Consider the following 142,404-nt stretch of genomic DNA (forward strand, 5'->3'; position numbering starts at 1 on the left):
ATTTATTCCTTTAATATTTGTCCTCACATCAAAGAGAGTGTACAATTGACGTTTATATTGCCTATGGTCTATTTACTCTTCACAAAACTGAACAATATCTTTTTAGATTACCGTTTAGCTTCAATTTTCACGAGAAAGTGCCGGATTACAAATCCAACAAACCGAATTTGACAAGGGAGTCATCCATTTTTTTACTTTTGTTTTCATAATCTCAATTTTCGAGGATGTCGCCATAAGTATACCAGTGTGAATTATGAAATAAATATACTTTGTTAAAAAAGGCGACAATGAGGGACGAGGCTATACACACCCCCTGTCACAAACCCAGTACCCAATGGAATCCTTGAATCTCAACGACACTGGAAAAATGACTTTGTTTCATATCCGGAAAAATTTGGCACACCAAAGCCATTCCCACTAGACTTTTTAACCTGAAACGATAGAATTTCTCTCGGGATTTTGATATAAATTTTCATCCAAACGGGTGGAAAGAAGCTCCGCCGGGTCTGTGAGACAGGGGTGTCTATACATCACAACAGACACATTAGGCCAATACTGTAAATACAGGCAATAACGACTAATTGCGAGCACTAAACTCGTGTATCCTTGATATTCATGGCGTAGTGTTTTATACGAAAGCATGAGTATGCGGACTTTAAGGATTCTTGGTATATATCTGGATCAAATTAAAACGTCCCATTTCAAAAGTTCTGAATGAGCGGACGATACCAGCGCTTTACCAGATTTGACAAATTTTGCGTGTTGGACAGCTTCGTAATGGCCTACGAAATCTTGGAACGTTCCACTTTCACAATCGATGAGTTTTACCAAACGATCTGGAAGGCAAATTTGTAAGAGTAATGAGGTTTGAAAAGATTTCTTGCTGAGTCAGCTAAATTTAATGATAAAAGTGACAAATCAACCTCGTCCCCGTGTATCCCAAGCTTTATTTACATTACTGATTGGCGCTAGGGAATATTATCTGACGCATAGGAAAGCATAAAGAAGCCGATATTACACAGGGAACGAGGTTGGTGAAAACTAAGAATTTAATATTATTCATTCTTGACGTTTCGGTGTCTTCTTTACACCGTGTATAGACATGTGGTCCACGTCTGGTTCACCAGTCAATTTTTTGAATTTTCATGACTGTACTTGTGATCATAGTATTAAAAAAGACAAAGAAACGTCAAAAAAGGAATGAAATCAAACTGGGCTATCCCAGAACTAGCCTGTACCCCCTATGTCGAGGAGGTGTGGCGCCTATGGGGGTCTGATTTTTCGAGTGTAAAAATCCTGGGTCAGTAAAATAAGGTAGAAAAATCCAGGGTGCTTAGTATTACGAGTATGGTCTAGAAAATCAGAAAATAAAATCCAAGGGGCTCCAGAAAAATTGAAAATAAAAATCCAGGGGATCACCTTCCCCAAAAAGGCCTCCTCAACAAAGGAGGTACAACTTTTTTCTGGAATACACTTTTTCGACCGTAGCTACGCTTTATCCCACTAAAACTGTCCCAGTCCTTTTTTCGCACCTATAGACAATAGAAAAATGTGTCAAAAAAGGATTTACGGTCGAAAAGGTGTATAGGCCATTCTTAGTTTTCACTTTCATCATTAAATGCCAAAGAGAAGAAGAAAAAAGTCTTTCATGGACCATTATTCATACCATTATTCATACCACCATTATTCGAGAGCGTCATTTCCTCATTTTTCCCGTTCCCCCATCTAATATCAAGCACTGACCCTCATAAACCCTGGACTAAGCTATATCCATCATCTTTTCTCAGAGTTTTTTACAAAGTGGTACCCGAAAACAAGCCATTGCACCATTAGAACACCAAAAATCAATTAAAGAGTATGGTTGACCTCGATTAAGAAACTGCCTCCAGGGTCTATATAAAGCTCAGCGATATCAAATCACGAGACTTGCGTTTCTTATTGCCTTTATTTTCTAACGATGCCACACAGGAGAAAATCTGTTGTTGAGAAATCTTAGTCATTTGAAAAAATACCTTTTGTCCCGGCAGCAAGGAGATTTCCACACGGTGAAATATCCAAGGCTAAAATCCAATTTGATATGGACACCGTCTTCACAACCTAAAAGAATACAATTAAATTAAAGATATTGTTTTTTATGATATAGAAAGAGGGCCCGGCCCGGCCCGGCCCGGCTCGCCTCTATGCTGACACAGCATAATTAACAAAAAAAATTCCCCAAACTTTGTGCTCGGTCAGTGCCGAAAGATGAAAAGCGTTTTCTTTCTTTTGTTTAAAAATGCTGTGTAAGCAAATGCGAGTGGACACATTAAACGATGTCCTTTAACACCATCGTTACGTTGCCCACGCCCCCTTTTTAACCGTGTTTGTAGTGTAGCGTATGACATCACAATATTATAAACGACAGAGCTTCGCTTTGAAAAAAATTTGCAGTATAGACAAGGTTACTCTGCCTTGTGTTTTCACTTAAGTGCCTTGCATAGGGGAGGGATGGCTTTATACTTTTTCATTGTTGTTGTGTTAATGTATGTTCATAAATCTACATCCTGTAAAACCCCTTTGTCACTGACCCGCTGGGAACCCAGACCCGCTGGAAAATTTGGCTAAAATTTCGTCCCCGGCCGGAAAAAATACCTCAGCCCCACTTAAAAAATGACTCTTATTCTTCCCATTTAAAATTCAATAGAAAATATTGAACTCCCAAACCATCCCCACTGAATCTTTTGACCTAAGAACAATAGAATTTCTATCAAAATATTACGACTTCCACAGAAATGTTGGAAGAAGTTTCACCATGGAGGTATAAAGAAACAGGAGATGTATGCTATTGTAACCAAGCTCGCCCTGCGATTAAAAAAGTTACGATGTGTGCATGCTCATTAACTCATATATCGTGCATTCTTAATGAGCTCTTTTATCCATAGGTGAAATCTTATTGGCTCATTGAAGCTTTAAAAATTAATAGATTCGAGATTCATTGTTTCTGACATCAGTGTAAGAAAATATTTGGACTAAAAAAAGGCCTGTATACTTCGCAATCCTTCATCGAATGACAAGATTTTTCGATCATTGTTTTCTTTAAGGTGAACTCTATTGCTTATATACTTTCCTCCAAAATTCTCCAGCGACTTTATGTCTACAAATTGAGTCTGAAATCACGTGTGCTTATAAAGAACTTTTCATTTTCTGGCTTGAGAAAATATCTTTTCAAAACAAAGTTTAACGGATAACGAAATTGAACATAAACTTGTTTCACGGACGAAGTTTTATTTAATATCTTAATTAGAGTCTTATTTTATCGGGCGAGGTTAGAATTTCTTTTGATACAGTTTATAAAAGAAATCAAAAGAAATTAACGACCAATTACCGACACATTCAACTCCTGTTTTTCTTTATACCTCTATGGTTTCACCGGGGCTGTGAGACAGGCTGTTGTGGACAATGATGACTCACCTTTCGTTTGATCATGCTATAAAAAGAGATTTCTTTTTGAACAGTGTATCCGGTGTAAACCAACAAATCAGAATTACTTGGGCTGAACACTGCTAGACATGGTATTGCCTCCTAAAAATAATAGAAAAAAATTAAATTGGTCAAAATAGACTGCTTTTAATATTTAAAAATATTAGAATTACCAAAAAAAAGCCAAACCTGAAATCAATTCGCTTTCAGTGTACACTCTTTGTTTCTACCAAGCGGAAAACAAAACCAATTCAAACAGCGTAATTTGAAATTTATACCAGCTCTAAATGCTCAATTCTATCAATTAAAAAAATACATATTTTCAGTTGTCACGCAAGAGAATTATTTTTCATTGCCTCCTCTGTTCCTTAACTTACATTGTCGGCACCTTGATCAGATGAATAACTCGGTCGTACAAATGTGATCCAATCATTGAGTTCACAAATATCTTTCGACCAATCAGATCGCCAAACGCTGATCCTGCAATCCGAACTGGACGCCAACCACAGAGAAGATGATAACGAATTTTGAGTCTGGAATGAAAAGTACCGTAAGTTGGTTTAATGTCCACATCCCTCATCTAATTCTGACACCCTTCTTTAAACCTGGGAATAATAGAAAGGTCGGAATCGCTGATAGCAAACGGTCAGAGAGGAAAGCATCTTTTTTCCTTTTAATCCTCTCTGAGACGGGTGTCACCCGACATAAAAATTATAATGACAATCGATAAAAATTGTTTGTGATGAATGCCTAGATAGTATTTTTCTTGCGCTGATTAGTTTATTTACCTTGACAGTTCATGATATTTATGAAGTAATGTTTATTAACCCTTTCCGTGCCGATGTCGTATATATACGACATGCAAATTTTCACTCTACTTGCCAATGTCGGATATATCCGACATCAAATTTTTTTACCTAATTGCCGAGGCCTTTAAAAAAGAGGCAGCGCTATTGCCGAGAAATCAGCTTTTAGGAAAATGGTTTTCTTATTTGCCAATGTCGTATATATCCGACATAAAAAAATCCATAGTAGTAGTGAAAGTATATATTAAGTGCTCAAAAGATTTATTTCAGGTTTATTTTAGTCTATCATAAAATATATATAAAACAAATGTCAAATACAAATGTCAAACATTGGCAAATAGGAATAAAATATCCTTGTCGTATATATACGACATGCGGCAACACGAGTTAAAATTTGCATGTCGTATATATACGACATCGGCAAATCAGGTTACTAAAAAAAATTACCCCTCGGCAAATGGATTGGGGTACAAAAATAAGGTAACGGCACGCAAAGGGTTAAGGAAACACCCTGGTTTTTCCCAGTATAGTGGCAATTTAAGTAAGGAAGAAAAATGTTTAAAATTTGCCACTATTGGCAAAAACCCGGTTGTCTCCGCAGAAAACATTAAGTCATGAATATCATGAACGACAGGTGCTTTATTTTACATATGATACATTTTTTTGCCAAAATTCGGAATTTCAAATTTTTCGCGAGGACTAACTTTCGCGGAAATGGGAAAACTAATCCACTTAATGCAAAATAAATTTAGCTGAACACAAAGTTGATATAACCTGTTGTTGAGTAATCCTGCAAAGAGCTCCTCCTCTGTGGTCATTGAACACTCGAACAGTCATGCCAGTCGTTAAGCTTGAAATCACCAGTAATCCATCGTCACTACCACTGATGCCAACTCTCCCTACAAAGAGAACAATTAAAATTGTGTAAAACTACCGGGTGCGCTAAAAAATATATACAGCTTTGTCAAAAAATTGTTACTTTACAGACAAGAATTTTCTGTTGTTTCCTCTTTAAGTAGTTATCTAGCTTACCTTCACTTTAATCAGATTAACTGTTGTGAGATTTACTTTATAGATAGTGAAATTAGTTTTTTTCATTGATTTTCGTATTGTGCCTAAGACTTGGTTTTTGCGATCTTAATCATCCCCACTATCCTTAAAACCTTATACGACGATTTTTACGACTTTCATCTTTTCTTCTCCCCTTAATTTAATAAGACAGAAGTCTCTATAACTCGAACCCACATGGGGAACACAAATTTGTTCGAATTAAAGGAAATTTCGAGTTGTGGAGTAAGGTTTTTAAGGGACGAGCAAACTTGTTCGAGTTTAGTAGACATTCGAATCATAAAGGTTTGAGTTAAAGTGTAAAGAGACTCTACCACACTTGCATATAAGACCAGCGACAAGATTTTATTCGTTCATCATTATATGGAACTTTTTACTGTCAGACTTGCAATTCATTATCACTCAACGTTGGTCCATCTATCAAAAATACCTCCTTATGCATTTCGAGGTGCTAGAAAAACCCACCCTTAGACACATGCCATGGGTCGTACCATATGAGTGTCCCCAGGTTAATACCGGCTAAGAATTAGCTAGGGAAATTGTACTTACCATCAAATGAGGCAGCAATGGATGTAACTCTACAAGAATGTGGTTTCGTTTTCAATAGCATCTTCATTTGACCGAAATCAAACATCCGTACAGTGCCATCTTGGTATCCAGCCAAACATTGGGAAGGCTGTTCTTCATATCTTTTGAGTGGATGAACCACTTGGTTGTATTCTAACAACTCCTTGGTATTTTTATTGTCAACATGTTCTGCACAGAATGTTACGCAAGTACATTCCTGTAGAGAATTTTTTTTCGTTAAAAAAAGGGTTACAATGTATAGCAATGTGCCCTCCCTGTTATTACCATAATGGCTTTATGGCAACTCCTGAACTTGGGCACAGGATGTACGGTAATAAAATAAAAGGGTTAAAAATCTTTTTATAAGTAACTCCAATTTTTGGTCCAAACCTGGGGTTGCTTAGCATTAACAACCCATGATATGAAACCATATTTATGCTTATGAGTCAAGGGCTATCGTTTGTCATGGTTAGACTATCTAAAAAGGTTTCACTTTACGAGTGAAAAAAAGAGCAAATTTGAGCTCTCAAGCCTTAGCAACCTGGTTGCTTATCAAAAAGATGTTCCGTAATGATTTTAAGCTCACTCACTACAATCAGATGGTTTAAAGGCTTTTTTCATGTAGATTGTTTCCATGGTCCTGAGCAAAGCCTTCAAATTATTTTTCATAGTTCTTTTCTGTAGTTGAGAAAGGACAATGTGGACTTTCAAAAATGAATTCTCACACAGTTATTACCTTAGAATTCTATTGTTTTCTTAAAATGACTTGACTTTGGCAAAAAGTTAGGCAAAAAGATTTGGAGGTTTTGTCAATGGAAAAAATTCACAAGCAAATGACGTCAAACCATTAGATAATCCCTTTAATCTCATACTAACGTTATGTCCATGTAGAATGGGCTTTTCCAGAAAAAAATCGTGCACCCCCTGTTGAGTAGGTCCATTTCCATTTCAAGGGGGTAAGGTTTGAAATGCAGTGGAATTCCATAAGGGTAGACGAAAATCCGTCAAAAATAAGCGGAATACCAAGGGGATGATGATTGAAAATTTGTAAAAATTCGGAATTCCAGAGGGATATGATCCTAAAATTGCCTTGAATTCCAAGGGGAACAAAAGGATGGACCTCCTCAACAGGGGGTGCACGGTTTTTTTCTGGAAAAGCCCAATATGGAAAGTGCACATTGATGGTGTCGGTGTTCACTTAAGAACTGTATAAGTTGCAAATAAGTAAATAGGTTGAATTGCATTATCCTAGTTGCATTTTGTTTTTATGTCAACGATAAATAACAAATATGAACCAACGATGTAAAAATAATAGATAACCAACTACCTCTAGAAGGCACTTCTCCCAAGAGAACAACCATTGTTTTCCTATTGAAATGAGCACTCTATTAAAAAGCTCTGTGTGCAGTGCATGTTATGCTTTTAGCTAGATTTTGACACACTTTTTGACATCCACTGAATTGATAGAAAATTTGAATTGTTATTTACTGCAAATTTTGGAATTTTTTTCAAAAGATAAAGGTACCAATCTTTAGACAAATTGACTACTGATCGGCCTGATACCACTTAATCTTCATCTGGATAAATAAACGCTCATAAAATGCTGTTATCTGAAAAATATATGTCTGATTTGAAATGCGATATCTCACGAATGAAAAGTGCATGATGGTTGCCTGATACAAAATAAACAGATTAATGTTTATAGAACAATAATATATAATTAAAAAATTCCTTCTGTGAGGCTGCCTATAGGAAAATACACTTTTTCTAACCCAAATTTTGGAAAAATATACATCACGTGATCGATTCTGTCCAATAGAAGGTTGCAAATGAAGCAAGTTTTTATTTAATTGCACTTTTTACGATGCAAAATGTAATCAATAGTTTTACAACCGTAACACGGATGTTTTTTGAGAATCAAGGCAAGTTGGTTATCTATTATTTTTACATCGTTGTATGAACCAACTAAATTTTAGTCCCAAGTTTTTACTACCCTACCTGGCCAATGACGAGGAATTGAGCTGCTTGGTCTCTGGAATCCATTGCCCATAATTTGAGACTTCCATCTGCACAAGCTGTGGCAACAAACTCGTCATTACCAACACAAGATACTAAACTGTTTATCTGAAGAGAGTAAGCAAAATGAAAGTTACTTTCAATGAGCAATACAAAACCACACACATTTCTTTTATGAGCAAAGGTTTTTGCGAGTCTAAAATATGCCTACTTGTGCAAAGAAAATTAAATGAAAATGAAAGTTGTTTCTAAACTATATAATTTTGAGCCAAATCTAAAAATATTAAATACAATACTAAGTGCAATGTAGACCTACACCTCTTCAAATTTTATGACATTCCATTTTTGCCTGATACTCCTGTCTCACAGAGGTTGAACTTCTCTTCCCACTGTGGGGTGGAGACTTCAATTATCGAAATCCCAATGGGGTTAGAAATTCTATCGTTCAAAGGTCAAGAAAGTCCAGTGGAGATGGAGTGCAATTTTCTCCATTGAATTTTGAGTGTGGAAGAAAACAAAGTCAATTTTCCGTTGGTGTTGAATTGTAGGGTATTTAGGGACGAAATTTTTCTAATACTTCAGTGGGCAGGGGGTCCTATCAGTCTGTGACACAGGGGGGGGGGCTGTCTGGGGTGAAATTGATCACATTCTAGAAAAACTTCAATACGTCACCTTAGTTTGATGACCACTAATTATTCGGACACACTCAGCCTCAGTTTCGGACCAATTGATATACCAAATTGACCCGTTTGTGGTACTAGCCAAGCCCTGAGGGAAAAAAAGAATTAAAGAAAAACTGAAAATTTAGTGCGACGTAAACACTAAAATTTTATGCGAAATGTAAATTTTATATAAAGAAACTTTAGCGGACATCGACATAATAATCTTTGACCTTTGACAATCGTCATTTATTTACCAGCTACTTTTTGCCTTAAGCGTAATAGTTTTACCTGTACCGTCCAACTTTGGCAAAAAATATTTGGCAAAAACATTTTTTGTAAGGCTTTAGCAGCGAACCCCAACCTCGTCCCTGTCTGTCCCTGTCTATCCCAGTCTTTATTTACGTCATTGATGTACGCCAGGAAATACCTTATTATCTAGCGATATCTTCTTATATGTAAATGACATCAAATACATTAAACTTCTGAAAGAATTTTGTTTTATCCTTAAAAGATCTGTCTTTTATATTCTCTGGACCAAGCCATAACCGCCATCTTTGAACGGAGTTTCTTTTGAAAAATAGTACCTTAATGGCAGCACTATTTTTTCCGTTCAAAAGTTATTTCACCCACGTTGAGTAGTGCAACCATTAGGGGACCACTTTAAAAAAAAAGCCCGATCAAAGATTTTGCTTGGCTGGGATCGGTCCAAGTTATACTATAGGTGCTGCATACCATTTCTAGATTTTCATCGAACACCAGACTTGTAATTGGAGCATCCAATGTTTGTTCTCTTTCCATTACAACACCTTTCTGTGACCTGAAAATGTGAAAATGAGAGAACAGTCAACTCTCTCTAATTCGAACCTTCATTATTCGAATATTTCTGTAATTCGAACTAAAATATTGGTCCCCACAGCTGGAAAGTGGTTTGAATTTCTCTCTCTTCGTAATTTGAATCTTTCTCTAATTCGAAGAAAAACTTTTTGGTCCCTTGTTGAATATCGAATTAGAGGTGGTGAATTGTAGATTGAAAAATGACTTCAGTATTAAATTGTATCCTTAAGTCATTTAAGAGCACATGATCAGGGCTACTTGCTTAGTTTTTGATTTCATCTCAAGTTATAAATTTTTAAAGACAATATGATATGGCTATTACAAACATTTCTATGTCGTATATGATACTGAGTATACGTCCAGATACGTCTCCTTCATTCAGACCCACAGGGACCCATTCCCACTGGTAAAATTGAGCAAAATATTGTCACCAGTGCAAAATTAGAACTCAAATCTCCAGTCATAAAAACCATGAGAATATCAACCCATTAAGTTTTGGCCTGTTATTTTTATCCCCACTGGCTAGAAAAATCCTACCGGGTCTATGAAAAGAGGGAATAAGTATCTACACGAATGAACCACCATTTAAACGTAGAGACAATCTTGCGTTCAACAACAAAAAGACAAAGATCATGCTCTTATCGACTTCCAGAATGGGTAAGCTGCACGATCTCGCTAACCCAACCCATCCGACCTTCCATATTCATCACGCAAAGCAATACACCTATTTCCTATTAGCAGATTCATGCAAAAGTCACGAAAAAACGTCGAGTAAACAAACTTTTGATTGGCGGAGGCATGCAAAGATTACCTCATACTCTGGACATTTTGAAAAATATGCTTGTATATGCAATATTTCAGCCAATCAGAGACATTCTCGACGTTTTTCGTGAATTTTTTACATGAATCCGCTAATAGGAAACACGTGTATTGATCGAAAGAGTTACCGTATATAAACTGCTTGGTGTTCAGTTCGACGAAAATTTGAACTGGGAGGCTCATGTCAACAAACTTTGTCAATCGGTATATGCAAAGCTATATGTTCTTCGATACCTTCGTCGCACTGCATCGTATCGCTTACGTAAGCAACTCGCAGAAGCACTATTGTTACCGAGGATCAACTATTGTTGCTCGTTATTCTGGAACCTTCCGCAATATCAATTCAAAAAACTTGATAAGCTTCTATGTCGAATCGCATCCTTTGTAACGCTAAAATATTCAACAACTGAGGATGTAATAAACCTTGGCTGGTTACCAATGCAACAACGGGTTGAATTCGAACTCAAACTTGCCCACAAGTCGATTCATCTGGAGGACTTCCCATCATACCTAAAGGGCTTCCATCTGAGAGCTGCTGGTAGACCAACACGTAATGTTGAAGAGATTGATTCTAATTATGTATGTAATGTATCTGAAAAACTGTTTATTGGTAAGGCAAGTCGCCTTTTGAATGATCTCCCAAAGGTTATTCGGGAAGAGGTTGATTCTATTAAATTTCGCAATTCTTTAAACAAATATTTATTAGATGTTAGTCTTGCAATATATATTATGCAACATTAGTTTATGACACTCGACAAATTCGACATTTTAACAATCACTACTACTACTAGTAAGACTTCTATACCAACAATAAGTTAATATCTCCACAATTCTCCAATCCAAGCTGCAATTTACTTCTAGTTTTGTCTATTTTCTTTTAAGTTTCTAGTCTCCCAAGTTGTCGATAAGATAATAAATAGTTATTTTCTATATTTCAAATTTAAATTATATATTTTTAGTACTTCATGTTTAGCCATTTTCAAGCAATCGATTTTTTTTACCTTCCTAGCCGATCACGATCTCCTTTTTTTTTTTTCACAGGATTATTTTCAAGCATCAATCCCACATTCAACAACACTACTTTTGCTCTTCTTTGTTCCGACAAATAATTATTGTTTAAAATAAATTTTTTTATTGATTTTTAATTTATTTCATATTTCTCAATCCAATTCTGATGAATACTGTCTGATACTATACTTAGTCTCCACCATTTAGAATTTCTCCGAGTTCAAAGCCTTGCCTGCAGAGTTATATCTTTCAGAAGTGAATAGGCCTCACTGAAGAGATATATAGCTCTGTATTTCAACTTGCCCAGATAGGGCAGTTGTACAATTTTATCCAAGCTTCAATTTATGATTTTGTTCTCAATTGAGTGAATCAACTTTTGGTCGTACGTATATTTTTGCAAATTGAAAATTATATATAATTTTTTACATAATAATTTATTTATTTATTTAGTTTACTTATTATAAATAGGACGAATAGCCATTGAGATATATGGAAGTGCCTGAAATACAATTAATAAAAAAAAATAAAAAAAGATAATTACGAAAATGGTCTATATTCAAAGAGGTATTAGTGTGGCTTACTTAGTTGAATCAGCCTGGGTAAGTATTGATTCGATATTGGGAAGTTTCCACAGTCTAATATTCTTTGAAGCAGATCCTGTTAAGACATGGCCACAGCTGCCGGACAAAGAACCTGAAAATAAACGAACATTCACCAATACAACACTTTCGAAAAATTTCGTGTTAATGAAAAACTCCTTAATTAGAACAAGCCATTGTTTCTTTGAAAAAGAAGATAAATTCGTGTTAATTTCAGATCGTGCAAATTTCAAGGCCGTTAAATACTTGCCTAGTAATATTCGTGTAATAAGGTATATCACTCTCTCTTAACCCGGCTGGTAATCGAAGTAACGATCGACTTCAAATGAGCTTAATAAAGCTCAATTTGTACTAGTAATCTCATGGTTGCGAGGGAAATTCGGGATAAATTTCCCAAGGTCAATTTTGAAATTTTTTGAAATTTCCCGAGTGCAACGAGGGAAATTTAAAACATTTCGAAATTTGACCGAGGGTAATTTATCCAGAATTTCACGAAAACAAGCATGGGATTCCTGGTTAATCTCATGGTTTGGATTGAAATTCTAACAATTCTGAAAGACGTCAATTCAACACTGGAAATCAATCTGAAACTTTAAAAAGAGGTCTCAAAAAAAGTCATAGAAACGGAAATCAAGTTTTAATAGGATAGTATTCCATTTACTTAACCCTTTGAAGTTAGTAAGAACTTCGAAAAAAGTGATGAGTTTCCAAACGATGGAAATTTCACTTATGCGGGAAATTACAAAATCTAGGAGGGAAATTACAAAAGCTAGGAGAGAAATTACAAGTTCGTGGAAAATTACAAATTAACGTAAGCAAAAACGTCAATAGAATTTCAATCAACCATGAGATTAGTAGATGTAATTGTAGAACGATAAAATCGGTATACATTCAAAATTAACGTACATACTTGTAAAGAAAAACTTGAGTATTGGGTTTTTGCGTTTCTAGTTTTCCAAAGAATCACAGGTTGTTTGAGATAGAACAATGAGATAATTGTATTAGGATGAGGACCAGAGTGATATAATATGAAGTGAAGATTTTCAAAAGGAGGAATAGAGAAGGAAACGATTCTGTTTCACGGCTAATTATAAATGCCGCATATTTCGGAATATGAAGAGCGTATGTGTATTACAGACACATTATATAGGCCATTTCACATTCGAAAAGGATCATGGTTAATCAACACTGATTGCGCCTGCCTCCATAACGGCTTTCGGTTGGCTAGACACAATAATTTTCAAATTTTTTCAAAACCTTGGACCAATGGTAAGTAGTTATTAGCGCGCAGTGGTCCCGATTACCCATTACACTTTGCGACTGTGAAATAGCCTATACTAACAGAAATCAGTAAGTTGGCCTTCAAAATCAGGTCTTTAAATCAACTGGACGGGAAGGGTGAAAGTCGACAGCCTAAACGAGCTATGGCCGAATGGTGAAGCTGTCAGCGCCTGAAACCAGGGGCTCGCGGTTCGGATCTCCACTCCTTGCCATGTTCACCTTCCCACGTTCAGTTTATAGAGAGCCCGGGTAGTCATGGACGTTCGAACCGCCATCCCCGTGTATTTGGAGCCTAAGAGTAACTCGTGATCAGGCTTACATATTTCAGTGTTGTCAGCTTGCCAATGCATGAAGCATCTTCTATCGGCTATGCTCCACACACAAATGACTCCGTTGGAAGTCCCCGTCAACAATTGGTCTTTGCCACTACAAGCTAGAGAGGTGACGTCATGATTTTCGTCACCAGGTCTGAAAACTTCTTTAGGAAATTCAGCAGGCGATACCTATTAAAATTATGATCAATTTACAAATATTACAAAATTATGAAATAATTTACAATTAAAGACAAATGATAGCAGTTTTAAAAAAGCCATTTCATGTTAATCATTTTCCCTAATTTCATTGGCCTCAATATCGAAGACCAATAACTCAAATGCATTGATCGAATGAAAACAACTTGAAACTTAAACAAATTAATTAAAATACTATAGGCCCAACTTAAGTTAGAGTGGGTAATGGAAGGGGAATCTACGATCTACGATCCTATAATCCTACGATTAACAAAAAAAAGACCTCCCGTTCTTCTAATACCTCCAACTTCATTTCTTGATAATTCTCATCGTTTAAATACCAGAACAGCAACGTCGCATTCCGTCCAACAGTTACAATCTCATTTGCATTATACGGGTGCCATATTGCTGCATGGATTGGATAATCAGTAGTTGCCTGACAAACCACTGTGTAGTCTTGGCAGGCCCATATGGCGATGGAACATTCTCTATAGTCAGATACTGATAACAGGAATCGATCGTCTCTGGAGAATTGTAGTCCGATTATACTGCAGTTGTGGTGCTCCAATGTCTAGTGGGTAAAAAAAGAGATGAAAATTCTGAATTCGTGAGGACTGATGTTTTTTATAAGCATTGCACTTATAAGCATTATATGGCAAAAATTTAAGCAATACCTTGAGCCTTCAAAAAGTGTATTTTACTGATTTTGGCTGTTTTTGGCTGGGATTTTACGAATTTTCGGAATTTCCATGAAAATTAGCAAAATAAGCACTTTCAGCCTTGTCAAGCGCTCGACCTAAGCATCTGCGAGTCTGTTTTCGAATTTTTGTATGCTCATAAAACGTGTCCAAAAACATGAAAAATGTATATCCTCCCAGATTTTCGTGCTTTCTCAAAAAGTTTCAATTTACAGCGGTTTTTTAGGGGGTACAGACTATTTCTTGAATAGCTCGAAATGAACAAAGGTTTGAGAATTGGAGATATCACGTTATCCCCACTTCGATGGCCAAAATATCAAAAACAAGTTGAGAACATTGTAAGGCTTTGCAGCTAATCTAAAAGTTAAACTAAAACTTCTTTAGAGAATCACACAAAAATTCTAACAAATTGGTGAAACTAAGACCATTTTTAGGTTTGAAACTCAAAAAGGTAGGAACATCTGGAGGCTCTATAAAGATTTTGGATATTCTTATAGAACAAGGTATAGATTTTACATTGTTTTTATTATTTACGTTTTTTGTGAAATTTCTAGCTTCCATTATAAAAAGGATATCATTTTTTGTTGAGCTATATGCTGATGAAGTCACGAAAGATGGCGAAAATTTCAACTTAAAGCAGTCATTTCATTTTTATGTTCTCTATATTTGCTGTTTAAACATTTTACGTTTTTTTTTAAAACAAGTGTAGAACCCATCGACGCCAATACCTTTTCAATTCGTTTATTAGCTAAATCCCAAATAACGATTGGTCCAAATTTAGTCATAGGATTATAAGCACATCCAACAGCAACGAATTTGCCATCATATTGCAAAGCGATTGTACTGATTTCTTCGACTGCGTTGTAAAAGACTTCTTGACGACCGTTGGCGAGGTCTTCCGACACCAAATGACATCCTTCAGTGTATATGAATAAGCCTGTAACAGGAGTAAATAATCGTGATCCTATTTTTTCTAACTGTTTGTAATAGCCCAACTAAAAGCAAAGATAGCTGGTTTACTGTTTACTTTATTTATGTGAGTTGATTATGAAAAACAACAGCGATTCATAATAAAAAAAACAGCTCACCCCTACAGTGAAACCTTTTGATTACTGTATATGAAACCTTGTTCTATCAATTATCATCAAAACTACACTTTAAGGAGATGCAAAGCGAAAGCCTGTCGAAATTAAAACCTGAGGGCAGTGTAGGGTAGAACCACTTAAGAGAAATTATTTTATAATAAGGCTAGTGAATAAATATTGGAAGTTTATCGTAAGGCAAAATATAAATCAGAATAAGTAATAGTTATCACACGGTACAGAGTACAATATGGGATATATTTTTCGAGTTCAAATTTTTCGTCATCTTTTCCGAGCCTTTAGGTGAAGAAAATATAGAAAACTCTGAACGAGAGGCATATGCCGACATGGGCACTTTCCATTTCTTTGCCGATGTCGACATTTCTTTGCATATGGCGACATCTGGCAAATAGGTCGAACCTTAAAAAATACGCACGGCAGTTAAAGGGGTACCGTGTGATAATAAGCAGATATTTGACAAGTAAAATTGGATTTCGTAAATTATTCAGTCGAGCTTGATGATATTCGACGAAGCGAAGCTGTTTTTTGGAAAACATTATCAATAAAAGTTTGACTTGTTATAAAAATAATTTGTTCGTGTCGAAATTTCTTCGCTTTGCGAAAACGGTCCGCAACTCCTTTTATGTTGTTTTAAGGATGTCAATTTCATTGTTTTTTAATCTTTAATTACAAACGAACTTCCTCTCTCTTTTGTTAAAAAACACTTTTTATCAGTTTTATGTGACATTTAAATAATTATTTGATCAAAAAACTATTTTCTTTATGCTCGCTGTTACAGAAGAGATATTTTGCTATCGGATATCTAAAAATATTCGACAGTGCGTTTTGCCTAGAGGTGGACGATAGCTATTGCTTATTCTGATTTATATTTTGCGAAGATGGAAACGAAAAATTGCGAAATTTCAGCCCATGCAATTCAAGAAGAAAGTGTCGTAAATTTTCAGAACGAAATGGACAATTTCTTTTTTGGAACACACTTGTGTGAAATTCTTCCCTATGGTATGATATCTACGGCGAGGTACCCAAAATTCCATGAGGGTTTACAAAATTTTGAGGTCTTTGAAGACGATGTTTTTGTAGTTACACATCCTAAAGCCGGTAAGTAATTGTTATTTTCAAACACCCACAATTAAACTACGACAAACTTTTTTATGAGAATGGTGTTTTTCATTTCATCATGGACATTCTTAACTTTTTGGAGAGAATCATCCTTAAATATTCTTACGGTGTTCTTAGGTTTGAATCTAAATTCAACCAAAATTTAACATGTCATATATACTTAAGCAAAAGTGATATAAGGCGTGCTGGGGGATAACTGGCAATTCACAGTTAAAATTGCTCTAAAATAACATTATTAGGTTCAGTTGCCACCTGACCAATACTAATATCTTTATCCAAGCTTAAAATGAGTAAAGGTAAGGCAAAATGGGCTTCTTCAGTTTTCTTTTTTTTTGAAAATTTGAAATGAAGAGACCGACAAGACTCACAGCAAAGAAAATAATCACAATTTGAACCGTTCTTCGACATCTTTTTCTTTTAAAGGTACAAGATGGATGCAAGAACTCGTATGGCGTCTTCGAAATGATATCAATCTAACATCGAACACAAAAGATGCCTTGGTGGAAAGAGTACCATTTTTAGAGTAAGAATCTGTTGTTGTATGGGCGATCTTTTCAGAGGAGTTTGAGGGGGTCCAAAAATGACCTTATTTGGAAATTTCTATGCTTAATCATCATTTTTAAATTAATTTTTCAAAAAGTGAAATTTTGGATCCCCAACTCCTGGCAGTAGGATTAATTTTTGCAGCGACTGTATCGAAAGTGGCCAGCCCAAGAAACTTTCCATTAGTTCCCATAATAATAGAAGATAATTTGTGCTAGGTTCTGTGTCCATTGCATCTCTAGATAAAAACTATGGTAAGAATGTTGGAAAAAACCCTTCCCTTTGATAATAACAGCCCCCGAAAAACTTGATATATAAAAGGGTTATATAACCAAATAATCAGTTATTTCTTTAAGTTCCGGTAATCTACATTCTAAAATCCAAACTCTGACTTTCACTTAAGCCTGGTATCAACTACTGAAGAAGGTTCAACTTGGTTGGAAACGGTCGCTAAAACTCCACAACCAAGGACATTCAAATCACATTGCCAAAACAAATTCATCAAAAGAAAGTCAAGGTAAGTATGGGCTCGAATACATCACTACGAGAGATAATTTTATATAATCGAAGTGAAGTTTAGCTCCCTGTTCTAACTACCGCCCATCCGCCCATTCCCAACCATTCCCGCCCATTCTTCATCCACTAAAAAATTCATGCTCCCTCATTCTTACGGATTTGCAGAGGTCTGCGACTTAAGCTAAGGATGGGCGGGAAAGAGCGGGTGGGCGGTAGTTAGAACAGGGAGCTAAATTTCACTTTAAGCTTATAAAATTATCACTCCTAGTGATGTATCCGTAAACTTTCGGTAATCTTACCGGATTACTTCGAATGACAACCAGACCATTTCTTTCTTGAACTTGACGCTAGGCTGTTCTCATTTTTCTGGCAGTTTGGGCCTTAAACTACTGTTCTAATCCTCTACCAGGGCAAAAAAATGTAGGAATATTTGGAGCTTTTATCATATTTTCCCTATTTTGACCCTAAAGGTTTTGTTCGTAAATTATTCTTATTTTCGGTTATTTTGAGCTTCGTCATTGTTCTTATAAAAAAAGAAGAGTGTTTACAAGGCCTGGGCGAACCGCTCCATCATTCCATCCAACATGTCATTTTTCAAAAGAAAAATGTCAGACCGCTTTGTGTCAATGTAAAATAAAGAAAAACGGAAAAAGAAGAAAAAGAATGTTCGCCATCAAACATTTGATCCAACATTTGCGACAAAATCGAAGACTCTTTCGAAAGTTTTTAGTTTTTCACCAAACATTTCATTCAACATTTTTTCCAATGTTAGATAAAATGTTGGACCAGTTTGCGCTGACTTTAACTCTTGATTTACAGATCGTTTACGTCATACGAAACCCACGTGACGTTTGCCAATCATTAGTAAACCACTACAGAACATATTTCAATTACAAAGGTGATCTACAAACGGTTGCTGACATGATGACGAATGATAAAGGAATCAATTTCGGACCATTCTATAAGAGTGTGTTGAGTTATTGGCAGCACCGTAATGATGACAATCTTCTAATAGTCTTTTACGAAGATATGCAGAAAGATTTAGCTGGTGTCATTCGCAAAGTGGCAAAATTTCTGGATTTGGCGATACAAGAAGATCAGATTAGTCCTTTGGTGGAACATTTATCGTTTAACAATATGAAGAAAAATGCACATATCATGGCTTCAAGAAAAGTGGTACAAATTCATTCATTCTAAAAATTTAAGACAAGCTCAGCAGTTCAAAAGACCTTTTCCATTTTAATTTCAATTCAAAATCTTGCATGGTCTACTCCGCCCGAGACGGAAACAAGTAGCTAAGGCTCAGAACTTTAGAAATTAACATAAAATAAATACAACTTTTTAATTAACAGACTCTATTGTTACAGCTGAGGCACAGTTTTGTTGATTTTGGCTCCTTTCAGGATATTTCTTTGTTTTGAGGTATTTTGTGTGAGTTCTGTGTTTTACATTTTTTGTCATTTCTCTTGTCTGTCTGGGGCCTTATGTTATAGCTTATAGTATAAATTCAGCCTTATTTATTTGATGTGTCATGCCTCTAGTGTATAGACATGCACACTTCTTTATATTTTCTTTTGTCTATTGTTTACATATAATTGGTTTATAATTGGTTTATAATTAGGAATAGGAATGAGAGATGTATAAAAGAGCTTTGATGTTACATGATCAGTTGTGTTACAAATGTTGTCAAGTAAAGACATCAAGTGGTGAATAAAGTGAAATTCACTAGTTCAAAGTTGGACAAAAATTATGTTTTGATTTTATGGTAACACACCTTGATACATGCTGGCTTCCTAGCATATTTACACATCTTGCTTAGTAAGTATTTATTTATTTATACTTAATATATTTTTGACTTCATTTGTGCTTGTGCATAGCTATTAAATTATTTTGCATACATATTCATTTAGCCTTAGGCCTAGCCTTCTGTATTCTTGACTTAGTTTACACACACTCACATAGTCTTTGTATTTTTCTATTGTTTCAAGTATATTTTTCTAAATTCAGTTTTGTACTTTTATTTTAGCCTTTCTTGAAAGATATCAGTTTATCGGACGAGAACGAGTAATTTACTGTGGTTCATAAGTTTGCTGCCGCAACAGTAAGCAAGATCGTATGTTGGAAGGCCCGTCGCATGTTTTCAAGCAAAGGAAGGCTAATCAAGATGACTGAGAAAGGTCAAGCACTTCATTTACAGAAGCTTCTATCACAACGCAAAGATGATAGAGGTCACCTATACACTCAATTGAACGTTATCGATACCATTATCAACAGTGAAGAATATAATATCGATAGAGCATCAGGAGAACACGATTTGTTTTTGGACTTGTATCGTAGATTTCAAGTTTCGCATGGAAAGTGTGAAGTTCTTCTTTCTGAAGAGGACAAACCATCATTCATTAAAGATGCATTCAAAGTAGAGGAAGAAGTAACAGCCATTAGTGAGCTATTCAAGCAGTGGACGCACTCAAGAAGAGCTGAATCCACCAAATCCAAATCAAGATCTTCCAAAAGTAAATCCAGATCATCCAAGTCAAGTAAATCTTCCCTATCAGCCAAAGCTGCCGATGAACGCGCCAGGTTAGCAGCACTCACGGTCGACAATGAATATCAACAAAATCTTGACAAGAAGAAACTTGAAATATGACAACTACAGCGAGAGGCAAAGATCGCAAAGTCTCGAGCTCGACTCCAAGCCTATGAATCTGGGCTAGAATCTGATGACCAAGGTGGTATGGACGAAGCTCTCAAAAATCTACCAAAGCAGAACCAATTCTCGTTCATTAGAACGTACGTCAATCAAATACCACAAGACAGCCCAATCCCAGAAGAAGATGATCCTCCGATCCTGCCAAGTACTACCGACCCTCAAACCATCAATAATTCACCATTGCCCTTCATACCAACGACAGGTATAATGTCTTCAATCTATCACAACCAAGACTTTGCTTACCCAAACGGTCCGACTTATCCGATACCGTCAAACTCTGAAGTGTTGTCGTCCACTCAACCACCAGCACCTCAAATGGTTTACAGTTCCACAGTACCTAAAGCTACATTACAATCATCTCATCCAAACACATACGGTTGGGATCCAGCAACATTAGTGACATCAACTGTCCATAACATCAGCCAAGTGCATCCCTCGCCATCCGAACAAAAGACCTTGTTCACCATACCGAATCGCACTGAAGTGAAGTCATCAACCTCATCACAAGATCTTGCATCAATCGTCAATGAGATGCGGGCTCCTAATGTCGTCATTGAAAGATTCAGTGGAAACGCCATGGATTTTCCATTTTTCATCACATCATTTGAAGAGGCTGTCGAAAAGAAAGTACCTGATGGGAAGACCAGACTACAACACTTGATGAGTCATGTTGATGGAGCCGCCAAGGAGCTTGTCGAATCCTGCATATACCTCCCATCAAGTGAGTGCTACCAACGTGCTAAGGACTTACTGACTGAAAGATATGGTAATCCTTACATTGTCAATGCTGAATACAGAAGACAACTGACATCTTGGAAGAAGTTGAAACCCAATGATGTTGCATCCTTCATCAGTTTTGAAAACTTCCTCATCAAGTACCATCATCCATGCGTGCAATTGGACGAGAATCAGATGGAAGTATCGAACTGCTCCAATTATTGCAATCCAAGCTTCCATCATACCTTCAAGACAGATGGGGTCGTAAAGCATATCAAATTCGCAAAGAAAAGAAGAGGGAAGCAACCATCACAGACTTCATCAAACGATTCCATGAAGAAACCGAAATCATCAGCGACCCCTTTTTTCCAGAGATGCAATCTCTGAGGCATACAAGGACAACAACCGAGATCCACCAAAGCGTAATCCGAGGGCAAGATCATTTGGTACCGGAACCAAAGAAGTTGTTTGCGTCTGCTGTGGAAAGAAAAATCACGTCCTCGAGAAGTGCTTCAAATTCAACAAGCTTAATCCTTCAGAGAAAAAGAACCTTGTATTCAAGAGTCGTTTGTGCTTCCGTTGTCTCGAACCAGTTACCGATTCTCACTTGGGCAAGACCTGCAAGAAGCCAAAGAGATGCACTGTATGCAACCAACCACATCCAACATGCCTTCATCAAGACAAGCCATCTTCAAATGACGATCAACAAACCCCTGAAGTCAGACCACGACCAGAAGTCAGACCACAACCAGACGTTAGACCCTCACCTCCTGTGACATCTGCATTTGTCAACCAATCAAACGATGTTGGTCTCTGTATTGTTATGGTGAAAGTCAATCACCCCGATGTACCAATAAATCAGTTACAACGCTTGCTCTTCTGGACAATGGGTCACAAGGAACATTTGTCAGTGATGAACTCATCAAAGAGCTTGGCATCAAAGGATCAAACACGTGCTTGGAAATCCAAACAGTCAATGGCAAATCCTATCAAGCTTGCAAATCAATCACTGGTCTGAAAGTCTCACCAATTGAAAGCAACAATGTCATCATCCACTTGCCAAAGTCATACAGTCGTTCTGCCATACCAGTTGAGCCTGATGATGTGCCAACAGCTTCAAAGTTGGCATCCTGGAAGTACCTACATCCAATCCTTCAGCATCTACCACCTGATAGAAGAAATTCGAACGTTGGTATTCTCATTGGATCAAATTGTCCTCGTGCATTGGAACCCTTGTGCGTCATTCGAAGTCAAGATGGTGGTCCTTATGCAACCAAAACAAAACTGGGTTGGTGCGTCACTGGCCCAATGGGAAGTCAAACCTATCAACGCCAGATCAGTTGCAATCGGGTAAACGTGAAGTCCGAAGATTCAAGTCATTACTTCAACTTCAAGGAGACCATCAAAGATGTATCCATCAGAGAAGGTATGCTCGCTATGTACAATCTTGATTTTCATGAAGTAGCCAACCGAATGGGTTTATCCATCGACGATGAAAGATTTCTAAAGATCGTGAGCTCAGGCAAACATATCAACAACAGATTCCACTTGCCTCTTCCATTACGTAATCCAGACAAGATCGTCCCAAACAACCGCTCACAGGTCCTACAACGAGCCTATTGGTTCAAGAAAAAGATGATCAACAATCCCAAGCTGTTAGACGATTACACCAACTTCATGAAATCACTCATTGACAGAGGACATGTCAAAATTTCAGATAAGGCTCCAACACCAAACCGAACCTGGTACATTCCTCACTTTGCTGTGTACCACCCTAAAAAGCCGGACAAAGTCAGAATCGTCTTTGACTGCAGTGCAGAATGTCACAATTACTGTCTCAACAAAGAGTTACTTCAAGGACCAGACATGACGAACCAGCTGATTGGTGTTTTGACAAGATTTCGCCAAGGACCAATTGCAGTGATGGCAGACATAGAGACAATGTTTCACCAAGTGCGTGTTGAAGAGGAATATCACGACTATCTTCGTTTTGTTGGCTGGCCAGATTGTGACTTATCAAACGAACTTGTCGATTATCAAATGTGTGTCCATCTTCAAGGAGCAACATCTTCACCCAGCTGTGCCAATTATGCACTACGAGAAACTGCCAAGTTGTACAAAGATCAATTTGGCGAAGACGCTTCTAACACCCTGATTCGTAATTTCTATGTTGACGACATGTTAAAGTCGTTTCCAAGCACCCAAGAAGCTATCGTCACAATTCCAAACATTGTCAACATGTCAAATGCTGGTGGATTTAGATTAACGAAATTCCATTCAAATGATCGAAATGTCCTAGCAACCATCCCAGAGGAAGAGAAGTCAAAACGCCTGAAGAATTTGGATATGTCATCAAATCCCATCCCAGAGGAACGTGCACTTGGAATGAACTGGGATCCAGAATCTGACAAATTTTTCTTCAAAATCGAACTGAAGGAAAGACCAGCAACCAGAAGAGGAGTCCTGTCAACCATTAGCTCCATTTATGACCCACTTGGTATCGTTTCACCCTATCTACTTGAAGGAAAGAAGCTTCTCCAGCAGATCTGCGTGGAGAAGGGTTGGGATGATCCACTGTCGCCAATGCAAAGTCAACAGTGGGAACAGTGGAAGAAGGAAATCAAACTGCTGGAAAAAGTTATCATCGACCGATGCTTCCATCCAAGTGGATTTGGCCAGATTATCGATTCATCACTACACCATTTCTCAGATGCGTCTTGTGATGCATATGGCCAAGCATCATACATCAGACTTATCAACACTACTGGAAACATATCCATCAAGTTGGTAATGTCCAAATCAAGAGTTGCCCCTCCAAAACGACCAACCATTCCACGATTAGAATTAACAGCTGCAGTATTATCAGTAAAGATTTCAAACTCACTCCATAACGAGCTGGATATCCTCATCACAAACGAATACTTTTGGACAGATTCACAAGTTGTGCTGGCATACATCAGCAATGAGGTTAAACGTTTTCATTTATTTGTTTCCAATCGTATCAAGTTCATCCGAGAAAATAGTGCACTTGATCAATGGCTTTACGTACCATCCAAGGAAAATCCTTCAGACGACACCACAAGAGGATTGAAGTTCAACAACACAGCAAAAGACAAACGTTGGATCCATGGACCAGAGTTCCTCTACAAGCCAATTGAAGAATGGCCAGTACAACCAACCAAATTGAAAATTGAAAACGATGACAAAGAAGTCAAAAGAATTAAATGCAATGCTGTGATGACCATAGCAGAGCACATCCTATCAACCTTGGAACAACATACATCAAAGTGGCACAAGATGAAACGAATCGTTGCAACCATGCTCAACTGGCGTTACAAGTTGAAGTTACCCAAATTAATCATCATGGTAGAAGACCTTGAACGAGCAGAACGTGTCATAATTCGACTTGCTCAGTGCAGAGCATACCAAGAAGAAATTGCAACATTGGAATCCAATCAAATGAATTCCCTGAAGAAGAGCAGCCAATTGATTAATTTGTCACCATTTCTTGACAGCAACAATCTTCTTCGAGTTGGTGGACGTATCCGCAATGCTGATATACCATTTGAAAGTAAGCATCCAATTATTCTCCCAAGGAAATGTATAACCACCAACCTCATCATCGAGCATCTACATCAGAACTTACATCATGCTGGACGCACCTCAACTCTTCATGAAGCACGAAGGTGTGGTTTTTGGATTATCAATGGGAACTCCCTCGTTCGATACATCCTTATGAAATGTGTTCAATGTCGTATCCTTCGAGGAAAAAGCTCAACACCAAAGATGGCTGATCTTCCAAAGGATCGATTGGAACCTTCACCTCCATTCACGTATTGTGGTCTTGATATGTTTGGACCATTTATAATTCGTGAACGTCGTTCAGACCTCAAGCGTTATGGCATCATTTTCACATGTCTCAACAGCAGAGCTGTTCACTTCGAAAGCGTATGTTCAATGGATACTGATTCTTTCCTCCTCTGCTTGAGACGTTTCATTTGTCGTCGTGGTTCAGTTCGTACCATCCGCTGTGATAATGGCACAAACTTTGTTGGTGCTAACAACGAATTGCAGAAAGCCCTCCAAGAAATGGATACAGATAAAATCAAAGACAACCTCCTTCGTTATGGGACAGATTTCGTCATCAATTGGATCCATAACCCGCCATATGGAAGTAACTTTGGCGGTGTGTGGGAACGTCTCATTCGGTCAGCACGAGCAATTTTGAATGGTTTAATGTTAACCCATGGTCATTCGTTGAATGATGAGTCATTTCGTACATTCTTAGTTGAAGTTGAGGGAATCATCAATTCTCGACCCCTCACAACTGATGGACTTGCTGACCCAGAATGTCCCAACATATTGTCCCCTATCAACCTGTTAACCATGAAATCCAATGTTATTTCACCGCCACCTGGAGTATTCCAACGTGCAGACATCTACTGTCGCCGACGCTGGCGGCGAGTCCAGCATCTTTCTAACGAATTCTGGTCGAAATGGAGAAAGGAGTTCCTTAGTCATCTTCAAAGTCGTTCCAAGTGGACCAACTCGAAACGAAACATGAAAGAAGGTGATGTTGTCCTTCTTAAAGATGATTCCTATCGAAACGAATGGAAACGAGCTGTCGTTACGAGAGCACATGAAAGTGATGATGGTGTTGTTCGATCTGTTACTATTAGACTTAATAAAACTGAATATGTTCGCCCAGTGAACAAACTTGTGGTATTGGTTGAATGTGATTAATGGTTTGATTGATTGTTGTATTCCCAGCCGAGGGAGCCATGATATTTTTAGTATATTTTAAAAAACAAATAAAATATTTGAGTCTTTCAGTGTAGACTTTTGTGGGATTTTTTGTTTGTTTTTTTTTGACATTTTTTGTTTGTTTTTATTTTTCAAGATGTTTTCAGCACATCTTGAGGGGAGCCAGATGTTACAGCTGAGGCACAGTTTTGTTGATTTTGGCTCCTTTCAGGATATTTCTTTGTTTTGAGGTATTTTGTGTGAGTTCTGTGTTTTACACTTTTTGTCAGTTCTCTTGTCTGTCTGGGGCCTTAAGTTATAGCTTATAGTATAAATTCAGCCTTATTATTTGATGTGTCATGCCTCTAGTGTATAGACATGCACACTTCTTTATATTTTCTTTTGTCTATTGTTTACATATAATTGGTTTATAATTGGTTTATAATTAGGAATAGGAATGAGAGATGTATAAAAGAGCTTTGATGATCAGTTGTGTTACAAATGTTGTCAAGTAAAGACATCAAGTGGTGAATAAAGTGAAATTCACTAGTTCAAAGTTGGACAAAAATTATGTTTTGATTTTATGGTAACACACCTTGATACATGCTGGCTTCCTAGCATATTTACACATCTTGCTTAGTAAGTATTTATTTATTTATACTTAATATATTTTTGACTTCATTTGTGCTTGTGCATAGCTATTAAATTATTTTGCATACATATTCATTTAGCCTTAGCCCTAGCCTTCTATATTCTTGACTTAGTTTACACACACTCACATAGTCTTTGTATTTTTCTATTTTGTTTCAAGTATATTTTTCTAAATTCAGTTTTTGTACTTTTATTTTAGCCTTTCTTGAAAGATATCAGTTTATCAGACGAGAACGAGTAATTTACTGTGGTTCATAAGTTTGCTGCCGCAACATAAGTACAAAGCAAAAGTTTATTATCTTTATCTAGTTTTTCTTCCTTTTACTGCTCTCTCTATTATGACTTTGATTTAATTATAAGAACACATGTGCAAATATCTTAAACAGTTATTCTTATACCCTGTCTCCTTTATAAAGATCCAAATGGCTAAAACGTTATTTATAAACGTTATTTGCGGTCATTTAATTGTATCCTTTTGTATTTATCTGCATCATATCAAGTACTACTTCTTGAGATTGGTTTGTGGGGCTTTATCATCTCAACTGATTCCTATAAATAAAATAAATATGAATGAGCAAGCAAAGTATTTTTCTCCTACGAAAAAGTGTGTCTCGACAAAATGTGTGTAGTCTGTAAACTTTATAGAAAAAGCGCGGGAAAATGAAGTGAAGAGAAAAAGAGAGAGAAAATATTTCCATAAAAAAGTGTGAGTTGTAAAAATAATTACCTCTATTATTCTGAATCCGTTGCTTGTGTTTTAAAACGTTAACAATTTTGTAATAAAAAATTATGTTTTGTTTAAGAAGCAATTAATGTTTTGCTTCAATTGGTTCAGTGTATCAAATCTCTCAGTTTAGTTGACACTTTGGTATCTTCATTGCGTCACAGCGCAAGGTTTGTTTTTATTTTAGTTTGTATCTTTGAAAGACCCCATCGGATTTAGGCAGGGCTGTCGGATTTAGGACCACTCACGGTATTAAACGGAGTTATCTACTATCATGTTATCATGCGACAATTTTTTTGAGTCAGTACTTAGTGTTTCCACCACACTAATTTATGAAGTCAAATTGGTATTGTGTAATACCATTTCATCTCTAAAACGTCACATTTCAGATAACCTAAAACAACTTAAGAGACAATCCATTTTATGGCCCAAATTTTTTCGGGTCAGTTGGCTATTTTGAACTTGAAAAGGTCCCGAACATGAACTTATCTATGGCGTGTTTGGGCTAGATATTCAGAGCAGTAGCGTGGTGGGAAAATTTCTCTGGGGTGGCCAAGGCAAATATGGCGCCCTTTTTAAAGATTTTTTGATTTTGGCGCCCCTCTCTATAGGTCATTATGAACACAAAAAAGGGAGTGTGCGAGCGAAGCGAGCCAGAAAATTTTGAGTTTTTGAGGTGATGAGGAGCGCCATTTTTGTTTTTTCATTTGTCAATCTTTCGATATGGGCGCCTGAAAAATCCCTCTTGGCGTCCCTTATTTTCGGGCGCCCCTTCTCAAAAGGGCTCCGCTGGGGGCCCTGGCCCCCTGCCACCACGCTACTGATTCAGAGGCCAAAATCCTAAATTTTGGGCCAAAAGAATGTTTTTGCTTTTTTGACCCGCACATGACATAACTGTATATAAAGAGTCGATGCAGGACAAGATAATTGATTTTTCTTACTTCTGCCCTTTAATAGCATGAAACTGCAAAAGAAGTGTAAGCAATAAGGTGGATAATTACCTGGTTGAAAGTGTAAAATTTTCTCTTCTACTCTTCTACTTCTGACTGTCAGTACAACACGTGCGCGAAGTTCTTCTGTTGTTTACCACCGCCATTTTGACTTGATTATCCAAGCCTCTCTTTTCAGGTTTCGAGGCAAATTGAAATTAAATCGAGCCAAAAACACCGCGGGAAATACTCTAGAATCACCCAGGGTCATGGGATTGTTAGAGAATGTTGTGGAGCAAGACAGGGCAAGATGGCTGATTTGGCGGGAAAGCTTGTTCCGCCCGGGGTGGGAGTGATTGATTGATTTTATCTGCTTCTGCTAAGTTTAGATTGACGCTTTCACGAGCTTCTGATAATGCTGAAAGAATTTAACATAATTAACGAAAACGTTCAACTCATTTGCATAATTTGTGTGTAGGAAATGGTCTCTCTTTAGAAAGAGTAAAACACCACGATCTCACCAAGATATTTTTCTAAACAGAAACTAAAAGAAAAGAGTGAATGAAGTTCTCAATAACAAGTGTGGTCGATAACAAAAATAACAAAAACAACGTTGATGTACAGAAAATATTAGTGAGAGGTAAAACTTTGTTTGTTTTTCTCTTTTGTTACTTTTGTTTTGTAAAAAATAATGTTTTGCTTCTTGCTGTGTTGTGTTGTTTTGTTTATTTAGTCGGTTAAGTTTGTATTGTTTAATAAACATTGCTTGAATTTATATGACTTTATAGACATACTTCTTCTACAACACAAAAAACACAAAGGGCAACCCTTGTTTTAAAGTCCATTCAAGAACTATAAAAATCAAACAATGTGTCAAAATGTGTAATTAATGTTGAATGTGTTTTTTTCTCTTCTGAAAATCAAATACTTTTTTTGTTTCTGAAACTGGTTCTATAAAGTTTTGTATGACCCTGTCAATGCACCAGACTTTACGAACACTGAACACGTAAAGTCCGGTAATGCAATGTCGGATGAGGATGTACTTTTTAACACCGGACCAGTCTGGAAATTGCGGCTTGTGCGCCAGATATCTCCGGCGTAGATTTGACGTTTAAGATCTGCAAGACGGGACGGGGGGCTGTAAAATCCTACCCTTCATATATTTGTTTCAATCAGTGATCCTAAGGCAACCTCGTCCCCGTGTATCCCAGGCATTATTTACGTTACTTATGGACGCCAGAGAATACCCTGGTGTTGGCTGATGCGAGTTCCCCCTCTCAGAGGGGGAACTTCTCAAAACAATACGTCATAAAAAAAATTGACGTTACAAAGTTGCACTGCAATAGACCTTTTTTCAAAGAGGACATCCTGTTGAATAATTATGTAGTCCGGCCATAAAAACAATGATAGCGCCATGCATAATTACTGTATCATGCATATTGTAATAATTATGTATGGCGCTATCATTGTTTTTCTGCTGGACTACATAATTATTCAACAGGGTGGCCTCTTTGAAAAAAGGTCTATGCAATGGTTTCAAACCCAGGAACAAATGAAATCTGACGTTTTGTTTTTGAATTACGTAATCATACGCGTTCGAAAACCAGCCAATGCCAGGGTATTATCTAGCGCTATCAGTAAGCATCAAAAGCTGATAATACGCAGGGAACGAGGTTGATCCTAAGGTTTTTTCTCATCTTCAATTTACTGAAGAAAGTGGGAATTTGATGCCAGAGTTAGATTGTCAATAAAGTACTGTAAAAAATCATTGAATGAAAGAAGAACTTTAAATCTTACCGTCAACTGCTCCAACTTGGGACAAGTGTACGCAACATGGGACTTGTTGATATCTGGCCTGTATTTTCACTTACTGTTAAATCTCTTTGACAACAAATTTGCTTTGATAACTCCACCAAGTTTATCAATCATACTTTTGGTCATAACATGTCACAATAACTTTCACTGATAGCGCGCCCTTTTTAACTTTTGTTTTCATTCCAAATGACCGGACGTCGAATGGAGAATTAGAGAACGCCAGTCGCCTAACCACCTATCGCCAATGGGATTAACAAATAGCGATTGTGTAACTTGCCGCGCGAGTGACGTCAAACGCTCCATCATTTTGCCACTAATTTGGTCTTCTTCGTGCGTTCCAGAAACTTGCGCGTGTTCCACTAAGGATTTTTTTCATATTTCGATTTAAAAGCCTACTCCCATTGCGAAAGAGAAATCGTGTTTTTTTTAATACGTGGTTTATTAAACTCAAATCAAATGACTTTGGAGGTTCCGTGAAATGGTGGTGGAATGGCCCTCCCACGTTGTGTAAGATAGTTCCAAGTTGGAGCAGTTGACGGTAAATATTATCATTTTTAAGAATTGGTGCAAAAAAGTGAAACATGGAAAAGTTTTATTTTTTATTGGTTCAATCGAAATAGGGGATTTGGAAAACTTTCTGTTTTTTTTTTTTTGCACAAACCACTGTAACTATAGGTGAACACCCTGTTGCTAAGATGTTGGCTGGAAATTGAAAGTAAAACCACTGAAAATGAAAGTAAAATTGGCCCGCACTCCAAATCTTGTACTCTTGATATAGGAGTTCAAGCATAGACTGTCTGGTGTCCAGAAGCTCGAAAAGTTAATAACGGACTAACACTGGACAAAAGGCAGTCACGGAAATCCTTGCATTTGCACAGGGTTCCACATGTGGCAAATGCAACGGGTCGAAAACGAAAGTGATGAAAAACCCGTGCAAATACACTCGATCACTGCGACCCGTTGCATTTACACAGAGTGGAAAAATGTTACACTTGATTATAAAAAAATGCACAGATCAAAATTTTAACCGTAGACAAAAATTTTCTAAAAAGGCAAAAGAATCTTCTACTAAAGAGAAAATGAAAATGCCATTCGTCTTCATTTTATGCCATTTTCATTTTAAAGTTGAGATTTGTAAATTTCGCGCATTTTGCCTTACACGTTCTAGCTCATTTGCACAGGGTGGGAAAAAATCGTTGACACAGAAAGGTTTCCGGTGTGGCTGAGGGATACTTTTTGGCACCGGACTGTCTGGTGCGTCAGCAGGGTCATAATTTTGTCTGACTACCGTAACTTTGTGTAATACTGACATATATACCTTATTTAATTCAGTCATAGCAACTATCTGGTTTGCAAAGTAGTTTAGTGATTTTTTAAACTGTATTCAGAAGGTTTTAATTATAAACAATTAAAACACCAGATAGTTGCCATGACCGAATTAGACTATAGGTATGTCAACATTACACAAAGTTATGGTAGTCATGTTTTTTCTAGTAAAGAGAATTGGTCTAATGACAACCCACGGTAGGTATGACCCGAACATACCCCAAACATTTTTTAATCATGTACGGGCCAAAAAAGCAAAACATTCTTTCGACCTCAACTTTGATGATTGGGCACAGTTGGGAAAAGTTCCGGCCCACAGGTTTGGGTCATGTTCTGGATTTAAATTGCCTATAGCCTGGGAAAGTTCAAGCCATACCATGGGTCATGGGTTAACATCCCTCTTCTTATTCAACACTTCTTTAGAAATATATACTGCAAATTGGTCCAATATCAACATCCCCCAAATAGACAAAAGATTTTCTTCCTCTCTGATCGCTAGCAAAGAAAGATAATTTCAATCAGCGATTCCGACTGTCCTATTATTCCAAACTCTAACTAGAAGGATGTCAAAATTAGACAAATGATGGCAACATTAGACCAACTTACAGTAGTTTCATGAAAATCTAATAGAAAAGGGGTCAGCATTTTTAGGGCAGGGGTACAAAGTTTGCCAGATTGTGAGGATGCTGTCAAAGTTTTGAAAATTAGCTCTTCATACAAATCTACTTGAAACACATATTTAGACTTTGTACCCAATGATGCATGCAAGCATTTAGGGAGTGGTCAGAAAGTATCTACTAAGGGAGTGGAGGATATTTTGAAAAATCCCAAAAAACTTTTGCACCCCCTCCCCTAGCCTGGAAAGAAATTTCGAACCCCCCCCCCTCATAAGGCCCAATATTTTTTCGCACCCCCCCCCCCCCCCCCCTTACTAGAAAAATTTTTATGCAAAAAAAGAATTCATACAGATGCGGTACAAAGAGTATTATTTGTTTGTATGACAGTTTTTTATGTCAAAATTAGGTAAGGGAGATAGTTTAGCCCTGTAAAGTTGAGTATAGTCCTTTAGGAGATCTACCATTTTGATTGACGTTTACACCACGGGATTTTTTTCCATCGATTTCCATGGTTACGACGGAATTTCAAAACAAAACAAAAGAAAAAAACCCGTGTTGTAAACGTCAATCAAAATGGTAGTGTGATCTCCTAAAGGAATAGTCCAGGGTTAAAATAACAATCAACGAGTTATTTTCTCTGAGTTTCCCTAAGTTTTGGGAGAAAATTACGGCTTATTTTCCCTGATACACAATCTCCCTACATTACAGAGGCATCTCAATTGCCCAAAATATCCTGAGGGGCCACCTTGGTTGGCCCTGAAGGAAGAAAATTTTGAAGATCAGGTACTCGAGACCCTAAAATACAAGCTATTCTGTTGTTAAAAGGAGTCCAAAAAAAAATTCTCTGAGTTTGAAATTTCCCTATAAACCTATATTTTTCAGGTTTTCCAGGGTCTGTCAAAGCTCTGTGTATATAATTTATAAGATATTGGTAGAGGCTAAGGAGGCACAACCATGGTTTGCGGCGACGGGAGAAAATTTCGATGTTTTTCACCACCATTTTAGCTAAAAGACACTTCGTTTTGACAATTGCTTTCTGAAAAAACGTAGTTTAAGTATTAGTCAGGTAGAATTAGGTCATAAACCACCAAAACTGGGACAAAAATGGTGCAGAGATGAACTTTTGCACATAGGTCCAGGAATATTAACGAGATATAATGATTTTAAAATCGAAAAAAAGTGCTGATTCAGCAAAAATAGGCGTTTTAACGATTTTTATAATTGTTATATCTCGCCAACGGCTGATATAAACATATTGAACAATATATTTTTCTGAAAGCCCGTGATCAGGGCTACATGATGAGCATGTCGTTGTTCTAATTTATTGCTCTTACTAAAAATGTTGACGTCATCAAAATCGTCATTTTTTGGACTTTAGAGGTCATATCATGGGACCACGTGGTCCAAATTTCAAAAGTGACCCCATTTTTTTCATCTACTCATCAAGAGGGTGTTCCCTGTCTAGTTATTTTTGACATTTGAAAATCATTCAAAATCAGTTATCAAGGTCCCCCCTTAATTAATTGTAGAAAAAAGTACCATGCTCGCCATTATGGATTTGAGGGCGTTCCCATCTTCTCGGGGGTAGGGCTTTTTTTTTGTGAATCCTAACATGTTCCTGGACCCCTGTGCAATATTTAATCTCTACACCATTTTTGTCTGGGGTAGTTATGTAATTCTACCTGACTATATGTTCACTGTATTTCGCAAGGAAAGTATTTCCTTTTTATATTTCGCTGCCTCTCTGAGTCAAGTCCAGAGTACGCTTGAGCTGAGGTGAAATTTTTTTTTAAGTGAATATCTTGCATATAATATAGAAATGGATTCAGAATGGCCCAATCAGCTGCGATGTTAGTTATTTTCCCTCAAAAATACAAGACAAGCAATTTTCCTTTAAAAATACAGAAATCAAACGTTAGTTATTTTCCTTCAAAAATACAAGACTGAGATGAAGAATGAAGGAAGGGAAACTGGTGAATTTCTCCATGATTATACCCTAACCCCCCCCCCCCCCCTTGCTGGGAATTCTACAAAGTTTCAGGCTATAATTTTTTGGGTGCTGGCAGGCATTATGGATGGAAAGATCCATGTCAAATTTCAAGCTCATACCTTTCCTGGTTAGCTCACAAGTCGTCTATTACAAGAATACTAACCGGTAAGTGTAAACCGCAGGTTACAGGTTGCAGGTCACAGGTTACAGGTTACAGGTCACAGGTTACAGGTCACAGGTCAGTGTTGGTCAACTTCAATTACTGTAAAACACAAAGAAAATGTTTGAAAAACAGTTGTTAATGTCAAAAATATAATTCCAAAGGTATTTTATTGATCTAGAACTATTTTAAAGCTAAAAATCTACCCACGTGCTAACCATGTGATTTCACGTTTTATACCGTGTATAACACGGACCTGTAATACTTGTATTATATATTACATCTATATCACACATATAAAAAAATTATCTTTTCAATGTTATACGCATGTTACGTATGTTATATACAAAGAATAAAGAAATATTCGAATATTGATCTCACCTTTGCTTTAAACAGCCCCCTAACAGGAAAATAGCTATTTCACAATCACTATGTCATATCTCATTTTATCTCCTGCATCACCTTGGGTATGATAACAAGAATTGATGAAAATAGCGTCAATGAGATTATATTTTATAAATGTTTCAATATTTTATCCCCTGCTTTGTATTTTTGATAAAATGACGTCACCTTCTTCATCCCTCTAAAACAGCTCTCTTGGAGTATTTATTTTTTTCAAAACCTGTCAATCTATATCCACTTGCAGCGTCAGCATCCTATTATGCATGAAGAATATTTTATTGTTACTTGGCGTACAAAACCTCATACTTTGAGATAACATCATTATTTACATAATTTAAGTGTCATTTGTTGTCAATATTTGGGGTTGATGATTTGTCGTTTAAGTCTTCTAAATAACATTATTAACATATTTTGATATTACATTTCCATTACATATAATATTTTCAGGAACTTATGTTATGAGTTGTATGTTATGAATTGTATGTTAAGAGTGCGTTGCAGTTTTCCGGTCTGTGTTTTGTTAACCTGTAACCTGTGACCTGTAACCTGTAACCTGTGACCTGTAACCTGCAACCTGTAACCTGCGGTTTACACTTACCGAATACTAACCTATAACGTGGTCTAAAGAAACGACTATTCTTTTTTAGAATCAACCTTACAATCTAGTTTTTATATTTATAAAAACTAGATTGCTGACATGTGAAAAGGAATGTCGGCGTGAATGATCCTTTTGTTTCGATAATAACATCAAAGCGGGAACTAATTTTCTTCTCGTTTCTTTCTTTCCTTTTTCTTTCTCATAAGTTCAAGCTCAGACTCTCCCAAGCGTGGTTAGCTCAAATGGTTAGAGCGTTTGTCTCATATGCATGGGTTTCCGAGTTCGATCCCTCTGGGTGTCAAATTTTCCAATTCTTGATTTTGTTTTCGTGCTCATCACTTTAATTTTGAATCACATTTCATGAGAGTGAAGAGATATCGACGCGTTATGTAATGTTAATTGCTATTAGTAATTACGCGTTCAATTCGAATCTATGATCTGTTCCCTCTGATACCCTTATAACAACCGTATTTTATAAGCATTGAATACTGAAATTCAAATGACGACCACGCAAGAAAGATAAGCAAACGATTGGATCAAGTGTCAAACATTTTGACCCGGAAATCAATTATCATACTCGCTCACTCGCTGGCTGAAAGTGAAAGTGAAAGTAGTGAAACTGAAACTGTTAGTCACCAAACGCAGGCGCAAACGCCTATACCCGTTCTTCTATATCTCAGCCTTGAATAATCGCTTGTGGTAAAACAAAGATTGAAGAAAAAAAAAACTTAAAAAAGTTCTTATTAAGTGATGCTATCATAGCTTATCTAAACCTTACACAGAGAGCGGAGGTAATATATGCTAGTTACTTGTTTGATTGACCTTCATTTTAATAGAAAGAGAGTTAAAATAAGAAATTTGAAGAATTGAAAAAATTGACACCCGGAGGGATCGAACTCGGAAACCCATGATTATGAGACAAATGCTATAACCACTTGAGCTAACCACGCTTGGGAGAGTCTGAGGGAAAGCTTGAAGTTATGAGAAAGAAAAAGGACAGAAAGAAACGAGAAGAAAATTAGTTGATGTTATTATCCAAACAAAAGGATCATTCACGCCGACATTCCTTTTCACACGTCAGCAATCTAGTTTTTATAAATATAAAAACTAGATTGTAAGGTTGATTCTAAAAAAGAATAGTCGTTTCTTTAGACCACTACGTTAAAAGTACTTTTTCAAACCACTCTGATGAGCTGTGAAAGCCACTAATCTACTTCCCTCATTTAGCTCAATGCTACAAACCAAAAGGGCAAGGCGATGATGCCCAAATTATGACATGTACATATAGGCTATAAAATCAATTATGAGTTGTCGGCCGTCAGGCCTAAAAAATTTTTAAATCTTGAAATGTAAAACTATGAAATTAGACTTCCTACATTTTCTCTTGAGTTGCCCAAAAGATTTGGAACCCCCCCCCTAAACCCTCGAAAAAAATTTGGAACCCCCCCTTAGAATCCTCCACCCCCCCCCCCCCCCTAGTAGATACTTTCTGACCACTCCCTTAAGCTAAATTACTGCAAAAGCACGGAAAAAATCAGGAGCTTGCACGCCACTTGAAAGATCTTTCAAATTTAGTATGTGAATAGAGCAGCAAACATACAACTTTTCTATTTCATTGTTAATTGCAAAAGTTCAAGAAATGTAAATAAAGGGATGATGATAATTGAATCTATCCACTTATGAACCGCAGCACTATCGTAAAGCTATAATCTCTTCATGTACACTTTGCTTAAAAAAGAAAATTATTGATAGATTAAAGTTTTTTCTCTCGTAAGGGAATTCGCAGGTGTTCTGTGGAGGTGGCTTTTTTTAAACTCGGCCCAATCTTGCGCATGTTGTGTTTGAAGTGGTAACACAGATGCTGCATATTTTTTTTTCCATTTTAAGTGGGTTCTTCATTCGGAAATGAAGAATGGTCTCTGTTGCACGGGTGTGGCCTCTTTTCTATTGTTTCATGCTCAGTACCATCATAATGTAAATATCATCTGAGGCAGATTCTCCTGAAAAGAATTTATCTGCTCAAAAAAAATTAGTCTTTAGCAAAGGAATCACTATTTCCATGCTTATAATATGTCAATATTCTTAAACATACAAGTTATTCCATTCTTGGCTAGATGATGCTTTTAATTAATTTTTTTTTTTGAATAAATTATTAGAGAACAACATTGATTCTATTTCCCAAAAAAACTAAATGAAATTTATCAAAGAAACATTCCCTTGTATTTCCCAATAAAAATTATCAAACCTCTTGTATTTTCTCAGGAAAAAACATTTTATGTGTTTCCATAGGAAAATTATCAAAAAGATTCTCTTGTATTACCTAAGCAAAATTACATCGAGCAATTACTTGCAATTCTTCTTAAGTACATACTTTTTTTTATTTCCCAAGGAAAATTATTTACAAATGATCTCATATACTTCCAAAGCAAAAATATTTCAAACAAGTTACCTTAAAGGAAGAAATTTTGGCGGGAATTTAATTTGGGCGGATAGCTGGATAAATTAAATTTGACGGGAATTTAATTTGGCGGTTGCAGGATATTTTTGGCCAAAAACGTTATTAAATAAGCAAAAAAAACCTGTTTTAAGGCTTGAAATAGCATGAATTTGGGGAATGCGTGAGATAAATTAAATTTGGCGGGAATTTAATTTGGCGGATGGAGGAAAAAATAAATTTTGGCGGGAACTTAATTTGGCGGATTTTGGCTAAATCCGCCAAATCCGTCAAATTTTCTTTTCGCCAAAATTTCTTCCTTTAAGGTAGATTGTATTTCCCAAGTAAAATTACAAAAAAGAACCTCTTGTATTTCATTAGGAAAATAATATTATATCTCAAGGAATATCAAGGAACAAACTCTTGTATTTTCTAAGGAAAACTACCCAGAAACGCTTCATGTATTTCTTTAGGAAAATCATCAAAAAGATTCTCTTGTATAACCCGAGCAAAATTTCACAAAACAATGTTTTGTAACTTTTCAGTTCATACTTTTTTTATTTCCCAAGGAAAAATTATTTAACAAAATAATGATCTCATCAACTTCCCAAGCAAAAATATTTCGAACAAGATTGTATTTCCCAAGTAAAATTACAAAAAAACCTCTTGTATCTCATGAGGAAAATAGTCAAAGAAAATATTCCCTTGTATTTTCCAATAATAATTATTTTCTATCACTTGTATTTCCTAACAAAAATTATCCAAAAGGAATCTCATATATTAAGGAATATCAAAGAACAAACTCTTGTATTTTCTATGGAAAATTACCCAGAAATGCTCTATGTATTTCCATAAGAATATTATCAAAAAGATTCTCTTGTAATACCCGAGCAAAATTCCATAAAGCAATATCTTTTAATTCTTAAGTTCATACTTTTTGTATTTCCCAAGGAAAAGCTATTTACAAATGATCTCATCGACTTCTCAAGCAAAAATACTTCAGACAACTTCTTGTATTTCCCAAGTAAAATTACAAAAAAGAACCTATTGTATTTCATGAGGAAAATAATCAAAGAAATATTTCTTTGTATATTCCAATAAAAATTATTTTTTATCAATTGTAATTGTTAAGGAAAATTACACAAAAGGAATCTCATGTTTTTCCCAAGGGAAATTATCAAAAAATCTTGCACTTTCAAAAGAAAATTATCAAAATCGATTTTTTTGTATTTTGTAAGGAAAATTACCTAGATTTACCCAAAAAATTTATTGTCTTTTTAACAAACCTGTTTTTCATTCAGATTGTCCTGTTTAGTTATTTTTTTTGCATGTCCGTGAAACTTTGAGGACATTATCAAGAATTTTTTTCCCTTAAATGTTTCCATAAGTATAAGGTTTAAGAGTTCTAGTTTTTAGATTTTTCACAACTAGGGGTAGGCTCAAATAGCTAAAAGTTGCCTTTTTGACTCAAAAGGAATGTAGTGTGCAGCCTGGCAATAATTTGGAATTTCAAAACACAAAAAGTAGCAAGTGATCTTAACAATTGCTGGAATGGTGTTGATTTTGCTACAGCCATGCAATTGATTTTAAAAAGAGCCTGTTATAATATGGATGTCCTACTAAAATTAATTGCTTTGTTCGTTTCTAATCGACTTTTCTCTGGCTTCTTTTTTATAATTTACACAAAGCTGCATGAGTGTTTTTTTCTTTGTCAAACTTTGAAATTATCAGGTAGGTCAATCAAATTATCATTCTAGTTAATTTTATCTTTTCAAGGTAAACAAAATATTAAAGATGAAGTTATAAATGGAGAAAAGAACATCATCCATTGAGTTTGTTTGTTAAAGGAGAAGAAGTGTCATCTGCCCTTCTGCCGCCCAAATGTTACGAATATGCGTAGTGGGATCTGGGGGCGTGGGAAAGAGTTGCGTCACTATACGCTTCCTGAAGAACGAATTTACTGAGGTATGTATTGAAAGTTTGTGGATACATTGTAAAGAGATACTTTTCATAAATATCAAATCTGGGTTTGTGTTAAGATGTAAAATTTATACCGGGTGCGATATTTGACGTTTTTGAAAGTAACTTTTTAATTCATTTTAATATAAGTTTTGTTCCAATGAACCAAATTTATTAAAGACCCATCAAAGTTTTAGTTTATCCTTTCTCTTTCCGAGAGAAAATGATTCAATTTTTAAAACTCTAGAAGTCAAGACAATTTACTTCAGAAAGGTAAACTTTTTGTTTTTTGTGGCGCACCCGGTATCCCATTTTTTGAACAATCATAACCCTATAAAACGATTTTAGAAAATTACATGCTTTAGATTTCAAAGATATGAAGCTCATTTTCATCTCCTCATATAATATATCATAATCATAAGCCAAAATTTACTAATTCTTACAAAATCTTTGTATATTCTTTTCTTTTTCTTTAGTATTATGATCCGACCATGGAGGAAACTTATGAAACAGAGGTATGTTTTTGATGAGACACCTGACTTTCTGTCTTGCCTACTCTTATTTTGTATTTTTTATAAGCAACTCAAATTTTCGGTTCAAGCCTGGGGTTGCTTAGCATTCTAGTCCAACTTTAAAAAAATTGCTTTGACCACCATTGATGTTATACCATATTTTTGCATTTTAGGGCTATTGTTTGCCATGTTAGATTCTGTAAAGAGCTTTCACTTTACGAGAGAGTGGGGGAAAAATCGGCCAATTGGATGCCTCGAACCTTAGCAACCTTTGGTTTTAAAGAAATTTGTACTCTAGTATCTTTCTAACATTTCAGATCACTTACGAGGGAAAACTCCACCAGGTGGAGATTATCGATACAGCAGGTCAGGAGGAGTTCACTTCATTTTTGGACTCTTCGCTCTCTACCGGCGATGCGTTTATGATTTTGTACGCCATCAATTCATTGTCCAGTTGGAACGACTTGAAGACTCTGAGGAGTAAGATTTTCCACGGTTCGGAGGGCAAGAATGCGGGACACAGGATACCTATGATCATTGTCGGTAATAAAAAGGTAACGAACATTTTGAAAAAAAATGCTATATCATGTGGAAACCACGCCTTAATTTTTGCATAAATATTGGCATAATTTTTCGCTCCTTTGTTCTTATAAAACTAATCTACTCTTGCAGAATGTATGTATTCTGATCAAGATTAAAGTTCAATAAGAAAAGACTTGAACCATTATTTTATTAGTCAATTCTCAAATTTGAGACCCATATTGGGCTCTTCCAAAAAAAAATTGTACATGGGGGTGGAGGATATTTTGTCCGGGAGGTAGCAAAAAATCATCAAAATTTGCCTTGTCCGGGGGTAAATTTGCTCTGTCCAGGGGTAATTTGGGGTGTCCGGGGGGTCAGCAGATGCTTGTCCGGGGGGTAAAACTTATTGTCCGGGGGGCCAAAAGTCACCCTGTTCGGGGGGTAAATCACTAAAAATTGTTATATCCTCCACCCCCCATGTACAATTTTTTTCTGGAAGAGCCCATTTCAGCTATTTGTGGCGTGTTTTCTAGGAAACATCCCCGTTTTTGCCAGTAGTGACCAATTTAAATAAAAAACTGTTTGAAATTAAATGAATAAAAACCGGGTTGTTTCCGGAGAAAATATTTTTTCATGAATAGCACGAATTGCTCCCAATTTGTTCTTAATCATTAGTCAGAAATGAGCCACATGAAGCTGCTCTTATAAAAATGATGTATATTTCACTTATCTTTCAGGATTTGGACAACGATCGAGACACGAGTGAGGAAAGTGCTCAAGAGTACGCCGACTCGTTGCGTGTCCCATACATTGAAACATCCGCTAAGGTCTGTTGTTAAAGTGTATCTAGATACAATTGGCAGTGGAAACAAGAATGCCTGTAACTTTTGTTAGTCAAATATAGTTATGCTACGACGTTTGTTTTTACATCAGTGGTAGTTCAACCTTAGGTTAAGAAGTTTGTTAAATTTCAAGGCAAACGGAAAAGTCCTTCGGAAGATATGGTACCCTTTTCTGTGAAACTCCAAATCTCCAGATTTTTAATAAATTGTTGATTTTTTAAAACATGCAAAAAGGATTTCCACAATTATATTTGACTAACAGAAGTTACAGGCATTCTTGTTTCCACTGCCAATTGTATGTTGATACACTTTAGTTTGACTTATTCGTGAGATGATCCCCAATACCGACCTTTCAGATCTTAAAGGGGTAATCAGATGGTTTGAGATTTTTGGCCTGCGGAAACTTTCCTAATAGCGCTGACTCATTCCTATAAGCATTTTTGCCTGTTTTTGCCTTACTTTTTTCCAAATTCGAGACATCGCAATTTAAAAGTTCTGAACTAAATAAGTTCGCACATGGCTCTTACGTCAAAATTGCTGTTGCTTCTTTACTAAAAAGTCAAAAACTTGTTATATCTATTTAGGCAAAAATATTTTGAGGTTTTGCTCGGGACAATAGAAGGTTTCCACAAACCAAATATCTTAAACTACCTGTTTTAAAAGTGGTTAAAAGTTAACTTAACTCTATAAAGACTTCAAAGAGTAACTCTAAAGTTAAGCATGTCTCGGTAAAAATAACGAAAACATTTGAACCGTCGCAATATTTATTCTTTCAGATACACCCTTTTTTAATTCCGAATCTTATACTCAGAATCAGCTTATTTAAAATATTTTCCTTGTTTCCTTGTTTGCTTTCAACTCCATTCTGGATGTATCTTGTTGGAAAGATAATTTTGAGCGAAGAAATATTATATTTTTCTCTCTTAGACGGGATACAACGTCAAAGAAGCTTTCCATCTTATCATGTCGGAGATTGAACGAATACGTCCCGACCTGTTAGTGAAACGGACCAAGAACAGACCGTCGACGAGTAGCGATCCGAAGAAAAAAGACTGTAGGATTGTTTAACCATCTATTCATGATATGTAGGAGATAATAGACCCTTTATGGAATCTTTAAATACATGTTTGATTATGGTGGTGATAATGGTTTATTTGACGAATTATTATGGAGGTAATAAAGGATGATATCAGCTGAATTCCATAGTAAAGAGTTCGGCTTTTTAAAAGTTCTGAGACAAAGACAAAGTTCTGTTGGTTGGACCAACTTATTTATGGGGTGTTGTCAATGTCCGCAATACCCTCAAGTGTAAATAAAGCTTCTCTATCCAATACATAATTAGAAAAAATAGTGGTTGCTTATATTTTATCAATGAAAAAAATTGAACCCATCCCGTTCCTCGTTTGCGCGTGAAAAATGAGAAATATTCTGCATTTTGACGGTATTGTGGATGAGGGAATTGATCTCTTGTGAGATACAAGATACGGTGGAGTCTCCATAACTCGAACCTCTATAGCTCGAATGTCTCCTTGACTTGAACGAGTTTTCTGTTCCGTTTAGTTAACAATGCTTCATAAACCTTACTCCATAACTCGATATTACCTTATAGTTAAATCGAACATACATATTTTTTTGATAAGCTACTTTAGGCGTACAAACTTTCACGAGCAGAAACTTTCGCGATTTTCGCGAATTTGTGCGAATTTTAGCCCTTTTCGCGAAAGTAAATGTCTTTGAAAATTCTTGAGAGGGCAATTCGCGAAAGTTTATGCTCGCGAAAAAAAATCTGCAAAGAAAATTTACTCAAGTTTTCCTCTTTGATGATAACAATGATAAAATTTAGTGTAAAAGATATGCCAAAGTCATCAATTGTGGTTTGAGTACATTTAAACAATCAAAACACTGGTTTTATGCACCGAAAACTTGAATTTTCTACTTGAAATATACCTAATTCGCGAAAGTTTATGCTCACGAAATAATTTTTTTTGTCAAATTCGCGAAAGTAAATGTCGTAGATTTCGCGATTTTTCGACCTCGCGAAAGTTTCTGCTTGCGAAAGTTTGTACGCCTAAAGTAGTGTCTGCCCCTTGGCCAGGCTCGTGCATGCTTATGAATTATGTTTATAATTCACCCCGAACCAAGTTTTGTAAAATCTCAGAAATTTTGTAAACATTTGATTCAAACAGCGTTCAGATTTTGGAAGTAGTGGAATGTGACTATCACTGGAATGTCTTTTTGTTTAAGACCACTTTTAAACCTTTTTGATCAGAAAAAAATGACTTGAAAAATATACTTGATGACTTGAAAAATATTTCAGGCCGGCATATATGCTCATGTTATGTTAAGAGAATCTGCAAATCTGAGCCTTTGTATGCTTATAAAAAGAAACAACATGTCTGCGTTCACCGTACGTGTTCGAGTTATAGAGATTCCACTGTAAAAATATTTTTTACAATCTTCTCAGCAATTTAAATTTTTCAGATTTTCAGTATTTTTCATTTCTGATAAACTTTTCTTGAATGTCGTTTGCAAGAAGACATGGTACAGTTGATACGTCCCTGATTACCTTAAGGGAAGAAATTTTCGCGAGAAGAAATTTTCGCGGAATTTAATTTCGCGAATGAGTCGATTTCAAAGGTTTCACGGAATTTAATTTCGGGGTTGAGGGAATTATTTGTCTACGAAAAGCCCTATTTTGACCTAAAAAGACCAATTTTAGGGGTGATTTTTTTTAATTGTGAGAATATTCGTGTTTCGCGGAATTTGATTTCGCGGTTTAGCCATTTTGGTGTGTTTCGCGGAATTTAATTTCGCGAATTACGCCCAAATTCGCGAAATTAAATTCCGCGAAAATTTCTTCTCGCGAAAATTTCTTCCCTTAAGGTAGAATTTTGAAATTTTTCCCGTTATTATTCCAGGCCTTGAGAAATAATTTTGAAATACTCAGGGGCATTATACCCATAAGTCTGTGGCCTTCATTCATTTTTCGTATATTTAGGTAGCGTAAATATTTTGTCTTTTTGTAGAAAAATTTATATAAAAAGATTTCATTTTCATTTTGTATTCTTCGGTTTTCTTTTTCATTTTCATATTTTCCATTCTATTGGAAATAATATTTTCGACGAAGAATTTTTTTCAAAAAAATGAACGATGTTTGTATTCTCACTCATTCTGCCTTGCCGTGTGTATCATACCTTTCTTGAAATTTTTTCACCTTCGTTTTCAAAAATTATATAAAAACAATGAAATATATTCTAAAAGCCAATAAAAATTTATGAAACTATAATAAAAACATGAAAATCTCCCAGCAAATTTGAAAGAAAATTGTGTCATCTGATGATGGTTTTCTTTCTGTTTTTCTCTAAAAAAGGATTGTGTGGATTTGTTACCACCTCAATCAAAGCCAAAAACTGGAGTCCGCCACTGACGCCATCCATTATGATTATATCAAAAAGCTAAAAGCCAAAAGTGGCTCTAAAGTCTATTTCAAATTAGCTGACAGTGTTTTTTCAAACCTCATTAACTTTTGATATAATTTGAATTAAGAGCGATTTTGTCCTCGTTAAAAAGATAATCCGGAGTGGAATATTACAACACTACCTAATATGTCCCATAACAAAAGATTCTCGTACTTTGTCATTATCAAAAGGTTGGATACCACGTCGGGCTTTGCGACGGAAATATCGTAGCTTTATTTTGGTTGCCTCCTTTAGCAATTCAACTTAATGATGTTGTTCCCCTGCTTTGTTGAGAACGTAAAAATGTCTCGAAATGTAAATTTCGGTTAGATTAGGCGAGACCAATTTAATTTGTTGTTCTACGGGCCCGACCGACCCTATTTTTGCTAAAATCAAAAAAATAATAATATTGAATTTCCACTACAATATATTTTACCCAAGAATTAAATTTGAATAAAACTGAAAATTAATTCAAGAAATTGAAAAATTTAGAAAATCAAGCATTCCATACACTAAGATTTTATTATGATCTTCATCGAAGATAAAAAATAAAGAATGAATTTTTGAATCCTGTAAAACATTTTCGGTACTTTACCAACCTTGATAAATGAAAAATTTATTTTTATTTTACCGACCGACCGACCCATATTTTGTTAACGATTTATTGGTCTCACCTTAGTGCTTCTTTCTTTGAATGAGAATTGCCTTAAAAATCAAATGGGCGAAGACTCGATAGGTAGTAATAGACCTTTTCAGCGTCACGAACATCACTTGCCTCGTATTCATACAATAACCATGGTGATTATGTCTCTTGAGACCCATTAAATGATTCTTTCATGAATAGGATGAGGTAGTTTTAATAAAAACCGCCGTGAGTTAACACCATTGCAAAAATTTCAAAAGCAGGTGATGTTCGTAACGTAATTTATTAAAAAGGTCTATACAGCACCTGACCCCGAGAATGTAGGTGAAATTTGAATTAGACCTGAAAGATGTAGATTTGAATTTGTAAAAACAATGAATGTTTTCAATGAAATTTTGAACCTCCAAAATCCTTTCCCAGGGGTTAGTTTCATTACTTTTGATAGATAGGCTAATTTTTTTGGTCCTTGAAGTTGACTCCCATTTTCGTTATAACCCCCAGAATGTAGGTTTGGTTTTGTGGCTTTAAATCTAGTAATAGTAAAATGTTGACATTTTTTCAAATGGATTAATTATAACAGCAAATATTAGAAATATTTTGTGCCAAAACAATATTCTAAAGAGCATTTTGTTATTCTGAAAAATGGATTTTTTCGCTTTTTAACCCCCAGAATGTAGGTAAAAAGATTTGGTTGTTGAGAGCAGAATTTCAGTATTCATCCGAAATTATTAATTTCTAAGAGAAATTTATACTTTAGAAATATACTCTGACAAAAATTTAACAAAGATATTAATTTCATCGTGCTACAAATGAGGAAAAGTAAAAGGAAGGACAAAAAGAAGAGACAAGAAAGTTGTTTTTATTTTGTAGGTTGAAAATTTTTTGTTAAAATATGTGAATAATGTAACTATACCCCTGCCTCATAGCCCCGTTGGAACTTTTCCCACAACGGGGACAAAGATTTCTACTAAAGTCCCGATGTGGATAGAAATTCTATTGTTCCAAACTTAGGCTAGTTTTCTAATTGGGGTGGGGTCCCAGCGGGTCTGGGATACGTCGAAAAAGCTCAAAATGTCAACATCAATCATCTCTCAGGTAGTACTTTCATGTTATGAAAGTACAACAAATAAGTTTTACATAATTTGACAAACTTTTTTGTGTCGGATTATGAAGGCCCAAAAGTGAAGGTCAACTAACCCCAAAAAGGAGGTCAAGCATTTTCGTCAAAATATCTGACTTAGAACAATAAATCTTGAAATGGACTATTTTTCCCATTTCCTTTGTTCATTAGGAGTAAAAAATACCCTATCATCATAACTTAATTCCAATAGATTTCGATTTAGAGAAGATTTACTTAAAAAATGCCTCAATTCAGGTTGTATCCGATCAACTTTGATTCAGATTTCCGCTGGAAAAAACTAATTCAAGTTTAAATTTGATGTCTATAAATGATAAGTAATATGTAACAGCAGGCTCTGATACAACTTTTTATTAAGTTGATCTATCGTTAGGGCTACAACGCTAAAAAATGAGAAACCTACATTCTCGGGGTTTACTGCATTCTCGGGGTCAGGTGCTGTACACATATTTCCTATTAGCAGATTCATGTAAAAAAGTCACGAAAAACGTCGAGAAAGTCTCTGATTGGCTGAAATATTGCATATACAAGCATATTTTTTAAAACATCCAGAGTATGAGGTAATCTTTGCATGCCTCCGCCAATCAAAAGTTTTTTTACTCGACGTTTTTTCGTGACTTTTGCATGAATCTGCTAATAGGAAAAAGGTGTATTGCAAAAGCTTCTCTGCGAACACGAAATACCTTATGGGAAGAAATTTTGGCGGGAATTTAATTTGGCCGATGGCCGAAGAAGGGTTTTCAGAGGAAATAATTTGGTGGATGCCTTGAAAAAGCAAATTTGGCGGATAGAGAATATTTTAGCCAACAAACTCTATTACATAAGAAAAAAATCTGTTTAATAGCACACATTGGGGGATTGTATACAATAATTCAAATTTGGCAGGAACTTAATGATGCCAATCTACTCCTAATCTTTGTATTAAGTTCGTTAAAATTCTTGATTAACCCTCTCTACAGAAAAAGAATCAAAGAGTAAATCAATTATTTGGATGGTTTACAATATAATTTCTTGAAAATAGTATCTCTTAAAAATTTATAAAATCTGAAAATCTTGATAATACCATTGCGTACAAAATTGATCACATTAGAAGAAAAATAGTTCGGATAGGAAAATAAATATATAACTAAAAGAGAAATAAACAGTACTAGAGATCTAACAGTAAATTAAATACCGTAAATCACCGATTAAGCGCCCGGGCGCTTATTTAATTTTTCAGGCTCTGAGGGGGGCGCTTATTCAAGCGGGGCACTTATTCTAGCGGAGCGCTTATTTTTTTATTTCAGAAATTCGTATATCAACAAATTCGGAATCTGCTTAAACTTAACTTCAAAAAAGGATGAATAAAAGAAAAATCCAATTGAAAACTTCTATCATTTTATTCTTAATCTTTTTTTTCTTTTTAAGACAATATCTTATTCAATCAATAACAATATCTTTGTCGTCGTCTTCATTTTCTTCAATAACAAGTTAATTTTTTTCGACTGTTAATCATCTGAAGAGAAATTCTTATCCCGGAAATTAGCCTAGGCCACCAATTCGAATAAGCGCCCCTTCCTGGAGGGGGCGCTTATTCAAAGGGGGGCGCTTATTCGAGCGGGGCGCTTATAAAACTATTTTAACTAAATGGGGGGCGCTTATTCGAGCGGGGCGCTAATTCAAGCGGGGCGCTTAATCGGTGATTTACGGGGGACACATGATATCCGCCCACTTTTTAGTGAGTCTGATGATTGCAATTAAAATCTGAGAAAAGTTAAAATTCAAGATAAAGCAGACTTTGAAAAACTTAAAATGTAAGATTTTGTAAATCAAAGTATGAAATAACAGAGAACTTTTATTTCAGACAATTGATTGTAACCATGTCATAGCTAGCGTCACTTTCATCCAAAGATTCTCTTCAAAGCAAAGTTTTAATGAATGAAATCCTAGTCAATCTAATATTGGTTACTTCAACCCGACCGACTCCGTTACGCAATCCCTGTCATAATAATCGGAATAAGCCAAAGAAATCTGTTAACCTGCGAAATCCCAATCAACATGGGCCCATGACAGCTAAAGAAGTTTCGGTCCTGTTGAAAGAGTAGACGGTTTTTTTTATAAGAATGGTGTAAATCCATTTCATCATGGACATTCTTAACTTTTTTGGGAAAATCATCCTAAAATATTCTTACAGCATTCTTTAGTTAGGATCCTAATTCAGACTAGATTTAACATTTAGTACATACATCTCGAGCATAAAATGGCATTTTTGTGAAAAGAGTGAGCCTTACTTGGGGGTAATTGACAATTTTTAATTGAAAATGCTCTAAAAATGGCATTCTTAGCTTGAGTAGCCAATTTCCATTTATAAAGTGTATTCTTATTCAACAAGTGATACTTTTATGGACCTAGTTATGCATTTAACACATATATAATTGATATCTACGTGAGCTTGACCATTAAACAATCATTCAGAACACAAATAGTGACGATCTATTAAAATTAGTCGTTTGTTTCTTATAAAAAAAAACGTTTAAAAACCAAAATTTCATGCTCTTGAAATATTCTTTCATATTCAAGACTTCGTGAGTAAAAAAACATCTATCTCATCAAAAATTGAGTAATTTGGCTAAGAACATTGATGTATGCTTATCAATAGTGATTCTTATAGCTAAACATGCGTTTTTTGAGCCAAAAATTTTTTTTTGAAAAAATCTACTTGAGCCATCTTTTACCTATGATGGTACCCTACTTTCATGCAAAAAATCAGAAAAAGTTAATGATTCAATTTTTCACAAAGTCCAAAAAACCCGTTCTTTAACCGTTTTTTGGCCCAAATTTGGCCAAAAAAATTGTTTTTCGAAAATCGGGCTCCGTCACATTCGAGGGTTTATAGTTACACATCTTTGTGCAAAAAATCTGAAAAAACTAATGAGCCAATCACGAGGAAAGCTAATAACGAACGGACGAAAGGACAAAGGTTAATTTATAAAGGGCCTCCACCCCACCGGGGTAGGTCCAAAAAAAGCGTGTAGAGAAAAAAAAAGATGACATAAGCGAGGAGGATGAATTTGATTATGAGTCATGGATATTCAACGAATGATTATGATGAACATTTTATGAACTTTCTTTACTAAACGTTACAATCTTGAAACTAACTTATTTCGAGCGATTGAGAAAACTATCGTCATTGAATCTAAAACAGAAATACAATGCGTTTTCGATAGTTCAAACTTCTATTATTCGAATCTTTCAGATACACCGGACAGGTGAGACAAGACATTAATTCATTTACACATAAGAAGGCCAAAACAGTATTTGAATAATTCCAGCATTTCACGAGCTTAAAGTCCTTAACGTCAGAAATAATTAGTAAAAAAACTAATCAGCAAATTGTAAGAAATAAATCAAAATACCACACATGATTACTTCTTTAGGGTTCCCGACAGATTCTTTCCAAAATGAATCTTGCTTTATTCTTGCTACGACAACCCAATCAATATAATAAAATTAATTGGTGTCTTTCCAGGGGGCTCTAAAGGACAAGAGGAAGTCAATTTAAAATTTTTGAAACGGTTGTTGACTATAAATTACTAAGATCTTAAATCATCTTAATTTTATTTTTTTAAATTAAATTTCAAAAATCGTTTCAATTTCTGTATAATATAATAAGTGACCACTTGCTTCGGTATTGAAGCTTTTAACCACAAAAAAACAACAACGTTTTTCGAAGTATTGGTACATTGTTGCACGTTCCGAATTACAGCCTTTGTACTTCCATTCCAAAGCACAAGATAACTTCTAAAAAAAATAAGGAAAAAAAAAATCAAACAACTCTCTTTAACATTACACTGACACAATTGAAGATTGAAGGAATTCTTAATCAAAATTTGACACAGAACCTCAAAGATTGCGCTGTTGGAGAAGCTCTGGTTTCGAAACTTCTATAATCAATGGCGAAAGTAAAGTCTTTCGTGCCGGACGGTCATATCATCAACCATCAAGAACGTAACTAGACGATGCTATCGTCCGTGTAATACATTATCATGATATTACGAACATGGTTGTATATTAAAAACGTAATATGTTGCGCGGCGGAAAATAGAGTCTGTGTTTACAGACATTACTGAGGTTAAGCATACCAGGATAATCACGACGACGGACGAAAAATGTAATAGGCTAGTCAAAATACGAAATTTGATTGGTCGAAACTCACTAGCCTATTACATTTTCGTTCGTCGTCGTGATTTTACCAATTTACTTAACCTCACTATTAAGTCTCTCCGACTATTTTTCGCCCGCACGGTCAAATTTCCACCCGATTGCTAATTTGCGTGTTTGAGGTTATTCTTTATCATTAGAATTCGCCTTAGACTATACCACGAACATGCTGTCAATATCACCCCGTCTAGGTGGCTTGTGATTGAAGAGCCGAAACTAATTACAACTGCTACAACGAACCTCCAAAATCAAATGGGGCTAAACGACGACAATAAAAAGCACCAGAAGCCAGCTTCGCATATAACTAGAGCAACGCGACCAAGATAAACTCCAGCGATTTTGTTGTCTACATTATTGTGTTTGTTGTTTATCTAACTCTTTGTTGCACAGTTACACTAATTCTTTTGCTCTACTATTTGAAAGATTATCACGAATATTACTTAACTACTTTAAAGGTTCTGTTTTAAATAAGAGTGATATCGTTTGCTTACTCATCAATTTTAATTTACAAGCTTTTTCGCATTGGATTGACACGGATGTGGAGCAAGATTGGTCAGAAAGAGGAAAAAAAATTTTCTTTTGCTTATATCAGCATAATATAACAATAGGCAGCCACTATCCCGGTATGAAATATGTGTCTGATATGAAACGGGAACACTTACGTAAAAACAAAACCTTTAAAAAACATTCTCCTCATCTCGCTTTAGGTCCGAAGGAACCTACGAAAAACGCAACCTATATAAATGATATCCCAAAGTGCAATGCCCACCATAAACAATCACTTAACACATCATCGAGTTCTGGATAGCTAGTAGCGAGTTTATGTATTTGCACTTTTGAGGACAGTAGAGTGACTGGAGCGATTTGGAATAACCCGCAGTTCTGACCCGCTAAATCGAGGACGGCAAAAGTGCTGATTTACCGTCGTCCTCATTTGGTCAGGATCTAGTAAAAATTAGAACTTTACCGTCCCCGTCGTTGAAAAACACACATACAAAAACTCGGTAGTATTTAGAGGCCGGATTGTTCTTATTTAGAGATCGACCTCGATATCTAACTTTTGAGTTGGTCAAAGACAAATGACGTCACGAACTTCGAAATTCGAAAGATTCCTTTGCATTGTGAAAAGCTATGAACGTTCAAAAAGTAATCTATAGCGAGAAGAAAGGCTTTAAAAATGGGCTTTTAATTGTAATGGCGCACGGCTGGAGGAGTGAAGATGAAGGAGATGCGCCACCAATGTTCACCATAGCCATCGTTTGTATAATGGTTTTAATTGCCATCTTCTTCTTCGTTTTATTTTGTTACGTTTACAAGAAACATTCGGTTGCACGACAACAGATAACTAACCAAATTCAACAAGGCGTTCAACCTCACTTTCAACAAGGCAATACAATGATGAATCCAGCTTTTCACCAATATAACACCGATGGTAAGTTGTTTACTATTATACTCTCTTTGATGGATCCTTCATTTCAGGCAAAATAATCCCAAGGTTCACAAAAACCTGTACACTTTCTAGAGCATACCAACTTAACTAAAAAAATGAAAATTAAAAAAAGGGACAATTTATGCTGGCAAAACAGACCAAATTATTGGAGAAAATTTCTTTCAGGGTCATAAAAAACTCGAAAAGGAATAATTTTTGCCTCGGACATCGCCACGTTCAACTCTAGTACCCTTAGGAAAATCTCCCAACATGACATTTTAATTCTTCTCAAGTAAGTATTTTATGACCGTACTCTCTTTGTTGTATCCTTTTAATTCCCGTCAAAGAATCTAGTCAGTCTAGTTCAGTTTAAAAAGATTTAAATGTTTTCTTTTCAAAACACGACAAAAGGTCGGAGAAATTCATCATAACGCAAAACTAATACCCCTGGGAAAATCTCCCTACATGACATTTTCATTCTTCTCATGACAGGCTTTGCACCACCTCTCACAACACTGCCAAACAACAACGTAATGTTTGCTCCGCCACCTGGACCACCACCTGGACCACCACCCAGCTACAACCAAAATTTCATGCCACAATCTGCAGGACAACCGACAGGGCTCTTCCAAATGAACACGAAATGGATCTAGCCATAATTTTGATAGTTAATACCATCTTAATAACCAGAAATTATTGCACACGAAAAATTACAACCTTAATCATACAAAAAGTCTTTTTTGTCCTTCTTTAGATACCCTATCCGAATATAAAGTGCGCGTGCGTACAAGCATGATTCCGTTAATTCCCAATTCATTTCATTTGATACTTGCTTAATAAAATTAAGTCACTGTCAGGCTGGAGGTTCAATGTCCCTAGTATACATTTATCGGTCCACGTTTGTTAATCCTTCGTACCGTCAATAAATTGACTTTAAGTTTTTCGGATGTTGAAAATAGTTAGACATGGGCTCTTCCAGAAAATGTCCGTACATGGGGGTCGGAGGATATATTGTCCGGAGGGTAGCGAAAAATCAAAATTTGCCTTGTCCGGGGGGTAAATTTGCTCTGTCCGGGGGTAATTTGGGGGTAATTAGAGCTTTAGCGGGAATTCGTTCCGTCAGTTTGGAAAGTGCCGTGCACCGGGAAAAAAACTTTTTCATGTAAATTCATCACCAGCCATCGTCGTTAAGGGTTGAGATATATATGGCCAGATTCGTCCAAATTTATCTGATTTTGAGGTATTAAAAAGTACAATAAGAAGTATTTCCAAGCTCCCTTTCAAATTGGGATGAGCTGGAGTTTTTACAAGATACTTCACTAATTGGTCATTTGAAGTGATAGAGATGACGCGTTCTTTAGAAAAAGTAACAAATTTGTTTTATTACTGGTTAACGACCAACCAAATCAAATAAGAGCTTGTAAAAACTCCAGCTTTTCCCTTCAAATTAGATCATCTTACAAAGCTTTGAACATTTTTCCAACACTTATTATTTTCCAAATACCAACACTTAAGCCTTATCTATACCTTGGCGGGCTATTCTAGTACTTATTGCCATTACGGGTTCGAAAATAACTAACCTTGATACAATAACGACCGGAGAGTAAGGACTGTATTGAAATATTGATGAGGTTGAGTAAAAGCCCAGCCTTATGAGGAATAAATTCGTACCCAGCAGTGTTGTTATTACAGAAATAAAAGAAGATAAAAAGATGTGGTGAAAAGAGACGACCACAGACCTCTAATTAACAGGTTATGTAAGGTTTTCTATAAACGAAGTTATGGCATCAGCTCTACCATTACGCCATATCGGTGATCGACAAACTTTGGAAGAATATTGGCACTTTTAGTCTTTTAGAGTACTTTAAAAGGAATTTTAGTTACGTCACTTCTAACCAATAGAATGGCTTCATTCCGTTTCGGAGCGAAACGGAACCGTCACGTGCGAACATGGTACTTTAAAGTACTTTTATGAGTACTTTAAAAGGAGTTTTAGTTAAAGTGGAATTTTTGGGGGCTTTGTCTTCTTTTTTTATGAATTTTTAAAATTTCATTTTCAATACTACATGGGAAACTTTGACAAATAACACCATACACATAAAAATACGCATCTTTTTACTTAGGGTGGAACAAACAAACAGACGTCCGCGTGCGTGAAGGGATGGTTTCGAGTTTTTGAGTTTTCGAGTTTTTATAAAATAAATACCCAATCCACAGATCACATTTTACAAACTACTCGTCTCAGACGATTTTTCCGTCTCAGTATAAATGGAACTAATGCTCTATAAAAAGCAAAGATGATTGAAAAACATTGACATCATTATGTGCACGCTTGTTTTTTAAAAGGACAAAATAATATTTTCAATCTTGAAATGGAAAGGAGACAAGAACAACAAGAGAAGCAATGCTCAAGAACAAATACACACTAACCAATCAAAAGACCCAAATGGTTAGGTAGAGTTTACCGAAGGAACGACGTCATAGTTTGCGCGAACAGCAATTGAACGACTTCATTTATTTTGACTTTAATCTTCTCTTAAAAGCTCTAACCCAGCTCCCTCGAGCCTTTAAACTCTAGTTTAGACAGGGGGGGGGGGTCAGTACTAAAATGTAAGACATACATGAGTACTAAAAGGATTTTCGCTAATTTTTGACATACCCCCACCTATTTTTCGAAAATGTTATTTTAGTACACATGTACTAAAATTATTTTTGAGCAATTTAACATAGATACCACCCATTTTTTGCCCTTTTACGGCTTTAAATTTACCAAATTGGGGCCATTGTTACAAACCTAGTCGAATTTAGTGCATCAATCTGCAAAATAATATAATTTTATTACTAAACTGTGCCGAACTGTACATAAAAATATTTTTAAAAAATATTTTAAAAATTTGAAAAATTCTGAAAGATTTCTGAATATTTTTTCGAAAATTCCTGAAAAAAAAAATCAAATTTTTTCCAAAATTGTTAAAAAAATGCTCCATTTTGGCTGATTTTAGAACAAAATACTAAGATTTTTCAAAAATTTCTTTAAGGGACCACCCTTTTTGGTATTTTAGTACACATGGCTGCACATGGTATTAAAATTATTTTTGAGCTTTTTTGCAGTACCACCACGTCACTAAATGTTATAATGTCTGAGATTTTAGTACCGACCCCCCCCCTGGTTTAGACGGTCCACTTTTCTTCCAGCCTATTCTAATTGTGAATTAAAGTAGGCAGAAGGTGGGCTGTCGGAAGCCAATGCGTTGTCCGCCTCTTTTGACATCACTGGAATGTCTTCTTTCAATCTTTTTCAAGCAAAGATTTCAGCTGTTAACTTAATACCTACTTCTTTGCCGAGTAGGACCAATTAGATAAATTAGAATAGGCAGGGCAGAAAGTCGGCCGTCTAAACTAGCGTTAAGGGTTGATAAGTGTATTAGTATAGAAAAAGAAAAATATGGAAAGTTTCGAAAAGCGTTACGTAAGACCACTAAGTAGGGACCGCGAAAGACGGGGGTAAAATGGTTGGAATCGACCAAAATGTTGTTTTTAGGTTTTAGACCACCTATAACCATGGGATAAGTTTTAGAAGCATTCTTATCATTAAATAAATGTCCTGTAAAAGTTTGGTGGCCATAACTTTATTTTTTATGAAAATATGAGCAATTTTGTAAAATTTTGAATGGCAGACGACCTACCAACAGAAAATTTGATTTAGACAGGTGAGCGCGTCCTCAAACCCCCATGATGTTATACATTTTTGGAACTGGAAGAGATCAGCGCTGTTTGTTTTTTTTGTCTCATTGACCCAATCAAATCCTACAAAAAATTGTTCAGTTTTTTCTGGGAAAAAGCCACTTTTGAGGGCTTTAGCTGTCCTCCCCGGCATTAAGACAAAGATAATATGAAATTTCAACCTTTTTTACATATTGTTTGTTAATAAAAATTAACATTTTCCACCGCGCTCTGCTGTCTTTTTTGGCTCAAAGTTTATTGGTATTCGAGAAATTCTACAGAATTGTCGAGCGCGTGTTTGTTTACAATTCGAAAGTTCAAAGTCCACGGAGAGTGACAATCTGCCAACTCTCCGGCATACAGGATATTTTCGATTCATTCGTACGGCAAACGAAAAATTTGAAGAAAAAAAATTGATAAAAAATTAAAACTTTGTCTTGAGAACCTTTGTGCCAAGTTTCAATGCTATAGCATTAATAGAAGTAAAGTTATTGCAAAAAATGTATTTTTTGACATAACCCCCGGATTTTCACTTTTAAACCTATTTAACCATGATTTTTACAAAAATCCTCGAAAATCGTTCCAATAAAAGGGTCATTTTCAGGAGATAAAAAATTTCATATCTCGAGAACGGCTTGGCCGATTTTGATGAATGACCCCTCATTTTTTTTCTTTTTTGATGCTCTTTCCAATGAGCATGGTTACAATGCGCTAAAAACAATTTGAAAAAATCATTGCGGTCCCTACACTAAGTGGTATGTCATGTTGAAAGGTGGGTGAACTATATCGTTTTAATTAATTGTCGTGTGCCATCAATCCGTCATATTGCGGTTAAAGTTAATGAAGGAAGTATGTATTGTAGAAACCAGGCCAGAAATATATCTCAGGTGCTAGTGGATATCATGTTCATCTAACGTCCAAAAACAAGGTTATGTGTCAACTGAAAGCTAGCTTTGTAAATATTACGAAAATAACGTAGGTATATTTTAGTCCTTTAATCAGCGTTGTAAGCTTGACCCTTTCGATTTTTGTAAGATACATCTATGTTCAGAGTTTGAAGTGAATTTTGAATTTTAATTAAGAACATATTATCTAATATCAAACCAGCGTATAATTCAAAACTTTCACTTAAGACCTAAAATTGACTTGAAATGAAGATAGAGCCATTTCGAAGAACTGAGGTCTTGCTCTAAATCTTTAAATCTTTGCGGTGAACCCTGCGCTACAGTACCATTATTGCTTGTGATATCTCGACTGGTCCACAACATTCATCTTACGTTCAACTAACGTCCAAAACATCTTGAAGCGTTAAATAAGAATCTGTGCGTTAAGGCCGGTCTCCACTTTCGCGCGCTGCGATCGCACCTTTGGCTTCAATTCTTTTTGCTTGGAAAAGAGATTACGTCATAAAAATGAAGCTCGTCCTCGAAAGAAAAGTTGAACACATTTCAACCTTTTTCAACCGTTACGTCATATCCCGCCAATGAAGTTGCTTCATTTTTCTTTTAATCAACGTGGAAGCCTTGCTCGAAAAAGTGCGATCGAAGCGTACGTAAGTGGAGACCGGCCTTTATTCTGCACCAACTGAGATACTAGCAGGTTTATGTATCTACCCTTTCGAGGACGGTAGATTAATTGAAACGATTTGGAATAACCCGCTGCAGTTAGAGCCTGCAAACGGTAAAAGTGCTGATTTACCGTCAGTCAGGATCTAGACAAATCAGAAACTAACCGTCCCCGTCATAGGAAAAATGCCATATATAAACTCGCTCGAGGTCGAGGGAGAAAGGGTGTTGAAAAAGTTACTATCCGAATCGATATAGAAGTCAACAAGAATGTAAGCTCTAATCAAACCAATTAGAGCTAATTTGAGACAATATCATTAATTATTTTTAGAGAATTTCTTCAAGTTTTACAAACACAGGGCAAGTATGATTTCGAAAAACGGAATGGTTTCCATATGCGGAACAGAGGTATATGAAATGAATGCAAGGTTTAATTATAGTCAAGTGATGTCATACCTTTTTCTTATGTTGTATATATACAAGTTCCTTTTGGGAAATTTCGTTTTTATTATTTCTTTACATTTGGAGCTTTCGTGAGAGTATATGAACAGAAGATAAAATGTTACAGAACTGCTTAAGTTTTTATTTTTCAGTTGTTGCTCGCAAAGAGTAATAATAAACGCGCACTCAGGTTGTTGACTGTTGTTGGTTGAACTGTACAGGGTGTCCGGAAAAAAGTATTGTGTGCGAACATGATTCTGAGTAGAAGGTTGTTGTGTGTGTTTAACAAAATGTAAGAAAATATTTTATTATTATTATTATTATTATAATGTAACAAAGTTCTAGGCGCACGAGGGCCTCTGGAACTGATCGTGATTATACAACGTATTTTACAATTGTCTTGTGTTGAATCTTTTCGGGTGTTTATTCCATGCAGTGTTGAGTCTTTCTTTGAAGACTTTGACTGTCTTTGCTTCAGCGACATCTTTTGGCAATTTATTCCAGGTTGGTATAGTTCGATAAAAGAAGGAATTCGTTTGTACACCACGGAGTCCATCGCTTCCAAAGTTTGGAATCATCTCAAAGTTGTGCCTTCTGTTTGGTCGCGTTCGACGGGCTATCTTGTTTGGGATGGTATCTTTTTCGTAATAGTTGATGTGCTTTGTTGGACCATGTCACAAGTGTCTTCTAAACTCGAGCGTAGGAAGATCTAATTCACGCAATCGTTCTTCATAAGATATATTACGACATTTTTGAACAAGTCTTGTTGCCCGTCTTTGTACTCCTTCAATCAGATTTACATGTTTACGTAGAAACGGAGACCATACTGACTGAGCGTACTCCAGATGCGGGCGAACAAACGTACAATACAATGTTTTAAATGTACTTGTACTCATGTTTACAAATCCTCGATTGATTATGCCAAGTATCGCGTTTGCTTTTTTGACTTGCTTTGCAATGTGTTCTTCAAATGTAAGTTCTGAGTCAATGAAGATTCCAAGATCTTTTTCTTCGAAGACGTGTTCCAATTGGCGTCCATCTAGGGAATACGGATGAGCATGTTTGATGTTACCAAACTTTCCTAGCGTCAGAACGTGACACTTTTCAGGATGGAATTGTAATAGCCAGTCTTTCGACCATTCTACAAGTGTGTCTATATCATTCTGAAGGGAAACAGAGTCTTCGATGCAATTGACTTCTTTGAAGATTTTGGTATCATCAGCAAACAGTAGGATCAATGAGATGACCTTTTCAGGAAGATCATTGATGTATAGCACGAACAGTATTGGTCCCAGTACACTACCCTGTGGAATACCACTCACTACAGGGTCTGTAGTCGAGAAGGACTGGTTCACTTTTACTGATTGTGTTCAACCTGTTAGAAATGACGTTATCCATTTTAAGATTGAACCGTTGATGCCATATGCTGATAGTTTCTGGCATAGTCGACGGTGGGGTACAGTGTCGAAAGCCTTAGCAAAATCGAAGTAGATACTATCAACAACGTTTCCTTTCGAGATGCTCTCATAACATTTATCCAGATAGTACAAAAGCTGTGTCACGGTTGAACGGTTGTTAATGAAGCCATATTGTTTATTCGATAAAAGATTATGATCGGAAAGGTGCTTCATGATGTGTTTCCTCAGTATTGAATCCATTAATTTGCACACTACCGATGTCAAACTAACAGGTCGATAATTGACTGCCAAATTCTGAGGTCCCTTGTTTTTGTAGATAGATGTGACATGTGCCACCTTCCAATCTCGTGGTAATGAGCCTTCAACTAAAGATTTGTTCATGATTACAGCTAAGGGTAGAGACAGATAGTCAGATAATTCCGCTAGTATCCTAGGGTGTATTTCATCTGGACCGAATGACTTATTATGGTTGAGCTCTTTCAATTGATTCTGTACCATCTCCTCAGAGATATGAATATCTCCGATGGATGAATCAGTTCTCTTTTCAAATGAAGGAAGCTCACCTACTGGTTCTTTTGTGAATACACTGCAGAACTGTCGTTGAAGTATATTGGCTTTTTCGTGATCTTCATGCTTTAACAATGTTTTGACATTTGGTGATTCAAGCAGTGATGAAACTGTACTAGAAGATTTCATCTTGTTACGCACATGTGACCAGAAGATCTTCGGTTTGGTCTTTGCGTTATCACAAATTCTTTGTTCGTAGTTCCTGTGAGCTTGTCTCATCAATTTGTTCACTCTGTTTCTTACAGGGGTGTATTTTGCTCGATTGTATTCTTTTTCTTCGGGCGATGATTTCATCCATTTCCGATGGAGACGTCTCTTCTCTGCTATTTCTTTCCGAAGTTGAACTCCAATAGGTATTTTACCTTTCTTCTTCCAGTTTTGACCACCGATGATCTTTATGGGTACAAAACGGTTTCGTATATCCAAAATCTTCTTTCGGAAAAGCTGCCAAAGCTCCTCGGTTGACTTAGAATTAGCCATCTCGGGAAATTGCTTGTACCAATCATCAGAGTTGAGATCTTGTTTTATTGCTTCAAAGTCTGCGTCCTCGTACTTGTATCTTTCTGATTTAGGTTTCAATACAGCATCACATTTGATACTGAAGGTCAAGCAACTATGATCGCTTAAACACAAAGGACTGAGATACTCTAGACATAGAGCTTGGTTAGCTTCACCTGTTAGAATGAGATCGACTAGAGATGGGTCGTCAGTCCCACGGCATCTGGTTGGTTCGTCTACACTTTGGTGGAGAAAGGAGTCGCGAAGGGCTTCAAGAAATTTTTCTTCTTTACTTTCCTCGAGATGTGGCGTCGTCCAATTTTTCCAATTGATTGTCGGGAAGTTAAAGTCCCCGACAAAGCATTTATGAGAGTATTTGTTGTTTGATGCGATATCTTTGATAAGATGATTCAACTTGTTGTTATTTTCAGCTGACGTGTCATTGTTCGTAGGGGAGCGATAGATACAGGAGAAGACCAGGAGATCATTTCCGGATAGACGAATTTCGATTGTGGATGCTTCATTGAAATTGACTTGGTTCATTGATTGGTTGACATCGGTGACCAAATGTTTGATCGATGAATATATATCAACACAATAATTGTTTTTACAACAGAAGTGGTACGACTCGATACTTTTTTTCCGGACACCCTGTAGAGTAGACCAGAAGAACGAAGAAATAGTAATCTCCATCCTGGATGTTAACTTAACGACTTTGAAAATAGATATTGAGGTTTTGAAAATTTTGAGAGATGTCGAACTTCCGCCCTTTCACTTGGTGGCGAGAAGAAAGGGTGCCTATTGGCTTGGCTCCAAGTTGGCAGTTGGAGCTTGCAGTTTAACCCGAATGGACCTTAGGGTTTGTCCAAAACTACTGTTTAATTTTGGAATGTAAAAAACGTCTATCTGATTTAACGTTAGACAAAAGAAATTGAAGTAGTCTTTTTATTCTAGCTAGGTTGAGTCAAAAATTGTCTCCCGAGAACAAACAAAGTTCGTTCTGACTGCACAAAGCGATATAAAAATCCTTTTATTTCTTTTTCATAGTAAAAACATCAAAAAACAAGATGAAGGCCATTAACCTCTTTCTCATGTCTTCCATTATTATGGAGGTAACATGTCGAAAGAAGTTGGTCGGATATTGGGGAGATAATTCATCGGGCAGTGAGAAAGAGTTGAAATATTATTGCGATTTGGATATTTATGACACCATCATCCTCATGCAACTCTCACAAAATGACCACGCGGTAAACAAAGGTATGGGTTATTTTATGGAAGAACATGAGGAGAACCCTGTCTCACAACCCCGGTGGAGACCCCCTGTTTTTCCACAGCGGGATAAAACTTTCTATCTAAATCCCAATGGGATGGGAAATTCTGTTGTTTTAAGCTTGAAAAACTCATTGGGATGGTTTTTGGAATGCAATTTTTTGCATTGATTTTTTAATTTCGGGGGTAAAATCAAAATTATTTTCCCAGTCGGGCTGAAATTGTAGGGAATTTCTCATCCCACCAGGGACAAAATTCTGGCCTAAACTTCCAGTGGGGTAAGAGTTCCAGCGGGTCTATGACACGGGGGTTACGAGGCTCAATTTTGGCGAAACCTTGGAACAGATTAAAGACAATTCCAGCCTCAGAGTTCAGAAATGGTTTAAAAAAGTGCTGACTTTAGGCTTCTCCTAAGTCAATAGGGGAACACAGAGTAAGCTTCGACGGCAGAGAGACAGCCGAACCTCAGTAATAGTTTACTAATTATTTCAAAATAAAGTAGAATTCTAAAGAGGAAATTCATATACGTTTTTCTCTCAGACGGTCTACCATCTTTGAACTTTGCCAACCATTGCAACAACAACCCTTTACTGACAGAGGATTACAACTACAATTTGTACAAAAGATGTCCATTGATAGAAGATCATATACGACACTGCCAACGCAAAGGTTTGTATTACAAATAAATATTCTATTCATGATATGCACCACTGCAATGTCTTCTGACATTACGTCACGGAACCAATGGCTGATTGGTTGGAAGTGACGTAAAATCAGTCAATACGTCACTTTCAACCAATCAGCTATTGGGTGGAACGGAAGACATTGCAATGGTGTATATCATGAATATACAGTTGACGCCCTCAAATAATTTGATTTTCAAGGGGAATTGGATTTTCATCGTATGGTAGAGTGTCGTTTATATGATTTTCTTGTTGACGGCGACTTTCAATATTATCGAATAATGGAGCGTATCGAATAGTAGAACGTCGAACTAGAGAGCATCAATATTGTACAAAAGTGACATTTCAGAAACAGCGGCTGGTCCGAGCTCAAAGTTTCGATATCGAAATACAGTAAAACCTCTAATTAACGGACACTCTAAAAGGCGGACACCTCTGATTAGCGGACAATTTCATCTTTCCCGGTCGTTTCTTAGTCAAATCCTCATAAAAAAGTTTCTAAAAGGCGGACACTCAATTAGCGGACCATCTGATTAGCGGACAGATTTTTTCACACGAAATGGCCAAAACCCCTATTTTAGCTCCTCAATTAGCGGACATTGAATATCAAACGGGTCACAGACGTTAAAAAAAAAAAGTTTTTAGATATTTTTATTTCAAGCACTTATTAGTCTTATTATTCAAATTATTCATTTATTGTTTCTACAAATTTCTAGTTTTCCCTTGACCCATTCAACGAATTTAAGTGGGCCTAAGAAATCATAAATCACTGGTACTTCAAGTCCGTACCCACCCCCTCGATTTAACCTCTTGCCAGTCACTCGAGCTCTTCTATGGCCTAGTGTCTGCAGATAAGTACTTTAGACCCCAATTTTGTATTTTCGACACCCTGGGATGGCCTAATTTCAAAATTGGAGCTCCAAGATCAAAAGTTTCTAAAAGGCGGACACTTCTAATTAGCGGACACTAACCCCTTTCCCCAATGGTGTCCGCTAATTAGATGTTCCACTGTACTTCTAGAAAGTGCTTAAAGCAAAGTTGCAAAGTTTTTTGTCTTAAACGGAAATGTATTTCAAACAAACAATATAGGCAAGGTTTCTTCAAAGTTTGGAGACGGAAAAGCCTTATCTCGGACACACCTGGTATTTACGTTCAGTGACACTTAAGAACATTGGAGTGTATTTTGTAATCATTTTCACTTAGATTATCATTTTTCACTTAGATTACCATTGTTTGATGTCCATTAGGTATTGACGCTAGCTAGAAAAGCTCAGTGACATTGACTTTCTACTATTTCTGAAGGAATAAAGATGTTATTGAACGTTGGAGGACCAGGATCCCAATACATCGGTTGGAACAGTAAAAAACATGCTTACGATGACGCGTTCTTGTGGTGGAACCTCTTCTTTGGAGGTGATGAGAGTCCCAAGATACGAACGTTCGGGAGGTAAGGTTGTGAATTACCCTTATCGGATTCTTATTACGCCAAAGTTTTTTTCTATTTTTAGCACGGCTCTAATTTAATAGACCTTGTCGGAGTTTAGGATTTTTCTGAAAAAGCGATCATGCATTGTGGGATTGTTTCGAGTATATTACAATAGAATTCCCTCGAGGAATTCTTAAGAGATTTCTATTGTAATACACTCGAAACAATCCCACAATGCATCGCTTTTTTAGAAAAATCAAAAACTTCGATAAGGTCTATTCCAATCCCTTACAACAGCCCTTATTACAACAGCGACAAAGAAATAACGCCAATAAACGTCGGTGTAAAAAGGGTCGATAAGGCTGGAAAATGCTTAAGTTTCCGGCTTGTCCGACCCTATACCTATGAGTGATGAGAGTCCAAAGATACGAACTCCCGGGAGGTAAAAAAACAAAAAAATTACAAGTTCAAAATCACTCGCTCGTCAAACCTTACCTCCCGAAAGTTCTAAACTATTCGATAACTCGATTGCCTCAAACTACTTTCGATAACTCAAACGGATTGTTTCAAAACCCTGAGAGAAATCAACGCTAACTTGTCTTTCTATTACATAAACTTTCCAAATTCGAGCACGATCACTCTTTCTTGCTGTTAAAGTTAAGGGAACTCAAACCGCGTATATTTAAGTTGCAAGTTGGCTTGAGCAACAATAGCGAGTTTATGTATGTGTGTTTTTCAGCGACGGAGACGGTAAGGTTTTTACCGTCCTCGATTTTGCGGGGCGGAATTGCGGGTTTTTCCAAACCGCTTCAGTCACTCTACCGTCCTCAAAAGTGCAAATACATAAACTCGCTAATGATTATAAGGAGGAGGATAATCACGACGACGGACGAAAAATGTAATAGGCTTGTGAAAATAGAAAATTTGATTGGTTGAAACTCTCTAGCCTGTTAATTTTTTGTTCGTCGTCGTGATTTTACCGATTTACATAACTTCACTATTACGCAAAGATTTAGAAACCTCTTTCTCATTTCGCAGCGTCAGATTGGATGGTTTAAACTTACACTTGGTGGCCAGCAGAAAAGATTACGTCATCGACTTCATCGAAAACATGCGCTTCTTAATGACCAAAAGAAACGCCACAAAACAATACGTCCTAACCGTGTCGCCCGATTGTTACACCCTCGACATCAGGGCGGCTTTTATTTACGACGCCATCACCATCGCAACTAATAGCTTTGACGCGTTTTTTGTTGATTTCGCACACCAGAATTGCTATCTGTCTTCAAAGGACTTTGTGAGCTATTTCAACAAATGGACCTCCCTGCTAAGAGGTAAACAACCAGATTTGTACTTGACGCTCTCAGGTAGCGACCAAGGATCACAAAGGAATTTCATTCAACCTCAAGACGTGCAAGAAGCCTTAAGAAAGGTTAGAGAGTTTATAATTTCATTGATATGACATTTTTTGTATGCTGACGTTGAGGAAGTTTAGTCAGGCTTATTAGCCTTAAAGCGCAATCTCTGTGATTTATGGAAGGATTGGATCAATTCCTACAACTATGTTGAACTACATTGAAAATTGATTATCTTAGAATCTCTAAGAGGCTTTACATCTAGAACACCATTGCTCAGATCATGGCTTATAAGTAGGTTCTAGGTGGCCCCTAAGAATTTAGGTGACCCCTAGGAGCTATGCACATCTCCAATTATTCAAGTATTCAAACGGTATCTAACTATGTGTGTTTTTCCAATAGAATGATGTCATCTCACAGATCAAGGGAATCACCTTAAATGACGTCGGTGATGATTCCCTGAACCTTGTTCGTGCAAACAAAAGATACAGCTACTACATTCGAATGTTGTTGGATGACCCTAAATTTGACGTTCTTTCCATTACTACGACCACCACAACGACAACGACCACCCGGGCGCCCAAAAAATCTAATGGCGGAGGTAGAAGTAGTGGCGGGGGTGGTCTTCGCGTCATCAACAGAAATTCGAATTTCTATTATCCAGGGAAAGGTAGGGGCGTGAATTCTTGGACTGATCATTTCCTTCAAAGACCTTGTTGTAAATCTTCACACTGGCTTACTTCTTATCAAACAACAATAAACATGCTATATACATCCTAACATAAAATACGTGCATGATATTAAACGCAGCTGGTATTAAACGTGCCTTATATGAAATAAGTTTGATATAAAACATGCCTTATATGAAATGAGTTTGATATAAAACGTGCCTTATATGAAACGAGTTTGATATAAAACGTGCCTGATATAAAATGAGTTTGATATGAAACGTGCCTGATATAAAATGAGTTTGATATAAAATGAGTTTGATATAAAACGTGCCTTATATGAAATGAGTTTGATATAAAACGTGCCTGATATGCAATGATTTAAGTATAAAAAAAAATGTCTTACCTTTCTTCTTTAATGTTGTCTTCTTTTCCACAGGAACGAGGAACGGTGCAAGCCACTTGGTGATGTTCATGTCATTGATGGCGATTGTGGCCAGTCTTCTACTTCTCTGAGTGGATCTGTTTTGATAGAAAGAAAAAAATGATCAGTTTACAGGGATTTTTCTAAGCACTCTCTCTGAGCTGGGTCCGTTTTAGATTGAGAAATTTAGATTGAGTTTCTAATGCCTGAGCGCTTAGAAGCTCCCTAGTACTTTCAGAACTGAACTGAATCTTGGATTGAGTATTTTGGCCGGTATACGAACATAAGAAAGTGCTTAGAAAAATTCCTGGTTTATGATTAGAAAGATGGAAAGAGATGGTGGCATTCTGATCGGTGAATACGAAACCTTCAACATGGTACTTTTTTTCGGATGTCATAGTTTTTAAAAATATGATAGGAATCATCTCAAATTATCAGCCAGTGAATTTACAAATGGGGATAATTATTAATAAAATTTGGATGAATTTGTGACTCTGTGCTCGTTGAAAAGATAATTATGAGCGCAGTATCTTACAATGTGATAAACTTTTAAAAAAAAGTGAAGAAGTAAATATCAAGTCCTGGTTGAATAGTGCTATAATTCTTATACACGTTTTTTTTTTTAATAAGGAACACGTTTATAAGGAACTTGAGGCAGAAGTTACATAATTAGCAAACTTAGCCACCAAGTAATAAGGCTTTAAGGCTGAAACTCTCTGGAAAATAAGGAACTTCAGGCTCGGAGCCAAGTTAAGGTGCCTTATAAAAAAAACGTGTATCAGCAAATCTTCAATCTTATAAAAAGATCATCATTGGGAAAAAAGTTTCAGGAAATATTCATTCTGTTAAAAGATACGGTTCACTTTTCAAGTCTTCCTAAGACAATATCCAGTTTTCGACGAGCATAAATCACAATCTAATAGATCTTATCGGAGTTTTTTATTTTTTTAAAAAGCGATGCATAGAATTCCCTCGAGGAATTCCTAAGAAATTTCTATTGTAATACTCCCGAAACCATCCCAAAGCACAATGCATCGCTTTTTTAGAAAAATAAAAAAACTCCGATAAGGTCTATTCAAACTCTGTCAAAAGTTTTTATGTGCTGTAATTTTATTGACAGCCAATTTGAAAATGGACTTTAATAAACGACTGTTGGTCAAATTTTGCTGATCAATTAAAGAAAATATATGATTTATATTAATTACCGTTTTGTAGATTTTTATAAAATTTTATTGGAAAAAATGACTACCAAAAATGATATTTTGATTTGATTACTTGTGACCATGGGTTAAAGTTCATTCGCTTTGAGTGTGCAAATGAAGCGAGCAAGAGAAACTTTACAAATGTAGGTCGTTTATTTTCGAATTTCCTTGTCATAGACCCGCAAATTCCGTCCCCGGTGGGAAAAGACTCTGGAATTTCAGCCCCACTGGGAAATTGACTTTAACTTGATCCCCATTCGATATACAATGTTTAAAAATTGTACTTAAAAACCATCCCCACTGGGATTTTTAACCTTGAAACAATATAATTTCCATCCCCATTGCGATTTTAAAAGGAATTTCTATCCCCAATGAGGAAAAAAGTTTCTCCGGGCCTGTGAGACAGGGGTGTCTTGCGTTATAGACAATAATTTTACTTTTCATGTTCACGCTGGATTTACTAGATTGATGATCTTGATTCACACAGACAAAAACTTGTTTTCACGAGCACGCTGATATCTTCACGTATTCACGCGCTGAAAAAAATCAAATTCACTTATTTACAGCAAAGAAGGCTCACTTACGTGTCACGCCAGGCGTTGGGAGCCAGGAACCGGATATCTCAATTCACGTACTCACGCGCTGAAAAAATGCTCATTCATGTGTCCCACCAAACGCTGGGGAGTCCCTCTGTACCAAAAACTAAATTTCCAGCCCCAGAAACCTTACATAATCTAGTCACGCTTCTAAGCAGGGTCACACGTGACTTAGAATAACTTGGGCGTCTTTGCGTAACATATCTATCATTAAGTACTCTACTGTGAACATCACTATCTCAAAAAGAAATGGAGCTAGATATTCCTTACACATCTGCGACTGAGTTTTGTCATTGCTATAAAGCCTAGAAGTAACCGTTTTTTAATAAGAACACAAAGCTCGATCTCGGAAAAAAACTAAGAACAGATTAAGAACAACCCCAGCCTCAAGTTTTAAATTTTGCTAATAAAAAATAGATCTTTGGTCCGTTTTAAGCCAGTGTGTAAATAAAGTAAGCATGTATAAGAGAATTGAGAAAACTCTGAAATATGAAAAATTCTAAAAATTTTATAAAAAAGTGCCTAAGTAACAAAAGACGTTCCACCATAGAGGTTTCTAGTTTGACCCAGACGTTAACACTTCTATATGTTTCGGGTTGTAAGTGATACATACACCCTTTATAACCTCTCGTTATGGGTTTTCTTCCAAACCCACAAATTTCATATCAATGTTTTCCTTCAACATTTGAGCTCTCCGAAGCCTGGAATATTTATAAGCTATATAATGTTATAATGTATTGTAAGCATAAATTGTTCTATTTCGTACAGAAATCTTCACGATATAATTTAAAAGCGAACTCGAACTTGGTTTTATAAATGGCCGAGGAAAAGATTTTGAGGCCTAGCCCTTAAAAAGTTTTGAGGGTGATAAACTCAAACTTTCCAGGGAAAACTGGATATATTAACAAAAATGTTGGTCATTATCTAAATGTTCTTAAAAATAAATAGTACCATTCAATAGAAACTTGCGTGGTCTTGAACTAGCCACGTCACGCCACCTCACTCCTCCTGCCCAATAGAAAACAACCTTATAAAAACCCAATAACTGTTTTTGTCACCACCGAAGTATAAAAAAGAGGGCGTGTGCTTTGGATTTTTCATCGTTAGTTTGTCTTTTGGCATAGGACGAGAAAAGACTTATCTGGGAAGGTGAGTCATTAGTGAATCTTTGTATCTGGATAGACAGTTAACTTATACGAATACATAGGATACTGATATTTAGAACGTTTCGGAGCAACGCAATTTAGCAGGTCCGTTCCAATGAAAATAGTGGAGCAAATGCATTATAATAATTTTTTTGCTTTTTTGACGTTTCGAATTTTCGGAACTGTTTCGTTTCGGAACATGGTGGAACCGTAACGTCTGGATAAGGTTGATGTGAGAATTAGAATCGTTGATTTATCCTTTTTATTTTCCATTAGGTGTCAGACATGATGAAGATTTTACTTCTACTGTTCGTTACTCCTTATCTTGCGTTTGGTAAGTATACATTTCTTTTTATAAGAACATCCAAAATTTTTGAAGCCTTCAGATGTTGTTAACTTTTTGAGTTTCAAGCCTAAAGATGTTCTTAACATGTTCTTAATTTCACCATTTTGTGAGTGTTTTTGCCAATTTTCCTAAGAAACGGGTGTTTTTTAGTCCACAAAGTCTTAAAATGTTCTTAACTTGTTCTTAACATTTTGGCCATCGAAGCGTCATGTTCTTATATAGTTTGTTCTTATAAAAAAACGTGTAAGAGTTGCTCAAAATATTCCTATTCAAAGGACATCATCGAACGTATTTCCTCCATCTGCTTACACAGCATTTTCAAACCAAAGAATGAACAACTCAAGCGCCACTCGCGAGCAAAAGCTTTTGTTTATCCTGCTTTGTCAGCATGGAGGCCCGGCTAATAAAATGTTATATCTATTCTTTTTTTATATAGATTTATCTCTCGTTCTTACCTTGTTATTAAGTTGGTGTGCCTCTTGCTTGCCTGAGTGGCGACAATGTTCTGGTCTCAACTTCAACGCGTAAATCCAACTGTTCTAGAAATACAAAACAAAATCTTTTTCTATATTTTTGCAGGTCAACGCACTATAAGATGTCCGTTTGGATTGTCCACATTTTCTGCTGACTCAGTAAATACTTATTTCCAATGTCAATCAAACGGAGTGGCCACCCTTCAATCGTGTCCGAAAAATCAATTTTATTGGGCAAAATTCGGACGTTGTATGGAGTTAGAGAGACAGGAGAGAAATTCAACAGATGTGAAATATTTGAATGATGTTCCTGTCTTCGGTCGAAACGTTCAAGTTGGTAAGAAGCATCCAATACTTTGTGCAAACGGTCCATATCACGGCTCTAACTCCGGAAACTAGAAGCCCTTAACAAGGCTCTAATTTTAAATGGTCATAGCTCATAAACTTAACCCCCCCCCGTGATTTTAATGAGGCTGAGTCTATTCCACTTATCAGCGCCGTCCAGTCAATCAATCAATTATGTGTAAATAGTTTATCATCATTTTAACTTCAAAAATTAGCCAACAGGTAGCCCAGTCTGAATCACAGAACTTTACAGAGCCGCAGGCAGTATATAAGGAGCACGGATCCTTTAGTGGATGTCAGCAGCCTACCCATAACCAGGCTTTAATTTTAACCGTTCATAACTCATCAATCAAGTCTTACCTTTGTTTAGCTACCGTTAGTAAGAGCATGGAAATTTAATCGAAATGACATTTAGAATGCAATCCCCACAAAAACAGCTAATTTTCCACCAAAATTTACCAAAAGCAGTTAGAAATTCTTTAATAAACATTTATCTATTTATCTCGTGACTTTTGGGCGTTTCGTTGGAACTGTCAACTTTCACTTTCACTTTCACTTTCACTTTCACTTTCAGGCGATTTATACAACGCACACGCAGATCGTATCGTGTCTGGTGAAAACCTCTTCACTCAAGAAACAATCGACCGTGAACGCCACCGAACCACGCGCACAGGGTCCAGCGCCAACTTGTTCAGCGCGCGCACAACAAGCGACCGCTTAGATGGAATGAGGATGAGCAAGAGAATGTCTGTCAGCTTCCTTTGTAAGTTTTTCCACTTAACCACTAACCTTTATATATCCCTGGACCAAGCTATACCCGCCATTTTTTATCAAAGTTTTGAATTGGTACCCGTATAGAAACCATTGTAGTGTTAAATCTTGCCTAACGACAAACGGCGCTACATCCTACAACTGTACAATCGAAGTGGATCTAGCGCTCTCGATGCGGGTACAACTTTAAAAAAAACTCCGATCAATATATATTGCTTGGCCGAAATTGAGAAACTTGGTCCAGGGTATTTAAAGGTCAGTGCATTCAACTTTTATTCGAAATTTTATCGTTCGAGTCTTTCTGTAATTCGAACAAAAACATTGTTCTTCGTAGTTTAAATATTTCTCTAATTCAAGTTTAAGTTGTTGTTGGTCCCTCAAAAATCGAATAAGAGAAAATCAACTGCATTCATGATATTCATGACGTGATGTTTTCTACAGAAAGACCACGGTTTTCGCCAGTGGTGGCAAAATTTATACGGCTTTTGTCTAGTTTAGATTTGCCACTACTGGCTAAAACCGGGGTCTTTCCGTAGAAAACATTTCATGACGTATTCTTCAGTGATTGTTTTCATCTGTTAAGTGTTTTTTATTTATTTTGGGCATCGCAAAAATTAAAGATGCAAATGCAAATGCAAATACTCTTAAAACAAAATAATGACAGTTGTTTCGACGAAAAAATCTTAATATATTTCGACTTTGCTTGTAGTTTTAAATCCTTTATTTTTCAATTCAGCTGGGTTACTGAAAACAAGTGGAAGTGGGCGATTTCTTTACTCTGCCAACCCTACAGAGGACGAGCGAACCATCACTTTCGAACACCAAATCACTACGCATGCGCTGTCAATGAAAAACAACATCCAGCCTGAAGGCGGTGTGTGTGACCAAGACACAGAGGCTACACATACAGTGAGTTCAGTGACATACGGGCTAGATTGTTGGATGACATTCAGAAGGATGGTTAAGAAGAACGAATCCAGAGGTAAACAATTTCTCGTATCACTATTTCTTGTTGGACAATTTTTCAATATTTCAGCCTTTCTTTAGCCTATACTAGAGCCACCCGCCTTTTTTTACGCAATTAACGTCTATTCCACTTAGCGACTTTGTCGAATGTTTTGAGCCCGGGTTTTCGGGCTCTAAACATTTGATTTTTTAACGTCACTTTTAATTTTCGAAGCTCCAGCAGTAGCAAAATAATCTAATTTGCGTCAAAACACTTGAATAGCTTCTATTTTTCGAAAATCGTCAAAATGGAACTCACTAAGAAATGAGATGAAAAATCCCGGTTTTTAGTGAGGAGCTCGCTAGTCGTTCTAAAGAAGACAAAAATTTATTTCCGATCCGATCACACTGTCTCAATGAAACACTACTCCTCTGTAACTCATTACCGAGTTTATGTATGGGTGTTTTTCAGCGACGGAGACGGTAAGGTTCTAATTTGACTAGATCATGATCAACTGAGGACGACGGTAAATCAGCACTTTTACCGTCCTCGATTTTGCAGGTCAGGATTGCGGGTTTTTCAAAATCGCTTCAGTTACTCTACCGTCCCGTCAAAAGTTCAAATACATAAACTCGCTATTATTGACTGTAAGCAAGACAAAAAGCAGCGACAAAACCCTTATAAACACCAAATCCGAAGGAAGTTTCTTTGTTAAAGATTGGGTCCTCTAGCACTCCTTAGGTTAGTTTTTAGGCAATTCAAAGGTTACACCCTACAATGTTAAGATATACTTTATTGTGAGGTATTTAATTTACATGTATGCAAAGCAGAGCTGCTCAATTGTCAAACATGTATCTTCAAAAACATACTCTTTTCTCGTACAATAGTTGGCGTTGACAACCGATTACGTCATTTTGCATCCAAGATGGCGTTCTATGCTACGATGGTTGATTCTCAATACACAGAAGAAGAAAGAGAGTTCTTACAAGACATGAATGTTGAGGTGTATGTCGACTTCGCCACTGATTCTTTGGGTTCACTAACTTACCAACAAGCTACACGAATCTACAAGCGATTACCAAGTAAACAAAGTACTTTTACGGCGAATGCCCGGGGGGGGGGCACTCGATTCAAAAACGACCATACGTGCGGCCCAAAATTAGTCCTTTACGTCGAAAGGGCCAAAGAGAAATAAAAAAATGTTGAAAGTTGTTGCCATGGATCCTTTCTTTTTTCCGTCTATCAAAACGTACCGAGTGGTTTTTCAAAAAGAAGGTCAATGTTTTTCTGCAGCGAAATCTTCGCATGAGAAGAAATACGATGATACAACCACCATAAAAACTATTTCAACTACAAAACCTTTTTTAATAATTAAGATTTATATAACACAGCAAGAAATTTTATAGAGTGTGCTTAAAGTTAAAGGTTTTATTTCTACATAAGTGTTCCCGTTTCATATCAGACACATACCGGGTGTCTCTGAAAAAGCTTCCCCTTTTTGATTCAAAATTACGAAAAAGTGAAAAAATGTTTTAGCTTGATTTTTTCAAAATCGTTTAGAGGAGGGTTTAACTTAAATTTTGGTACATCAAACTTTAAAATTGCTTCATTAGATCAAAAGTTATGACAAAAAGAGTAAAAAAATTGTTTTCAAAAAGAGCGCAAAAAGATGAAAAAACAGCGAAAAGTTTTCACTCTTATTTAAAAACAAAACCTTTAAACAATATATTTTTGTCTTTTCACAGCTTTGTTGGGAAACGCGCCAGATTATAAATCGTCCAAACCAGTCATGATGGACATCGTCCCTCTCTCATCATTCTGTGACAATGGAAAACACCAAAAACCGAAAGTCGTTAAAGAGATGGGCCAATCAGTGCAAAGAACCTTAATGAACTTCATGCAAAATCTTGAAAACTTCCAATCCAAAGCAGCTTCGATGTCCATTAAAGATTCCATCCTGGCTTTCGATGATTCCAACATTCTCCGATGGTTCCAAATTGCACTCAGTGATAAATTAAAGCAGCTCGAACGCTACATGAACGAGATCGTCCCGCGCGTTCGAAGCGGGGATCAAAGCGAACGCGAGATCATTAACTTGATGGGAGACGACTGGATGTATCCATTCACTTTGGAGAAATGTAAACAATTCTTGAATGAGCGAGAAAAAGAGGTAAGGACCTGTTTACATTAGCAATTGTGTTCGGAAATACTGTTGATTAAGCGCTTCGGTCAAAAAACATGATTATTTCATCAATCAAAAGGTTCGACTAAAGTTTCAAGTTTGAGACGAAAATAACCCATCTGAGGTCAAGAATGTATCCCGGAAACTGACAAAATTTCGAAACTCCAGAAATTTGTTCTTGAAAAACTTCATCCCACGAATATTCCAGATATCAATTTATTTTGTGGATCATTCAAAGTCAAGCATTATTCGTACAAAATGCTCACAAAATGATATAATTAAGAACATCTTGAGAACATGTTTAAGCTTAAATCTCAAAAAGTTAAGAACTTTCGAATGCTTCAAAATTTTTGGATATTCTTAAAAAATTAATTTTCTACGACAGGTTGAAGTGATGGAGAACATCTTAGACATCTTCAAATACGATCACCAACAAAACACTTATGACGTCACACAGCAACAACAAAATGATGAATCAGCAAAACAGCAACAACAACAAAACGTAGATATCAAAGCGACATGGCGAGCACTTGAGTCGTACGTCAAGAACGACAAATTGGTAGCATTCAACATCAATGTTATGAGTGACGTCATGGATATTGAAAGGTAAGACGAGAGTGTCTCATGTGCAATGAACTCAGAATAATGTTGAGTCTATTCCTACCTGGAAAAGTGTTAGCCTAATCAGTCAAAAATATTTTAATTAGTCTTAACAAGAAAATTTCCCATTTGTTCGACTTTTCTTCACAGACCCGCGGGGAGCCCAGCCCCACTGGAAAGATTGACAAAAATTTCGTCCCCGGTGGGAAAATACCTTACAATTTCAGCCCCACTTGGAAATTAACTTTTATTCCATCCCCATTCGAAATTCAATGTTTAAAAATTGCACATCTAAACCATCACCACTGAATTTTTTAACCTTGGAACAAAGGGATTTCTATCCCCATTGTGATTTCAATAGGAATTGTTAGCCCCACTGAGGAAAAAAGTTCTAACGGGGCTGTGAGACAGGGGTGTAATAATAGTCTTCGAATGAAGTTGACGTTGAAGTTGACGTTGTCATATTAGGGATTTGAACGATCAGTAATAAAAAAAATCCACTACAAATTTGTCTTCTTTTTTCTTTTTGTTCTTATTTAACAAACAGCAATAGTAGCCCCCATAGTACTTTGAACTTTCATTTATAACAGTGATTACAGCAAGGTTTTCCGTTTGGGACGAAAGATGGTTTTTACAAAGCAAACTAGCAGGTATTCTTGAAATTTTGGTGAATGATGAAGACGTAAAAGCCTGTTTATAAAGGGGATCAAGCAGTTAGCACATAATACCCATGACACTTGATACGGTGGTGGTCCATTTTCAAAATTGGGAAAAAGTTAGTACACCCAGTGAACTAAGTGCAAAAACAGGTGGTATGCTTTGCAATGAAGAGCAAATTGTGTGTACTAACTGCCAAAAATCAAGCTTTTTTGGAAAAACAGTTGAATTTTGAGGAAAATTTCAAAATTCAAGAAAAAAATTCCAATCTTAGAAAAATGATTTTCAAATTTGAAAATAAAAAAAGTATTCTTTTCTAGAATATGTTAATTTTTAACATAATTTCAAAATCAAAGAAGTTGAAAAGTTTCCCCAAAGGCAAATTTTGAAAAATGCATTGGCCAAAATGCGATTTTGGGTTATATCAAAATTTGACCTCAAAATCAGTTAGTACATTGTGAACTAAGTGACGAGGCGTGGTGGTCCTTATTAAAATTCTCAAAAATCAGTCAGTAGTCATAGTGTTCCGGAGTAACTGCTTGACACCGTCCTGCTTTATAAACTTCGTTAAAACGGAAATCCAGAACAACTTTCAACACTTTTAAACATCAAATCGTCTGTTTATTTATTCATTCATTTTCTTTCATCACACAGGTTCCTTCAACCGGGCAGAATGGAAGAGAAATGGTGGCTAAGCAATGAAACTATTCTTTACAATATGGCACAAAGAGCTCGTCAATTCAAACAATTTACAGACCAGAATTCCGCACCACAAAAATCCGGATACTTAGTTCGCTTTGTGCGTTACCGTGACGACGAACCTTTCAGTGTTTTCTCATTTTCCGGACCACAAGGACAAAGCAAATCGGAAATATTCAATATTCCAATCAGACCAGAACAACCTGTGGAGAAAGAAGTTGGAGTTGATCACATCACATTGGGAATCAACAAAGTTCCCTATGGAAATTCTTTTTACCAAAGCCTTGTTGTTTTCTGGAAGAGACAAGGTTAGACTATTTGAAGAGTAGATTTTCATTGAGTTTAAAACTTCGAAGGGGCTAAGCTCTAGTTTAGACGGCCGACTTTCTGCCCTGCCTATTCTAATTGTTATAGTAGGCAAAAAGTGGGCACAAAGTTGGCAGTAAAAATCTTTGCTTGGAAAAGAATGAAAGAAGACATTGCATTGACGATGACGTCAAAAGATGGTAATGCATTGACTTCAGACAGCCCACTTTATGCTAACTTTATGCTAAATTCATAGGCAGGGCTAACAGTGGGTCGTCAAAACAAGAGCTAAGAGTTGAAAGTCTTGGGTGGGCAAAAGAAGCCACTTATTTCCCATCTGCCAGATTGAAAGTGAAATCCATCACTAGATTTCGAAAAACATATTCTCCGTGAAAACAAATAAGGTGCTGCGTTCAATCTGTATTCTAAGAGCGGCACAAATCTTAGGACTTCACCTTTGCTTGCTTGAGAAAAGTTGAAGATTCCTCTCTGGTCTTTCGGGCTTTAAACTAAGTGATATTTCACTAGAGCACACCTTTTTTGCTAATAAACTACACGCTTTTTTTTAATAAGAATACACTTTATAAGAATGTCTATGATGAAAATGACCAAAAAACTAAGAATGTTTTAAGAATATCACCATAATGGAATTTTGCTACTAAAGCTAAGAATGACATTTTAAGAGCATTTTCAATTATAAATTATCAATTATCCCCAAGTTAGGCTCACTCCTTTTACAAAAGTGCCATTTTTTTGCTTGAGACATATGTACTAAATGTTAAATCTAGTATGAATTAGGATCCTAACCTAAGAATGTGCTGTAAGAATATTTTAGGATGATTTTCCCAAAAAAGTTAGGAATATCCATGATGAAATGGATTTACACCATTCTTATAAAAAAAGTGTCTATCCTTTTATCACAAAACGTCGGGAGCAATCCTGTCACAAAGCTTAAAAACAGTCGCACTACACGTCTTTTTTATAAGAACATCCAAAATTTCTGAAGCCTTGGGACGTTGTTAACTTTTTGAGTTTTTAGCCTAAAAATGTTCTTAACATGTTCTTATTTTCGCCATTTTTGAGTATTTTAGTCTACAAAGCCTTAAAATGTTCTTTAAAAATGTTCATAACATTTTGGCTATTGAAACCTTATGTTCTTATATGATTGGTTCTTATAAAAAAACGTGTAGGAGTTGGAATTACACTAAAAGTAGAACGATAAAGTTCGATCGCGAAACTTTTGAATATCAAGTATTTAAGGTTAATCAGTAATTTTGTTGTAACAGTCACTGTTGAAAATGAAACAAACTGTTTATAAATCCCATTATCTTTCGATCAAAAAGATGTTGAGCTCCCATTTCTAAATGCAAGTATTTAAGGTTAATCAGTAAGTAGTGTATTGAAAATGAAACAAACTGTTTATAAATTTCCTTCGATTAAGAAGATGTTGAGCCTTTCATTTCTAAACGCAGATCCCCTCCTTTGGATATTTTAGGATCGGAAAACTATGAACAAGCTAACAAATATGACATCAAAGATATCCATCGAAATCTCGAACAAATCATCATCAGGTATTGCATATTAATTTTTATTCTCGGGTACCTAATAAGCGTCCCCCCGCCCCGTTAAAGAAAATTTTCCATCCAGAATATTCTTATTCCGACCCCATCGCTTATTAATTTTTAATAAAAATACTTTTGAAAGTTCCCTTTTTTGCCCTAATTCTGCTGCATTAACCTCCTTTTCAAAAATTTTCCACCCAGGACATTTTTATTCCAACCCCCCCCCCTTATTAAGTTTTGAGAATTTGTCCACCCACCATGCTCATTCCAAACCCCTCCAGTTTATTAGGTACCCAGAGTACCAAATATTTGACACCTCCCCCCTGGTATACAGAGAACAATAGAAATGACGTCATTCAAACAAGACGTAGGCCTTTGCTAGACCCCTTCTCCTTTCCTTCACTACGTACGTTCGGTATTGATGGTTCACTATGCTATTCCTACTGCAATGTCCATTCCTCCCCTATTTTCTATTTTGCTGCTGGTCGACTAAATTCCTGCAAATTTTCTGTCCAACTGGTAGAAAAGATCGACTTAAGTTTGTTTTTTATAATATCTCTTTTATCTCCACTTTTCATCTAGAAACTTAAACCCATCCACAGATTACGAATTCCAATTCGCTTACGACACAGAATTTGGACAATCGAGGCTGTCCGAAATGAGTGATGTCATTCGAACCAAGGTGGCCACTAAGCCAAGAAACTTGAGAGTTGTCAACAACACTAACGAAGAGATCAGTTTGGCTTGGGATGAGCCATCCATGATGGCGGACAATCGTTCTGTTGTTTACTACACTGTATCTATGTTCAGTAAGTTGCACATACTAAGAAATGGTTTTCCTTCAAAAATACAGTGATTGGTTTTCCTTCAAAAATACAGTGATTGGTTTTCCTTCAAAAATACAGTGATTGGTTTTCCTTCAAAAATACAGTGATTGGTTTTCCTTCAAAAATAATTTACGTTACACCAAATACGGTATTCTACATCCAAATACGCTTCCAAAAATGTATAGTTTGTTATGGTTTAGGGACTGGAACTGGGGCGGGAAAATTAATGCAATTCTGGGACATGCATTAAGTTACCCGCTATTTTTTTTCAAGGATACAAGAAAATATTTTCCTTCAAGGATACTAGAAATTATTTTCCTTCAAAAATACAAAAAAGGATTTTCCTTCAAAAATACAAAAAAGGATTTTCCTTCAAAAAAACAATTGTCGGCTTCCCTTTACTTATTAAAAAAATATCATTTTCCTTCAAAATACAAATAGTGATCTTTCCCCAAAATTAAAACAAATGATTATCCCTCAAAAATACAAGAAATCAACCTTCTTCAAAAATACAAAGTATAATACCTGTATGGTGTACCATTTCAAGATATTTCCACTGCTTCCAAGAGCATATTGTGTAGCATAATAGCTCATTTGACAACCACATTTAACACTTCATATACCGTTTCTTTAACCGACAATCTAAGGAAACAAATCATAATAGGGAAAGATAAAGATAAAGTGACACCTTATCATAGACTAATTAAAAAATAATTCATAAAAAATAATATAGTTTCCATAACTCGAATAACATAAATTAATTTGTTCGAGTTAAGGAGACTGGTTTAATGGACATTGTTAACTAAAAGGACTAGAAGGAGACATTCGAGTTATAGAGGTTCGAGTTAAAGAGTTTCCAATGTATTTTGTGGTTTGTAAAAAATTCCAGAAATACATATTTTCAAAAATACAAAATATTTTTTTTACATTATCCATAGGAGACAACAAAACAATCCGTCACTTGACAGTTGAAAACAGAGAAGCGAGATTCAACCGTATGACATTTATGAAGATGGGTGAATACAAATTCCAAGTGGTTGCCATGGTGACCAAGATGGAAACAAGTTTACCAAGTGAAATGTTGATGGTTCAAAAATGCCCCAATCCCCCACGTGAAATCTTCTTACAAGAGAGAGAGGTATGAAAAATGTGTTAAATGGTGGATTTTTCCTAAGCGTTTTCTTCTGTGAAAATTATTGGAAAACTGTTTGATTTTCATTAGTAAACGACCACGGTTGTAACTATAAATATGTTGAATATTTGATTTTTCCAACGCATTGCATTATGTGAAAGCTTATGTGAAAATAATCTTTTGAATGAACTCAAATGACTTCCATTTAAACCATTTTAAGGTAGAATTTTTTAACAGCTAAGTGGACGGTTAGTTATTTTTTCATTCTGTAATCAGATCAATTCGATTTAATCTAATTCAATTTTGTGAGCTAATTGATGTAACAAGTTTATTTTACTTATTCTTTGTACGTATCTTAATTTACTGCTGAAACTTGATTAATCTTATTTGGGGCCTGATGCTTTTAAATCATAACATTTCTCCATTCTACAGTATTCTTTCGTTGCCCTAAACTGGGACCACAAGAACTCGGACCAAATGAACAACACCAACGAAGACAATCAATTGGAATACATTGTGTACTATGCTCCAAGAAATGAAAACAATAATAATGGTTCAATTGACTCATGGAAAACCATCAGAACTCAGTTTTCGGGTATTCTTCTTAATGACTTGAAAGAAGACGAGAAATATATCGTAAAAATAAAGGTAAGAAAATCGAAATCGAAATTTCTGCTTGCTCAAACAAACAAAAAGGCATTAAAAATAATATTTGTACCTTATCAATGTACTAAAAATTCTCATTATTATATCCATCTACATAGTTGCGTCATTATACCGCTAATAACTAACACGTACTATTACTTATACTTCTCTTCAGGGTTTCTCTAGTCTACAGAGAGATCTGCTCTTAAATTAAAATTTTGCTATTGATAATACATTTTTAATTTTTTCCTTCGAAAATACATTTGGATTTCCTTGAAATTCTATAATTACACTCCCACACAGGTCAGCACGAACGACTGCACCAGTGAATTTTCACGCCCACTTTACTTCTCGACACGTCAATCAAACCAAACAGAGAGTTTGATGGAACAACAGATGAGCAACTTCACACAAAAATTCACCGATGAAGCTGAAAGAGTTCATCAATCTGTGCAACAAATGAATCAATTCATGAATGAACAAATCAAAAACCAAGTAAGCTTTCATGTAATTTCAGAGTCAACATTAAGTTTGTGGATAAGTTACGCTGGACTGCACTGAACAATGTAATCCAATGGAAGGAATTTTATGAATGGTTTAAGTTTAAGAGCAATATTCTATGCAGCCAGGCCATATTTTAGAAAGGCAGGACGGCGTCCGTTGGTGACCAAAAAGGGCACTCTTTGTAGTGTTTTACCACGAAAAAGGCTGCTTTTACCGAAATTTTAGTGATTTCCAGGAGGGACAGCGTCCGGGCATTAAAAATGATCTGCAGGCGATGTTACTGTGAAATTTCCCTGCATTGCTGGATATTTCGTACACAATACTAAAATTTTGGGTCCCGAGAATACATAACAAAGGCTTGAGTGCTAGTTGAAGGTGTGGCTTTTTTTACCAAGGGTAAAGTCTGACTTTGAGAGAAAATATTTCAAGGTCACATAGGTCTCCTATAATTTTCTGACAGTGAAGTGTTGAGTAACCCAAAAAAACTCATGTGATCTCAATCCCACTTTTCATTTGGCGGTCTGAACCCCCCCCCCATTTTTATTTCACTCCCCCCTATATTGTGTATCCCCCTATTTTAGAAAAATGTCGAACCTGCGCTATTTACAGCAGCAGTCCACTAGTCATTCAAAACCAAAAACATTGAAATTTGTATTATATGAAAAAAAGAGTTCAGCATGGAGCCGCAGTCAAAAATTTAGCTACCTACACTTGTTTTTTAGTTGTCCCACACCAAATATCTAAATCATCATAAAATATGATAGATATTTTGACCAAAAGTTGTTATCCCCATATATTTACTTGACCCCCCCTAAAATCTCAAACCCCCCATTTATTCAGAAAATCTCATATCCCCCCTATAAAGCACTTTTGGAAAAGTTGGATCCCCCTTAAAAAAAGGGGGGTTCACACTATGTGAAGCTTTGATTATTTAGCATGGAGCACTTAGGAACTTTATTTAAAACTGCTGCTTAATCTTTGCAATCTTTCAATAGTGATTTTTAAACAATATATTTTTTTATATTTCCAGACCGAAATGATGATGAACCAAACAGAAATTTTGATCCAAAATCTTCAATTCAAAGTCATGAAAGGTAAGTAGGTAAAAGATAGGAAGAGTTGACCAATCATGCTTGAACATATTACTTCGTAAGGAACATACAAATGTCACTATGTTTTTTGGGCAGGTCTAAAACGCCTAATACCTTCTACTTAATACTTACTACCTAATACTTAATATTTACTGTATATACCTCAAAATTGCTCGAAAATACCTTTAAAATAATCAGCATGCCCAATTCGACCTAATCTGAAAATTTTGTGTTAAAAAAATTTAAACTTTTTGTCTTATAGCGTTTTGAAGACATGAAAGTATTTTCTCTCTTTTTTGCTCTTCGCTTTATTTTCCCGCGCTTTTTCTATAAAGTTTACAGACTACACACATTTTGTCGAGACACACTTTTTCTTAGGAGAAAAATATTTCGTTAGCTCATATTAGCTTTATTTATAAGAATCAGTCGATCTGAAAATAAGTAAGTATGCCCCTGTTTCATTGGAGCAGACGTAACTGAAGTAGATGGCAGAGAATATTTAGACATGACTTGATTTTATTACAAACCTGATTTACAAATGACCCTTTCGAGCCAGAATATTGACAGGGTCATTTAATATGGCCTTTTTAAACTTCATTATAGTAAGAATTATTAATGTGCTGAATAAGATGCTTTAAATATCACTAGATAGAAATTTCTAGTAGAAAATGCTAAAAGAGAGATTTTTGGAGGTGCTCATTGAACTTTTGCCTATTATTGACAAAGTGACATTATTTGACAAAAATATTATTATAGTTATTGAATATAAAGCCCTACGAGCCAATCTCAAGAAGTACTATGACACTGCTCCATATGATGCAGATAATACAAAAGGATACAATTAATGACCTATATTTAATTTCGAAGAGCGTTTAAATAACGTTTTAGCCGATTGGATCTTTATAAAGGAGACAGGGGTGTATAAGAATAATTGATTTGAATATTTACATATGTTTTCTTATAATTAGATCAAAGTTATAAGAGAGCAGGAAAAAGAAAAAAACTAAGATAATTACCTTTTGCTTTGTACTTACATGGGGCGTAGAAAATATTTACTTTAATGGGCTCTTCCAGAAAAAATCCGTTCATGGGGGGTGGAGGATATATTATTTTTTTCATGTATTACCCCTGGACATTTTGATTTTTAACCCCCTGGACAAGGGTTATACCCCTGGACAAACATCAAATGAACCCCGTGGACACAAAAAATTACCCCTGGACATTGGAATTACCCCCTGGACATTGCAATTTTTTGGTATTTTTTCAATACCCCTGGACAATTCATCCTCCACCCCCCATGAACGGATTTTTTCTGGAAGAGCCCAATGCAAATATTTAAATATTCTTTTAAATAACACATTGAAAGACTTTAGGTAAATATAAAGCAAAGACTTATGTGTTGACATTCAAATTTCACAAAACTTAAGAGATTTCGAACATGCGAAGGAGAGTCAGGGCCTGGAAGTTCTGGTCTGTAAAGTATCCAAACGGATTAGGTAGTCAGTATTAAGTATTAAGTAGTAAGTATTAAGTAGTAGGTATTAGGCGTTTTAGACCTGCCCTATGTTTTTTTCTCTGTGTGAATTTTTTTCCTCTAAACTTACCTGCATTTTTGTCACTTCACCTACACTCTCTCTTCTTTATTTTAAAGTAATGTTTAAAGCACAACATTTGAAGCAGTTTATTACCATCCTTTCTGACTTGATTACTTTGCAACATTTAACTTAACATTATAACATTATGTTTTTTTTTTCTCCATTTTTCAGCAATCGAAGACACCACCGAAAGATCAACAGGTATTTGTCATTTAATGAGATAAATCTCCTTTGACCTTCTACACTTAAGGAACAATAATCAACTATAAAACCCTTTGCGCAAGCTATTGGATTTGCCTTAACTGTATTTTTCAAGACTGAAATTATAGAAAAAATATTTTACCTTTAGTTTGATTTTTCTTGCATTGATTCCCAATCAGGTTGTAAATGGACAATGGGAGATGGTATCAGCCGAGTTGAATTAGCTTTGAACGGTGAATTTGAAAACAAATGGGACTGCTATCGTGCGTGTATCAAAAAATCTGGACATACTCGTCACCAAACCATCAATGGTGCAACATATGGTGTCAAGTCTGGTTTGAATGGTAAATGTTTCTGTGAGAAGGAGATGCGAGCTATCGATGGCATGGATTCGCGATATTTGACATGTCGGTTTGCACCAGTGTATAATTTTGATGACAACAACAAAGATGACAACCAAAAGAAAAATAATGTCCAAATGAACAACTAAGCATTCATAAAATCCAAATTAGTTTTTCTTTTCAATACTAAAGAGAAACAAAGAAAACATGCAAAGACAGATAAGAGCAATACTACTGTGACCAAAGTTGCACAAAAGAGTTGAATGAATATTAGCAAGTATTTGCTCGAATAGATTTTACGAAAATATATCATAATTTGTATCTTAATTAGCATTTACAGACCCTGTATATTTCCCATGGAAAAAATAATCAAAATTATGAAGTGTTATCTAATCATTTTTACTTTGCCTCCTTCCTTGACCAATCCTGTTTCAGGGCGTTAGTTTGCACTTATTTTCAGAAGTTGCTCTAGATTATAGTGACAGGATAAAAATTTGACCATTCAACATTGAAAAAGTTGACATCAATCATAATTTTGATAAGAAAGAATGGAAAGAAAACAAGTATCCAAAAATAAGGTTGTGCTGCAAATTGATAAAAACTAAAAGATGAAAATGTTTGGGTTTAACAATACAATACAATAAGTCTACTTGACAATTGATGAACAACCAAAAATAGAAAATCTGGTCTGGATGTCAGGATTAAAAATTTTCAATTTTTGTTTGAAGTATTTTTAGAAGACTCAATGCTTAGCTAAGTGGTTTTATAAGCTTCTTATAATAAGTTGATGATTATGCTCATCAATGGATGTTTATGTATGATGGAGTCATTGTGCTTTACCTTAAGAGACTCATAAATGCTAGGTACACCTCAAATTCCTAGGGGTATCGAATTTGGATATCAAATTAAATTGTTAGATGGTTCTCCCAACCTTTGGACGAGAAGGAAAATTAAGTATCCAAAATCAAAGTCATACTTTTAAGATTAATAAAACTAAAAGGGTTTCCTTTTGAACAATACAATCTATAATTACAAAGTCTGCTTGACAACTAATTTACAAAAAAAACAACAAAGATATGTTCTGTGAGTTAGGTTGGTCAGGTATATGATCACATATGGTCCACCACCCCTCCCCCCAGAAATTTGGAGGTACCTAAAAATAAGTGTTAGTAGCCAGATACCTGGAAGTATTCTTTAAATTCAGGGAGTACTTGATATGTTTGGAGATACCTGCATTTTCATTAGTGGGGGCGGGGGCTGTTGTTTTTGTATGAAGTATTTTCCTTGACTAACCCAATTTTCCAATTTTGAATCGAACCTTTTCATTCAGAAGACTTTATAACTTTGTTTGTCTTTCCCTTTTCACCCAGTTTGCTTCTTGTACTTTAAACCTAGTCTCGCAAGGAGAAGAACATATTTGCTGACCAATGGGGTAGCTCAAAGTTGGGGGAGGGGGGCTTCTTTAGAATTCTATTTTGGGGTACCTGAACCCTGGGGGACCCATGGATCATGGTTGAGCACTGTAGATGGTTTTTAAGGAAATTTTATAAATTTCACATATATTTCACAGAAATTCTATGAAAAGCAATGACTAACCTCATTTTCAGATCAAGCTGTTTATTTGTCTCACACATTGGATGGATAAATATTTCCATACTCTTTGTTAGTCTTCAAAAAAAGACGATAATAATATTCAGTATCCAAAATCATCAGACAATTAACCATTCCAGTTCAAAAATATTGTTCATTTGCTTGAGTAGAACACAAACCTGAAGAAACGCTCTGGTTTAAAAGTTACTTTTTACCAGGGCCTTGATCCCATTTTGATTTCTTTTCAGGTACAGCTGAGCCAGCAGTAGTTGCTAGTGGCGCTGTACTAGGTGGTTTTTTAGTTCCCGACACAAATTCAACTTTGGCTCGATTATTAGCTTTATTCTTTTCTTTCTCTTTCTTGTCGTTGTACTCTTTTTGAGCTTTGGCAAGTTCCTCGTAATATGACTCAGGTCCCCATATGGAGGGATCGTAAATATGTTTTGGGAAGTTTGTGCCATGTTCATCAATACCTATATAACTGACAAGTTTCTGATAAATGCTTGGGTTCCGAAAGTTCTTTTTCTTCTGTACATACTCATTCACATCCATACCTGCCATCTTACGTTCGTACATTTTCAAAATTTTCTCTTGTAATGATTTAGAGCACCTTCCTTCAGGCTGAGGTGGCAAGCGAACATCATCTAAATTGTCACGAATACCACCCTCTGTATCAAGATCTATGGTTGCAGGTGAACCACTCTCAAGAGAGGATGCTTGACCATCATGTAAACCCAGGTTAACTACAGTTGTTCTTGTATCTACATCAGAATCATCATTTTCACTTTCACTACTAGAACCGTAAGCATCTCCAAAATAAGACACTAAACTCTTTGGTTTATTGCTCTGTTCACCGATACTCTCAGCATCAGATACAGGTCTTGATGGGGGACGAATAGCCTCTAGACTTTTCTTGGTTTGTAAAACTAAATCATGGTCTTCATCTTTGATCTCGTCTTCAGCATCATCATATCGCGAAAGAGATTCAAGTGACATCTTATCTTTTAATTTTTTCCCTGTTAGAGAATAAAAAAAGATTAAAAGAGACATTATAAGTGATTAGGGAACAAGGTAGACAGGTGTCATTTGGTATCAGATATTGTTATGATAATGATGAATTATATTTTAAACAGCTGGGCCTGGTTGTTCAAAAATCGATTAGGTTAAATTGTGATTAACTTTCAATAAGTTAATCCTGGTGATTAACTTAACCGTTGTTTGAATGTCAGAGTTATGGACAGTTTTTCCACCACAGCGCTTATTAGGGGAGAACTTAGGGGTCACTCACAAATCGATTTTAGGTCAGAAAAACGTCAATTGACGTTTTAAAAGCTGACCCACCCACCCACACCCAAAAACGTCAAACACCTTGATATCCCCGAAAATCAATGAAAAACTGCCTTCATTGCTGTTTCGTCAGCCATCTTGATTTCCACTACGGCTCGCATAGTTTATATTTGAAAAAAAACGAAACAGAGATAATTTATAAACTTGTTCACAAAATTCCCGCAATTAATTATCTTCGTAATATGTAGCGCAAAGAACGGCCATCTGCAAAAATTCAAGGGCCGTTCAGGCTGTCAAACAAATAAAAGACATAAACATTGGGCCGTTTGTTTTGGTTTTTAAAACAGAAGAAGCGATCAAACAGAAACATGGCGAGAAGTAATTTTTGGCATGGAATGAAAAATTGATGTTTCTGGATTTGAAAAAAAAACGTCAACAATCTTTATCCCACCCCCCCCCATATACGTCAATTGACGTTTTTCTAACCTAAAATCGATTTGTGAGTGACCCCTTACCAAACATTCATATCTGACATGGTCCACTTTTCAATCTCCAGCGGCCCTGCCGACTGTCAAGGTCAGTGCCCTCCTTGGCCAGAGGGCCACCTTCTTCTTGACATTCGATTTAGTATTATACCAAAAATTGTTACAGAGTTTGATAAAACTAACTAAAACTACGCTTTACGTACTTGAACAATGTCCTCAATATGTAGAATCACTTAAAATCACTTGCACATTATTTTTTTCTGCACATATAATTATCATTCTTGGATAATTTTTTTTATCTTGTTGAACCAATTTTCGGCTAGTTCGAAACACGGGTTCCGGGTCACGGGTCCGGGGCACGGGGCACGGGTTACGGGGCACGGGGCACGGGTCACGGGGTCACGGGGCAGCTCAGATCAAAGTAATTCAAACAGAAAATGTTTTAAAAACACTAAAAATTATCGAAAAAATCAATTTTAAGGTATTTTATCCACGTATGACTATTTAAAACGCTAAAACCTAACCACGTGCTTTCCACGTGCTTTCGAAGTTTGCGTCGTGTATAATGCAGACCAGAAAACACCGCAACATATTACATACATATAATAAGCTTATATTATAAATAATACACTTTTAGTGTTATATGCATGTTATATGTTATACGTAAGTAATATACATATTACAATTCCCATCACCTCAAAACCGAGCTTTCTCCAGAAAATGATAGTACAGCTATTGTTAAATCATATCTCATTATATCCCCTCCATCACTATGAGTATGAATATAATTTTAATGGATAATAACGTAGAAATGATGGTATTTTATAAATGTGTCAATATTTTCCACCTACCATTATGAATTTTTAATAAAAATGACGTAATTATACTCATATCTCTAAAACCACTATCTTGCAGCATTTAATCGTTTTAACACATGTCAATCTATATCCAGTCACATGATTAGCATCCTATTGAGTATGAAAAAACATTTTGCTGTAAATTGGTTCAGAGGCCTTATATTTCATGATTTTGACAATATTTTTGTCATTCAATATCATTTTGTCAAAATTTGTGGGTGACATATTATTTAAAAATTTTCATGATAATACTATTCGTATATAATTGTTTCAGGCATACTATACTAGTATTATTAGTACTATTATATGTGTTATGTAGTACGTGTAATGAATTATACGTCATGATATCGTTATATTTTTTCCGGTCTGTAAATTGTATGCCCCGTGCCCCGTGACCCGTGACCCGTACCCCGTGCCCCGTAACCCGTGACCCGTGACCCGTGTTTCGAACTAGCCGACCAATTTTCTCTTGAATATGAAAATGAAATTGTTGAATATAAATTTGTTTTTTTATTGAATGAATATTTTGTTGTTGAATATTGCTACCAAAAACCAACCATAGTCACGTGACAAATAAATTATTATTATGATTATTCAATATGATCGAAGGTATTCAATATGACAGTTACATCAATATGCCTTCTTACCTGTCTTTAAAAATATAAATAAAAGTAATCACGGAAAAGGACGCGAAAAAAAAAAGACATAAGTGTGAGAACAGAGTAATCAAACTCGTTAGAAAAAGTACCATTAGAAGTCATAAAAAATCAACCTGAATAAATGCAATCGAAATCCCAGAGAACTTCATAATTCCCCAAACATCATTACATTACTATGTCAAACTCCCATTACATAAATTTTACAATTACGTCAGAGTAGACTACGCTCGCCACCGAAGAGGTTTATTTGGAAAGGGTAATTACATTTTATTGTTCGCTTCTTTTTTAAAGATTGGCCGGGTTGGAAAAGTATGAATATCTTTGTACATATTTTACCTACCCCTAATATTTAGGAGGCTGAGTTTGAAACAAATGGTCAAGTTGAAACGAACGATAAATGTATCAAGGTCTGTTTTATTTACCCCCTGGTGACTTAACAAAAGAGACTTAACTCGATGTTACAATCCAATTATTGAAAGTTTGTCTCGGCCTTTTTATAATGAGCGAGACATACGTTCTCTTATTACGCAATTTTCATATTGACATTTTCGAGGCATTTTGATGTAACTGTATGATCGAAGGTATTCAATATGATCGAAGGTATTCAACATGATCAAAGGTATTCAATCAATATGATTGTAACAAAATATGATCGAACGAATCGAAATGATCGCACGAATAAAAAATGGTTGAAGAAAACGTCATAATTTGGAGTCGATTGAATAATCAATCTCCCATAAAATCGATAGGTGGTCACTGACTACCTTTGATTATTTTAGATCATTATTGATTACTTCGATCACGCACAATAATAGCAACTCCAGAAGATTTTTCAAGTTTTAATTTTTTTTTCAAAATCTATCCTATCTTGTAGAGCTTTGAAAAAGAAAGAAAATGAGGGGTCATAGGCCTCCAGAGGATAAGTGGTTGTAAAGATATTCAAATTTTAGTGTCAAAATTTTGACTAAAAATGTCAAAAAAAGGTTAGGAAAATAGCTTGGAAAAATTCGAAAAATGTGTCAAAAAAGAAAAAAAAGAAATTTTCCAGTCATGCTTCTTAAATTTTGCATATCTCTTTTTCTAGTGTAGCTAGAGACCTCAAATTTGGAGGGAGAATTCTTTGATGGTGTTAAAATATTATTATATAAAAATGTTTGTAAAATATTTAGTATATTTATCAAAATAACAAAAGATATATCTTTTTTTGAAAAAAGAAGACATTGCATTGTTTTATTTTTGTTTTTGAAGAAAATAGCTTGGAAAAGGTTGAAATGAGTCAAAAAAGGTGGTAGGACCCATTTTCAAGGGGCCTCTGGAAATGGAGGAACAAAATGAGTAGAGAATAAGTTTTTCTGAAAGTAGAAACCCCAAATGAAAAGAAAATCCATTTCGGCAGAAATAAAAACTTTTTTTTGGGACATTCCCATGCTAAAGAAGCAAAAAAGTTAAAAAAACTACATGAAAATGAAAGAACTAGAATTAGCGAATGTGATTTTTGAATTCCTCACCCTTTTTCTGATAAACATACAAAGTTTCAGCCTCCAATTACTTTTTCCTCCGTTTCCAGACACATTTATTCTTTGAAAGTTGCAAATTTCTTTTCTCCCGTCGGCAAACAATTTTCAAAATGTTGCAAAACGTTCGGCATTTTACCAATTTGCCGTCTAGCCCGTGTCCGCAGTGTTATATACCGCTGGAAAGCTAAGATCACGGGCTTTCTTTTAGTAAAAACCGGAACGCTTTAGCATACATAGAAGAAAAGTTAGAAGGGTTCAAAGTTCACGGAAAAATGAAACATTTGGTTTGACGTCAACGATAGTTGCGTGACTTCTGGAGTCGCTAACAATAATCAAACGTTCGATTAGTAGAGGGGGGTGCCCAGTGCACGAACGGCAAACTTATTTTTCACTTTTTTCACTTACTTTTGGTTTTTACATAAATCCTTTTTGACCATCTCGTAAACAAGCTTGAAGTCCTTCTTTCAGTTTGTTTTCACTTTTTTGAAAGCTTCTTCTTGGAATAATAAGTCGTTAAAGCGAGCGCTATTCGAACCCAGTCTATTTTTTTCAAGTTCAAAGACGCTCGTTCGTGCACTGGGGTCGTTCGTGCACTGGCGAACTGACTCTACCGTCTGGCTCTGGCATCTGGCTCTGGCTCTGGGGATGGGATGGGACCCCCCTCTTCTTCTCTTCTAGACACTTACCTAGATAGACGATCTAGGTAAAACCATTAATGATGATTTTCTATTTCTATATATTTATTTGCATAAATTCATTAGAATTACTTTCGCAAATATTTAACAAAAAATTTTTTAGGAAAATAAAAAAATTTAAGTCTATTAAGTTAAGTTTATTTAAAATGTACATATAATGGTTAAAACAGGTTAAAATATTAAAATGGTAAATAATAAATAAGAGATAAGTAAGTTTAAATAGTAAGTTAAAGATAATATTTCCAGAAAAACTAACAGTAGTTAGGAATTTAACGAAGGCAAAAATTTGCAAAAGTTTGTCGCGAGGTAGATTATAGACATGACTGGAGAATTAGACAGAAGCTTAAGTGTTTTGTCTTAAGTAATTGAAAAGTGTATATGATTATAATACTTATTTAATAGTCAAAGAGTTTCTAAATTCATCCCTTTCTTTTAAATTTACAATTCCATTGTCCAAGCTATTCCATAGTTTGATAGTGAAAGGAAAAAATGAGTTTTCATAAACTTTAAGTTTTGCATGGATCAAGTTATATTTTACATTAGAAGTCCTTTGTCTTGTTGGTAGTAAAGGCTTCTCCATGTATTTAAAGCCATTTACACAATCAAATAACATTTTCAAACAAGATAAGTCTCTTCGCATTTCAAGAGACTCGAGATTCAATCGTTTAGCCATTGCTGTTGGACTGTAATGGTATGCCCATTTGTTCTCAATCCATCTACAAGCTTTGCGCTGGACCATTTCGATCTTGCTAGATAACGTTGTGTTGTTATGAGGGCACCAGACAGGGCTAGCATATTCGAGAATTGGGCGGATGAATATTTTGTAGCATTCGAGTTTGGTCTCTTTAAGACATGATTGAAGGTTGCGTTGCAGGAAAAGTCTCACATTGGTAGCTTTAGAGACAATCGTGTTAACGTGGTCTTTCCAATTTAGCTTTTTGTTGATGGTTACCCCTAAGTATTTGGCTTTGCTGACTGTTTCTAGTTTCTCATTGTGGATGAAGTAATCACAGACAGTAGGTTTTACTTTATTTGTTATTCGCAAAACTTTACATTTCTTGGGATGGAATTCCATGGACCAATCGTCTTCCCATTTTTGTAACTTGTCAAGGTCGTTTTGGAGAATAGTGGTGTCGTTTAGGCTACGAATGATACGGTGTAGGAGTGAGTCGTCAGCAAATAAAGCAAGTGTGGATTCGGTTGTGAGTGGCATATCGTTAATATATATGAGAAAGAGTAATGGGCCCAATACAGATCCCTGTGGTACTCCTGATTCAACTTTTGATTGTGGGGACGTAGATCCTCGGACAACAACACATTGGGTTCTGTTGGATAGAAAGTCAGTGATCCACGATAATATTTCATTTCGAATGCCGTAGTGATGTAATTTGATGAGTAGCTTTCTGTGGTTAACTTTATCGAAAGCCTTGCTAAAGTCTAGAAGGACTGAGTCAATCTGTTCACTGTTGTTAAGGGCTTTTGCAAATTTATCAACCGTTGCTAGTAATTGTGTTTCGCATGAGCGTTGTTTGCGAAAACCGTGTTGAGCATCACTAAGTGTACCGTCTTTCTCGAGATGGGTCATGATATGGCTGAATAGGATGTGCTCCATGATCTTGCAGGAAATAGAAGTGAGGCTGACTGGTCGATAGTTTTCAGCAGTTGATCTGGATTTGTTTCCTCCTTTGTGAATTGGAGTGACAGTGCCTTTTTTCCAGTCTTCCGGTACTTTCCCTTGTTTAAGTGAGGCGGTGAATAGTTTAACATATGCATCTATAATCTCTTCAGCACATTCTTTAAGAAATCGAGCAGGTATATTGTCAGGTCCGCATGCTTTACCGGGATCAATGTTTTTCAATAGTTTTTCAATTCCATTTCTTGTAAAGTTAATATTGGCAATGTCTGAACCTTTGGGACCGTTGATTGTTGGAGTTATACCATTGTCCTTGGAGAAAACACTGCAATAATGTTGATTGAGGAGTTGGGCGATTTCACCATCATCTGAGTGGGTTTGTCCATTTTTGTCAATGAGTGGCGCAACTCCAGCAATATCATTTCGCTTAGATTTGATATATTTAAAAAGTTTCTTTTTATTTCCTGTTACTGTCTCTTTAACGAAATTGTTTTTTGTGGTGTTACAGATCTTTCTATAGTGTTTTGCTGCTAGTTGAAATTTCACCCAGTCTTCATCTTTTCTTGTTCGCTTGTAAACTCTATACCGTCTGATTTTCTGTCGGTTAGCTCTTTTGCATATTTGATTGAACCAGGGTTGATCAAAGCGTTTTTTTGTTGTGGTTGTTGGGACATGGCGCTCTTGACATACTTTAACCATATTTTTTATACCGTTCCAGATTTCATTTACTGGGGTTTCGTCAGATGTTGTATTACAAAGGGTTCTGCATTTATCTCTAACGTCGTTACGGAGTGCTGTAAAATCAGTTCTGTTCCAGCACATCACTTTGCGTTGGATCGGTTTATGTCTCTGAGGGTGGCATATCATGTCTAAAAGTACGGCAGTATCGTGGTCACTAAAACCTGGGACTGGTGAGCAATTTGAGACAAAGCCTGGTCGGTTTGTGAGCATAAGGTCAAGTATTGCTTTCTTGCGTGTTGTAAAATTGACCATTTGATGAAGACCTGAAGTTTCAAAGACTTCAAGGTATTGTTCGTTTAGTTCTTTCGAATACTGATTGGAAGTGATACTGTTGGTGTTCCAATCTATATCTGGTAGGTTGAAGTCACCCCCTATCCAAAGATGATGATTTTTGTATTTCTTACAGATGTCTGTTATTTCTTCTGTTAATTGTTTGTTTTGTTCTTTAGAGTTATACATTGAACGGTAACATGCTGAGACTATGACAGGTTTCTGATGTGTTTGTATTTTAACAGTTACAATTTCAGGTACTTTGTTGGGTATTTGGTCAACTTTCATCCAATCTCTGTAGATGATAATGACTCCTCCTTTTCCGTCTTCCCTATCTCTACGTTCTGCTAGGTAATGTGGTGGTAAGAATTCAGAGTTTTTGGTACGTTCTTTAAGATGAGATTCGGATCCAATTACTACGTCGATTTGGTGGTCCTTGAAGAACTTTTCTAAGGAGTTACGTTTGCTCCAGATACTTTGAAAGTTACATACTAGAATTCTGAGTTTATCGACTTTCTTCTTATTCTTTTCATTATTGTCAGGTTGGATAGCAACATCGGTATCAGACTCTCTGTTCTCGTTCTCAAGAAGGTTGGTACAATCACTACAGTGCCAAGGAATGTCTACGTCGTTTGTGTGTCTTATGAATGTTTCAATGTCCATGGAAACACATATTTGATGGAACCATTGATCACAGGTGTCGCATGCTATTGCATTTTCATCTTGTTTGAATGGTTGTTTGCATGGTTGGCATATCATCTTGGATCATCAGTTGTACGGTTGCCGCCTTTTAGTGGACGGGTTTCCGTTGATTGTATTTATTTTAGTTTTGTTCTCTTAAACTTATTCACTTTTAGTCAAAATCAGGAGTGATTGGTGTTTTTTTTAATTAATGATAAATTCAGACTGTGAAATGGTCTGTGTAAGTTACTAATCGAGCTACTGATAGATGTAGCAAAACTAAGATTTACCATTTCATATCTTCTTCTCAAAAATCATTGAAAATCGTTGTCAAAATCGAAATTGCAGTCCATATTGAATCGGTGTAAACGAACACAATCGCCACCGCTAACAAAGAGGTCAACTTTGTAAATCTGTAAATCTCAACAAGATTCCTGCAGCGTTTTACTTCAATTTTACAGAGTAAAAAAAGTTGAGAGTTTTGCTGCCCGCGTACGAAAGATGAAAACGCGTTTTAACCGCGGGATCTGGGGCTCATTTTAGAATTAAAGCGACACGTGAAGTTCTTTTCAAGATCAAATTCATCGCAGAAAGACCTGTCTAAAATTTGGAATTATAACAAGTAGCTCTACCCTAAAATGGTAAGAATTCTTTCACATCAATCTCAGTTAAAATTCGACAAGATATCTATCATATATAGCAATGATGACACACTTGCCCTCAATGATGCATTGATTTGCATTCTTGATTAAAAGTATGAAGTCTGAGTTGTAGTGTGAGAATTTTCACAACAAGATTGTTAGCCTGTCTACAAGATTGTCTGCCCACACTTTGTCCGTCCCCATCGTCTTGGGAGGTAAACAAACTGTTTCACCTGTGTTTCTTTAGGGGTTGAAGTGTCAGGAGGTACTGGATCCAAAGGGAGACTTTTTAAATCAACTTGGTCCTGTTTAGCAAGAAAAGATTTCTATTTCAATTTGGTTGAGTTGCAGGAGGATTTGAGGCCCATTTTCGCAACTATAGATGCTTTCAATGAGCGCCCCATCAGCACCTTGGACTGACTACCCAATTCCCCTCACATGGCATAGGTTGACCCAGGCGAAGGTTCATTCACTTACCAAGTGAACCGCTGCGAGTGGGAATCGAACCTTTGTTTTTTTACTAAAACTTCATCTTGGGTCATTTAGCTTAGGGGCCGTCGACATTTGACTGTCAAATTTTTTAACGGCATTTGGCCGTTAAGGGAGGGGAGGGGGTCGACCATGTGCCGTTAAGGGAAGGTCGAAAATCTCTTTAGGGGTCAACTCACCACATATCAATTCTTTTCACCAGAAAATATTGATTTTTGAGACGTTTATTTCATACAAATGTTACTTTCCATATTTCTGCTAAAGTCACATACCTAAAGTATTCACTTCGCTATTTTTTAGAATAATTTTAACCAAAACAAACGACCCGATGTTTATGTCTCGTGTTCCATTTGTTTAGACGGTCCGCGCGGCCCTTGAATTTCGCAGACGGTCGGTCTTTTTTCTTTGAAATGCCGCTATTCTTTCGATTATGATTAGGGAGATAATTAATTCGTGCAACTTTCAGAAAAAAGTTTAGAAATAATCTCCGTTATTTTAAAAATGTAAACTGAGCGAAGCCGTAGCGATATTAAAGATGGCTGACGAAACATCGATGAAAGTGAAGGAGAAAATTTTGAGTTTTATCGATTTTTGACAATTTTTTAACTTTAGAGAATTTGATGGCCGTTAACGTAGAGGGGGGGAGGGGGTCAGAACCATTCGAATGTCGACGGCCCCTTAGAAACTTATCATTTAGGAAAAATATGACTTCGTCTAATAGCCGTTCCTTCGTCCAAACCAGAGGTTATTGATAGGACCTTCCCAGCACTCTGGAAACTTCCAGAGTATTCCGGGTTCCAGAGTATTCCGGGTCAGCGAAAACAACACTGTTTTTTATTTTTCTCTCCAAACAGTTCCAGTATCTTACGGTGTTCCGGAGCACGGAGCACGAAAAAACAGCACTTTTTGCTCTGGACAATTCCAGAGTGCTGGGAGGGTACTGTATTAATTAGGCTTTTTCTATTTTAAATCATACAGGGGTTATTGAAAAACTTCTAAGGGGATATGATTCATTTTTCAGAATCTTCAAGGGGTCAAAACAAAATTTCATCTTCCAGGGGGTTCTTCCTCAACTTTCCAAGAGTGGGTGAAAAGTAGATTCCCCTAATAATTTTTCTTTTTTGAAATAGCTCTTTGGTTTGAAATTTTTCCAATTTGTATACATTATTATTTAAATTTTTATTTTCAGGCGGCCCGCCCACTTGTTTCTGTTTTCAATGAGCAAGGAGATGTCTCCAGCCAAGTAACACTCCCAGCTGTCTTCAAGGCACCAATCCGATCAGACATTGTCAATTTTGTCCATACCAACATGGCCAAAAATTCCAGACAACCCTATGCTGTCCACAAACATGCTGGTCACCAAACCTCAGCAGAATCATGGGGTACTGGTCGTGCTGTTGCCCGTATTCCAAGAGTACGTGGTGGTGGTACCCACAGATCTGGTCAGGGTGCCTTCGGTAACATGTGCCGTGGAGGACGAATGTTTGCTCCAACCAAAACATGGAGAAGATGGCATCGTCCTATCAACCAAAACCAACGAAGATATGCTGTCTGCTCAGCAGTTGCTGCTAGTGCTCTTCCACCCCTTGTCATGGCCCGTGGACACAAAATTGATGGAATTCCAGAAGTTCCAGTTGTTTGCTCTAATGCTATCGAAAGCTTCACAAAAACAAAATCAGCTGTTGCTTTACTAAAGAAAATTAACGCATACGATGATGTACAAAAATGTCAAGACTCAAAGAAAGTTCGCGCTGGAAAAGTAAGGGCTTAGATATTTTCCCATAATCACTTGTATATTGGCTATGATGAACTTACTTGCCCTCAATGATACATTAGTTTGCTTCATGATTATTTATATTTTTCTGAGTCAATTTTAGGATGGTTAAGATGTTTTGTATTTTTTTAAACAAAAACTTTAGAAATACTATATTCTTATTGCTTTAGGGTAAAATGAGAAACCGACGTTACACAATGCGCAGAGGACCTCTTGTTGTTTATAATGAAGATCACGGCATCCAACAAGCTTTCCGAAATTTACCTGGCGTTGAAACAATTTCTGTTGATCGACTAAACCTTCTCAAACTGTGTCCTGGAGGACATCTCGGCCGGTGAGTGATATGAATAATTTTAAATTTACACTTAAAAAATTTTCACACCTTGAGCGTGATGACGTTTCCAATACAAATTTATTTTCTTTGTCAGCTATTTCGTATTGACTTAAATTTGTTTTTTTAGGTCAAAATATTGTAAACAAAAAATTCTCTGCAAAATTAAATTCCAGCAAAACTTCTGAATTTTGAGCTGTGAACTGCAAAAATATCTGCCCTTGAGGTACACCATTTTTTGTTTCTGTACTAATTCTATAACAATTGTGTCTCTCATAGACTCTGCATCTGGTCTGAAGGTGCATTCAAAAAACTCGACTCCATCTATGGAACATGGAGAAAACCATCAACACAAAAAACGAACTTCAAGTAAGTATAATTTGGTCTGAAATCATTTCCTCTGATGAAAAATTGTATCATACTTCCAGCCATGGTGAACATTATGACTACAATTCTCTGATGGAATACTCTCTGAAGTTTGGATCTATGTAGTGCCTGTCATGTCCACTTTTGTTTTTTGACACTAGCGTCTTTGGTAAAAAGATACCTTACATTTCAAATTTTTCCTATGTTCCAATGATGAGAAACCTTAACTTACTTCCAATCGTGGTGATTAATAGACTACAATTCTCTGAGGAACAAGACAAAAATTATGCAGCTCGTTTTGGGCACTGCCTCCTGAACTGCACCAAGATAAGATTGTGTAGAATGTTTCTCAACAGCTCTCTAAATAATTTTATAATTTTTAGTCTTCCACGACACAAGATGGCTATGCCAGATCTCGCTCGAATCATCAACTCCGACGAAATCCAAAGTGTTGTTCGGCCAGTCAAACCACGTGCTCGACGTGCTACCATCAAGAAGAACCCACTCAAGAACTCCGCCATCATGTCCCGCCTCAACCCACACGCCCGTGTCACCAAACGTGCCGCTATCGTCGCTCAAGAACGTCGTGCGGCCGCGAAGGACAAGGCTTTAGATGCGAAGCGTGGAATTGCAAAGAAGTGAATTTGAATGTACTATCTTGGCAAATGTTAATGTTTGTTCAGGGAAATAAATTATTGAAGAGAACTTGTTTCCATGAATTAATTTTTTGCTTTGATTAAGTTAGGCTTTTTTCAATTTTGCACCACCAGAAAGTTTTGACAATTTTTTTTGTTTTGTCAATCCTTGGGGCCGTTCACATAGTACGTACCCACTAAGGGGGAGGGGGTCTTCTCAAAAGCGTATGTTTGCGTACAGGGGGAGGGGAGGGGTTAAAGGAAAACGTACGTACGCAGAGAATTTTTTCATAGCCCTTTTTCGCTTGTTTTCTGTGGACTTTTACGCTTGTTTTACGTTATTTGCGTACAGGGGGAGGTGGTACTCAATTTTCGACATGTTAGTGTGGACGGCCCCCTTATTGAATGTCCAAAATACTTAAATTCGAAAACAGGCTCGAAATGCTTAGGTCTAAGACTTGACAAGGCCCAAGGCTAATTCCGTAAAATCTCAGCTAGAATCAGGAAAATACATTTTTCGTAGGTAATGCTGCCTAGCACATGATTAAATTTTTGCCCTATCTGATCCTAGATATGCTTATAAGTATGATTCGAATGCTCATTAAAAGATCAAAAAACTTTTATTTGACAATTGTTTTAGATATGAGGCCTTTGAGAGGGAAACGAAAACATTTTTGGGAATAAATTTCGCCAAAAAATACAACAAGAAAGTTCAAGATACGATATCTCGCTTACCAGACCCTTTTTTTGAACGCGGTTTTGTATTTGTACGGTACAATCCAGTCTGGATATATGCGCCGAATATCTCCGGCGTAGATTTGAAGTTTGAGATCTGCTGCCCTCAACTTTTCCCAGTCAAGTTGGCGCAGCTCCGGCGTAATATTTTCCTCCTTTCCAGACTGGCATGAAATACCTTATACTTGGGGCAGGGTATATTTTTTCGAGAATGAAATGTGATGATGTGGTTTTGAAGTATGATATATAAACAAAAACAAAGTGGATAAATATTAACCCTATTTTTATCAAGGGGGGGGTGTTTTCCACCAGGCTGGCACTCTTTTGCTAATAGCTCACTGAAAAATTTTTTTAACACTCTGAAAGTTTTTGACTTTTAATATAATCCTATTAGCAGCATGTATACCAAATTTTACAATTATACACCGACCAGATCAGGTTTTATGACTTTTTTGTGCAGGCATATCATAAAATCCAGCTAAAACCCTGTAAAATCCCAAAATCTTAAATTTAGCATAACTTTTGATCTAGCCATCCAACTGACTTCAAATTTTGACAGGTTATAGGTATTAATGATAAATTTTAAAAATTATTTAAAAAATTTTCAAAAACTGCTGACGTCATCAAAAATGACGTCATTGTTTTTTGAAAAAATTTACTCATTTTCTGCATGGATTTTAAATTTTGATTTTATTAGTATGGTAAAAACCGGCAAATATGTTAAAGATATTATTTTTGGCTTTTAGAAATTTAAAACAGAATTGAAATATCTCCATTCGTTCAACTTTGATTGCTATTTTATTGAACAGTACTTTTTCATTGGTCAGCGATAATTGTGAAACTTTGTGATGACGTCATCACCTTTATGATGACGTCATCAACCCAAATTTTTTTCTATGAACTTCTATTATGATAGAGAACATTTGTGCCAAATTTCAAGTCCATACCTTTTCTAGATCAAAAGTTATGCAAGGCTGGTGGAAAACACCCCCCTTGAGAATACAAAATCCGAAAAAGCCTGATAATAATAGGGTTAAACATAATTGACAAAATTGATAAATAAATAAATTAATTTCTATATAGGGTGTCCCTAATAAAAGTATCGAGTTTGAACATGCGATTGAGTAGAAAGTTTTAAGTGTGTATTCACAAAATTGTATTTTAAGCTCTCCCTCTTTTTTCTTTGTCATTACGTAACAATAAACACATACTCTGCCTGTTTACAAATGCAACGAAATTACGATCATGAGAAAAACGCAACAATTAAAACATGTTTGTAAAGAATCGTATGTAAAACTATGAAAATAATAAAAATGGAATGTATGGAACAATAAAAAAGTAAAACGAGGGAATTTGAATTTTTATTAATTTTGATTTTTAAAGACGTACATTTATGCAACAGGGGAATAGTAAAAGGGCTATTGATTAATTTATACGTTGTTGCCCCGCAGGGGCTTTTGTTGCTTCACGTAGCGGACCTGCTCGCCAGAAAAATATTCATATTCATATTCATATTCATATTCATGTTTCGTCCGATTCTGAGCGGGCCGCGCGCGGTTAAAAAATGTTCGCGCGCGATAATCTCTTTTGCTGCTACTTGTATTGATTTCCTAGCTATGCACGGACAGAGAAGGTAGCTTTCCTAGCTATCCACGATGGTTGAAATTTGACAATGACTTGCTTTTGTAGCTAGCTGTGTCTTTTTGCTGAACAAGAAAACAGAAAAAGGTAAAAGGTAATATTCAAATATCTATGAAAATGTCTAAGAAAAATCATGATGAGCCTTCTTCAGAAGGAATTTCTCAGAAATTTATTGAGCCTTCTTCAGTTTCTGATGAAGGAATTTCTCAGAAAATTATTGATGAGCTTTCTTCAGAAGAAGAACAGATAGATCAGGAGAGGTACGTGTACAAAAATGATAGAGGTAATAGAGACTTACATTTTATGAATTTGTGTAGACACCAAGATTCAGTGTATACATGTGCAGTAGACTCATTTTTGGAAGTAGCATATTCTGCGTTTGGCCCATACATTGCTGAAATTGAGACACAGAGCTTATTCTTTGATTTGTTAACAAATTGTTTGAAGTCATACAGTATCATTTTAAATTCAGACAATAGAGAAAATGAAGAAAACTTATCTATTATTCGTCAGCCTGTTTGGGACTTCTTAATTGCAAATTGCACATCTTTTGAAAAACGTGATTGCGATGCTGAGTTTTCTCAGATTTTTTCAGGAAGTATTGTTCGTAATTTTTCAGAGCGAGAGAAAGCTTTATTTGAGACACGTTACAGAATAGAGGGATCATGCTCTAACTGTAGTGAAGAATTAATTCGTCAATGTAGTATATTTTTGAATTACATTTCAGAATTAAACTTAAATCTTTTAGATGACTTCCATAATTGGCAAAATCTTTTAAACCCAGTTATGATTGATAAATCAATAATGTGCAGTAGTTGTGGGAATATTTCTCACGATACATCGCTAGTGTCGTTTGTGTAGGTGCTACCTTGTAGAATTTGGAGGTGATTATGATATAGAATTTGGACAGAATTTGGTTTTAAATGATCAAAACTATGTCCTGAGAGGTCTTGTTAGACATAAAGGAGACCACTTTTCATGTGCTGTATTAGATGATAATAATTGGATCTATATTGATGATTTACATGAAAAAACATTTTGTTGCGAAAGCTTGCGTCAACTTTATGAGATTCATAAAGATGGATGGTTTTTTTGCATTTACATAAAGGAAAACATTTCTGATCAAACTAATTTTGTACATTTTGAGATAGCTAGCACTTTGAGGAAAAGAAAGATGGGCAAAGATGATTTAAAGGACTATCCATTAAGAAGCAAAAGCAAAAAAATTGAGGAAGATAAAGCTGAGATCGATAAAAGATATTATGCAAAAAATAAGGAACGTATTAATTTGAAAAGGAAGAATTATTACAAAAACAACTGTGAGGATAAAAAAATCTATTATGAAAAGACAAAAGACAAGCGTAAGGAATATTTCGCCAAAACAAAAGATTTGCGTAAAGAAAAACAAAAAGAATATTATGAGAAGAATAAAGAGCAAATAAAGGCTCAGCAGCGTGAACGTAATCATGAAAAAACAAAAGATTTGCGTAAAGAAAAACAAAAAGAATATTACGAGAAGAATAAAGAGCAAATAAAGGCTCAGCAGCGTGAACGTAATCATGAAAAAACAAAAGATTTGCGTAAAGAAAAACAAAAAGAATATTATGAGAAGAATAAAGAGAAAATAAAGGCTCTGCAGCGAGAACGTAATCATGATAAAACAAAAGATTTGCGTAAAGAGAAACAAAAAGAATATTATGAGAAGAATAAAGAGCAAATAAAGGCTCAGCAGCATGAACGTAATCATGAAAAAACAAAAGATTTGCGTAAAGAAAAACAAAAAGAATATTATGAGAAGAATAAAGAGAAAATAAAGGCTCAGCAGCGTGAACGTAATCATGCTAAAAAAAGGCAAAATACAGAAAAGAATGGTGACTTTTTGGGTGATAAATTTCACAAAAAATTAGAAATGACTATTTTTCAGTGCAACACTCGTAAGGAAGGCTGGCCACTTTGTAAGACTCCAAATGATAAAAGTAATTATGAATGCGTAAGATGTAAAAGAGATAAAACTCAGCCAAAGAAATTTAGTATTGAAAATGATATGATTCCAAGTAAAGTTCCACTGGAACTGCAAGGTTTAACACAGGTTGAAGAAATGCTTATTGCTAGAGCATTTCCTGTTATTCAAGTTTATACTAAGCCAAATGGAGGGCAAAAAGCTTATAAAGGACATGTTCTAACTTTACCTCATGATGTTCAGCACATTGCTAATGTTTTGCCAAGATATCCCAGTGATATCCCAGTTATCGTTTTTAAAATTGACGGGAAAGATAACAGATCAAGAGACCTAAGAGTGCGGAGACAAAAAGTTCTTGATGCATTAGTGTGGCTAACCGGAAAGAATAGTATGGGAGAACCAAATAACCCAAGGTACCAAAATGTGACTATTGATAGAAGTAGATTTGATAAATTGCCTGAAGATGATTATTTGCAAATGCCAATGAATGTAGACTTCAATCAAGAAGAGGTTGAAGATGATGATTTAGATAATGAGGGAATTCTTCCTGATTTTGGTCCAAATTCTGAGGATAGTGAAGAAAAAGTTTATGATTGCAATACTGAAATGGGGAGTTTTATTCCAATTAAAGTAAAAACTAAGAAAGAAAAAGATATAATTAATGATTCAATTTTGAATCCAGAATCTGTTAAGATAGGCAACGAGCCTTTAAATGAGTTCACTACAGAGTATTTGGCTACTTTAGCTTTCCCAACACTTTTCCCAGATGGTAAAGGAGATCCAACTAATTCAAGCATCAGAAAGTCTATTGCTAAAAGTGATACAGAATCTTTTTCTGAAAAGATTAAACATTTAATAAAATTTGCTGAACTGATGGTGATGGTAGATGGGAAATGGGTATACAGATTTGCAGCCCATCCTCGATTTGGGTTTTGGGCTTACAATATGCTTTATCGTAGACGCCTGTTGGGACAAGGAAGTTTTTACTTGAAGCAAAATCCAGGAGAAGCTAATTTGACGATTAATGAATTACAGGATATGGTTAGAGAAGGTAGTCATGCTACAATCATGAAAAAGCTAATGAGATATGCGAAGAATGTGACAGGTACAAATGCGTACTGGAATCATGCTAAAGAAGAATTAAAAGCTACAATTAGTCAGGTTGGTTCTCCAACAATTTTTTGGACTCTGTCATGTGCTGAATTCCATTGGCCAGAATATCATGCATTATTTTCAAATAATAATGAAAGCTCAAGTGATACATTGCGAGAAAATATTATAAATAATCCTCATTTGATAGACTGGTTTTTTACTGTCAGAGTTGAAAACTTTGTTAAACTTTGGCTTTATGAGACTTTAGGTGCTGAATGGCACTGGTACAGATTTGAATATGCTGTTATGAGAGGCTCAATCCACTGTCATGGGGTAGCAAAACTTAAAAATGACCCAGGATTGTGCTCTCTTACTCAAAAGGCTTTAGAAGGACATATAGCTGAGAAAGAATTACTAGATTCTGAATTTGAGGATAATGTCAGAGTGGAGCTTGAAACTAAAGTCAATGAAGGAAAAGTAGCAGAAAGGGAAGTTACTGAATATGTTGATTCTATTGTGACAGCGTGTAACCCCTGTACTCCTGAAGAAGGCTGGGTAAAACCGAAAGTGCACCCATGCAAAAAAAAAGTTGAAGACATTAATGAAAATGAGCTTGACGATGATTATGCAAATTTAGTAAATAGTGTTCAGAGGCATACTAAGTGCAGTACAGCCTATTGCTTACGTAAAAAGAATGACGATGAACAATATTGTAGATTCAATTTTCCTTTTGAGGATTGCAATGAAACTTATATTGAATTTGAGGAATTGAATTCAAAGAAATATGGTAAGCAGTACAGACCAAAAATTGTATTGAAAAGAAACGACTCAAGAGTAAACAGGCATCAGAGATTGCAATTGCAATCATGGAGAGCTAATTGCGATATACAACCAATTATTGATTACAATGCATGTTTAGAATATCTTGCTAAGTATGCCTCAAAGGCAGAAAAAATATCAGATGTTGCTCGAGACGCTTTTGTTTCTGTTGTTGAGAATTTAAAAGGAACTGAACAAATGAGATCTGTTATTCAGAAATTAATGATTAGAGCTGTCGGGGAAAGAGATTTTAGTATACAAGAGGTAATGCACCATATATTATCATTAAAACTGGTCAGTTCATCTTTTCAAGTTGTTAATGTTTTCGGTTGACGGATCTCGAAAGGTCGAAAGGTTGAAATCAATAATGAGGATGTCCTTACTGAAGCTTCAACTGTTGATAATTATGCTAACAGAGCTAACCTTGAAGGATGTGTAGATGCATTCGTTTTAGTTTAGATAGCAATTTTATGCAATTTGTTTCAAACTATTCAGTGCAAAAAGATGTTTTGAAAAAAACGTAAGAAGCCAGTTATTGTTAGAGCCTTCCCAACACCATCATTTGATCCAAAAGGGCCTCATTTTTATGTATTTTGCAAATACCAACTGCTAAAATACAAACCATGGAGGACCAGGATTAGTGATGCTTGGGATGGTTTAAATGAGGATGATACTGATATGTTTTGCCAAAAATGGAATGAGTTTTTGCAAACTGATTTAGGTCAAAGTGTTGTCCCTAATTGGAGAAGAGAATTTAATAATGCTGAATTATATTTTGAAAGGTCAGAAACTGATGAATTTGAAGAGAATGTTGAAGGGGAACGTGAAGAATGGATGCACTTAGCTGATTTATGTGCGAATAACAATGAAACTAATCGAGATGAGCCATCTCATAACGATTTAGAATTTTGGCAGTCTTGTAGAAATAATTACACTGAAGAGCAGATTGGAAATATGGTTTCTTGGCTTGACAAAAGAAAAGCCGAAATGTCTGAGAACCCAGTTGAACAAGTGTTTGAACTAAAAGTAGACTCCCTTAATGAGTCCCAAAGAAAAGCATTTGATATATTATTAGATCATGATATGAATCACAGAGATCAGCTATTCATGATGATTACCGGGTTAGCAGGGAGTGGAAAAAGTTACTTAATTAATAACATTAGAGCTTTACTGAAGGAGAAAAAATGTATTGTATCAGCCTACTTTGGAATAGCTGCATTTAATATTAATGGTAAGACTTTGCATTCTTTATTGAATCTTCCAATAAGAGGAAAAAACCGAAACGATTTGAAGGGTCCTGCCCTCTTACGCCTACAAGAAAGACTCAGTGGAGTTAAATATATGATTATTGATGAGTATTCTGTTGTTGGTCAAAATATGCTAGGATGGATAGATAAACGGTGTAGACAAGGAACAGGTGAATCAGACAAAGCTTTTGGTGGAATATCTATAATCTTGGTAGGAGATATTGCTCAATTACCCCCTGTTGGAGATGAAGTATTGTATCATAAGAAAACCTAGAAGTGAAATTGGTACATTGGGTTTTTGCATGTATAGAAAGTTTACGACTGTGATAAAGCTTACAGTAAATGAAAGATCTAAAGGTGATGATTTTGAGCAAGAAAAATTCAAAGCTGCCTTATTGAGATTAAGAAACGGTGATTCAACTGAGGAAGATTGGCAGATGTTCTTATCTAGGACACCTGCCAATTTGACTGATAATTTAAATTTAAAAGACTTTGTGAAATTATCTTTTTCAAATGAGAAAGTTGCTTCCGATAACCATGAAGCATTGATGAGCTTAAATGTCCCAGTGGCACAAATTAATGCAAGACACAGTAATAAAGAATCAGCTAAACTTTCTTCAGACGACATGGGTGGATTAGAACCTAAGGTATTTTTAAGCATCGGTGCAAGAGTAATGTTGACTAGAAACCTTTGGACAGACCAAGGACTTTGTAATGGGTCAATGGGAATAGTTAAAGATATTATTTATCAAGAAGGAGATTCTCCTCCAAATCTGCCTATAGCTGTTATTGTTCAATTTGACTCTTTTTATAAAGGACCGAGTGTATGCGAAGACCAACCTCGCTGTGTTCCTATTATTCCTTTGACAAATTCTTCAGACCTTCGCGGTACATCTCATGAGCGGCAACAACTTCCTTTGAGATTGTCTTGGGCAATAACTATTCACAAGTCTCAAGGGTTAACTTTGAATAAAGCATGGATTGATTTAGGAAATACAGAAAGATTTATTGGTTTAGCGTATGTTGGAATTTCAAGAGTGAGAAAGCTAAAAGATATGATTATTGAGCCAATGACATTAGAACGCTTACAAGATATAAAGAGAAGGAAAAATTTTAAATTTAGAGAATTAGAAGAACAGAAAAAAAAATTAACGGCTTGGCACTAGAAACTGAGACAAGATTGATTTGATAAGGGTGTATATTGATGAGAACTAAACGTTTTTAAAGATTGGGGGGAGGGGTAAATGTATTTTCAAAATTGTAAATAATGATTTTTTTTTCAATTTAAAGCTCGATATCAAAGGAATATGTCACAAACACAATTCAATGATGCTTCAAAATGACCTTTCCTAATGGTAAGAGTCGTAATTTTTTAGTTGTCATGATTATTTGATTTTTTAATTTAGTATGTACCAGAAAAAAGCGCTATCAATTGAGACTCTTTTTGGGCCAATTTTCCATGACGTCATTTTTCAGTACAAAACCAATAGAAAATGATTTCAAAAAGACTTCAAAAATAAATTTAAACCGGTTCATTAGAAAGACCTGAAAGAGTAGATAACGAAAATTGGGCTATTTGCCAATTTATAACTCCAAAGGGACCTCTTTGCCAAATTTCAGCCACATACTATTTTTTCAAGGTAAAACCCAATTCCCACATACTAATTTCCTTATCAACTTGTTCGTATACGACTTTCTGACTTAACAAATAAGTGGCTTGATTTTCTTTTCCTTTTTTAGGTCATTTTCAAAGCTTATTCATCAAAACGAGAAATTATTTCAATCATCAACCTTCGTAACGTTAATTTGTAACTCGACATTTGCTGATTCGTTATCATGCTGTTACCTGTTACCTTTTTGTTATTTGTTCCACCATTTCCCTTGATGTCCTGGTGTATGTGTCGATTCAAATCAGTTTCTTATATTGCCTACACGATTGCTGTATTTCTATCTACAACGAATGACCAATAATTTAGATTCAACAAAACCTGAACGTTATAAATGATGCAATGGTGCTGACTTCTGACTTACATGTTGCTAACACAATGTCGCTTATTTTCCTGGTTGTAAACTGGTGTTCCTGGTCGTTTAATTGTTTTAACTGAAATTTCATACCATACAACGTGGTCTTTGGAAATTGAATTGTATAGAGACGGACTATTTTTAAAGCAGGAAGCATATTTTTATAAAGAGTTCTTAGTATTTTAAAGACTTTAAACGCTAATATTTTTACACGATGAATAAGAATCTTATTACAATACATCTTATACAGTCCTACTTGCAATTTCTTTTTTCCACTCTTCTATTACACTCAGTCTTAAAACAACAAAAAAGAAATGTTTATTTTCCAGAAAAATTTGTCCTACAAATCCTACCTAAGTTTACCCTGATTGCGTATATTGTGAAACGTTCTTCTCAAACCTAATTATTCCAAAGTAATCTTGAGGTTGAGTCAGAATATACTCCTCAGTTGTCACGTCCTACTGCCGGACTTTAAGGATGACAGCCAAGAAAAGGACTTTACATCTAATTTCAACTTTAGAACATAATGTTGTTTTAAAAGGCTTTTATCGTCGTAACTAAATGTTACTTATCAAATTATAATGGCTGGCAATAAATGTTTAACTCCGGCGGTTTCGGGGCATTTATAGCTTCAGCTAACTGCTAGTAACTACCTTTTGTAATGAGCCTATGTGATGGAGAACGTTCTTATATTTTAGCGATAACACACACAAACTTTTTTACTCAATCGCATGTTCAAACTCGATACTTTTATTAGGGACACCCTGTAGAAATAGAATTAATTTCTAAGCATACATTATCATAAATAATTATGCAATAAAATGATGAAAATGTAAATATATCCTAAAGTAAACTGAAAGTTATATTTCCTCAACTTTGGAAATATAGAAAAGTCATATTTTTCATATTTACAAATGTATATGGAGCTAACTAATAAATTTTCGTGAGTAAACATGATCATCTTGCAACTTAATACCAAAAACAGTGTCTTTTTTCTCTATAGAAAATTCCTTTATAAAAAGTTACGCCCGAAGGTTTCTTTAACGTCCACAACGTCACTTTTACCTGGTCCGAGAGGCAAGAAATCTGAAAATTCAAACTCTTCAAAATGAAATTCCAATACCACTGTTCGAAAGCTCTCAAAAATCGATATAGAAGACTTTTTATTAGTGGATATACACGATTTCTCAACACAACTCGATTATAAAAACCAACAGAGCTTTCTTCACAAACTTTGTAACTAAAGATTATGTGACCCCAGCTGCCTGACTAATGTCTTTTAGCTTTAAACTCAAAGAAAAAAACACTTGTTTTTCAATGTCTTTTAGCACAAGATTGACAACCAGCCTTTATTTCAGCGATCTTTTTTTGTAATACTTTGACCATTGTTAGCATCTGGTTTCTCTCACTTAAATCGATTCCTCTCTGATCAGCGTCACAAATAAAACCAAGCGGGGGAGTTGGGAGCACCGCGAAACAACGTTGTAACTCCCAACAACCAGTTGACGTCACCACGACACACTGATCAGGAACTGGGTCCAAGTTATTAGGGTTATCAACGGAGGGAGGGTTTGAGCACCAGTTACGGACAGTAGAGCGAGTCCCATCATCCCACGCCAATTCCATTGTTTCTGCATCATACGTTGCTCCAATGTGATACAAGATTTCCGAAAATCCAAATGCTCTGAAAAACAAAGTCAAAAAATATTTTTTTAACCTTTGATATTCTTTCCATGTTTTTAGTAGTATTTCAACCTCCTATGCAATATGCTTCCTATGCAAGTTTTAGTTTGGTCACAGGGAAATGTTTTCCCGGAAATTGATGCTATTGATTTTGACCAGCATTGAATCATTTAGTTTAACTGCCATGTGCCATGATAAATACCCATTTTTTGTGAATCAGGAGAGCTTTAAGATGACAACGGGTAACTTTATAAATACCAAGATTACGTATGTGTCACTTTACCTTCCTCAAAAGGGCAAATACATAAACTTGCCAAGTGAGAATTGTTGACAGTGTAATAAACTAGCCGATCAAAAAACGAGGAAATTTTTTTCTGTTAATTTGCTTTGAATGGGGTTATTAAATACTGTTTTTAGATTGTGAAATACACGGGGTGTTTTTAAAAGTTTACGAAGTCCTGATTTTCGACTGGGTAAAAGCTCAAAAGACACAAAGGTTCTATCAAATTTTCTAAAGTTGCACATCACACCAAAACAGCAGGTTTTGAATAATGATTAATACTTACGTACGCATGCACACTTAAAATGCAGAACTTACTTCAAACTGAGTTCTTTGGTGATTCTAGTCACTTTGTTAGCAGAATGTTGATCAAATGTGACCAGTTTTCCATTCTCACCACAATCAGCTTCATCGCGTCGAGTGAACGAATTCAAAGTGGAGAAAAAAATCTTTCCATTATCATAATAAATAGACTTGCACACATATCCCAACGATAATAAACCAAAGGCTTCTGAGAGATCAGAAAATTGTGAATCACCAGCACTGATGGTAGCCACATTCCCTACCTGTGGATCCGGGATCGAAGGATTCGTCATTGTAGCATCAACGTTAAAAATCCCAACCCCCAATTGAGGAAGATTCACTGGCCCACCAAGGAAAATTTCTGCACTCGCGGGAGCATTGCTGAAAGTTAAAAACTGTACATAATAGAACGATCATACAAATGTGTTGAATCGTTTACAAAAATTAAATTAAACGAAAAGTTTGTTGGTAGAAAAGTAATGTAACTTTGTATTAAAATAAAATATATCCGTGGGGAGGGGGGTAAATGGTTGTGAGCTATAAAGGTTCCTTTTTAAATTCTTAAAAGTCTCTTAAAGTAGGGGCATAAAACCATAAATAAGCAATTCAGTTTCAGTCCCAAAAGTACGATATATCGAAAATCGAGTCCCTATAATCAAAGGGTTGTAAATTCTCGTAATTTGGACTAAAATTGAAATTTTTTGATTGAAAATAGGGAAAAATGGAGCATGTCCAAACGTTACAAAGCTGACACACAACGTTGTTTCAACGTTCATTTAACGTTATATGGACGTTGTGAATTTTAAACATGGTTAAACTGACGTCGAAACAACGTTATGTGTCAGCTAGGAGTCTTACTTGCGTGCTAGAAGATCACTGATTACTTGTATATCAGACAAATCTTGAATAGTGGCCAAATATCCTGGCTTACACATTTCTAACGCTGCTATTCCGTTGGTTGGTTCGGGAACATAAGTGAAAATGTACCCATTGTCTGTAAAAGAAAACAAAATTGAATGTAGTAACAGAATAAAAGTATACTCTAAAGGCCGGTCTCCACTTTAGCGCGACATCAGCGAAAACTTTTTAACGTTTTTGTGAGGTCATTGGTCGGTTGAAAAATGATAAGCAATTCCATTGGTCGAAATTGACTAACGGATGAAAAAAATAGAACTTCCTTCAACTTTTTTTTTGTTCGCGCGAAACTTTTTTATGACGTAATCTTTTCTTCAGGCAAAAAAGGTTAAGAAAAAAACTGTCGCCCATTTCACGCGAAAGTGGAGACCAGCCTTAATTAAATATCATCCGTTAGAGAGATAGTAAACACGGGAAATATATACCATCACGGTGGGAGGCAGTCTACGGAAAAAAATAGTAGCGGTAGATTTTGGAACAAATAGTTTACACTGTAAACACCTCCGCCACTGCTTACGTCTACACAAGATCACTAAAAAAGGGAATAGTTTAGGAGAGGCGTGATAAATTCGGGTGGAGTAAGCAGTGGCGGAGATGTTCCAAAACTCTACCACCACTTTTTTCCCGTAAACCGCCCTGACGCCCGAACTTTTTCCCGCGTTTACTTGACCTTTAAACGGACGATAGCATCGTCTATCCGCCCCGCTAAAATCTATTTCCAAGTTTATGCTACATTTAATTATTTCCCTTTTTAGTAACCTTGTGTTGACAGTAGGTTCGTCTAATTAAAAGTATACTCTGATAAAGTATGATCAGTGGTTGAGAATATACAGTCAATTATTCGAGTCTCTACTATTCGAATCTTTCTATAACTCGAACTTAAATATAGGTCCCCTCAGCTAAAAATTTGTATAAAATACTTTTGGAATTGCAAATCTTTCTCTAATTCGATAACTTTTGGTCTTTTTAAGATCGAATTAGAGTGAGTCAACAGTCTTTAATTGGTGAGCAACGCTAGCTTACGCTAAAAGGACGATTTCTGTGGCGAGTTTAAACTGGACCTTTAAAATAGTTCAACAAGCCACTCAATGCCCACTTGGTTTACAGCCACACTCACTGAAAAAAACACTAGCAAAAAAAATCTTGACTGATACGGGAAAAACGGATTCCGGAAAAACTAAGTCGGGAATTGTCATGAATGACAACTTCGCAACTGTTGTAAAAATTTCGTCAGGCGCAGCGCGCAGCGCAATGGGCCTTTAAAACACAACTGGTTGAAAAGATTTGACTTTGTCGGGGCCTATGAACGCAATTATCAATCGACGATTCCAGGCTATAATCGAACTATCTGACTTTCTATTGTGCGCATGCGTAAGGAAAAACCACATATAATTAATACCTCCAACTTATATGGTCAAACCTTTCTTTCCTTAATTAGTAGAAAAAAGCTTAATAAATCTTTATTGTTCGCCCGACTCGAGTCTATACATTGAAAAAATTCGCTTCTGTTGTATGGCGATTCTGCAACGAAAAAATATGTTGGCAGTGCCAGCACTGCTGTGCCTTTACGCCGCTTAGGCTTTCTTGTTCCCGTTTAAGGTATATGGGACAATCAATTTGACTTACGACACACACAGAATTCGTCACCAGCAATATAGTCTTCACAGACTGCTTCTTTTGTCTCCACCCAATAAATATTCAAACATAACAAGAAAATTAACTTAATCATTTTCAACTCTTCAGTAGGTCGAATGCAAGTAATTTGTGAAGAATTATCTGTCCTTAAATACAGAAGCCATTACATAATTGCAACAGTATACATCCGACTTGAATGCAGGAAAATCACACATAAATTTCACATTGATCATTGTCCATAGATATTTTCAAAATATTGTGATCTTCCTCAGATAAGTCTTGCAAAAGAATACCGCCAAGTTCAATATAATCGGGTGACGTCGCGACGGGAAATCAGCAAAGTATCGTTTAATCCACTTTTTTATAGTAGCTAGAAAACCTAAAGGTTAAAGAGGCGTAGAGTTGGTGTTAGATATTTTTAGCGTGTTTGAACGGGACTTTATGCCATGGATTTGTCCCCTTAGGAGCGACAGTTTTCAGATAGGGTGTCAAAAAGGGAGGGGCCACCTTTTCGTTTATTTTAAAGAAGAAAGTTGATTCATGACACACTCGGTCATAAGATGTACAGTAGTTATTTCCTTAATCCACTGACGTTGGTTGACTTACCCATATTGAGTCATGTTCACTTTGTTCATCTTATAAGATACACGTTGTTCATTTAAGAACATCTAAAATTTTTGTAGTCTTCGAATGTTTTTAAGTTATTGATTTTTAAGCCTTGAAATGCTCTTATTTTCACCTTATAATTTTATAAATGTGATTACTTTGGGCAAATCACTAAAATAAACCTCGTACGCAATTTTATAAATCAAAAATAAATCAAAAATAAATCATAAATAAAAAATAAATCAGAAATGAATCAATAAATCAAAAATAAATCATAAATAAATCAATAAATTAAAAATAAATCATAAATAAATCATAAATAAACTATAAACAAATAAAATGTATTTCGAAAATAAATTGACTTTTCAAATTTTTTTAATTTTTTGACAATGATTTTAATTATCAGTTCGTTATAATTTGAAAAAAAAAATTCCATTAAATTACTCCTATTCATAAGTTAGAGATAATTCAAAAATAATTAAAAAATAAATCATAAATAAATCATAGATAAATCAGAAATCATAAATCTCGTAAAGCATTTTTCGAGTGATTTGCCCCTCGATTACTTTTATCAATTTTCCTTAGAATTCGAATGTTTTAGATTCCGCACAGCCATAGAATTTTCTTAACTTGTTCTTAAGATTTTGGCTATCGAAAAAAGTAGATAGAGGATTTAAGGAATCTTTTGTGCGGCGGAAGTGTGGATTAACATGTTCATGTGAGGCAGGTTTGCATTAAAGAATAGTTTCATCAAATTACTTCCGTAGAAATTCATACACTCTTTGGATTTGATTATTATTAAACATTTCTTCCTTCTCTCATCTTGTTGCTAATGAGACAGATTTCTCTTAACAATGTCGAAATGAATCTATGAAAAGATAACATCTATCTAGCAAGAAGTACGATTAGGAAGACCATTTTCAATCAAAATAAACCCCTGATTTATTTTTCATCTCGGTCAATATTAAACCAATGCCTATACTTAATGACTATTATACTCGTCATTTGGCTGCAGATCAGCAACTGGCAACACTGCAACTTCTCTTTTCATCTATAGTTTCCTTAAGGTGGGAGTCACATGAAGAATGGAGAAAATTGAAATTTTACATTTTTCATCATAATTTTTGAAGCAGAAAAGATTTCTAAATGAAACTTTCCAGAAATGTAATATAACAATAGACAATGTGAAAAATTAAAAAAAAATTCTAAAAATAGCCAAGACGGGGGTAATATCAGCCAGGGGGTAATACACTATCAAAATACTTTGGCAGCGTTTCAGAAAAATCTATAAAAGCTATTCCAAAAATTTTTTTTGGAAGTTGCTAGTATTTGGATAAGCTGTGGAATGAATGGATAATTTTTTCAAAATTTCATTCCAGGGGGTCTGGAACCTAAAAAATGGAAAATTTGAGTTTTAAAGTCGAAAATTGATTTTTCTAGATTTTTTCAAAAATCTAATCCATTCATTCCATAGCAAACCATAAATGGAGCAACTGCTGAAAATTTCATGATCATAGCTCTTTCCAATCCTGAGAAAACGTTGCCAAGGTGTGCGAAAACCCCCTGAAACCTATTTTGAGAAAACGGTCCGTAAAGTCAGAAGTAGATATATCTCTCTATTTCTCTGTAATAAATCGACCGTTTTACAAAATTCTTTCTCTGTTTGACAAAAATGGAATAAAGTTCTACTTTATATACTTTAGAAAAGGCTTTAAAATATCAAAATAGTCCAGAAATTCCAACTTATCACTTTCACGTGATGTGCGCCAATCCTTAAAATTTTGCGCCAAACTCCACGTCAACATTGATTTAAGTCATTTTAAGTGCGTTTTCACAACAATGTAATAGATCATCCTAGTATATTTTCCTCACTGATTCTGTCAGTCATAAGTTAATTTAAAGTTGATCTGTTGTGATACAAGAATCCACTTGGACATCTAGCCGTGCACGATTTCTCGTGAATGTAAATAATCCAGCCAGCTGGCCAGAGGGCGCGAAGGGAGTGTCGCAGACCTCTAATAATTCATCACACACAATTGTTAAACCAGCCTCCAGGCTTTCAATTCCCTAAACACTTGGACATCTAAATAGATACATCATTGAATATGCCTTTCATCTCTTTGTCCTTCAAAGTTTTTCGGTAGGTGTCGTCGTCAAACTATAAGTTCATATCGGAAACGTTGAGTTTGAGAATCAAGTCTTTGGTTTCACCTAACTCAAGCTTTCTTAGTTGAGAAGAATGACATTAAAGAGTAAAAAATGTCATCAGTCAATCCAACATTTCCCAATTAAAGCAGTTTTCATAGTCAAAAATACTGGCTGGCTCCAAAATTTGTATGTTTTTAAAAATATCACTTCTTTGGTTACCATCTTTGATATTAGGAAATCCCGCGAAAAAAAGGCGGTATTGACTTAGACGCCCGAAAAGGGCGTAAAAAGATCTTTCGTTTGGTATGTCATGATCCTATGTTTAGATCAGCCATAAAGAAATCAGGCCCTAGCAACGGGTATGATTTTTCGTTGCTAAGGAAAATACTTTAGATCAGGGTCTAGAAAAAACGTTATATCTCAGGAAATATAAATGCTATGGCCTTAAAATTTTCAGGGTGCGTTCAGAAAGGGTATAGGGTCATGAAACGCGCAAAATCCCGAAATCGATATTTTTTTCACCAAATCTCAAAGCTTCATGTGACTCCCACCTTAACTGCGAATTGAGGCCTTATTCCTCTTAGCTCTGTTTTGAACGCTGACAAACGCGTAAAAGTAAAAACTCTCATGATTTCTCGAATGTGGCCTTCAAATTTTTTCTCGATTATCAATGCGTTTGGAGGGCATTCGAAGCGAAGCTACTTGCTAGTTTAGACCCAATCTCGAGCCCAATCCCTCTCGTTTAAACGACTTACCCCTTTTTGCAAGACTTCATCACCCGGGGGGGAAAGGTACTTAGGCAAATGGAGGGTACGGTATGTGCCGCCCTTAAGGGTACCTTTTTTGGATTTCCAAAGTCCCGCTAAGGGTCGGAAAAATCAGAAAATTAAATTTCAGTCCCTCTAAGGGTAGGAGAAATAGGAAAATTTCAACTTTTTACCCCCAGAAAGGTCGAAATTTGGTCAAATTTGTCCCGGTAAGGGTCGTAAAATTTACAAAATTTTCCTTTGTTTTCTCCTTTTTAGTCCTGGTAAGGGTCCGAGGGTCGAAAGTCGGACATCACCCTCCGTCAGCTCGCAACCCTAGTACCCCCGGGCTTCATCGTTCCTGACACACACACAGCAAACAAACCAAGAATGGATCACTATTACTAGAATTAAATATTCTAACTTTTTCATTGCAAACTGTACTGTAGTAGTGTCAAGTGTGATAAGTTTGGGAATCGAATCTAAAATATTTCCTCTCCAACTCTTATAGGTCCAAAGCAAATTTTGAGTACTTCTCGGGTAAGTTATTATGGCACGTCTCAAAAAATGATTATTACCTTAATTTTTAGATCGCATTAGTCGACAGAAAATGACTAAACAAATGACTGAATACGAAGGGTACTTTGATGAAGTTTCTAACCTGATGTGTAAAGCTGATTTTCGCGAAAAACCGCAAAAGCTGATTATAACGTCATAATCGATGACATCATAAAAACTAAAAATTGAATTTCTCAAGAATGGTTTATCCAATTGTCTTCAAATTTTCACCAAAGATGTATCCCCCAAAGTCGATTATTTGAGAAATAATTTTTTTCAAAATTTTGATGACGTTAGCAAAAATCAGTAAAAAACGAAAAATCCTTTCTACTGGTGGTACAGTCACTTTCGGTCGGGGTTGTGGTTGGATGGCTAGACTGGCACGCCAGTCGGGCTGGAACGGTATCACGCGGGAAAAGTGAGCGTAGGAGTTAGGTAAGCGTAGGAAGAAATTTTGTCGGCGGCGAGGGCTGAAAGCCCGACTGGAGCTTTGACTGGAGCGAAACCCCAGGAAGGAAAAAACGGCTAAGCTGAAGCCCCAATCTTACAACGCCAGATTTCGGCGTTGTAGAAATGAATGAACTTTGAGAAATTCGTGAAATGAGAAATGAAAACTTCCTTCAAAGTCGCAGATCGTGTTGTTTTGATTTTTGAGGAGGGAGTGATTGGAAAAAATAATGGCTGACTTCTAGTGGAAATTTTTATTTGAAAAGATTTTGTTTTGTTTCTTGTTTCTTATTGATGATAGTCTCTTCTTTGTGTATATGTCGCTTTTCTTCATGGTTCTCTGCATGCAAAATTCTTTGGCTCATTTTGATTGTTTTTTGTTTTGATTTGAGAGGCAAGAGAAGATGGAAAATCTTGTAACATCAGTTATCAGAACTTGTTGACTTGTTATCTTTTCCTATTCATAACTCATTCAATTTTAGGAATGGAGTATTCAGATTGCAAACACTATGGACTGTGAGTTTTTTTTTTCATTTCAGCTTTCTTTTTCCTAGGTTTGCAGGTGGTAATCAAAGGGATAACCCAGGTACAGTAGCTAACAATTATTTACTGACATTCAAACACATAAGACGTTTTAATTTTCCAGGACTCACAAGTCAAAGGTTCTTTATCAAAAATATATGGTTGTTGGACTACCAGAGACTACTACACGACACTGACACAATGTCGTGTGTATTGGATGGAAGTGCTACAAACTTTTGTGAATATCTACCTGGTTATCCCTTTGTTTTGAGTTTAATACGTACTGTATCTATCCCTATGATAAAATTACACAGTTTTGAGTAGAAATAAAGTTATGGTAAAGCGGCACTGACAAATTTCTCCAAAAAATATTTTCTTTCAAATTATGAAATATTAAAAGTCTTCTTACATCTAAAAATGATTAAATTTTTTCGCCATGCTTATGTTCTACTCAATTCTAGTATTTTTTCCAAAACTTATATATACTTACGTAGAGGGAAATTTAGCAGAATTTATGGAGAAAATTAAGAATTCTCAGTTTGGCAACAAAGATTTCTCAAACGTACTGTACACATAGTACCTACTATAACTTTAAACATTTACATATTTTTAAATTGCCATATTAGTGTGGCAAGAAAACTCATTTTTTTCATTCAGCCATAAATCTTCAAGTGTGAAGTTAATTTTATAGTACACATACTTACAATTTACAGAAAAATGGGTGATAAGTATATGTCACATGTTCAACAACCCATTTTTTCCACAGCTTACTTGTTCAACAAATTCTTGTCAAATTGAATGTCGAACAAGTGGGTTGTGGAACAAATGGGTGCCAAAATGATCGACAACCCAGTTGATTGACAATCCACTTGTTCGACAATCTATATAGTTGTTCAACAGACCAGTTGTTTGAGAGAAGAGTGTCGAACAAGTGGTCGTCGAACAACCATGTAGTCGAGCAAATGGGTGTCGAACTAATAACTGTCAAACAACCGGTCTAACAAATGCAATACTGTCGAACAAGTGGGATTTCCCCAAAATTATAGTTGTACGTAGATGAAAATTTGTCAGAATTTATATTACGGTGAAAATTCAGAATTCTCAGTTCGACAACAAAAATTTCTCAAATAGGTAACTTTAATTTAAATAATTATATTAAATTGTAAAATTAGTGTGGCAAGAAAACTCCCAAAAAAATTTAGCCATAAATCTTAAAGTGTAAGGTTAATTTTTCAGCATTTTTGGTGTGACAAGAAAATTCTTCAGCACATAGCCACAGTCTATAGAAAAAGGTCAGAATTTACAATAATTCTCTTCTCATGACAAAAAAAATACTGCATTTTTCTAAAATCATGAATACGTGTACCCAAAAACTTTTCTGTCACCATATAAACTCTGGATTTTCTATCAGAGCTATCTTATCACAGCACTAAATTCTGCAAATTTCAATTTTTCACAAATTAAATTTGTACATGACAGAAGTTACATTTTTCATTCGACAGACTGAAATACTTAATTATAATAATACACTTATAATAATAATTATGCACCAATGTGTCTTTGTTTTGAGGTTGGAGTTTTAGTTATTCAACATATGACATCTTAACTATTAAAAGTAAGTACTTTTCTGTAAGTTTTCCATTTAATTTTCTATGTGTACGTGTAATTTTCCTGTGCTTGGCTGGTACGTTACATGCTGACAGTCAGGACAGGTTGTTTTTTTGTAGTAGTGAGTCTGTTGAAGAGGGTCGGACTGTCAGACAGCAGCCTGGCAGTAATGACATTGAGAGTGATGAGAGGGATAATCTTTGGAGTTTCTTTAAACTAACCAGGAAACGCTGTTTATTCTCACGATAACCTAAAAATAGTTTTCAAACCGTACCAAAAAAAGCTTGAAAACCTGTGTTAGGTTATCGTGAGATATTAAAAGTGTCAGAATTATTGATTATTATGATATGTTATTATTCTTAAAATAGTGTCAAAATTTTTTCAAAAAGGTTATTTTGTTGGGTACTTTTGAGCAGAGTTCCTGCCTGGTTAGTGTTACTGTTGTATTCATAGAAAAGAGTGTTGGAGGGGTTCACTTAGCCACAACGAGACTAGAGTAATCAAGTTCCTTAACAAGTAGTCTGTAAGTACTAAAATAAAAAGCAAAAAGTATTTAGGTGGAACCAAATTAGACTGTTAGAAAAAATATTTCTTACCTTGAATGAAAGAGGCTAGCAAAAAGCCCCAAAAGCACGTAACATATACCACCAACCTGCATGAGGAAAACTGAATAATCCTTGTACACTTTTGATGATTGTAGAAAACTGAAGCTAAATTGCAAATACTTACCTTTCTAAGAATGTATGAATAACAAAAACAACTAAAGATGTAAAAGTTTCAAAACTTGAAAGGTGGCTCGCTCCACCACCCAAAATTCAAAACAAAGTGGTCTGTCGGCTTTTCTCCCTCCAAAATTTAGGAAAGCACTCCTCCGTTCTCACAACCTCCGAAATGAAGCCGTGGCAGAATGTTCTAGTCTGTATATCAGCAGCCTCTCACCAACTTTTGCTCGCTCTCCTACGCAGCTCCTATTCTAGCAAACGCCCGCCGCCTTTATGTTCCCGCCCTCTGACATGATTAATTTACAGACTAGTTTGCTAGTCTATTGGATGGCAAAATATGAAATTTGTCACTCTTTTTTTGTCGCTTTTTATACGCACAGTCTCTTAAGTCTTACAGATTTTTATTTTCAGTCCTATGAATTTTCGCGCGCTTTTTTTGCGGACCTTTTTGTAACGATTATTTTTCGGTTCCGGATTTTTCACTGCCAAATATCACAGTCAATTTCCCCACCCACGACCACGTGCTCTGCTCCTCATCAGACAAACCAAATCAAATCATCTGTCTCTGTGATTTCCCAGTGTCTGTGATTTCCCAGGAAGAAGAGAAGGTATGTCGATTCTTCGCTGTTTTATTTTTTGTTTATCTATCATCTTATACATAATTTGGGGTTCGCCATTCTATCATAGTCTTAGCTCAAGCAAGAAATACCGTAAGTGTCAGGCTCGGGGTGAGTCGGATAGAATTGGAAGGTTATTTCTATTTTTGATTTGGTTGAGTTGCAGGAACGCTTTGAGCGTGTCCTGTCAGCACCTTGGACTGACAACCCAATCCCTCTCACATGGCATGGGTTTATGGGTTGACTCGGGCGAAGGTTATTCACTTGCCAAGTGAACCGCTGGGAGTGGGAATCGAACCTCAGTCATCTGTGCACGATCAAGGTCAATAACCACTATACCACAGCGCCTTATGGGCAAATAACATCTTCCAGAGGAACTCTACCTTGACCTACCATTTATTGTAAATTGGTCTAATGTCGACACCCCTCTTCTAATTCCAACACCCTTTTTATCAGCTGAAATTTATAGAAAGGTTGAAACTGTTTTTCTTTGCTTAGTGGTCAGAGAGGAATTACTTTTGATTTCCCGTAGAAATTATGCGATGAACAATCCGGCATTCTAGACAGTGTAAAGTTCTTTATAGCCAAAATTCGGTAAAACTTTAACCGAATTCCACAAGCTTAAGCCAAATTCAATAATTACTTTTACCGAATTAGTTAAACTTTTTCCCGAATTAGTTAAACTTTTTACCGAAGCAATTCGGTTAAACCAGGGGGGGGTCGGTAGTAAAATCTCAGACATATATGAGTAGTAAAAGGATTTTTACGAATTTTTACATACCACCACCCAGACTCTTGGAAGAGGTATTTTACTACCCTGGTAGTAAAAAGCTTTTGGGACAATTTGTCATGGAGACCACCTATTTTTTGGTTGCTTTTCGGACTGATTTTGCAAAAAGAGCTAAAAAATGATTATTTCTGTGACACATTTTTCACGTAGTGCAAAAATTAATGTTTTTCCCTTAGAATTAAAGTCTTTTTATATTGACAAAAAATTTCGAGAATTTTTTGTTTGCAGCAAACAACTTTCCAACAGAAAATTTTTTCAAATTATAAAAATTTTCAGATTTTTTAAGAAAAGTCATCCAGAAAATTAAAAGAATTACAAAAAATAGCTAAAATTTGCTAATTTTACCAGTTTTAACTACCCAGGTAGTAAAATTTTTTCAACATTTAACACATAGATACCACCCATTTTAGTATTTAACTACCCTGGGTAGTAAATTTTTTTTTCGATTTTTCGTCACACCACCACCGTAGTAAACGTCATTATGTCTGAGATTTTACTACCGACCCCCCCCTGGTTAAACAGCCAAATTTAACCGAAACCATTTTACCGAAATTCGGTTATATTTTTGAGAAGATCCCTAAGATATAAGCGAAAAAGGATTAATTAATCGAATACAAGGATTAAATAATCGAATATAGGAGAATAAATAGTCGAATCATTAATCAAACTTCATAAACGAAAATTGATTATATCTTTGAGAAGATCCCTAAAGAAAGCCGCTAATTAGGACGCTGGTCGCTAAATAGGCCGCTGGCCGCTTGGCCGGTCTCTCGATCAAGAAAAAGCATCTAATAGAGGCCTTGAGCCCGTTCTTGGAAAAATTCCATTGTGGCCGCTTCATGGCCGATCTTCTAAAATGTTAGGCCGCTTGAAACTTCACTTCGTCCGCTATGAGACCGTTCTTTTACCCGCTTTAGCCGATCGGACTTTTGTGTACTTCAAATCGCTTGGGGAGTCACAATTGGTCAGAATTATTTTGAATTTGGACCAATTTTGGGGAAAAAGGTTTTTGCTTTTCACGCCTACTTGTCTGAAATAAGTTAGAAAATTGTTTTGGACCTACCTATAAATCAACCTGTGTTTGTTTGTTCCATTTGTCTGTTATCAACTTTTTTCGGGATTGAATCATAGGAATTTTGTGATTTTTGGTACAAAGGTGCAAAATGGTGATTACCAAATTGTGACGGAGCCCGATTTTTTAATAAGATATTTTTTTGGGCCCAAAAATCTTTTTGGACTTTTGAAAAATCTGTTCATTACTTTTTTCTATTTTTTCTCTATTTTTTTGTACAAGGAGGTAGAATTACAGTGTGCTAAATATGAAAAAGCTCATTTTCAGAAAAAAAAATTTTGGGGCCCAAAGATGCCCAAAAATACCCAAAAATAGGATTTTTGGACTTTGAAAAATCTGTTAATTAGTTTTTCCTAATTTTTTGTACAAAGACAGAGAATTACAGTATGCTTAATATAAAAAAGTAAATTTTTCTTAAACAAATTTCGGCACCAACTTGCAAAATTTTAAATTATTCAATTTTTGTTTCTACATTCCCTTCATTAATCTTTTATTCGTTTTATAAACAGATAGGTCCATAAAAGTATCACTTCATGCTTTTCAATAAGACGTGCGCGATCGCGCTCGCGCTTAGTAAAACGGTCATCAATCTCGTATGGTGAGCAAAAGATTGCGCGCGTCAATTATCCTTTGATTCTATAGAAAAATATCTAAAATTGGTTCACATGCGCAATTTCGTAAAAATTTGTCTTTGTTACATGGGTGATTCGTCGCTCTCCTACTTATTTCTTCCTGGAAAAGCCTGCACTTGTTTTTTCTTCAACAGCACAAAAAAAATTTCTTTCTAATTCTGAAAAAATTCCAAAATTATTTCACATAATCTTTTCTCGAGTTACCATTGAACCTGATTGTTTCATTGGTATTTTTCACATCTGTGCCTAATGTCCCACCAGATTCCTATTTGTTTCTTCAAAATTGTCTAAAAGTGGCAAAAGTGCTTACATTTTTACATCTACATCTAAATTCCAAACGATCATTTGTGTCATTTGTGTTCACAGTGGCTAAGCAAAAACGAATTTGATTTGGTTCACACAGTTTCAGTGAAAAGTGATAAACAAAATGGAAGCTTTTGAAACGCATATAGATTTGATTTTTATTTTGCATTGATTATCTGTTCAGGGATCCCACGCCTCCTAAAATTCCTAAAAATCCTAAAATAAGTCAAAACTCCTAAAATCCTCCTAAAATTCAACAAATTGTCCTAAATTCCTAAAATGTGAAAACTTTTTCAGGCAGGGTAGCTGATTATGTTTGTATATTTGTATAATCAGACAAGAAACTAAGATTTTTTTCTCAGTAAAGTCAAAACAAACTGGAAGTAAGCTAGCTGACCTTGAAACAACATGTTTAAAATATATTTTTGCACTGAAATATTTAGTGCAGGGGCTTATGTATTCTCGTGTGCACATGTTTGTTAAAAGCAAACTAACTTTAGATCTGATGCCCTGACCCCTCAAGGATCAAGAAAATCTTGGGTTACAAAATTCTAACACCCCTGTTGCCATGGAAAATGACGTCATTGGTTACCATAGCAATAAATAATTAAAGTCATCAAATTTTCGTTGTAATACTTTTTGTTCCCTGGGAGGTTTTCTCTTGAATGAGCCAAAAAAAATTTGAATTTTGACAATTTTTCATTTTTCGATGACGTTATCATTTATGACGTCATTTTGCCTTATTTCCTTAATATATCGAGATATCTGCATTTTCAGATATATGGGGTGACCTTTTTCTTTACCAGTTTTTCATGCTCTTTCGAATGGAATAAAGATTTTTTGAATTTGATGACTTTAATTATTTATTGCTATGGTAACCAATGACGTCATTTTCCATGGCAACAGGGGTGTTAGAATTTTGTAACCCAAGATATTCTTGGTCCTTGAGTGGTCAGGGCATCAGATCAAAAGTTAGTTTGCTTTTAACAAACCTGTGCACACGAGAAGCTTTTTTGATACATAAGCCCCTGCACTAATTTGAAACAAAAGCCTATGTCTATTGAAAGAGTGCAGACTTTATTCAACAAAGACGGCTCAAATGTTTAAGAGCAAGGTTTGGTGGTTTGCGCCCTCATCTGTGAATTTTATACTTAAGCATAAAATGCACCCCCCTGAACTTAGGGGGGGGGGCTAAACCATTTATTGCTTGATTGGGGGCTGTATTTTTAAAAAAATACTGGGGCTAGCTTGCTAGGGGGTTGAGTGTTAAGTAATAGAACCGGGGGTAGATCGGATAGGTTACAAATATTTTAAATTATGCTAAAAATCTATGCTGTGGGGAGGGTTTTGACCCCTCTTAAAAAATTTTTGCCTGCGGTGCAATAAATTTATTAAGAATTTGCTTACAAAATTTCTATGATACTTTGTTTTGTGAAAGTGGAGGCTAACTTTTAAGAATTTATCCAGGGGCTTTTTCCTTAGCCTCCCCCTGAAAATAACTGGGGGCCGGACTCCTCTGCACACTATGACATAATCTTTCTTAGAACGAATAATATGATACGATATGATACTTCCTGTGGGTGATTTTTTTTGGTAGAACATTTTTCTAATGGCAGACTTCAGGTCGATTTTATAAAATTATTTCTTAAATTTTCCTAAAATCCTCCTAAAAAATTGTTAATTCTCCTTAAATTCTCCTAAAATTTGGCCAAAATCCTCCTAAAATTTGTCCTAAAATTAAGATATTCAGGCGTGGGATCCCTGATCTGTTGCTATGTAAGTATAGAATAAATTCATGCAAAGATTGCAGTAGGCATTTTTTATGTAGTACCCATTGAAAGTGTAATATAAATACCTAAAATAAGGCTATAAGACCACTATTTCTGACCCATATCAGTAAAAGGATTGCAGTCTCATTTTTACACGATGGCAAAAATGTAAGTGAAACAGTTGGACTCATTTTTGGGTAGTTAGGCAATTACTTTTTTATTTTCTGGTTTAGGGACATTATGAGGAAAAGTTTTGGACAGGAGGATCGAAATTAAATAAAAATAAAATTGATGTTTTAAATTTTTTATATTTCCTTTTTAAGGAAATAATGAAATAAAATTTTATGAAATTTCCTAAAGTATAGATTTTTTAGATTTAAAGACAAAAGAATAAAATGCAAGATGTTGTTATAGATACTGATAGATAGTCTATGGATAAAAAACACTAAAAATAAACTGAAACGTAAAAATGTACACAGAAAGACTGATATATGTATGTAAGACTGACATAGGTTCCAATTTAGGGTTCCCACTTTAGGGTTCCCACTTAGGTCCCCCATCCCACTTTTCTGGTATGCCTATTTCAGGGATTTTTCTAAGCACTTTTTTACTACCGTATACCGGCAAAAATACTCAATCCAAGATTGAGTTATGAAACTCAACTGGGTTATTGAGTTTGTCTGCTTTCTCCACCGAAGAGAACGTTTACGTCCTCAAAATACTAGAAGAAAATGACCAGTCATTTTCTTGACAAAAGTGGCTTACGGATGCCTTTCCCGTGCCTTTCTCATGTTGTTATCAGATACCATTCTGATTCCTTTCAAAGTGCATCTTTTAATGCCATCTAAAGGCATCTCTGTACACTAGGGACTATTTGATAAAAATATTGACAGGGTCAGTAAGTATGACGTCTGTAAACTTTATTAAGCTGGATATTTCAATCATGCTGAAAGAGATGCCTTTAGTATGAATAGATAGAATTATTCAGTAGGAAAACATTTATTAAGGGGTTAGGGGGTCGTAGAGCGCCCCAAGACCCCCAACTCAAAATCGGGCTCGCTTCGTTCACGTGTTGTCACACATCTGAAACTCAATCTAAATATCAAAAACGGTAGTAGCTCAAAGTGCTTGAAAAAATCCCTGCTATTTTTATATCTACTCTTGAATTTTAACAATCACATAAAGGCAGATAAAGGACTTTGAATTAAAAGCGATTATAAAAGAAAGAAAAAAATGGAGAAAATCCATTGTGTACACAAAGTTATATAATTGAGTTTTCTTTTTGTGGGTAGGGAAATTCCATGGGAAAGTTCCCTGACATTAGGGAAGGATCAAAGTCTCTTTACATTGGCAGAATAGGGCACAGCTGTGTTAGATCATTTAACCCCTCTCTCATTCTCTTCTTTTCTTTTGTTTTCCTGTTTAAGTATAGGCTTTATTTATTTCTTCTTTTTTGAAGGTCGGAGGAGAAAAAGTAAATAAAAGTTTTTGAAATCTCTATTTTTTTTTACTTTTTATTTTGGCAAAAATAACGTTGGCGGATCCGTAAACCAATAAATAAAAAAGTATTTGCCTTACTACAGTATTTTAACTCTCATAATAGAGAAATATTTTTAATTTAATTCTGTCGTTAGTAAGATAGAAGTAACTCCTTTGACCAGAGTTCAAAAGTAGATCACCACCCTTAAAAGCCTTGAATGAAACCTGGTGACAAACCTGTCGGCTGAATCCAGTCTATCTGAGTTCTATGATTCTTTGCCACGGAAAGTCATGTGACATCTTTCTCAACCATTAAGATTTAATAATTTTGAGGATAATTTTGATTACTATGGTTTAACTCACTAAAAGATTATGTTTACTGAAACCACATAATTAATCTTTAGTAAGTGTTCTGTTGTACCCCAGTTCTGACGTCATGCTGTGGCGAAGAATAGAAATGGCTTCAGTAAAGAATTTGGTCGCCAAGAGAGACCTAGCACAGTCTTCTGTTCTTGTATTTTGATTGGCTTAGAAATTTTGAGAAAACAATTATTTTACGTTTTTTTTACAACTTTGAGAATTTTCTTACGAGAATTTTTACGTCAAAAGACAAAGAATTTTAACGTCAAAATAGAAATGGCTTCAGTAAAGAATTTGGTCGCCAAGAGAGACCTAGCACAGTCTTCTGTTCTTGTATTTTGATTGGCTTAGAAATTTTGAGAAAACAATTATTTTACGTTTTTTTTACAACTTTGAGAATTTTCTTATGAGAATTTTTACGTCAAAAGACAAAGAATTTTAACGTCAAAAGACAAAGAATTTTAACGTCAAAAGACAAAGAATTTTTACGTCAAAAGACAAAGAATTTTTACGTCAAAAGACAAAGAATTTTTACGTCAAAAGACAAAGAATTTTTACGTCAAAAGAGAGAATTTTTACGTCAAAAGACAAAGAATTTTTTAGAGATGAAAAGATAAAACGGTACAACAAAAGTTTCCTAATTGATTCACTTTCTAATGATATAAGAAGACAGACATAAGGTGTAATCTCTACCAAAAGTATAGTGTCAGTGACAGATTAGCTACCACCCAAAGTAACTGTTTTAGTGTCACAAAGTAACTTCTTCAACCCCCTCTGGCTGCAAAGAATAAAATTAGCTAAGTGAACACTAGTGTTTGTTTCCATATTTGCATAGGTAAGTTGATTTTTCATAATCACCTTTTCTCCAATTTTCAGGTGAATGGTTCCTGAATTGAGTTTCAACATAAAAAGATGGTGTCATATGGATCAATGTTGCAATTTCTACTTTTGGAGAGGTGTCATAATATACCAGGCAAATCAAACTTACAGCTGTTTACAGTTGTTTTTTACAGTTGTTGGTTTAATTGATACAATACTGCCAGGAATGAAATATTATGATTTTGTTCTGGTAAATTGACTAAATTGACATGTTTTAAAATGTACCTTCTAAAGATGGATGTTTGATTGCAAGCATTTTCAGTAAGTAATTTCACAATATAAACACAGTATGATATCTTTTTATATCATAATTCTCTTGAAAATTTTATTATAACACAACCAGTTCTTTATAGCATGTTCTGCCAGTTTCTTCTATAACACAGGGTGTCTACACGGGACCTTGTAAACCTTGAAAATGAACCAGCCAACCTTGAAAAGTGCTTCTGCCTATTTATTGTAATTTACCATAGACTTTTTGAGTAAAGCATTGGCCAGAGTCAATGTTTTTCTCTAAAATGGACAAGTCAGGCATCTCCATCCCTCTACTAGCCTTTCAATGAACCAGGTTTTTGCATTTCTCTATCGACTTTCATTGAATCCTTTTTCACCTTTTTCAGGTTATTCCATTGACTCTTACAGGTTCTGATTAGTTTTGATTTGGAGTGCTCTTTGATTGCTAGACTTTCTTCACTCATTACAGTATACTAATATGTCTGTCTTTATATGAAAGTATAGGAGCCACACAGCAGCAGGGTGTGGTCAGACAACAATATGCCATTTGTAGAATAGTTAATGCCATAGAAATTCCAAAACTTCAACAATTTCTCTTGAAGTCTTTTTACCACATTCCTGAAGAGTCGGTTTCAAAGTTTTGGAATTTGAAACCAACGAGTGAGTGTTAAACATGATCTTCCTAAGGGGGTTGTCTATGTCAGGGGAGTCTTTTTACCTAAAGGGGGGGGGGGGTAATTAAGTTTATGTACAAAAATTTCAAGCTTTTTCTTTTTTTGAAAATAATTGCCTTCAGTGCTGTTTCCTTTACATTGATGACTCAAAGTCATTGCATTAAGGGGGCGGGAGTAAGATTTTTATATAATTTTCTAAGGGGGGTTTGAATTTTCAAATGTAATTCCTAAGGGGGTTACCACTTACAGGAGTCTCCCTCTACCTAAGGAGGGGGTCTTAACCCCACTAGAAAGTCTTAACCCCACTAGAAACTGTCTATCAAATCTACAATGAGGTTTCCAGCGCAAGTAACAAACAATAGAATTACTAAGTTACTAATGGCTCTGCAAGTAACACATTATTACCCTTTTTCCCCACCCTTAAATTTCTTTATATAAACCTGGTCTATTAAAAGATGTATAAGTTATTTCTTATATCTGTTTGCCTTTGAATATTAGTTTTTCATAATGTCATCTAGTTGCATCTTGCGAAAAACCTTGAAAAACCACTTAAAATACCCAAAAAACCTTGAAAACCTTGCAAATCCTGAAAAGAATTTGTAGACAACTTGTAACAGTTAGAAATATGAATCAATAAGTGCTTCTGAATTATATATAATCAACAGCAGCTGTCAAAGGAGATGTTGAATTCAATTGTATTTTTTTTGTTTTGGTGTCAAAAAAAGGTTTTCAGTGTTTCAGTGAGTAGTTTGAATGAGACGTTAAAGGTACTTCAAACAAAATAAGTGAAATAATCACTAAAGTTTCAATTAAACTATATCATATTGTATAACTGTAACTTAAAAGGAATAACGTGTTTCATCCGCGGGGGGGGGGTAAAATCTTGGTTGCTTTGCAAAAATTAATGTTTTTTCTTTGAATTAAAGTATTCTTTATATTGACAAAAAATTTTGAGAATTTTTTGTTTGCAGCAAACAACTTTTCAACAGAAAATGTTTTCAAATTATAATAATTTTCAGATTTTTTCAGAAAAGTCATCCAAAAAATTAAAAGAATTACAAAAATAGCTAAAATTTGCTAATTTTACCAGTTTTTACTACCCAGGTAGTAAAATTTTAAAAAGTCAACATTTTTAACACATAGGTACCACCCATTTTAATATTTAACTACCCTAAGTTACTAGGTAGTAAAGTTGTTTTAAATTTTTCGTCACACCACTACCGTAGTAAACGTCATCATGTCTGAAATTTTACTACCGACCCCCCCTGTTTCATCTTCACTTTTTCTATTCATTCAGGTTTGGTGGTGTTCACTTGTAAGAGATGTTACAAAAAGATTGAAGTTGAAGAAGTTGAGTAACTAATGAAGTTTCCCAGCAAGCTACATCCTACAGGACAAAGAAGACTAATTATTGAAGTGTGATATAGTTTATCATCTTGGTTCAATGTTTGTGCCTCTTGAGTTGAGATACAGAAATACAGGTTTTGGAATTGAAATGGGATGACAAGTTTCATATGGTATCTTATCATTTTATATTTACATTTTGTTGTCCTGTCTGGTTTTATTATCTATTTTTGTTGGTCTACAGAACTTTCAGATGACAAAAATGACTTTAGTCTATTTTTTAAATACTTATTGCAAGATCTTGTTCAAAAATATCTTAAAGGTTTGTGTGTCCCATGACCTCTCAGTATTGTAATTTTACAAATGCGGCGAGATGCTCAAATCAATGCATGTCATAATGAATATCAGTATTGACAAAAATTATAATTTACTCACTTTGGAATCCTGTTTTTGTTCTTCACTACTTATTGGCGCTGGGAAACAGTTACACATTAAACAGACGTATTTTGGGTGTGGATTAAACTAATTCTTATCTTTGACATTATGGTGATCTCAATAGCATCCTCCATCTTTCCAGTTTCATAATATGAAAATTGTTGTTCAGTTGTCGTGTTTATGTTTATGTAGGTAGATGGTATTGTTGTAGAATTTTCTAAACAAACATTCTTCATGAGGTATGATTTTCCTACTTCAAGCATCCTTCCCATACAAAATAAACTTCATCGAGTTTGATTCATCTTTTTCATATACTGTTTGTTTCTTGACTATCTCATGGGCCAATGTTTGATGGTCAATTACTTCAAAAGCTCTGGTTAAATGAGATTTCAACTGATGCACAAGTTATTTGTGTGCCAATGAGAAAAGATCGGTTACCGTGTTAATGGCATTTGATGAAAAGCATTCGTCCAGACGAAATGTGTATGGAGCTTTTGACGGAGTGATTTTAGGTTGACCTCACTTAGTACCTATGGTTATTGATTTATCCATACCATGGTGAACTTTATAATTCTGACTGATGCTTTGGATTCAGCATTATCATCTAACAGTTTGTTTATTTGAAGAAGATGGTGATTGTAGGATACATTGAAGGTATTCTTTGTTTTGACTGCCATTTGTGTTGCCTCATCAGATTAAGTTTGATGAAAAAAACCTGAGGCGGCAAAAAATGCTTCAAGCAGACTTTCCAAAACATGGAGATCTGTTAAAGAGCAGTAAGAAAAAAAATTATGCCAACAAAATTTTCAAACATTCATTTTAATTTCTTCTTCTTGAATATAAGCCTGGGCTCTGACCATAGTCAGAAGATCGTAATGATCGTAATGTGATTTTAAGATGAAATTTGTAGTACTAGTGTTTTGAGTTCCTTTACACCTTTAACAAAAAACTGTCTTTATAAGTTGTTTGTAAATTTATTCTATCAAGAGTTATCAGCAATTTATTTGCCAAAATGAAGTTAGGAACCTTAAAAAGACGTTAATAGAATGTTATATTTACCCATCTTTTACAAAAAGTGCTTAGTTTTAATGGGTGATTAACCTTTTTGTCTCAAATTCTTTTAAAAATGTCTGCAAAGAATTGAATCTTTCTAAATTGATGTATCAAAAGTTCCGACTCTTTTTTTGTACGAAAGAATGGTCAAAAGCCACCACTAGCAAGATTTTAAAACAAGAAGCTTTTAAAAAAATTTTCCGAAACTTTATTTTTAGTTTGGGTAAAGATCCTATCTAGAGCAAAAGACGACCTTATTTCTGTCAGACCAACTATATCTAAATCTATCTAAATCTATAAAATAAAATAAAAGAATAAAATGAAGATTTTTTCGAAGACAAGTTTTTCAACATTGAGGACCTTCATCACCTATACTCGCAATATATCTCAGACCTTAATTTTTTGAGAGATTTCCAAAAATATATAAGTCTATGAAGTGAAAATTTGAGTATAAATTTGAATTGAATGACAAAGTTATGTGTAAGTGTATAAAGTAAATTGAATTCTGAAAATATGAAATGAAAAGCTATCTTACCTTAAGAGCAACTATAAAAAAGGAAAGCAAAGGCAAAAGAACAAGACTCACCAGCTGGCCTGAGTGTGAAAGCTGTGTGCAGGCAGCAAGTACACAAGGTATGTGTGCGGACTAAGGGATCTTCTCAAAAATAAATTCGCTTAAATAATCAAAGTACTTCGATTATTTAACAATCGAAATTCGATTATTTAGTCACCTCAGTTCGATTATTTAGTCACATCGGTTCGACTATTTGATCCTATTATTCGATTAATTAATCCTTTTCATTCGATTAATTAATCCTTTTCATTCGATTATTCAACCGCCGGAAGGTATTCCAAAATATAATCGAATTATTTCCAAAACGTTATTTTTTCTTACGTAGACTGAAAACAGCGAAAACAAGCCTGTCTACTGTAGATTTGAAAGACAAGAGAAAAAATATTTTCAAAAAGCCGTAGTCAAATCAACCAATGTCTGCATAATTCTTCTTACCTTTAAAGATTTTGATCTACCAAGGTGCATCATAAATTATGAAATGATAGAATAATCCTTTTGTGAATCACATTATCACATCATCTTAAAGTTTCTTAATGTGTGAGTAACAATTCCACAATCTCTCCACGATAAAGTACTTCTATTGCACATCTTTTTAATTTCCACTCACTTTCCTCTGTTATCAACCTCTCAACACAGTTACTTTTTATGTTTGTCTTTGTTATTGTTTTTCAATTCGAAAACAACACTCCATCGTTGTGTTCATGTTCAAATCAAAAAGGGCAAAACAAAAAAAAGATAAAAGGATAAAAGGGAGAGCGCTCACAAGAATAAGTCATTACGTCATATAAAAGCAGGAAAACATTCTTTGCTCTATCTCTATTGTTCTGTTCGCACACATCAATCATGGCGTTTTGATTGGTTTTGATTGGTAAATGCAACATTTTTTTCTTACAAGTAAGGTTCTGCTCTATTGTTCTGTTTGCAAAAATGGATTCAAATTTTACATCCGGGTTTTTTTTTTTAAATGGCTAGATAAGAGATTGAATGTTTTGTTTGGAAAAGTTTGAATTGTTAAATATTCTAAAAGATTAACTCTTCCTTGGATTTCTTATACACAAAGACATCCTTCACAATATACACCGTCATTATCATAGAACTTTGCCCTTAAGTCAGACATTGTTTTTACCAAAACAAAATTGGATAATCAAAATAAAGAACACCCTAAGAAGCCATCAAATGTTGTAAAGTAAAATAAAATAAAGTGATTGCTTCCCCAGTAGAAAAGAGGGAAAGCTTCAAAAAGGGCATCTCACAGGCTTTGCTTTCTTATAAGCTCCTGATTTGTCACAAGCTCCTGATCTGTGACGTTTTGAATGTGATGCAACTTTTAGAATGGTACGATGTTTTTCAAAGAAAGAGAGAGAGAAAAAGTGAAAATCACGTGAAAAGAAAGAGAACACACTCAGAAGGAATGTATTTCATCACTATTTTTGGTAAAAGTTCACGTGATAACACGAAAGAAAGCACGCAGAGGGAGCTCAATGTAAACAAACATTTCGTTAAAGTCTGCCCTCTGCTTCGTTCGTTGTTGGTCATTGTGGGCTTGGCTGAACCTCAAGATATTTGATCTCTCTAGACATTTTTCTTGCTTTCCAATTCTGTATTATGATTTGAAAAGAAATGTAAGAGAGTAAACTATTTTGCTATTCAAAAATACTTGATAGACAAATTCAGAATCTGTAAGTAGTTTTCAAAAGTTTTCTACGTTTTCAAAAAAAGCATTTATGAAAAATCAAATTTTAAGACTGTGAAAGGCCACTTATAATGCTTGGAAAAAATCCAACTAGAATCAGTGTCATACCTTTCGTGTTAGGATTGATAACCTCCGTTGCCTCGGCCTCTTTAATTGAATTCATTGATTCGACAGCTTCTAAGATATTGAAAATGCATGAATAATATCTAATAAGATAAACAGAGTGCCCTTTAGAAGACCACCTCCTTAAAATACAATCCAACTCTTTTAAGATATGATGCATACTTACCACCATCTAAAATCTCGTTCAGGTCTTTCATCAAGGCCCGAACCTCTGGTGAGTGTCTTCTACGGAAAAAAAGTGTTTAAATTGTGAGAAGGAGTTAAAATAGATTTCTTCATTTGAAAGAAACAATATCGGGATAGACTTTCATTTTTAAAAGAAGGAAGCTGAATCATATAATAATTTGGATATCAATCTCAAAATTGGAATTTTAGTATTCTTATATCGAACCCTAAATTTGTCAAAGGAACACAATTTTACAAAATTGCTAATGTCGAAGTTAAATATTATTACTTTCAAATTTTTGAAGCTCTTTCTCAAGCTCGTCATCATTCAGTTCTTTATCTGCCACGCCGCTGTCCTCCGAAAAACGTTTTCCATTGTCCTTGATCCAAGCACGAACAGAAATTTCTGATTTCTAAATTACACACCTGAATTTTTCATATTACCATGATAAAACGTTTTTCGGAGGAAAGCGGCATGGCAGATAAAGTGATCAATGCTACAGCCTTTGCTGCCAAAGGAAGGGAGTGCAATCTGATGTACCAGGGAGTTCAGGTTTTCACTACAAGAGCTCATGGGAGGACTACCTGAAAAGAACCCAATCACAATCAATCTTGATAAAGGCCAAATAGTATTTTTACCTTTCTTTCCATGCCATCTATGGGTGGTTTTAACCAGCCAGTCAGGGTCCAAGTTGGAATCATCATTAACGTGCTCTAAATTTTGTCTTTCTTTGATCAAAATTTGTTTAAAGGTAACAAATTGCGATTCATCAGTGTCTTAGCTCCCACTGTCAAAGTCCTCTACCAACTGACTTTCTCTCATAAGTTGCTCAAACATCTCTTTCTCTTTGATTTCATATGTCTGCCTTAGATGGTGTTTTTACCATGTTGAAAGAAAGAAAGCTCAAATTGCTTAAAAGAGGCCTTAATAAGGTAATAAGGTCAAAGGTAGTCAAAAAGGGCACAAAAACTACACATTTTATTGAGAAACCTTTGACCTTTTTGGCCAATTTTCATTTTTTGGGGGTAGGGGGAGGTTTTGGAGGAGAGGAAAATAGGTTTTGGAGGAGGATTGTTTGTGAAAAAAGTTTTTGTATTTTGAGAGGAAAATAGGCTTTGGAGGAGGATTGTTTGTGAAAAAAGTTTTTGTATTTTAAGAGGAAAATAGGTTTTGGAGGAGGATTGTTCATGAAAAAAGTTTTTGTATTTTGAGAGGAAAATTGGTTTTGGAGGAGGATTGTTCATGAAAAAAGTTTTTGTATTTTGAGAGGAAAATAAGGTTTTGGAGGAGGATTGTTCGTGAAAAAAGTTTTTGTATTTTGAGAGGAAAATAGGTTTTGGAGGAGGATTGTTCATGCAAAAAGTTTTTGTATTTTGAGAGGAAAATAGGTTTTGGAGGAGGATTGTTCGTGAAAAAAGTTTTTGTATTTTGAGAGGAAAATAGGTTTTGGAGGAGGATTGTTCATGAAAAAAGTTTTTGTATTTTGAGAGGAAAATAGGTTTTGGAGGAGGATTGTTCATGAAAAAAGTTTTTGTATTTTGAGAGGATTTCATGAAATTTTGTTGGTTTTGGAGGAGGATTGTTCGTGAAAAAAGTTTTTGTATTTTGAGAGGAAAATAGGTTTTGGAGGAGGATTGTTCATGAAAAAAGTTTTTGTATTTTGAGAGGAAAATAGGTTTTGGAGGAGGATTGTTCATGAAAAAAGTTTTTGTATTTTGAGAGGAAAATAGGTTTTGGAGGAGGATTTTTGTCATGAAAATTTTTGTATTTGAGGAAAATAGGTTTTGGAGAGGATTGTTCATGAAAAAAGTTTTTGTATTTTGAGAGGAAAATAGGTTTTGGAGGAGGATTGTTCGTGAAAAAAGTTTTTGTATAATGTATTTTCTAAGGAAGATAATTGACTTTTAAATTACTTATAAGTACATTTGCTTATTCCTTTTCACTGATCAAATCTCCTGGGTATTCGCATTCAAATTCATACGGAGCTATGTTTACATTTACAATTACTCCATAACCTTAAAAAATTCATATTTCGCAGAAAGTAGTTTCACGGGTTTCATTGAAGAGGAAACTGCATAGACTGACCTGGACTGACCCATTTGAAGGGAAATCTAAACAAATTATTGTATTTTCCCTCTAAATTGAATAACAATGGCATGTAGCAGAATAACGAATCAAATAATTGCAAGGGTGAATTTTCAGAATAACTTTCCTCATGGAGTCGATTTCTTTGTCAACTATTTCGTGTATAGGGAAGGAGAATGAAGAAATAGGCCGAAGTGCTAGATGCTTAACTTCAATCTTCAAAAGGCAAAAAAAGGTAAAGCTTTTGTGTGTCGCATTTTTAGATGACGGATTGAAAGTGGCGATCTCATTGTTTTCGGCTTTGTACATTTTTCGAAATCTAGCGGTAAATTTTACTTTCGATCCAGCAGTTGTATAGAAACGACTTGGGCTGTGTCAGCCATATAGGAAATTCACTCCTAGCCTTTCTGCCTTCCATTTCATAAAGGAAGTACCGTCAGGCCGGTAAGATGGGCGCCATCATTTTCAAGCATCCTTCATGCGGAGAATCGTGTGTACTAATGTTTTAATTTCATTTTGTACCCTGTTGAACTTGTTTTCTTCCATGTCATGTTCAGATTGTTGAGTATTTAGATTGAATAAGGCACGTTGCACTTTGCGAGCGGAATTTCGGCCGAATGGAAAACGGCCTTATGTTTAGCTTTCTTCTCTCTTAAGCTTGGATCTTTGACGTTTTAATCAAAATCCATGTGACATGGTATAAATAGGCGCTTTTTCCTGCCGATATTGGAAAATTTTAGCATTTTCTGACCAATCCATTCGTATCATTGCGGCTTTAATTTTTTCATTTTCGACAATGTGTTTGATTTGTTTGATGCGCCGAGACTGAGAATTCCTCTTTCACCAATTCTTTTTACAAACGCTTTATGTTCCTCAGTTCTCAAGCGGTGCAAAACGGGATTTAAGCAATTTTTTGATCGGACGCTTTCAATGCTACGTCTAAGCAAATCACTTTTTCTTAATACGCTTTGCATTTCATTGTTACTACTGACGACTTTTTCGCTTGCGTTCGATTCAGATTTACTGCACCTTTCAGTTTCTTCTTCTTTCTGAAATATTTCAAACAAAGATTGACTCGAATCCAATACTCATTTTTGGGGCAAACCCAACTTGAATTAAAAACCACTTAAATCTACTTTGACTCATTTTGAAACAGTCATGGAACGTCCTCTTTCGATTTTCGTCTTTGTTATTATAAGGGTTGTTATTATGTACTCTCTTTGGCATTTTAATAACTGGATGAAAGTGTTTTCAATTTTTCAAAGTTGGATTGACTCGAATCCAGTGCTCACTTTTGTGGCCAACATTGAATTACAAATTTTGTCAACAACAATCTTTGTGGATAAATAATCCTTTTGTAATCCAGTTTTCTTAATTTACACTTAGAGTTTCTCAGGAACACCCCTCGTTTAAATTTGGATCTTAGGTAAAAATGAATAAATTCTCCTAAGTTAGATTGACTCGAATCCAATACTTGCTTTTGAAGAACTTCCAATTCATATTTTTTCAGGAGACACCACATCAGCACTAACGCTGGGTTGTGACATAATTCTACTAATGCATATTTTGGGTGTATGTTGATGTTTAACGTGGCTTTCAAATAATTCTCTTTGTCAAGGACAAGCTTGAACGTTCATCTGATGAGTCGCATTCTGATTCTTTTGAGAAAAGGAGAATTCAGAAGCATTACGTTTTTTTCACGCTTTTGGCTGGGTTGGCTTTCCTACAGTAAGTAAACTTCGCCTTTATGGACTGGTCTTCTGGGTCTGCTATCCCGATGGGAGCATCATCTCGTGTTTCGACATGTGTTGGTTTTGGTACTGTACTTGATATATGAATTTTGACATTGATAAATCCCCAGAAACGTCTTTTCCTTGAAAATGCTCGGTCACCACTTCACGACGAGTCTTGTTTTGTTCCCAGACTTCCAAAGTATGTTCATTGATTTCCCCATCATGACCTTTTCAGAGAATTAACCCATATTTTTCATAATTCCTGCCCAGATCACAAGAAATTTCCAAAGATAGATTGACTCGAATCCAATACTTGCTTTTGAAGAACTTCCAATTCATATTTTTTCAGGAGACACCACATCAGCACCAACGCTGGGTTTTGACATATCTCTACTAATGCATCTTTTGGGTGTATGTTGATGCTTAACGTGGCTTTCAAATAATTCTCATCGTCAAGGAAACATTCTCTCTCATGTCGTCCATCTAATACATAATTATGCACACCATATTGAAATTCCCTGACACCTGAATATGTTAAATTTACAATATTGAATTGTAGGCATGATACTTTAAAAATGTTAATTCAGATTACGATTCCTTTATAATAAGCTTGCAACTTAACCTTCATAACCTTGTCCGAACCTCAACAAATGTTGAGTTGTATTTCTTTGGTTGTAACTTTGAACTTCTTATTTTTTCGACAACATAAGGCTTTTTCCGAATGAATGGCTCTTTGAGGCCTTTTGTATTTCCAAGTCGCTCTGTCGGCACAACAAGATGTTCTTTGTCATCAAAGTAATACTGAAGGAAGACTGAAGGAAGACCACAGGGAAAGTTGACACTGGGACCAAACTTTGTGCAAAAAATCCTTGTGTTCTTTGTGGTAATACGTTGCTCTCTGGACAGCAATATTGTGGCCAACCATACATTCCTCGTGCTCTCGTGTTCCTCGTCCTGCCTCGACCAGGTTTTGAATTTTTCAATTTGGAAAGAGTTTCTGCTGAAATAAATTTCTTCTCTAGTTTTTACTGACCCGGCATGACGAGATGTTCTTGACCATCAAAGTAATATTGCAGGAAGACTACGGCGAGAGTTGAAAATGTTGAGCTGTGTTTTCTTAGGTGTTAATGTCGAACTTTGCATTTTCTGCACAACAGAAGATTTTGTCCGAATGAATGGTTCTTTGGGGCCTTTGGTATTTCTATGTGGCTCTGTCGGCATAACAAGATTTCGCCATCGATGTAATACTGACGGAAGACAACGGGGAAAGTCGAAAGTTGTGACCAAAACTTTGTGGAAATCCTTGTGTTCTTTGTGGTAATACGTTGCTATCAATGTTTGAAAAAGAAATCTGCAGATGGAAAAAGATTAATAATAATAATAATAATAATAACAACATGAATAACATAAATTTTCTACTGTAATACTTACATCGACTTCCAATAAAGAATGAAACTTTATGTTCTTTTGGACTTTCGCTGCACATTTCCTTGCTATATATTGTACATGGTCCACATGTTTTGCAACAAATGCATGTTTCAAGTAAGTCCACCTCAAAAAACTAAAAGGCAAGAGCTTGAATTTTTTAGTGTAGTAGAAATTAAGATAGTCCGATGAAGAGTGAGTTCCTTTTCTTTCAAAGATTTATACGACTTTGATGGTTGACAGTGATTAGGGATATCTTGATGGTAATGATGAGGAACCTCTTGGAAATCCGGATAATCTTGAACATCATTTTGTATACATTCATCATCATTGTTTGATTCTTTAAATCCTCGTTTGCATGGGGCTTTAATCAATGTTGTCTTCTTTTTTCCGTTTCGTATGGTACTTCGTTTTAGTGCAACTGTCTTTTGTTTGACTTCACCTTTAGGCATTTTAGTTCGACTAGTGAGTAATTTTTTCACATTATACATAATTGAATTTGTGCAGAGCTAATAACACATCATGCTGCCTTTAAGAAAATTAGCCCTTGCAATTGGAAAAATCAACTTCTCCTCTAACTCTAAACCATAGTAACTTCCCACACCCTAAACTCCCGACTCCCATACCCACAGAAGAAAAGACACAGTGTTTTCTTTATAATTTGGTGGACGGGTCTTTGCAAGCACTGAGGATACTCTGGACAGCGGATAAAATACAAGAAGTTTATTCGTTGAGTACTGCCTGTATAATAAATTCTTGGCTCGAGTGTCATTGTTGTAAATTTAAACGTGGTAATATTTCGTAGAAAGTAGTGATTGCGAACCGGCCGGATGCGCCACAAACCCCTTCGTGAGAGGAAAATACATATTCCTCGTCCCAATGCACGGTCGCGTCCTCGAGGGTTAAGGCACTACTCTTGAGTCTCTCGCAAATACGATCTCTCATTAAATCGTTCATAATTACCGCCTCTCGTTAATTCGTTTGTAATTACGTATATTTCGTCAGTTCTTTCGATGGGAATATATGATAACATCGACCAATGTTAGGATATCGTATCATATCGTTTCGTCTTTCGAGTTCGGAATGCTCGGATTCTTCTCTTGCAGGTGTTGTCAGTGGTTGTTCGTTATCGAGTTTTTATCGTGTATCTGATTTGTCCGGTTGCTCTTTAGTCGGCTATAGAATCGGAAGTGTTTTTCTGGATACATATCCCGTTTCGTTGCCTCCGGTCATCGTCGATGCATCACATGAAAATAAAATATAAGATTTATGTAAGTAAGGTTAATGTCCAGAGCCCTCGACCCGAGATGTTGTTTTGAAAAAGGGCTACCATTTTTAAACCCATACATGTCTCATCTGAGCATGCGTACTCGAACCCATGTCTCTCGGACGCCCGTCCGCCCATTCACGATCACGCCCTGACGCCCTACTATTTGAGTGTGAGATCGCGGAGAAACTAATTTTCGCTCTATCTTCGACTGCGCGAAAATACGCTTCTCCTCTAACTCTAAACCATAGTAACTTCAAACTTCAACTGCACTCTTGTTTCTTTCGATTTGTGTTTCTGATCTTCTGTCCACTGTACACTTATCGAAAAATGAATTCTGAAAATAAAATAAAAAACGCATCAAGTTAAAACATCACAATTTACTTAGTCGCCGGTTAAATTAAGAAGAGTATAGCTTACCAAATTTTTAGCCGCACGATGTTTGCCTTTGCTGGTGGAGGCGTGTTGAGACGTCATTAAGCGAACTTTAGCTTGTCTGTGCTCTTCTTTTACTGATGGTGGTTCTTCTGATTTTCTTTTACCTTGCAATATGGTATCAATCGACCACAAATTTGGTTTGGGTCTTTCGGCTCTTTTTCGAAACTCGAACGCTTTTTCTTCCTCATCTTCTTCTTCGGGACCAGAGACTATTTTTGTTAAGGCTTCGTCCCCAGAACCGCTCAATGAAGAAACCAAGTTAAAATATTTAAAAGAATGAAAACCCCATTGAGAGCCTCTCATATTACCGCTGGGGGCAAGTATTTTGCTTTCTATAGCAGATTTTAACTTTTGATATCCCGCCCCATACAATCCGTAATTTCGCTTTACAGATGTGCTCACGTTAGAATTAGTACCCCCTCCATCTCTTACAACGTCAAAGGCCTCTTCGCCTCCACCCAATATACTACCGTCGTTCTTAAAAAAATTTTGCCAACCAAACATCAAATTCGTAAATATTTTCAGTTCTTCTGTTCCAGTTTGAAAGCGCATCCTAATAAAAATAAAAACAATAACAATAACAATAACGAAAT

General features: G+C 35.7%; 11 protein-coding genes, 3 long non-coding RNA genes and 1 other non-coding gene across 16 annotated transcripts in view; 11 read left to right on the top strand and 4 right to left on the bottom strand.

The window, feature by feature from the left end:
• Positions 1-364: 364 nt before the first annotated feature.
• On the bottom strand, positions 365-15,790 carry LOC136807054 (WD repeat-containing protein 90-like). Its single transcript, XM_067063622.1, has 14 exons — positions 15,739-15,790; positions 15,055-15,263; positions 13,930-14,199; positions 13,439-13,622; positions 11,821-11,932; positions 9,311-9,395; positions 8,589-8,684; positions 7,899-8,024; positions 5,883-6,117; positions 5,040-5,164; positions 3,837-3,992; positions 3,451-3,561; positions 2,013-2,097; positions 365-836 (listed from the first exon to the last, which is right to left on the bottom strand). Exons 1-14 carry the CDS (start codon positions 15,788-15,790, stop codon positions 682-684), a joined length of 2,001 nt encoding a protein of 666 aa, XP_066919723.1. The 3' UTR covers positions 365-681.
• Positions 15,791-16,208: 418 nt separating this feature from the next.
• On the top strand, positions 16,209-18,804 carry LOC136807055 (luciferin sulfotransferase-like). The gene is made up of 4 exons (XM_067063623.1): positions 16,209-16,527; positions 16,972-17,071; positions 17,495-17,608; positions 18,144-18,804. The coding sequence occupies exons 1-4, from the start codon at positions 16,308-16,310 to the stop codon at positions 18,802-18,804; spliced, it is 1,095 nt and encodes a 364-aa protein (XP_066919724.1). The 5' UTR covers positions 16,209-16,307.
• A 296-nt stretch (positions 18,805-19,100) lies between these two features.
• LOC136807035 (uncharacterized) lies at positions 19,101-19,675 on the top strand. Its single transcript, XR_010846635.1, has 2 exons — positions 19,101-19,425; positions 19,634-19,675. It is a non-coding gene; the product is annotated as an uncharacterized lncRNA (long non-coding RNA).
• A 666-nt stretch (positions 19,676-20,341) lies between these two features.
• On the top strand, positions 20,342-26,656 carry LOC136807056 (uncharacterized). The gene is made up of 4 exons (XM_067063624.1): positions 20,342-21,192; positions 21,407-21,849; positions 21,897-26,416; positions 26,628-26,656. Exons 1-3 carry the CDS (start codon positions 20,342-20,344, stop codon positions 25,775-25,777), a joined length of 5,175 nt encoding a protein of 1,724 aa, XP_066919725.1. The 3' UTR covers positions 25,778-26,416; positions 26,628-26,656.
• Positions 26,657-39,256: 12,600 nt separating this feature from the next.
• Positions 39,257-42,507, top strand: LOC136807036 (ras-like protein rasD). Its single transcript, XM_067063605.1, has 5 exons — positions 39,257-39,388; positions 39,859-39,897; positions 40,212-40,448; positions 41,154-41,243; positions 42,186-42,507. The coding sequence occupies exons 1-5, from the start codon at positions 39,305-39,307 to the stop codon at positions 42,324-42,326; spliced, it is 591 nt and encodes a 196-aa protein (XP_066919706.1). The 5' UTR covers positions 39,257-39,304; the 3' UTR covers positions 42,327-42,507.
• A 9,360-nt stretch (positions 42,508-51,867) lies between these two features.
• Positions 51,868-52,848, top strand: LOC136807045 (uncharacterized). The gene is made up of 2 exons (XM_067063614.1): positions 51,868-52,129; positions 52,619-52,848. The coding sequence occupies exons 1-2, from the start codon at positions 51,892-51,894 to the stop codon at positions 52,777-52,779; spliced, it is 399 nt and encodes a 132-aa protein (XP_066919715.1). The 5' UTR covers positions 51,868-51,891; the 3' UTR covers positions 52,780-52,848.
• Positions 52,849-61,389: 8,541 nt separating this feature from the next.
• On the top strand, positions 61,390-65,851 carry LOC136807057 (uncharacterized). Its single transcript, XM_067063626.1, has 5 exons — positions 61,390-61,595; positions 62,148-62,276; positions 63,593-63,737; positions 64,755-65,148; positions 65,474-65,851. The coding sequence occupies exons 1-5, from the start codon at positions 61,406-61,408 to the stop codon at positions 65,849-65,851; spliced, it is 1,236 nt and encodes a 411-aa protein (XP_066919727.1). The 5' UTR covers positions 61,390-61,405.
• Positions 65,852-69,060: 3,209 nt separating this feature from the next.
• Positions 69,061-84,722, top strand: LOC136807058 (uncharacterized). The gene is made up of 17 exons (XM_067063627.1): positions 69,061-69,110; positions 69,383-69,440; positions 70,032-70,262; positions 70,845-71,033; positions 71,778-72,023; positions 72,875-73,069; positions 73,733-74,157; positions 74,555-74,775; positions 76,081-76,433; positions 77,927-78,029; positions 78,576-78,802; positions 79,759-79,958; positions 80,385-80,600; positions 80,901-81,092; positions 82,132-82,195; positions 83,959-83,988; positions 84,168-84,722. Exons 2-17 carry the CDS (start codon positions 69,392-69,394, stop codon positions 84,476-84,478), a joined length of 3,252 nt encoding a protein of 1,083 aa, XP_066919728.1. The 5' UTR covers positions 69,061-69,110; positions 69,383-69,391; the 3' UTR covers positions 84,479-84,722.
• Positions 84,723-84,893: 171 nt separating this feature from the next.
• LOC136807037 (SAP30-binding protein-like) lies at positions 84,894-86,936 on the bottom strand. The gene has a single exon (XM_067063606.1). The coding sequence runs from the start codon at positions 86,913-86,915 to the stop codon at positions 86,124-86,126; it is 792 nt and encodes a 263-aa protein (XP_066919707.1). The 5' UTR covers positions 86,916-86,936; the 3' UTR covers positions 84,894-86,123.
• An 8,330-nt stretch (positions 86,937-95,266) lies between these two features.
• On the top strand, positions 95,267-99,050 carry LOC136807038 (large ribosomal subunit protein uL4B-like). The gene is made up of 5 exons (XM_067063607.1): positions 95,267-95,385; positions 97,064-97,633; positions 97,819-97,982; positions 98,259-98,348; positions 98,729-99,050. Exons 1-5 carry the CDS (start codon positions 95,383-95,385, stop codon positions 98,985-98,987), a joined length of 1,086 nt encoding a protein of 361 aa, XP_066919708.1. The 5' UTR covers positions 95,267-95,382; the 3' UTR covers positions 98,988-99,050.
• LOC136807059 (small nucleolar RNA SNORD103/SNORD85) lies at positions 97,670-97,746 on the top strand. Its single transcript, XR_010846639.1, has one exon. It is a non-coding gene; the product is annotated as a small nucleolar RNA SNORD103/SNORD85 (small nucleolar RNA).
• A 2,315-nt stretch (positions 99,051-101,365) lies between the features above and the next one.
• LOC136807040 (uncharacterized) lies at positions 101,366-108,741 on the top strand. 2 transcript variants are annotated; one of them, XR_010846637.1, is made up of 3 exons: positions 101,366-101,450; positions 107,765-107,829; positions 108,215-108,741. It is a non-coding gene; the product is annotated as an uncharacterized lncRNA (long non-coding RNA). The 2 variants fall into 2 exon arrangements; XR_010846636.1 differs by having other exon boundaries at positions 101,366-101,443.
• A 607-nt stretch (positions 108,742-109,348) lies between these two features.
• On the bottom strand, positions 109,349-112,056 carry LOC136807041 (uncharacterized). Its single transcript, XM_067063608.1, has 3 exons — positions 111,621-112,056; positions 110,778-111,143; positions 109,349-110,180 (listed from the first exon to the last, which is right to left on the bottom strand). The coding sequence occupies exons 1-3, from the start codon at positions 111,695-111,697 to the stop codon at positions 109,811-109,813; spliced, it is 813 nt and encodes a 270-aa protein (XP_066919709.1). The 5' UTR covers positions 111,698-112,056; the 3' UTR covers positions 109,349-109,810.
• Positions 112,057-121,059: 9,003 nt separating this feature from the next.
• On the top strand, positions 121,060-131,733 carry LOC136807046 (uncharacterized). Its single transcript, XR_010846638.1, has 3 exons — positions 121,060-121,277; positions 128,568-128,831; positions 130,773-131,733. It is a non-coding gene; the product is annotated as an uncharacterized lncRNA (long non-coding RNA).
• A 9,021-nt stretch (positions 131,734-140,754) lies between these two features.
• Positions 140,755-142,404, bottom strand: part of LOC136807042 (uncharacterized) — a 2,165-nt gene continuing 515 nt past the window's right edge. Inside the window, exons 2-3 of the mRNA XM_067063609.1 lie at positions 141,794-142,364; positions 140,755-141,710 (exon numbers count right to left, since the gene is read on the bottom strand). Coding sequence (XP_066919710.1) covers positions 141,630-141,710; positions 141,794-142,364 — 652 coding nt within the window. The 3' untranslated portion in view covers positions 140,755-141,629. The remainder of the gene's footprint in view (positions 141,711-141,793; positions 142,365-142,404) is intronic.

The sequence above is a fragment of the Clytia hemisphaerica genome, unplaced genomic scaffold, assembly GCF_902728285.1.
Source record: "Clytia hemisphaerica strain Z4C2 unplaced genomic scaffold, Clytia hemisphaerica genome assembly, whole genome shotgun sequence".
NCBI classification, from domain to species: domain Eukaryota; kingdom Metazoa; phylum Cnidaria; class Hydrozoa; order Leptothecata; family Clytiidae; genus Clytia; species Clytia hemisphaerica.

What these genes read in the sequence shown, in the direction of transcription:
- LOC136807054 (XM_067063622.1), bottom strand. Translation starts at nt 15,790, where the DNA reads ATGTCGACATCGGCAAAGAAATGGAAAGTGCCCATGTCGGCATATGCC. An exon ending in CTGATCAAGGTGCCGACAAT is followed by an intron (nt 3,562 to 3,836) that starts GTAAGTTAAGGA and finishes TATTATTTTTAG; the next exon opens with GAGGCAATACCATGTCTAGC. An exon ending in ATAGCATGATCAAACGAAAG is followed by an intron (nt 2,098 to 3,450) that starts GTGAGTCATCAT and finishes GTATTCTTTTAG; the next exon opens with GTTGTGAAGACGGTGTCCAT.
- LOC136807057 (XM_067063626.1), top strand. Translation starts at nt 61,406, where the DNA reads ATGAAGGCCATTAACCTCTTTCTCATGTCTTCCATTATTATGGAGGTA. An exon ending in TGACCACGCGGTAAACAAAG is followed by an intron (nt 61,596 to 62,147) that starts GTATGGGTTATT and finishes TTTTTCTCTCAG; the next exon opens with ACGGTCTACCATCTTTGAAC. An exon ending in AAGATACGAACGTTCGGGAG is followed by an intron (nt 63,738 to 64,754) that starts GTAAGGTTGTGA and finishes CTCATTTCGCAG; the next exon opens with CGTCAGATTGGATGGTTTAA.
- LOC136807045 (XM_067063614.1), top strand. Translation starts at nt 51,892, where the DNA reads ATGGCGCACGGCTGGAGGAGTGAAGATGAAGGAGATGCGCCACCAATG. An exon ending in TCACCAATATAACACCGATG is followed by an intron (nt 52,130 to 52,618) that starts GTAAGTTGTTTA and finishes TTCTCATGACAG; the next exon opens with GCTTTGCACCACCTCTCACA.
- LOC136807038 (XM_067063607.1), top strand. An exon ending in CCTGGAGGACATCTCGGCCG is followed by an intron (nt 97,983 to 98,258) that starts GTGAGTGATATG and finishes TGTCTCTCATAG; the next exon opens with ACTCTGCATCTGGTCTGAAG. An exon ending in ACACAAAAAACGAACTTCAA is followed by an intron (nt 98,349 to 98,728) that starts GTAAGTATAATT and finishes TATAATTTTTAG; the next exon opens with TCTTCCACGACACAAGATGG.
- LOC136807037 (XM_067063606.1), bottom strand. Translation starts at nt 86,915, where the DNA reads ATGTCACTTGAATCTCTTTCGCGATATGATGATGCTGAAGACGAGATC.
- LOC136807058 (XM_067063627.1), top strand. Translation starts at nt 69,392, where the DNA reads ATGATGAAGATTTTACTTCTACTGTTCGTTACTCCTTATCTTGCGTTT. An exon ending in CGGTCGAAACGTTCAAGTTG is followed by an intron (nt 70,263 to 70,844) that starts GTAAGAAGCATC and finishes TTTCACTTTCAG; the next exon opens with GCGATTTATACAACGCACAC. An exon ending in AATATATCGTAAAAATAAAG is followed by an intron (nt 80,601 to 80,900) that starts GTAAGAAAATCG and finishes ACTCCCACACAG; the next exon opens with GTCAGCACGAACGACTGCAC.
- LOC136807036 (XM_067063605.1), top strand. Translation starts at nt 39,305, where the DNA reads ATGTTACGAATATGCGTAGTGGGATCTGGGGGCGTGGGAAAGAGTTGC. An exon ending in TCATTGTCGGTAATAAAAAG is followed by an intron (nt 40,449 to 41,153) that starts GTAACGAACATT and finishes CTTATCTTTCAG; the next exon opens with GATTTGGACAACGATCGAGA. An exon ending in ACATTGAAACATCCGCTAAG is followed by an intron (nt 41,244 to 42,185) that starts GTCTGTTGTTAA and finishes TTTCTCTCTTAG; the next exon opens with ACGGGATACAACGTCAAAGA.
- LOC136807056 (XM_067063624.1), top strand. Translation starts at nt 20,342, where the DNA reads ATGGACGAAGCTCTCAAAAATCTACCAAAGCAGAACCAATTCTCGTTC. An exon ending in TTTGAAAACTTCCTCATCAA is followed by an intron (nt 21,193 to 21,406) that starts GTACCATCATCC and finishes CCTTTTTTCCAG; the next exon opens with AGATGCAATCTCTGAGGCAT. An exon ending in ATCAAACGATGTTGGTCTCT is followed by an intron (nt 21,850 to 21,896) that starts GTATTGTTATGG and finishes CCAATAAATCAG; the next exon opens with TTACAACGCTTGCTCTTCTG.
- LOC136807041 (XM_067063608.1), bottom strand. Translation starts at nt 111,697, where the DNA reads ATGTGTAAGCCAGGATATTTGGCCACTATTCAAGATTTGTCTGATATA. An exon ending in AGTGATCTTCTAGCACGCAA is followed by an intron (nt 111,144 to 111,620) that starts GTAAGACTCCTA and finishes TTTAACTTTCAG; the next exon opens with CAATGCTCCCGCGAGTGCAG. An exon ending in ACCAAAGAACTCAGTTTGAA is followed by an intron (nt 110,181 to 110,777) that starts GTAAGTTCTGCA and finishes TTTGTTTTTCAG; the next exon opens with AGCATTTGGATTTTCGGAAA.
- LOC136807055 (XM_067063623.1), top strand. Translation starts at nt 16,308, where the DNA reads ATGGAAACGAAAAATTGCGAAATTTCAGCCCATGCAATTCAAGAAGAA. An exon ending in AGTTACACATCCTAAAGCCG is followed by an intron (nt 16,528 to 16,971) that starts GTAAGTAATTGT and finishes TTTCTTTTAAAG; the next exon opens with GTACAAGATGGATGCAAGAA. An exon ending in GAAAGAGTACCATTTTTAGA is followed by an intron (nt 17,072 to 17,494) that starts GTAAGAATCTGT and finishes CTTTCACTTAAG; the next exon opens with CCTGGTATCAACTACTGAAG.